Source organism: Lampetra planeri, chromosome 33 (genome assembly GCF_965212315.1).
Source record: "Lampetra planeri chromosome 33, kcLamPlan1.2.h2, whole genome shotgun sequence".
Taxonomy (NCBI): domain Eukaryota; kingdom Metazoa; phylum Chordata; class Hyperoartia; order Petromyzontiformes; family Petromyzontidae; genus Lampetra; species Lampetra planeri.
Window position 1 is genome coordinate 871,476 of NC_136139.1, and position 144,179 is coordinate 1,015,654.

Consider the following 144,179-nt stretch of genomic DNA (forward strand, 5'->3'; position numbering starts at 1 on the left):
GCTGTAGGTGCGTGCACAATGACGGGTGGCGCTGCGTCTCAAGACGCCGCTGCACGCGCCCTGCGCCGCGGGGACTCGCCTCTTGCTTTCGTGCCAAGGGAAGACCGCGAGGCAGCCTCGGACACCACCGGTCGATGTTCTCCACGGCGAGGAATCGAACCCAGGCACCGCTTCGTAGCGTGGTGGGGTAAACCACCGCGCCACGGAGTTCTCGTTGCACGCAATTATTGCCGTTGAGAACACCTCAAAGCGCCAGTCGAGATGCTACACGCGCTCTAATTTGAAAACGACGACGAACAACGGTGGCATTCTAAACGTGCGTGACATATAAGCGCCGTGTGTTTGCTGTTCCCGTGGCTTTGTTACTAAGCCCGAGGCAATTAGATCCTTCTGCTCAATAATGAATCACAGCGTGAATGCATAAATGTGGCAGTCGGACACCACGTCTCCATCAATCAGAAACACCACAGAAAGTCGATGGGCACATGCCTTGTTGATGATGGGTATGGTGGGCTCCCAATTACAGTCCTGATCGATCAGGAGCGGCAGCAGCAGCAGGCGACTATACACGCCTCAACATGACGAAGCTCTGCACGGAACGTGTTGCCAGAAATTGCAAACGAGAGTGGCTGCCAACTCTCCCCGAATTACTCTTCAATCCTCGAACTCCCGGGCAGACCAAGCCTCCCGCGGCCACCCCGCGGCGAGTCGCCTCGGTCCCCTGCGACACGGACGAATCTCTCCGCTCGTTTTCTCCCCCTCGCCGAGTCCACGTCGCCAATTATCTCGGCTCACTTCTGCGAGGTTTCGATTCGCTCAGCACGATGCGCGCGTGTGCACGGTGCCGATCAACAGTCGGAGCCGGCTGCTGTTACCCATCGTGCCCCTCTCCGGCGGGATGTTTTTGTTTCATCTTCCCAGTCGAGCGACCGCGCCCGGCGAAGCAAGAAGCCGAGTGACTCATGCCAATTAACCAATCGATCTTCATCCATCTCGCAACTTCACATCGGCTAATGATTCTGGGGGACGTGGACATTCATCACTGAGCTGGCAAGCCGTGGGACGCCGTCCCGTGAGACGTGTCGCTCGGCGCCGGAGACAGAGAGAGCGCCAGTCGGTACACACTGTGACGATGTCCTGCACAGCCGAGATGACACGGAGGGCCTCTGTCCCCGTGTGCGTCAGCTGCTTCAGTTTCATTTATGAGGCATAACCCCGAGTCGTCGCGTCTGCTCGTGATGTGCCTCCAAGTGGGAGTCGTCTCTGCGTTTGATGCGCATGCGTGCGACGAGCCTTCGACATTTGACGTGACCTCGAGGTGCACCTAGCCTGGCACGAGCGACGTGGCCACGTCACCGCCACGCAGTGGCGAATGGCGGTCGCTGTTTGTTGTACGTCTTGGGCGCATCAACAATCGCGGGACTCACCGCGCTGCAAGGGTTCACACGTGACTCGGTAGTTAATCATCTACTACAGGCGCGGCGGTCTCTCGCCACAAGGAGGTGACAGACAGACGACCTTGTAATTGATTTGGTGAACACCCTCAATCAATCTTCCCTCAGGACACGAGCAAAGCCCGTCGCTTGTTGCTTTATCAGTGACGGCCATTGCCCTAATGATGGGTATATATTTGTGCTTTCACTCCGGCGGGAAATCGTCCCAAGAGCTATTATTGTTATTTATTATTTTCGGATTGGACAATGCTCACCCTTTAAAGGACAAATGTGTTTTTTTTATCTCAGGATATCGATTTGTAACGAGTCAAACCGATTCTCGTGTAGATGGGTTCTGTACGCGGAAGCGACGGCAAAGCAGTTGGGCCCTTCGTGTTTTAGTGACTCGTTTGTAAAAATGTACAATTAAAACACGTATCATGCTGTTTGCAGAAATGGTGATGAATGTTTAATGTTAAACTTTAAAATACACATTAAACCGTTTAAAAATGCAATGTTCAAAATTTAAAACACTTATTACAAAGGGTCCCTTCGGTTATGCATACATGCTTCAATCATAGTATATACATATAAAAAACTAACTTTAACAAATATAAGAATAGAAGCTCACTCCAGTGGTGACGGTAATATGATTGAACAGAAATATCCAGACACCTTTTGAATAATTGCAGAGGTAGCATTATGAGGGTTACTTTTAAAACAATCTCTACATATCACAGTACGATATTTGGTAAATATTGAGAGTGTGTTTGTGTGCCAGTGGCCATACTCAATGGTTCAAATCTCAAACGTCATTCACCCATCACTCCTCCGGGGTTGTTAAAATGCATGCCGCCTTGTGCTATACAAAGACAAGGCTACAGACCCAGGGAACAGCAAAGGTGAGCATGGAAACACTGTGTATTTCAATTAGATTTAGTCAGATATTGATTATTGATTTTAACGGAGAGAAACTAGGTTATTTACGTTTAAGGTTGAGGAAAGTCAATTTGAAGTTCATAATATAATACTTTAAAAACTGTTATTTCACCTCAGCATTTACATCAAAACAAGTTTATCTGGATTGTATAAACACAGACAACATTTTAGTTAAGCAATGAGTAAAAAAATCACTTTGACATCTGCACGATATTTTTGCTGATATAAATGCTATATATTTCCCTATGCACATGCACCCAATGCGGCAGGGTGTGTCTGAAGCTCGTAACCAATCTGCGACTAAAACAATTTCTGCTGCTGAGTCGACGGGTTAGAGAGATGAACCTGTTTATGAAACAACAACCTTGAGGAAGACGAATTATTAGTTTGTTGTATAATATAGCGCAGAATTCGGAGCATTGCACTGCCACTACTAGAGTTCCTGGGCTCAAACCCAGGCAGTGGCCTGTGCTCCAACTGGGTTCTCAAGCTACGGGAGTTAATGGTTTCCGCTCACTAATCACTGCACAAAGCAAAAACCCTTCGCATAAAAATGTGGTTCTGTGGTGGCTAAATTACAATATCGCTTTGACTGCCATGTCACCAACATTACTGTCATATGCAGCAGAGCGCGTGTCAACGAGTTCCCTTTGCTGTGTGGACCACAGGTCACTTGCTCTGTGAGATCCACTTATGTGGAGGCTTAAGTCCCCATGACAACACTGCAGGAATAAAACTGGGCGAAAATGGCAACGTTATATATATATTATAAAACACAGACACACAGACATACCGGTGAAGTGGTACGTTAGTCTGAGTAGTGCATCGTTCAGGATACCGGCATGAATTTAAAACTACGCCGACAAGGACGTCAGACAGCGAGTGATCACCCCTTGGCAACGGGGGCAGCAGAACGTAATCAGCCAACAGTTGTGATCGCAACTGCTCATTCATCTGCAAACCTGTGAACACAAACAATAATAACAGACATACCTTTAAACAAATTGTACATCCTGTGCACCTAAAAATAAGCAAAGGGAGAAGATGTCAGTGAGTGAATGTGTTAATAATAAACAAATTAACACGTGTGGCTAAATTGGGACCACTTTATTCAGGGAACATATTACACGATGTCCAAGTCAATAAAACATGTTTGATTAATTGGCTTAAATATAAAATAAATGGCCGAAATATACAACATTATAAGCCTTCCTAGTATAGGCCCAGGTTTAAAACATTCTTCACCCCAGTTAATCTCTGATGTTTGAAAAGTATTAATATCAAAATTAAATCAGGTAGCTGTCTCGTAATCCACAAAAGATGCTCAAACAGAACGTTTCAACCTCCGATTCCAACCCCGGTCACCGGTGTCATAGTCCAGCATGCTAACCACTGTGCCACTGCTCCCCCTTGCAAATGGGTAAAAGCGCAATCCTGCAATAGCTCGCTCACACCACTGCTGTCAGAAGGGCCTCCGCTAAAGGGTGCTCTGGAGGCTGTTTGGTCTACTCGTCCACGCTGTTCAGACGTGTTTGGAAGAGGTAAGCGTGCCCACGCCTGTACCCCCCCGCACACGACTTACCGATCAACTAACTGTGTGCCGATGGGTGGATAGAGGCGGCGGTGCGTTTTATGAAACTTGCGCAAATATTGTAACTGCCGCGCCAGGAGATGGAATCGAACCGGCGCCCTCTGGGGAGTGCGGTGTGGCAACCATCACACACTAGGGCAGCTCGCCGCTTTAAAGGGGTACGAGGGGTGACGTTTGAACGTGGGTCACGGCATCTCTCTGGCGCTCCTTGCACAGCGGTACGGGTTGTGCTAACGTGATCTGCAGAACACCGCGTTTCATAAAGAAGAGACACAATTAGCACCACCATGTGTGCTGGAACAAAAACATATATTTTACTCCTCAGTATCTCGTGTGTTATCATTGCAAAGTACGTAACTTTGTGTTTCAGTCCTTTATTTGCTACCGCTGGGTAGATTTTCTCGGACCGACGATTCGTCACTAAGAAGATAATATTTCCGAGGCCGTACAAATGATTTGTACAATTTCTTGTTTTTCACTTGATCGCTGCCATTTTGTTTCACGACAAAAATCAATCACCCAACTTTGTGCGTTGTTTGTGACTCCAGGCCGACACGACACGATGAGTTCCCTTACCGCTTCCGACAACATTACACATCGCCGGGGCAACTCTCACCCACGCTGCCATCAAATCTTCCCTGGCCTCTTGTAGCAAGCGATCGGTTTTGTCACCGCACGCGGTTATAAATAAAGACGTAGGTTTATTCATTATTGTTTTTAAAACACTTGCAGCTTTGAGTGTGGGAAGAAGTCCATGCCAATCCACCACTGCATGAAGGCCACCCTTCACCACGTCAATCGTGGAGATTTGTTTGACCATACTTCACCACGCTGGTCAGCGCGTCAGCGAGGGGGTAAGCATACGAGCGGTTCGGACGTCGCTCGCCGCCGATGTTGGCCATGGCGGGGAATCAAACTCACGTCGCCGGGCTCACCACGGTACAGCGCCCTCGCCACAGTACAGAGCGCTCACCAGGGTACAGCGCGCTCACCAGGGTACAGCGCGCTCACCAGGGTACAGCGTGCTCGCCACTGCAGCACTGCGCCCCAGATTTCAGGTAGTGAATCACAACACGTGGCCTAGCTGGAGTTGCACAGAAGGGTAATACGGTCGAGTATCTAGTCTTCGGCCCCACGATCACCAGCGATGATCTCTGATCCCCAGCGGCATGCACGACACGTACGATGGGACTTCCGCTAGCGTGCGACGCGTTACTCACCTGCCACGGTCACGTTGCCTTGCTGCTGCTGAGGGCCGAAAATGGAGCCAGCAGCTCCTGGTTCAGCCACTCCGCTTGACGGCGTAGCTCGCTCACGGACAAGACGCCTGGACCACGTGCGGCGCTGTCCCAGGGCAGCTCGCGGTCCTCCGGCTCCGCGGGGAGAAGCGTGGGGCACGGCCCGGTCTCCTCGAGGGCCTCCCCGGCGCGGGCCAGCAGCAGCAGGTCGAGACGCAGGATGTGGAGCGCCGTGTAGGGCCGGTTCTGTTGCACCGCGGCGAACACCTCGGCCGGGCCACCGCCTACGACAGGGGGCGGCAATCAAAGTAACAAGAAGAGCCAATTTATCCAAATTCGGTTAAACATAAAACCCTCCATATTACAAGAGCCGCAATGCATGTGAATATGAGACGGTCCTTCATAAATAACGTCAAGAAGCAGTCCTTAAAGAGCCGCAAGTTGCTGACCACTCGCTTAGAATAACAAAGGTAAAGGCTGCCCGCGTAGTCTTAACAGACTTTCGGGACAAGTGCTGTTAGCGAACACCGATGAAGGCAGGCAGGGGACACGAGGAGATGGGTGGCTGCCTTTTGTTTACACGCCGTACCAGGTACTCGGTTTAAAGGCTGAGTCAAACTAGGGGAGGCCTAGGACCGGTTCAAATGTTGACCACTGCTATGTTGGGTTCATAGCGCAGTGCACTAACCACAATAATAAGCACAGCGTACCCCTACACTGCAAATATTCTTTCTCTCAAAGCTATACACACTTATTTTAACAAGCACATTCATTCATTCTAATTATATTGACCCATGTATGTAATAGAACATTTGTCTCAAGACTTGTTTTAGGATGTTCTTGCCATGTGTGGCCATTTCCTTTCATGAATATTGTTGTTCAATGTGGCAGGCAATTTTCTCTAATCTTAATTATGGTGATTATTTTGAAATGTGTGTATTAAAATGTGCGTACTATGTACATTTAAACTAACATAATGGGGTGGGGGGGGGGGGAAATATGACCATTTAACACTGGACATGACATTGCATTAGTCACCCCTGTAAGTGCCCGACCACCAAGGGAAGCCGAGCGGTTGCGGCGAGAGACGCGGCCACAACATCGCACACCGTCCACCGCTGTGGGAGATTTGAAGGCAATTAAAAATTTGGGAACCCAAATCTACACACACACACACTGGTCTACTCTTGCAACGCAGAAGTGCGAAGGGGAGACTGCTTTGGCAAGGTGTGGTGGTGGTGGTGGTGTCAACAGCTGTGGCCATGATGACGTCTTGCTCTTGCAGGTTACTCAATCTAGATTGAAAACTCGTTTCTTTAGAACTTGTTGTTGTTGTTGTGTTTAGTTTGTTGTTCTTCCCCGCACCTCCAATTAGCGCCGTTGGCTACGTACGGTGTGAAAGAAATTCAACATACATACATAAAATGAGGTCTTTGTTGTGCAGATGGCTCACTTTGGTAATCACACAAAATGAATTAGGTGGCTGAAGACAGTATCATCCCCTGACTAGCAAGCCGACTTGGCGACCAAGTGTTAGCCTCTACTCCTGCTGACTTATCAACGAGGGAAGATGTGGAACATTGACAAAGGTCGCTTCATACGTGAGGCCATGATGGCACGAAGCAATTCAATGTGCTGATACCATCTCTATTCTCTGTTGGCTCTCATGAGCCGCTGAGGGGTCAGACATTTATAACAAACTGGGAGAGAGTTATTGGCAAGAGTAAGGAAATGTCCTACTCATGAATAATATGGCCAACGATCACATTCGTCATGGGTTTAATGTAATGTAATAAGTTCACAGTGTTGTTTACTTGTGAAAAGGTCCACTTAACTGTAAAGAATCTGCACTCGTAAAATGTGTGTTCTGGCCGATGGGCCGATGGCATACATCACGATCACATGTCATATTAGCGCGGAATGACCGAGAGGCAGGCTCTTGCCAAAAAATTCAATAATGGAACCATGATGCTGAAGGGGTGTTTGTCTGCGCAGCTCGGAAAGTCGACGGTTTAACGTTTCAGTCCAGGGTATGCTTGCCTGTCACACGTGACGGGTCTTCCTTGGGCGTCCACATTCCCGAGCGCGAGCAAAATTACTCAAGAGATAATTCTTCGGATCATCTGAAGCGTATTGCGTCTTCCCAAGCCAGGCCCACTGTTCACAATGACGCTGAATAAAAGAAAAACTTTCACCGCGAGAGAAATGCTCTCCTGCTAATTAACATGTTGGTTATACTGTTCAAGATGTCAAGCAAAGTCATTGGGCTTACAAAGCTCGCTAGAAGGGACGATGGGAGATGATCAACAGTAACGACGGAACGTGTTCGGGATAACGTTCACTCAGGAGATGGAGCTTTGAAATCCGCTCGTGTGCCGGCGCTAGTTGGATTATTATGCCGCAGGATCTCGAAGGATGGTGACGGCTTGAGGGGGGCCTTCATCCAGGAGTGGATTGATCATGGCCGGTGATGATCAGTGGCAAAAAAAAAAACCCCATGAAACTAAAAAGGCGCCGTTCGACTCCCCTCACAAAGGGTGGGGGGTTACAAAATCTCCTGGAGACACTCACACTGGCTGTGGAACTGGCGGCAGTGCTGCAGAAGACTCCCGGTGGAGGCGATTCCACTGAGCAGCCAGGCGCCAAGCAGGCTGCGGCCCTCGGGGTGGGCGGCCCAGGAGACCACGGCCTGCTCCAGCAAGGGGGCGGCCAGGCGAGCGAGCGCCAGCGGCTCTCCGTAAGCGCTCCCCTCCTCCTGCTCAAACAGGTTCAGGGGCCTGCACGCCGCGTGGGAGGAGAGAAGCATTACAAGTCTAAACTATAAACTATTTAAACTAAACTATTTTTTTTATTTACCGGGTAAGGCCCACTGAGCTATACCGCTGTTTTTCAGAAGCCACCTGGCCACAAATGATAGGTCAACGAAGTGGCTTATCATGTGGAAATGTATGGTAACCAAATAGTCTAAACGAGTGTGTCTAAATGTGGAGGTAAAAACCGGAGTAACCGCAGAACAATCCATGCAGCTATGGGAAGAACATACAAACTCGAATTACACAGGTGTCGGGATCTAACCCACGACCTCCTGTATACCAGGCGAGGTATTTAATACCTTGCCACTGTGGTTCATGGTTTCTCACATGCGCACACTTATAGATCCGTAACATTTAACCCAAAGTAAAAAAAGGAAAGGTAAAGGTACAGCCCCCGCAACAGCTCGCGTCACGCGAGTAGTTACAACCAGCGTCGTCGGGCAAGCCACAGAAATGTAAACGTGAACATCCGGGCTTGGGCGTTAAGCATGTTTTCCCGCTCAGTGTTCAGTGTTGTATTCCTTCACCGGATGATATCCTGTAAGCACGTGCCATTCTTCCATTTTAGTCACATTTTTTATTCTGTCAACTTTCTGTTTTCATAATTGTTATCATAATCAAAAGCACCTTACAAAGCACCTGTGTCCAGAGAACGTAAATATGCATTCCAATTGTAAAACTTAGGTGAAGCATTGGTACTGTGAACGTGACTTTAATTCATCGTTAACTGTTATTGATTCTCTGGGCAGCTCAAGGGTGCACACTTTGATCCATAAAGGGAGCCGCACGTAGTCCGCATGCTGGCGCTTTGATGTCGGAAACCTCAAACAGCGTCCCAGCTGCTGACCTTCGGGTACAAGCAGACCGAGATCCGGGACATTATTCATAAGATATCTACAGGGGTAACTACATTATAAAGTCCAATGCAATATTCCATTAATTACTTTAACATTAAATATTGATTGCGTGGGGCAACGCTTCATTGACGAGCAAACTGCGCCATGAACCCAGCAACGAAGGTTAAATGTCAGATCAGAGTTCACATCAGTGGGGAGCGATATCTAAACCCGTCCTGGGCCTACCCCACTTCACCGTCCTTTGCAACTCCACCTTCGCCATGTCCTGTGATTGACTACCTGCAACCTGGGGAGCAGTGCTGCGGTGGTTAGCGCGCTGTACCCCGAACTCGGCGACGCGAGTTTGATTCCCAGCCGTGACAAAGGTCGGCGGCGAGTGACGTCTGAACCGGACCGAGGCCGCCCCCTTGCCAACGCGCACTGACCAGCGTGGTGAAGAACGGTCAAACAATCCCCAAGATCCACTCTGTGGATTGACAAAGGGCTGCACACATACACAGAAACTAATTCAACTTGTGCACAGCTCACGCCGCCAATTTAACCGCACAGCGCGGCGGAAACGAGAACGCACCCACTCCGGCGGCGCGGCGCTAAGCGTTCGCGCGACTCACTTCGCCGAAACCGCCGCGTGGACGTGCAAGGCGGTGCCAACGTCGGGCAGCGCCAGGAAGCCGTGGAGGGCGACCAGCGCCTCCCAGCACCGGCGGCGGGCCAGACGGCCGAGGAAAGCCGCGGCGAAGCGCGTCGCCACGCCGCCGTGCACCGGCTCGGAGGGCGGCGCGCCCAGGGGCCCCGTCGCGGCGGCGGCGGCGCCGTCCTCCCGCTCCTCCTGCTCCCCCTCCCGCCGCTCCTGCTGCGGCAGCGGCGACGGCGTCGCCTCCTCCTCCCCCCCCTCCAGCTCGAGCTCCGAGAAGCAGGAGGCAAAGCAGGCCGCGTCCAGCCGAGCGGCCTCCTCCTCGTCGCACAGCAGAAGGACGGCGGCCCGCGCAAGCCTGGCACGCACGAGAGCACGCGATCGTTCCGTACACGGCTAGTGACTGGAAGATTGTTGTTATTTGAATTCATGTATTAAAAAAGCTACTGCTACTTTTAATGTTAATTATGCCAAGGAACAGAACTGGCAAGTCCCTGGTGTCAACAGTAGAGGGCAGTGCAGCAGCGCATCATGAACTCAAATCAGCAAGTGATGGATAAGATTTACAGCAAAATTCAACCACAGGGATTGTCCATCAATCTTGTAGATGAAGCCCAAAGCACGGACAGCCATCCAAACACTCATGCAACGAGAACGCACAGGGAACTGTATGATCAGAACGTATAATTGGGTGTCCTTCATAAATATGGATGCGTGCGCGTTACGAGTCTCGAGATGTACCGACTGAGTCAGCCCGGCGGCGGGGGAGGAAACGCGCCGCAGCAGAGGGAACGGACTGCTGCAGAGATGGAGCCATGAAATCGGCTCCTGCGCAGGTGCTGGGGGCATTGTTACATTGCAGGACGGTGAGAGGTGGTGACGACCCGGAAAGGCCTTCATCCAGCAGTTCAGGGATCACGGCCGATGATATGCGTTGACTTTGTGACAATGAGGAGCGTGAAGAATTGTGTACATCTCACGGCATATTCATGGAGGGGTTTGGTTCGTCGCACCTGAATTGTCAGAATCAGAATCTTTATTGAGACTCGTGGAGGGGGAATCCGATGGGCTATGAATCTGTTTCGCTGATGTCCAGCAGGGGCGGCGAATTGTAATGATCGCAAGCAGCCCATGGGTTCACACGTTAGAAGCTGAATGTCTTTTGCCATTTAAAACATTAAAACATTCTACTATGCTAAGCTCCCACTGTCAGATTGCCGAATGGCATAAACTTAAGCAAATTTACGATCCAAGAGTGCTGATTTTGCCTTGCGCCACTTAGAGACAGCTGCCACTGGAGGCTCCCCTTGGTCAAACCGCAGCAGGGCATGGAATGGTTAAGGTGAAACGTGATGCAAGGCACTTTCAGTTGTTAAGCAGGCACCATTATACATGTACATGTAGAACACCTCTTCAGTCCTCCGAACAAAGGAGGAAGTGGGTCTCCTGATGTTTAGCTATGAGAGTGAGTCGACAGATCTCATGAGCCAGATGGAAGACCAACACCCTGGGCTAGGGATTCTTGGTGGCGGGGACTGGGTCATCAGCGTCACTGAAGCTTCCGCGGGAGTCGTAGTTCAGCCGGCACACATTTCTCCAATGAATCGAATAGAGGGTGGCGAGGGCAGAAGCCCCTGCCGCTTCAGACAAGCGTTCGCATTCTGCACTGTAGGGCATCATCAGTTAGCCGAGATCAATCGTGGGATCCGAACGGCTGCCTAGTTCCACTGCGGAAACGTGGTGGGCGCAAAATATTTGACAAGTGCTTGTGCACACGTGCACGCACGCACGCAGAGTCTGAAGTACATTGATAAACATGTGGAATTTCTCCATGATGGGGTAATGCTCTCTGACAAGTCCTTCCCCACAACACGTCGCTGGCTTCTTAAGAGTCGGGCTCTGCAGGTGGGGCGATTCACAGGGGACGCGGAGTGCGGGACACACGTGAAACAATGCAGAACACCTCCACGTGACAGCTCGAGTACAAGCCTCCCAGCTGGATTGTGAGTGAGCACGAACGAGCAGCGTGCCTGCTCACGACTAAAACAGCCTCCTCGGCGTATGTCCGGTGGTTGTGGTAGTCGAGTTTTGAGAAGGGGGGGGCAGGGGAAGGAATCTACATCGCTACGTTATGCAAGCCAAAGAGGAACGGGTGTCTCGTAAATTTGGCGGCGAGGGCATGAAAAATCAACTATGGAGGTAAATATGTTCACAAAATAAGTCTGAAAATACAACTCGCGATAGATTTTTTTTTTCTGTCTTTCACGTGTGCGGAAAGTGCTGCGATGTTTGAGTTGAAATGAAGTGGAACGATTTTTTTAAGCTCACTCAATTTCACAGCCCTATTTAATTTGGTGCGTTTCAAGCGTTGTTATTTGAGTCAAGTTTAAGGTAAGGATTAATTACTCAACGATGATAGTGATACAGCACTCGGTCAATCCACTGCTGGTACAAGGCCTCATGGGGGTTATTTAAGCATACTTCACCGTGCCGGTTAGTGCAGCCTGGTGAAGTTTGGCAGAGCCAGGAATGGCTCAGATATCGCTCGCCACTCAGGTCGCCAGGTTCATCGCTACGACAACAAATTCCCTTTCGAACGTATTGATAAAAACTCGAGTATATTTGTACAGAACTCAACTTCTTCCGTATGAATTGCATCATCGCCGACGCAAACAAAACAGATGCATTACCTCCAATTAGCACGGTTGGCTACGTACGGTGCAAAAGAAGTTGAACGCACATACATACATGTAACCTACGACTGCCGGTTTAATATTAGGCTCAGTAGTCGACGTTAAAACGAGTCGGAGACATGCAAACGTATGGAGAAGAATTTCCACGTAACTTGCTAACTAACATTGCATGGCTGCCAGCATTCGTCAGTCACAGCCACCACTCTTGATTTCGCCCTCTGCACACCGGTCCCAATCGTCGAGTCCACGAGAACGAACGGAACGGATGGGGATTGTTGGAGGATTATTCACGGTGGAAGGGGGGGGGCGAATTGGAAATAGAATCCATTTTGAAAATGGTGGCGGCGCGGCCGCCCTGGTTGACGCCGCAGTGGCCGGTGTCCACCTCCGGGGTTTTCGCTCCGAATTTAGAAACGTGCGTTTAGATCATTTGGATTATTTGGCTGCTATACATTTCCACATGATAAGCCACTTCTCATTGAGCTGTCATTTGTGGCTAGGTAGCTTCTGAAAAATACGCTAATAGCTCAGTGGGCTTTACCTGGTAACATAGAAAAATAGTTTAGTTTAACTTTTTGTGTGGTTTGCTCACCCTTCATATACTTTGCATTCCTCTGTCGTGTTTTTGTTTGTTGTAACTTTCTGACCCGTCCCTACTAGACATGTGTGAAGAAGAGCTTAGTAGCTCATCGGATTCCTCCTACAATATAAATAAAGATTCTGATTCTTACTGCGCTCCGTCTGCTCTGCTGTGGACGGTGAAGACCTCGTGATGTCATTCTAAAAAAGAGTTTGCCACGACGCTGCCATTTCAGTGCCGGTGTCATGGTCACATTTGAAATTTGACTTTTAAATGACTGAATTTGGAAGACGAAAAAAAAAACCACAGCAACACCCCAGGGCTCTCCTGAGAAAGTTCCCCGATAAACAAACGTTCCATAACGCATACTTTGGAAGTACAGCTCTACCCCGAGCATGTCACCTGATAAGCTCTAGCTTGTAAGATTTGGTATGTACATTTTTGTAAAAGAGCAATTAAACTAATTAAAACTGCACATGTGAGAGAGAAGTTAAAATGCACGCACATCTTAGCTCACGCCCAAAGCGACACGGGACACGAAGTGTCGCAGTCCTCAAAGCAACATGGAGACGTACAGAGGAGTGCAGATTGAATTAACAACTTCACAGCAATTCCCACGACGAAGAGCAGGCGCATCGTGCAGGTAAAGGTGAACAGGAGATTCGAGTGAAGGTTGCTCCCAGAGTAAACACTGCAATTACACGTGTCAAGCGGCATTCACACACACACACGCACGCGCACTCTCATCACGCGTGTCCCTCCAAGCGCACCGCCACCCTCAGTCTAATTCTAGCTCCCAATGGAACAAATGAAAAGGTAAAGTTGCAAGCCGTGCACATTTCCTGCTCATGCCACTGCTGGCTGAAGGCTTTCCGCGAGAGGGAACCCCTCCAAATGGTGTTTGGTCTACTCTTCCACACTGGCTCGACTTCTTGGCAGTGCCCACACTCGACTCCACCACACGTGAACATCAGCGACCTCTGGACTGTGAAGTCCAGGCTGTTGATCATTTCCACCACAGAAATTTAACAAAACAATCAAAATAATCACCTTTGTCATAAACACTGCATCATTATGTAAAATGACAGTGATTCACATATCTTATCTTACAAATAGATTGAGTCCCAAATAAGTTTTTTTTTAATGTATAACATAAACAAATAGAACCAATTATCCGGTGAGCCTCAAGGGATGAAACACGAAATGCAAATTGAACAACAATACAGGTGATCTCCATTTTACGACAATCCACGTTTACGATGTTAATATAAGGCCACCGCGGATCGATTTAAGATGCATTTCTTCCGACACGACTCCGAACACATTTGAACAGAGTCGGTCTGGTTTCCGATGTGACTTGGTGTGGAGCTTTTGTTTAATGGTACCACGGTGGGGAGATGTTAACTCCCTCGCCTGGTATGCAGGAGGTCATAGGTTCGATCCCAACCCTCACGTCTGTATATTTGGAGTCCTCAATGTGTTTCGACTATTTGGCTGCTATCAATTTCCACATTATTATAAGCTACTACTTTGAGCTACCATTTGTGACCAGGTCGCTTCTGAAAAAGAGCCATATAGCTCAGTGGGCCTTACCTGGTAAAATAAAAATAGTTTAGTTTATAAATAGTTTTTAGTTTCGGTTTTGTGCAGTGGGTTACCTGACTGCTATGGGGAGTGCCCTCCCCCGCACGCGCAGGCTGAACGTGACGGCCACCCGCCCCGCCAGACGCAAGCTGCTCGCCGCTGCCAAGCGCAGAACGTCCGGAGAAGAGTCGGAGGCGTTGTTCTCCAGCGTCAGACTCCAGCGCTCGATCAGCGGGAGGGTACGCTCGTCCGCAGCCCTGTTCACGGCGCGATGTGCAAACCACCCAAAGAAAAAAACACACAAACCACTGATACAGCTATCATGCTGTGATGGTTCCACCTGAAGACGGAGGCTTGTGTTGTCTCCGAAACGTCGTGATTTTTATTTTTATTTTACTTTTATTAATTTTAATATTTACCTACGTGACTTTACCGAAAAAACCTAAGAATATGAATCCTTGCAGTCACGAAAGCTTCAAATCTAGAAACACAAACCAATATTGGAATAGAAAAATATTGCCGGGTTCTCCATATTATCAGCTGCTCTGGATTGGCAGATGCACCCCAAAACTCTTGCCCAGTGTCGATGAAGTTATACAAATCTGGTCGCACCAATATCAACACGCGCCATTCGCCACTAAGTGACGGTGACGTCACCACGGCGCCTGTGCCAGGCGAGGTGCACTTTGAGGCCACGTGAAGTGTCGAAGGCTCGCTGACGGGAGGTCACGGGACAGACCCAGGTGCCATGGGTTGGCTGACCAGTAGATGCACCAGCTACACACACAAACACACACATTCCTGTACTGACAACTTTTGCTTCAAGATCGAGAGAGAAAAGGTTGCGTATTATAATCTGAGAATGCTCGCTATCTCCGAGTGGTTGCGCCACACGGCTCTCCGCTGTCTCTCAGGTCGTGCCGCGCGAGCCTTGGCGCGATGTCCGACGTTTGACATGGAGGGAAACGTCGGACGTCAACGTCCAACAACCCCAAGAACACTTCGGAGAGGAAAAATATCCTCGATGCTCATTTATCAGGTTTTACTCTGTAAGCCACAAGTTGCTGAAAAGAAATGAGTTCGCGCAAGGTTTTCTTGCGCGATCAAAATTAGGTTTTGGGTCGGAAGAATTCGACCCACAGAGCGATCAAAACTGGAGCTTTTTCATTCGTTAAACACCGCAAAGGGGTCTGTAAGAGCGAGACATTGTTGGCAACTGTTGAGAATTATTGAATGATAGCTCCATGCAATACCTCCAAATGTAAACTGTTATTCAACCAAAAGTATTGGTCCAGTCTTATTAGTATATCCATCAATTTCGCATCGCAAAAAAACATAGCATTAAAGATTTTTAAGGCAGCTAATGGCGCTATTAAGTCCGCCGCAGAAACCTCACACTCGGGCGTTGTTTGCTTTGTTTCAGGTGGCGCTGGCGGCGCGAGCGTCGCGCAAGCGGCAGCTGGGCCCCCGCAGTAGCGCACATGTGGCGAGCGCGGAGCCCGGCGCGCAGAGATGAGCTCACGTTACTCCTTGTGAAAACGGCTGCCAGGTGAAATTAATCCAACGGAAACGCGTGCAACACGGCATTTTGTAGTGAGGTGGGGGGGGGGGGGCCCGGGGAGGGAAATAAATTAATATATAAACCGAATTAATGCAGCCACATCAATGTACAATGTAAGAAAATAAATAAGTGAATAATTTTAGCGGAGCCCAGCAGAACGGCCACAACGCCATTCTGAGCACGCGCGTTCATTAATGAGTTAATTAGCCAGCCTGTTCCTGCACTGCTTCAAATTTCACTCTGTGGACACTCTGGAAAAATCAGTCTTCTTGTGCTCTCCTTGTGAGCCCCACATCCAAAGAATGCTCTCTGGGAAACACAGTGCCCTCACTGTGTGTGGCAATATCTGCTGGATTTCAGGCATCAGGAGAACATGCATTTATACGTACCTCTCGATGCATAGTGTGGTCTATATAAAGCCACAAGCAATGTGATGTTAATTTCTACACATGTACGAACACGTGGAACAGGTGAAACCCAAAAAGAGGGAGCGGGGCTGGATACTTTCAACCGTCACCGCACTTTGGCTGCCGCGTGCTTGCTCCCAATTTGAAGATTTTCAGACGCTCCCGTTGTGTGACGGCGATTCGGGAAGGAGAAAGCAAACATGCAACCGGAGAGAAAAGACCAACGCCGAGGGTCGAGAAAAGTTGTCGTGAAGCGGAGAAGAAGTGAGAGGTCACAGCTCGGGCTTCAACAAAGCGAAGGCAACAGACAGTTGGACAGGCAACAGACAATTGGACAGGCAACAGACAATTGGACAGGCAACAGACAATTGGACGGGCAACAGACAATTGGACAGGCAACAGATAACACGATGTAATTGCTAATGCCTAAAAAGTAGAAAAAATGTCTATTATTCCCCACAAACTTTGCTTTTGTGACCAGGACAGTGATATTTTGAAATTTTAATTTGATTCGTATGTTGTTTTTCTCTGACTTTATGTGAACGAAAAGACACAAATTCGTCCGTTTTCTCATTGAAAATAGGTAAATTAAAAAAATATCACTGTCCTGGTCACAAAAGCAACGTGTGTGAGGAATAATATCCATTTTCTGTATTTTTGAGACATACGCAATTAGGAAATAACACTTACTACCCAGGAACAGAAAAAAATGTTGCAGTTTATAATTGGACGGGCAAAAATTGGTAATGAGGGTTTCCTCTTCGATGGTGGTTGTTGTAGGTACAGTGAACCCTTGGTTCCGACGTTCTTCAAGGGACTGACCAAACTGAAGGTTCGATGCAAAAACATTTTTGACGAGAGACCAACTTGCATGTGCTTCTTTATTTGAGACAGCACATTCTGAATCGCCGGACGCTTGGAAGCGAGAGGTTTTGGCGAAGCCGAAGCTGTCGGGGGGGGGGGGGGGTGGAAGGAGACGAATATCGTCGACGCTTGCGACCCGCGCGTGCCGTAACCTGTCGGAGACGAGGCGAGGCAGCAGGCAGGCGGCCATGCGGAGGGCGCGGGCGGCCAGCACCGGGTCGAAGGTCGCCGCACGATCCTCCCCGCGCGCGGCGAGGGCCAGGAGCGAGCGCACGCTCTCCTCGCAGCCCTCCCGCTCGCAATCCGCCACGCCGAGCCCTCCGCGGGAGTCGAGCAGCGCCACGCAGGCCTCCAGGTGCAGGCCCAGGCACCGGCGGTCGCTCTCCTCGTACAGGACCCTGTGCAGGTCCTCCTGCGACGATGCCAGCAATCGAGCGGGTGTGTCGCTTTAACCCGCAGCGTGCAACTCGCGCAAACAGAACCATTTCTAGGCACCCCACTAACTTCCAATGCCCCTCTCCCTCTGACTTATCGTCATGGGAGAGCGTGAAAGCGATCGTTCCGTAGCTCCAACAAGAAGGGTCCCACCCAGTAACCAGCGTGAGGCAGGCGATGGAGGAAAAGAAGTGTAGGGAAAACAAGAAGCTCTGTTCTAAAGTCTAGACGATGGACGGGTATTAGAAAACCTTCCTTCGCCCTGTCAGCTCGTTCACATGAATGAGCTGACATTCATGTGAATATAAATCAAAGTGTTTTTCCTTTTTCTTTTGGGAGTGGGTTTATATTGCTGTATGAGAATATAATGAATGAGCCCATTATTGTAATTAGCCTGCAGGGTATGGAATCGCATTGTGTCGGCATTAGCACTTTGCGAGCGAATGTTGGCCAGCTGCTGCAAAGATGTCGCCCTGCCCAGGCACCACGACACGCGCAATGCCATTCACAGCAGGCGCTCGCCGAACGGTGCTTTCCTCAGCAGTCTAGGTTTCAAATAATGCCTGTGTGTGTCCGTGCGTGCAGGTGTGTCCAGGTGTGTCCAGATGTGCGTTCAAGGCGACCCTCCACTTCAGGTGGCCTCGTGAGCCGATGGGGCCTCAGGTGTGGAGCGCACGCCACGCGCAGCGCAGCAGCATCCACCCTCCAGCGCCAACCCCTCCCCGGGGTCCCTCCTGGCAGACCCCCCAAGTGAGCTCCAAGATTATTGGGTGGTGAATGGTGTGGCCGTATCCCCACGGACGTTCACACGCGCACACGCAGCGCGTGAACGTTATGACTGCGCGTGGGCGCGAGCGAGACTGCGTACGTGTGCGCGTGTGGAAATGTGCTGTCAATTGCAAACCACGACGGCGTGTAACCGGTCAACTTGACCGTCAACAAACAAGCACGGGCACTGCTGGTTGGCACGGTGCACGCCTGGCAGCTGTGTGCAACATCATTACGCCACGCAAAGTCACGACGCGTGACGGCGGTCGCCAACTCGCGTGTCAACAACTACAAATAAATAAAACCACTATTGCAATTGCCGATCGTGCCAGTAGAGGTCACAATACCACTTTAAATATTAGCTTTAGAAGCTTGGTGGAATTCATCCTGCAACTAATACACCTTTTAGACATGTGGCTCTCTTTTTACTATTTGAAATGCTGACGATGGCGACTGATAGTGACGACTCTTAAGGTCTTATGCCTAAATTAACTTAAACATGAAGAGGCCAGCCACTTTGAGATTACCTCCTAGGTGCACGCTGACTCAATACAGGCAAACTCTGTGCTGGTTTCGACATAGAGTACCTCATCAGCAGTGTCAGGCTTGCTTGAATCAGTGTTGGTGAACTTCCAGATGTTATATATAGGCACGGATCCCTCTCTTTAAGATATGGGTCCTGCTGATGAGACACTATGTCGAAACTGCTTGAATTCAATCAGCCGTGCGGGAATGACGCACTCCCAGAAGGCTGTTGGAGGGAATACGTTGCGTAAAGTATACTGACGTGGAGACACGGATATATATTCTCCACAATCACGCGAATTATTGCTGTGTTCACTGTCGTGCTTGATAACCTCCCCAAAGATGGCCACACAACAAGCTGAATAATTCACTAAATTGACCGAGCCGCAACACCAAGGCACACCCACCCCAGCAGCTCTGGTGTAGCTCCCACGCAATGCATTACTGTATTATTCCCCGATAACACCTCGAGCATGAGGTAAAAACAGCTTGCGCCAAAACGAAAGTGCTGATAAACTCACCAAATAATTTCTTTCAAAAAATGCTTGGATACATCTAGGAAAAAATGGTAAAAAAAAATCATAATAATAGTGGCTCATTGATAATACTGATTACTCAAAATAGTTTTGATGCTCACTTCTTTACAAAAGTGCCAAATATTATCTACAAAAATGTCATTACTTAGGACTGTACCCTAAGCAGCGTCTCTGCTCTGGCTCGGCCTCACACTCAGGGCTCGGCTCCGGCTTGGGTCGCTCCGCTTCTTCCAAAGACGCACGAGTGGATCAGCCGTGGCCTGGCTCGGCCTCGGCTCATGGGAATCCTGAACGTGGCCCGGTCTGTGCTTAGAGCCGGCTCAAGTCAAGCACGGCTCTGAGCCAGCTCCCTTGAGCCAGAGCCAATCCTGCGCGAGGCTGTGACAAACGGGCCCTAAAATAGCGAGTGGACACGAGCACGGCTTTTAACTTTCATTGGCAAAATGTTCACGGAAATAGAGTACTGCCAATTAGTTGGTGAGTAAAAAATATTTCAACAATGTTCAATGATGAGGTACAAGTGAACTTTCTCCCCAAAACCTCTCACTCCCAACTGGGGCAGCCCCATATCCAGAGGGCGTGAATCGGAGACATTTCCCCAGTTACACAAATGTGTGTACCAGTTGGGGCATTACAGAGGGGTTTCCCTCAGTCAAGGCTGTGAAGTGGTCAACAGCGTATGCTTGAGGGCCACGCGACACTTAATATTACTCCCCAGTTTTTAAACTCATGCCCAAGTTAATGTTAAATGTTCATATGCATGCACAGCCATTCTGTCACTCTACGATCAGATGAGGGTCTGCTACATGTGGGTCATAGAGGCTGTTTAACCATACATCACACCGTTCATGTGGGGAGCATAATTGGGGGCACATACTACAGTACAACAATGAGCCTATCCCAGAGTTCCCCTCTTCACTGAACCCGCACTGACAAGCGTGGTGAAGTATGGTCAGACAGCCCACGTGACCGACAAGGCCTTGATCCAGCAGTGGATTGTTTAAGGGCTGCAAAAGTGGGATGGATCAAGAGCAAGTACGAGTCTCTTTGGACACAGTCGACTCGTACGTGACAAGGCATCATCAGGTCACGAGATTGTAATTTCTCCACATAATGGTCAACGTTGGTCAATGCGCTTCCAGCAAGGTGACGTGAGCACGACGACACCATGACAGTAGAGGCCTGAGGGTACGCGTCACAGCGACCCCCGACCTCACGTCGGGCCCTGCAGCCGTCAAGCCTTCAGCAAAATCTGTTTCAATGCCGCCGTCGCCTCCGCCGCCCGTGAACTGCTTATCCCACTTCCTGCCATCGCGTTCACACGTGCAGCAGGTGTCCGTCCCTGTGCACAAGGTCCACACTCTGCTGTGAAACTCAGCAGCCTCACCTAGGCCCTCTCCGGCTGGAAATCTGATTCAGACCTCCTGCTTCCAACTACCGCAGCGTCGCTGGGCACCTAGACGGGGCGCTACGTACGGTGAAACTGCCGCTGCTGCTGCGGCGTAGCAATTGACTGACATTGTGCTCTCCACACGTCTTTGTCAGTGCAATGGACTATGACAGACTCCTTGTGCATACCTTATAGCAAGACCTGAGGATTTGTAAATTATGCTTGTGTTGAAGGCAGAAGCCCTTTTTAAACTACAGATGAGGCCAAGTCAAAATTATTTTATATACGGCCGAATTACTACTATAATGAGCCAAGAATGTCGTCTGTTTGTGTGTAACGCGCGTGACGTCACTCCACATGCCGCACCCCCACGTCATTAATATTCATGAGCGGGTGGATTTTACACTCACGCAGAAGGTCGAGCGGAAATCATTTTTTTTAGCAAATTCGCTTTAAGTTTGACGTTTATTAATTGAAAGTTAATCTAATAAATCATTCTACGCAGCAACAAAGTGGATTTGGTGTCTTTATTTCTTCAGCACTTGAGACAAAAGGTAAGTCTAATTTATGCTTCTACATTATGGTAAAATAGACATTTCTTGGTGATTTTCCAGATATTGTATCGAATTCCAATTTATTTCAACCCCAGCGACCAAAAGCAGAAGAGAATAACGTATCAGAGAAGTGAATTTGAACAAATTGAAGGTCAGTTATATACAGAGCTACAGGGACATGAAGGGAGGTGTTTTATGACATCGTTTTGTGCCAGATTCACTGCCATTAATACAGTGCTACAGTGAAATGCAGTGAAGTCTTTGATGACATACTTTCGTGCAAGATTCACTGCCATTAAATTTACACAAGATACAATTATACTCTGCTAAAAAAAATCGTAAATATTACAGCTTCCGTCCTAGGACGGGCAAACAAGCTAGTCTGTATATAAGCACGATGTAAAATAACACGATTGGTAAAAGCAACAATCCTTACATGGGGGTGGGAATGCAACTTCTGTTTCAAGAAACTACTCTGGATATAAGCGCACAGGGCCTTGCTGCTCTAAAGGCGAGTGCTTCTATTTGGCTTCTGCCATATTCAGTCCATCTACCTGTGTACAGTACGCGACTAGATATCCAGGATTACACACAAGTTCACAATCAGCAAAGTGCACAAAATAGCCAAGCTCGTTGGTGAACCAACCGTTGCGTTTAAGAGCGCGCGTGGCATGCTTTTTTTGTTGTTGTTAAGTCGACACAGCGTAAAGATAAAGACATTTTAGCGATTTATAAAGTTTATGAAGTGCGGGCATGAGCACACGTGGGGCGTTGGAGGAGTTTGGGGTGGTGGTGGTGGAGCCAGCTCAGTGGAGTGGGGGCCGCCGTGGGCAGGAACTGCCTCGGCTGACCCCGAAGCCGAAGTGAGACGCCCCGCAGGCAAATTCTACCTGACATGCAAATAGGTGCAGCCATCTGGTCCCAGTTACTGACCAGTGGGGCCTGAGAAGGATTTTATACAGTGAACCCTTGACCCCGGTCATTTTAATAACTATTATAACAACCGCCAGCCTCAAATTAAATGCCACTAAGCGTATAGCAATTACTTTAATGCCGTTTGAGATTCCTCGTTTTGTCCCGAAAAAATCTTTTTTTATTATTTCTATTTTCTCTCTCTCTCACAAAATGGCCTGGTTAGCGTTACAATAAATCACAATGCTGGTGGCTTTGATGCGTATTGAAGTGAAACCTTATCCCCAATTTTCAGTTTAAAATCCTAGCCCGAAAACAGATTTCGTGAAGTTGTCACATCATTGCGCACGCCTTTGTACACATCCATGTCGTTTCAACACCCAGCATGTTTCCATTGTTTGCCACAATTACGCACGCTATGATTAAATAACACGAAAAAACCATTTACATTACCCTCTTTATTTCATTACACAAAATGCACTGGTGATTTTATTACGTATAAATAGCGAAGCTATTCAACAACAGCAGCTTGAGTTGTTGCATATTGTGTTGTCTTGCACATTTCATCTTTTGCCAGCTCGTTATTTCATTTTCTGTTTCTCTCCCTACGTCCACAAACTCGCTTTTTCCCTGCATTCCTTGAGGCTTTTAGGCCAAGAGAGACCCGTACCTCAACGGGCTTTAACAATGTCACTAAGAACACAGCTTAACACCAACGGCTCTCATCTTGTACATTCCCATCTACGTCGCCTGTCCCAATTACAACAACAATATCTGCGGAGACATTATTATTATTTACACGATGGCATTGCATCTCAAGCAACGTTACAAAGCCACGTGAGGTATGGAGGGGGGGAGTCAGGGCGGGGGAGGTGAGCGCACAACACTGCGGCACAGCAACTGGGCCCCAGCGCCAGCTATGAGCCCCGCATACGGTTGGGCAGCAGCCTTAGAGTCATCCACGTGGGGTTGGAAAGCCTTGCAGGTGAGAACGCGTTGTCTAATGCTGTGGCCGGGAGCGCTCCAGTGATGCCACTGCTACCGAAGTATTCGAGGAAGTACGTAAACGATGGCAGCGTGGAGGTTAAAGCCGTAGCCCGCAATGCGGGAAAACATCATCCGCACAGCTCCATCCATCCCCAAGAAAGACTGCGATTGCGGGGGAAGCGCGGGCATGTGAATACGAGCTTTTCTCAGCCCTCAACGGTGCGAATAAACCGCGCGGGTCGATGTCCGAGGATTTTTGCATTTTCGTAACATGATATCCAGGTAAGTAAAAAAAACTAAAAAATGTTTCAACGAAAGAAATCCCGAGAGCGCAGAGAGTTGTATTTTTTAAAAATATTGTGAGATTTTAAAAAAAAATCTTACCCCTGTGTGTCCCTGCAGCTCAGCCCACTGCTACGGGCCGCAGTGTGCGGTCCACGAACCCTTCTCACTCCGCAGCAGCGGTGTGTCCGTGGATCACCACCAATAATCCGCGAATTACAGGGATTCACAGATTACGTCACACAACGTTACCTCGCACGTAAAATGACACTGATTTATATGATTTATGAGAGGACAGTGGAGTTCGTGAATAAGTGCATTGTACCGTTATGTCATAATTCGTAGACGACTACAATACTTGAATCTGACAACATGTTTGATACTTGTCTTGTTAACGCCGACACGAGGCCTCAACGGCATGCGAAATGTTGCCGCCGTGAAGCACTTGCAACGTAGAGGACCGCAAGCGCTAAGGGGGCAATGACGTGCGCCTGAGTGAAAACCTCAAACGCGCAGCACACCACACCTGCACTCACGTACCGTGCTCTGTACACGCAAGACAAACAGGGTGTTTTGGCAGCCCAGGTGTTTAATAGTGCTTTTAAACGACCGCGGGTGTTGGAATGATCAATCAAATGACACAAATCACCACCACTAAAGGCTTTGTGCTTCGAGGTACAACCCAGCTCAGAGTGAGATTTGTACGTTTGAGAAAGAAAGAAGAAAAAAAATAAAAATAGAACGGCCGAGGGTGCGGAATGTTTGAAAGTCCTGACGCACGCGGGGCTCGGGTTTGTTCCATCACATTCATCCTGCGGCAAGTCTGTGCTAATCTCATCACATTACGTCAAAATCCACACTCCGCCCAGGGGGCTTACCGATGGTGGGGGGAGGGTGGGGGTGGGGTAGGGAAAGGGGCATCAGTTAAAATAGCTACGATGGCAAAACCATTCAAAACGCACCACAAGGAAGAGAGTCTATGCCATTGTGTGTGTGCAGGGGAACTCCTCTTAACCACGGCAATGTGGCGGCAGCGATATCGTGGATCCTGTTATACGCGGCGTTAACTCCACATGTTCGCAGGGGGGGGGGAGGTGGAGGAGGGGGAAAACATCGCGGATAACCGGGTGAACTTTCCGCTTGTTTTCTGCATAAAAATGTTTGGAGAAAACGAAATGATTCCGCAAGGCAGGATTGAAAGATTGTGTCAACCAATGCCGTGGAGCAGTGTTTAACAACTACCCACACGGTCTGCCTATTTATGATTACACAGCTCTTATATGCACATGCAAATTGCATGCGTATTAAGGGTGCACTACTCAGAGGCCCCACCTACTTCTGGAGCAAACCCATGCAAGTAAGGAGGTCATATCACAGAATGGAGGTTATCTCAAGCAATGCGTTTGCTCTACCGTAATCTCCTAGATTCGCCAAAGCTAATGCCTAGAGCACCTGGCATTCCCAGGAAGTCTCCAATCCAAGTACAAACCAGACGTAACCGAAGAGATACATCCAACACTTATATGGATGATAATACTCCGGACGGCAATATGTACCATCGGTACAGGACGGTCCCATTAGGAGCCATCGCGTCTCACAGGCGCAGAAGTCGATTAAATCGATCGACCAAAAAGTCGGAGTTGACTTTTTGGTAATGGTCGATCACTCGGCCCCCTTCAAAGATGGCGGCCGCCCAGACATCCCATCTCCCGAAGGCAGGAAACCCCCAATGAGCCACGCCCAGCGAAGGTCGGCTGATGACGCCGACGACGTCACCAAGCCCCGCCCATAACCTCCCGTCCAGCGGCACAAGTAGAAACATTGGTGAAATTTTTTTTTATTTCCCGTAACTATTTTCGTGCTATTGGATTAGTCGAGCAATGGAACCGATAACCGGTGGAGTCGTCAATTACTTAAATAATCAGAGAGGCCAGCGCTACGGGATGTTTTGTGAACGGCAGCAGACACGACTGACGAACACAGGAGCTCTATTATCACAACTTATTAGGCGAAATAGGGAAGTGAAACACCAACGTTTACCCACGTAAAAAACACACTTGTGTCGACTCAAAGCTTGTACAAATTAGGCACGGATTTTGGATAAATATTTGCACAGGCTGACCAACTCGGCCGGGATGAAGGGTGAGGGAGCGGGTCACAAAAAGAACGGGGAAAAAAAAAACACATCAGGGATTCGGGTGAAATGCACGATGGGCATTGCATGGGAATGCCTGGCGATAAAACGAGCCAACGACACCCAGGTGACGGCAGCGGCTCACGAGCTATTCCCGAATCGTACTTAGTGTCTGTATGAGCGTATTTCTAACGTATCGTGGGGGTTTTTAAATTCTTCCGTGCGGACAACAAAGTAATGAACGCCAAGAGGCCCTGTGTCATTGTCAGTTACCAAGGTGGCGCTAAAATTAAAATGCTTCGGGTGCAGCAGTAAACACACAAGGCCACCCCCACAGAGATTCACCGGGCCTGTGTGCGATAAGCCACGGCACCCTACATAGTTACCAGGCATTCAGCACTGATTTTTATCCGATTCATTGCTGCGTTTGTGCCATTAAAATGCAAAACGTCGACTTGCTCACACACATGCGTACGCACTACATGCGTACGCACTATATGCGTACGCACTACATGCGTACGCACTACATGCGTCCCCACACGTCAAGTATGTACTTGTGTTGAACGTCTTTCGCACCGCACGTAGCCAACCGTGCTCATCGGAGGTGTAATCACGTTAACCGTGACACCGGGACTGCGCACGTCAGCCGTAATCGAGCGCAATCTCGCCCGATCTCGGAAGCGACGACGGAGGGTTCAGCCTGGATAGGGCTCGGATGGCTGACCAAGGCTCCCTGATGCCGTTCGAAACAAGCAGCCCATTGCGTAAAGGCGTCACGGTCCAAATTCGTCAAATTAGAAAAAAAATTACCCTCCAATTACTAATTTGGGATTACACATAGCAATGATCGCACCCTACTAGCAAACGGATGCCCATTTGCAGGCCAGGTGCTGAGTCACCTTGCGCCACACGGGGACAGCTTGCCACTCGGGGTGCCCTTTGAAACATCCCGGCGTAAAGGGCGCTCTATCTGTCCGACTGGACATCTGTGAAAAAATAGATTTTTATAGCTCATCGGAGTCCTCCGGTATGCAATAGAGATTCTTATTCTGATCAAAATCCACAGTTAACAAGCTCTGCAGTGGGCACTAATTGTAGAGGCACGTTGCTGCCGAGAGCCACAAGCGGCTGCTGGGGGTCTGGGCAGGCACGCTGGGTCCGACGCGGAAGCAGAGGCCCTGCTCGAGACGGTAACAGAGTCTCGCTTGTTAAATAATGAAACTCAGATTCGGGGCTCGGCACACGTACATTGGGTCTTGGCAGTCGGAGTAACAGGAAATTCGGGAGAGAAAAAAAATTGTTGAGACGTTATTTTTTTTGTTAGTCAATTGTTTCTACCTAGCAGTTTGAAAATGCGTTGGCACACGGCATGGAAAAGCATGGCAGTCGTGCATTAGCTTCAGATGGTTTTCCTTAGTCGAGGCAAGGAAGTGGAAGAGGGGTCCGGGAAGGGGCAGTGTGATGGGATGGGTAGCCGGCAAGGAGTGGGTGGGGTGACTGCACCATTGAAATGGCCAAACTTGCCCACAGGCAGAGCTTATTACTCAAAACTGCAGCCAATTAATCTTTAAAAAGCTCCTTGTATTAGATTAAGATCGCTAGAATTTCAGCGACGTATTTAATATGCCAGCTCAGATGTTGCGAGGAATGCATTCCACGCAGGAATAATGAACACCCAAATGAATTCCAGCTTCTCTCTCTTTTTTCGGTTCTTTTCTCTCTCTCTCTCTTTCTCTCTTACATCTGGGTTGGAGATGTTTTGTTGCAGCCACTCTTTGGGAACAAAAAATATACATTGTCGCAAGGGGAGGGGAATGGGGCTGTTCATACAAAGCCTCTAAATATAATGCTTAAAACCCTTTAATACAACAGCAGAAGCCAAAACTCCGTGTGGCTGTTTTTTGTTATGTAGGCCACCTCCTCCTTGCGTCGTTTTTCGAGTATGAAGCGTGCGCCGGACTGCCAGCCACAAGCCCTTTCTCCACTCATCAATCCCCTGACTTTTTTTGGCCCTGAACTATTTGTGGAAAATTAACAACATATTTTTTTTATTGGCCTATCACATCTCATCTCGGTCTGTTGTAATCTTTTGCGAGTGATTTCCTAACTTACCGTAACCCCCCCCCCACCATCAACTTCTGTCTGCTATGGAAAAGGCACGCAAAGTGAAAATATGTGATCCCAATTAAATAATTGGGATCACATATTTTTTGTTAATTGCATTATTTCAGCAAGACCTGAAATCCCACAGCAATGCCTGCCCACATGTCTCAAGAAAGATTGCTTTTTCGGACATTGCTTTTTTTATACCCAGTCCTCCGACAGTTTAAAGGATTTAAAGCTAGATTATGTAGATTATGCACACAGACTATTCTGTGTTAGCTGTTTCAACAGTGGAAAAGGGAAAACATTGGTGAAAAATATATAACTTTATACCACAACCGCTGATCATTGTACTCCCTTGCCAAAACGTAGCCCTTTCCTCCCAGTCACAGGCCCCGTACGACGTCGGTTGCTCAACTGGCACTGCTAAACTTTATTAAAAGAAGCAAAAGAGCAGGCAACCCCAAAGCTGTTGCGCAGCCACTTTGTGTGAAGTGGACGTGAACAAGCCGAGAGCGCTGAGTGAACGACGATGTTCGCCAACCTTAAACCACGTTCTCTCACCTCCTGGCCCTGTGTTGGTTGTGTTGTACTCGACAGCTTATTTACACCGCGTACACGCGCCAATCACCGGCGATGGTCCACTCATAGTTACTAAGCTGGCTCGGGAACACCGACACTTTGGCAAATGTGCGTGTTTAAAAAAATTGGGTTTTATTCAGCAAATATATCCCCACTCTGCTGCCAGAATCCGGTAAGGAGCACAACATCTTTGCTCAATTTCAGAATCCCCTAAAGACAAAAGTGCTACTTATTATTTTGACAGGATCAGCCTCGGAAAGGATACTGTAGCAATTCTCCCAATGCATTTCATGGGCCGTGATTATATATTATTAAATATTCGCACGACAGTGATTTTTAGAAGGGCAGATGATGCAAAAATACAATGTGGGTTTGTCAGAGCACGTGACCAGCATTGCACCTCAAGATGCTGCATTGTTGGAGAGGGAAGCTGCTGCGGAGGAGGAGGAGGGGGAGGAGGAGGGGGAGGAGGGGATCATCGTGAAGGAGAACGCAGAGCAGGGTTGTAACGGAGCAATGTAAAGCAGAGGGATTCTGTACAGTACAGTCAATACAAGTTACTACATAGAGCGGGAGCGGTTCTACATTGGGAAATGATTATGGATAAAGGGCAAGACATCTTGGGCTTGGAATTGAACAGGGGGAGGGAGTAAGCAGTGTGGATGGGCCTGGGCCGCAGCGCGAGACAGCAGCAGTGACCGATTATGTATTAGCAGGCAGGGCTTGGCTGCTGCACGGATCGAGGGCTGAGCTTTGCTTGATTTGAAGCTTTCGTGACTGCAAGGATTCATACTCTTAGTTTTTTTCGGTAAAGTCACGTAGGTAAAAAAAGTGAAATCAAAATTCATAAAAAATAATTATTTTTATTAATTGCTTGCTGGAGAGAAGGGCAATGGGGGAGGGGAGCAGCCCATATGATGATGCGTTGAAGGAAATATTAAGGCAAACCAATGCGAGATCTTGTTCTTGTTATTGGTCTGCAGTCACGAAAGCAGCGGTGACTTCACAGTGCCTCAGTGGGCTGGCCAGAGCACAAACCAGAGCGGACTGGAGCCACGCAGACCAAGCATGCGCATTCGTGATGGGCTGGACCCATAAGAGTGCCCAACATCAGATGTTATGACTTACTTATTTGATAAATGTGAACCGGGGACTCTGTCTAGGATTTAATAAAATGAGAAGAGGTTATAGAAAGAGTGGGAGTGTGCGAGCAGCATCGAGCAAGCGCTTGCCATTTTATTCACGGAAATGATGGCAGCAGTTTTCATATATAATCAGGAATGAATTAATAGAGACGTAAGCTATCTCAAAAGCTGTGATGGATCTCGAATGTGATAACGTCTGTAATCAAATAAAAAGCCAGAGTCTCTCCATAGAATAACCAGTTGTGTTACTTCCCCACAATGTGATACTCATGATTTTTATCAACCCTGTCGGGATGATGGGCAAGAGCCAACGCCGAACCGGCTCGCATGCTTGTGATTGTGAGCCGCTCGCTCTGCCGCTGAGCCACCCGGCTGTTGATGATGGATTCGGGGTACGAGACTCCCTGCTTTCAAGGTGGGGATTACAAAAGCAATGCAAGTCGAGGAAATGATGGGAGCAGACGTGGGTAGGACAGGCAGCAGGTGGAACAGGCCAAGAGACTGGAATGTCGATTCTGATTTTCCCAACCACGTTTAAAGACTTTGGGAGGGCAAATTCCTGTGATGCGGTAGTGGTAAATCCAGGAGGGTGTTTACCGTATGGAATAGTGATTAAGGTTTCCAGCACTAGCCGTGTTGAAGGCAGAATAGGAATAGCGGACGGGAAGGTGGAATTATACAATTTGACAAGTGCTTTCCAAACACGACTACACTGAACGGATGGATTCCGTCCACTGTCTTTCAAATACGAGGCCAGCGAATTGTATCTCCATGATGGGCTGGAAGAGACGAGTGGACAGCGGAGATGAAAGATGACGCTCGGGTGTTCAAAGGGGTCTCTTTCTATGCTTCTTACTCCTTGAATGACAACTTCTAACTCCATGTCCACATTCACTGCTGACATGCAATTATTTTACCTTCTCTCCCGTGATTCAATACATCGTCACAATTCCAGGTTGCCAATCAATAATAAGTTTACTGTCTTGTTGCTGTTGTCTTGGCTGTACTCTTTCTTGCTCGCTCTGTCTTGTGTGCACAGTTATTCCCGCTCCATTAAGCTAAATGTACTGCGAGCATAGCATGCGCAAGTCATTTGAATAAAACCTAAAAAATGTGTTCTGACATGCATTATTTTTGCATGTATCGTGAGTCTGAGGATCGATTTTCATCAATGAATCCGTGTTTTTTACAATCCTTGGAGTTAAAAAGTCAAACATTTGTTCACAAAGTGAATATACACGCACAGTCCACGCGTGTCAGCCGGTAATGACGTCTGCGTCTCTACGTAACGCTACGGTCAGAGACAAGCCACGAGGCGGTGAGAGATCCAATTGTGCCCATCGTCTCTGAGACAAGTCGAAAGGCAGCTCGAGAAGGAGGAGGATGAGAAGACGCGACACTGGCCTGCGCCGCAGGATGCTCCACAGAGACGCAACGATCGGCGCGCGGGCGGACGCTCACCAGCATGATGCGCGCGGCGGCGTCGGCGCCGTGGCTTCCCCGTCCGCGCTCGGCGAGCCACTCGCGGCTCCGCCGGCGCACGTCGACGTCGCGGCAGCGGAGCAGGCGCAGCACGGCGGGCGCGTCGCACGGCCCGGCCGGGGCGCCCAGCGCCAGCGTCAGGACGAAGGCCGCCAGCTCGCCCCGCAGCGCGGCGACGCCGATCTGCGTACGACACCGACACCGACTCGGAGATCGAGGACACGCAGTGCGCGTGTCAACAACTCGGCCACGGTGGCGAGATGTTGACTGCCTCGCCCGGTATACAGGAGGTCGTGGGTTTGATCCCGACCCTGACACCTGCTGCTGTGTATTTGGAATTTGCGTGTTTACTCTCCCCGTGGTCGTGTGGATTTTTATCCGGGTCGTCCAGTGTTTCCCCCCAACATTTAGAAACGTGCGTTTAGAGTATTTGGCTGCTAGAAATTTCCACGTGATAAGTCACCAAGTTGTGGCCAGGTCACTTCTGAAAAAGAACTATATAGCTCAGTGGGCCTTCCCTGGTAAAATAAAAATAGTTTATACCTTAGAACACTATATTAGTTGGATACATGACTGATGATATGCTTAGGGTTACTCCAAGCCGGCAGAGCGGCGTTCCAGCAAATACCGAACGCGAAGTGAAGCCCTTGGTGCTACCCGGTCGTACGTCGCCACAAGACGCACCTCGCGAGCTGCCGCCGCCGGCTGGTGGAGGAGGAGGAGCTCGTCCTGCGCGATGGCGTGGAGCGATGCGGCCAGCCGCGCAACGCCCGGGTGGGAGCCGTGGGCCCGCGCCAGCGTCGCCAGCAGCCTGACGGCGAGCGCTCGACTCAGCGGGCACACGCGCGCCTCGCCCAGCAGCCAGCGACGCGACGCCAGCGCGGCCACCAGCGAGTGCAGCACCGGCGGCTCCAGGGCGCTGACAAAGGGCACAGAGGTCGAGCCTTGGAACGCAACGACATTCGAATGATGATGATGATAATAGTGATTTACACCGGGGCATCCCGGAGAGCTTTGAATGCGAGAAGTGACTCGCACCGCGTCTGTTCTTACGATTATGCTTGCTTATTTAGGAAAGTATCACCGTGTTTCAAGTTTTCAAGCGATGATTGTGATTGATGTCAATTTGCTCAGCCATCAATGGAAGTACCTCAACACACTGGCTAACCGAGATGGAGTGGTCGTCATCTGACAAGACGGACAGCGTGGGCAATATCAAATATGTCCAATTAAAACACCCGCAGTAATAACCAGGGCGGCCTGCCAGATTCGAACCGTGAACATGTTCAATGAGCGGCAATCGTGCTACTGCTAGGCCAGAACACAGTGCGGTTAACTCCGGTTACCACGTGGGCACACACGCACTAATCCGATTCCGTTATTTGGCAAGCCAGCTCATTGAATTACAAGCAAAATGTTGATGATTTTAAACATGCCCTTAGTTTGCCGAAAAACTGAATGAATTGGAGCGTTTGTCCACCACGTGACAACGAGATTTGTTTGGCTGTGTCGGGGGGCGGAGGCTAAAGAGCCGCAATTAGCAGGCTCGCCCGACAGAAACCAAATATGAATCATAACCATATTCACTTACGCAAGCTTACAGTCATTTCCTTCGGCATTATTTATGTTACATTTTACCTTCAGTTAAAAATGATAGTTTCATGGTTCATCCCTATTTAACATAAATTTTTTGATGTCCTTTTTGCATATATTAATGTTACAGTATTTACGTTCAATGGTTTCATAGATTTGATGGATTTATATTTTTCCTCCTGTAGATGACAGCGTTGGTCTGCTACGCATCTTCCTCCTCCTCCTTCATCGTTTTTCGCCCTGGCAGTTACCATCAGTGCTTGCTTGCGTTGATTACAAGTACCGTGCAAGATCCTTCCTTGTTAATCAGAATCTTTATTTAGACTGGAGGAGTCCGATGAGCTCGGGAGCTCTTGTTCGTTTCCACGCTCACCCTCCCCGTTCTTTGAGCAGACACTTGAGCAGGGCGAGCATCTGCAGCAAGCGCCCGTGCAGCGCGTTCTGCGGCACGGCCAGGGGGCACCACCGCTCCGGCAGGGCCGTGGCGAGGGCGAGCAGCATCGGCGCGCGTCGCGACCTTGTCACCATGACGACCAGCGTCTTGGCAGCCAGGACCCGTACGTCGTGGATGGGGTCGCTCGCCAGCGCCACGACCGGGGCCACGAACTCGGACAACAAGCTGCAGCAAAAATAACACGGGGGATTTATAAACAAATACAGCTCTGCGTAAAACAAATACCAATTCCATAACAAGTAGATCATTGATAGTTAATAATTTACAAACATGAGATGCTAGATTTAAAAAAAGTTGAATCATCTGGTCTCTCATCTCCTCTGCCTATGATTCTGGCCATCGTGCATTTTATTATTTTATTCCACGATGCCATTGCACCTCCTGGCTTTGACATCAACCGCATCGGAACATCAGCAGGCCGATGCGCACGCACCCAACGCGATCGCAGTTACCTGTGCGAGTCCTCGCCACCTGGCTGCAGTTTGGAGAGGAGGGTGAGGACGGGATGAAGAGACGGGGAGAGATGGAGGCGCCCACTCGGACGACTCCCTTCCCACGGCCCGCGACCCCCGACCCCACCGGCGCCCTCCGTGGCGCCGCTCCCGGCCGGCGCTCGGCCTTCGAGGGCGAGCGCCTCCGCCGGGGGGCGAGCGCCCGAGGCCGCGGCGACGGCGACGAGGAGCTCGAGGTCGCGACCCCCGAGGAGCGGCGCGGCCGCCGCGCGCAGCTCGCTCAGGAGGAAGGCGGGCAGCTCGGGGTAGTGCCGGAGGAACTCGCCGGCCGTCACGGCGTTCTGGGGAGAGTGCTCGTCGTGCGTCCGCATCTGGCCGAGCATGCGCCCGACCAGGGTCCCTGGGCGCACGCGCGGGCGAGAAAGAATCAACTGATAGGTGATTTAGGGATGCTGCCGCCACCGTCGCAAGACGGTGGGCGGATGTACAGGTGCCCGCCCGGGGATGGGCTGGCACGACAGGCGTGCTGCTCCGCGTTGGCGGCGATTGCGTAAGTGGCAATGACGCGCTCACGTTTATTTACTTTACCCAACAATCGTCTAGCGTCTCAAAACGGACGCGGGCGTGGTCATGGTGCAACGGTGAGAGCGCTGCACTTGCAAACCAGAGCTTGCCGGATCAACTCCCTACTCCCGTTGCGGCAGACGAAACAATGGGGCGGGTTTCTTAAACCCGCTCCGCTGCCTCTGTCCACGCAGCAGCGGAATCGCTTTTAGTTCCGTCTTTTTCATCAATGTCCATGTTTCTCATCCATGTGTAAGAGCAGGCAAAATCACACGAATTAAAGCATTCCTGTTTAGGCACACGAATTAAAGCACCCAAACCTGCTCTTGTCCACTGCTTTATTTCATTATTTTGATTTTGGTCCACTCTCAGATCAAGATACCTACGTTGAATTTGGCAGCACGGCACGCGAAGCTACCAGGCTGAGTCCCACCGAGTTGGAACGCGAGGCAGCCAGGCAGCGACTGTGCCCAACAGCGAGGAGAAAACACCTCGCCCCCACTCTCGACAATCGCTGGCCGTGAACAACGGATCTCAGAGGCGGCTCTGCGACATCCACTTCCGCGGGCCGTTCTCCAAAACGAGAGATCCGAAAGGGCTCCTCGTCCCGCCGGGTGACAACCGAGAGGACAACGGGGTTCGAGTCGCGATCTTGTCGTAAGTCCGTCGGGCCTTACCAAACAGCTGAATGGCCCCATTGCGCACGGCCCAGCTGGGGGAGCTGAGGCTGCGGATGGCGAGGAGGGCGGCGCCGCCGGCGGACTCCATCATGGCGGCACCCAGCGAGGAGTCCCGGAACAGCGCCTGGAGGATGTGCAGCGCGTGCACCTACAGGGCGACACGGGAGATCCGCGTCACGATTGGCGGAGTGCATCGCTGAGTGTATAACAGCGGCAGAGAGATGGCTTCAGCTTGGGATGGCTTTTGTCCAGCAGTGGATCGATCACTGCCGATAATAATAACGACGACGCCTTATGTACGTACGTTTAACTTCTTTCGCACCGTACGTAGCCAGCCGTGCTAATCGGAGGTGCGGGGGAGGGACGATGATGACGACGTCGGTGAACTAGATTTGATTGGCGGTGGCACCAACGCCGTCAAACGCACCTGCGGCAGGTCGCGCGTCGGGTCGACCGCGGCGGGCAGGGGCCGGGCGGCGAGCCGCAGCAGCGCGCTCAGCGCGCGGCGCAGCAGCGGGCAGTGGCTGCGCGAGCGGCACTCCCCGCTCACCAGGCCCAGCACCAGGGGCGGGAGCGCGCCGGCGCGGCGCGTCACCGACGAGCTGGTGCCCACGCATGCCAGCGCCTGCGAAGAAACCCACGCGGTGCGCGAGGGCGGCGGAATGCGCGCGAGAGAGAGAGGGAGGGAGAGCCGGCCCTGCTGAGAAATGCTTGCACGTCAGTCGTCCTGCGGATGGCCTTGGCCCCTGCCATTGGAACGTTGAATTCCCAGGACCGGAAACCGTATTGATGATTATTTGAGCGGGAAATCTCACTTAGACATTTCAGATGTAATAATATGAGACTCTGTGACTCGCTACCGGAAGATTTGGTGACAGATGGAGTCTCACCTCTTCCAAGAGGATGGAGGGAATGTTCTGCAAGGCCGGGCTGGGGTGGCTGCTGAGGGCTCCGCACAGCTTCACAAAGCCCAGGCTGCAGCCGTCTATAGCACCCTGCACACACACACAGCACAGGCAGCACCCGTCTATAGCACCCTGCACACACACACACAGCCCAGGCTGCAGCCGTCTATAGCACCCTGCACACACACACAGCACCCGTCTGTAGCACCCTGCACACACACACAGCACAGGCTGCAGCCGTCTATAGCACCCTGCACACACACACAGCCCAGGCTGCAGCCGTCTATAGCACCCTGCACACGAGTCGAGTTGCGTGTTGATGACGCGGTGAAACACACACACACACACTTGCACGCGCGCACACAAACTACTATGATGCGCTCACACACACTGCCTGGCACGGCAAAAGAGTAATGGAAAACCACCCATGCCGTGATGGCCTCCGTGCTGGCTCGGATGTGCCAGTGGAATGGGGTGTGTGAGGCTGTGGTCAAACGGGGCGCGTCGCCACTCATGTGCGTGCTAATGAGCGCCACCGATTACCATCTATACATCCCAATGTAATGTTTACTTAGAAAGCACTTTTCCAGTAACTTTGTTATACGGAGGGTGTTTCAATAGAGTAAATCAGACGGAATATGTATGTAACCTCTTTCGGTGCAATTTTAATTAAGAATTGTGTCCTAAATTGGGTAAGATCCCGATGCTCATGCACAAGATGTATTTTCCAGATTTTGCCACCAGATGGCGGATGTCTCACATCACCAGTGATGGCAGTGCCCTTGCACAACTGCACATTGAGAGAACCGCTATTGATCATTTGTCCCCTGGCGGTATAAAGGCAAGAGACATGCATCGACCAACAGAGCCGTGACAACGATTACAAAGAGAAGCCACAATTACATGGCAAGAAGAGAAATCTCTCGATTTGCACACTCATAAAGCAACTGTCCAGCTGACAGGTAGATGTGTTTGAACATAGGCAATTATGTGAGATTAGCAGATGTAAACCTTGGGAGTTTGGCCAACACCAATTTAACATTATCACAATTGTTGAATGGTTTAATTGTATTACTAGTCCATTAAATCTCTATTGGTCTAACAGTCACCATGGCCGAAGAACTATCTCAAAGCCCTTAGTCCGCAGTGATACTGGATCCACCAATCAGGGCATCCTCTGGGAAGGTGAAGAAGCCACGGGTGTTAAGAGTCACTCTTCAATGTGTTTTCGGGTTGTACCGCGCGTTGTCCGACGTTTCGCTCCACGTGCCAGGAGCTTCTTTAGGAAATGAATTGAAGACGAATCTCCCAGCGTGTGGACATCGTGCCGAACGACGTGCAGCAGAACCCACAAACGCGTCGCAGAGCTACAGAGCACAGCCTAGAGAATCTGTACAGTCGGATCACTGCGTGTGAACGACAGGACACATTCAAGATTTCACCTCTCTTCTCCACACACAAGACGCACACACACACACACTTAAACATCATCACAACGGGACTGCTCAGTGAGCCCATAACGCAAGAAAACCGTGATGCACAAACCCAGTGTGGCCTAGACGACACATTCTCCCAGCAAGACGCCGAGTTATCACGTGCACGGACGCTGGCACCTTGTGTCTGCAGCAGGTGAGGATGAGCTTCAGCACGTCCGTGATGGTCTGCACGAGAGCGAAAAACGGCGTCCCGGCTCCGGCCGCCCTCTGATCCCGCGCCGACAGCAGCAGCACGTTCTCGCCGAGGCCGACCATCAGGTGGCCAATTTCCTACGCGGGGTTGTTCGGGGAAATCGGGCGTGGGCACGCGCGCGGATCAGAGTTACCTGGGGCATCCGCGCCCGACCCGCTCTCGTGGCTGAGCGGCGTGCGGCGTCGTTTGACGACGTCGTGCGTACTGTTGGCATCTCGCGATGTCGCACGTATTGACGTCACACGGGGAGAGGGAGCAATGCATGCACGCGGCACGTGATGCAATCACCGTGGCCGAAAAGGCTTCTTAATTATCCCCATTTCTACATCACCAGGTTTGATCAACGTGGACGGTTTTGTCGGCTGCAAGTCCTTAACAGCAACCGAACTTGATGTTGTGTCGATCAGTGCCAGACTGGCGCATAAACAACACGGCTCGTGGTTCCCCCGACAGAGGCACGAGCAACGACAAAGAACGGGCGGGGGAGGCGGGGGGGGGACCTTGAGCGTGAGCCAGCAGCAGGAGAGGATGTGGCTGTGCTCGTGCGAGATGAGAACGTCGTCCCACGCCCGCCCCTCACTGTCCATGCCCTTTCCCTCGGCCACCACGCGCTCCACGGCCCGTCCAATCTCTGCAAAGGAGGGAACTGCATCTGCCGAGACAAACAGTGACGTACGTACGATGCAGCACCGAGAAACTTGCAAGGCGGGGTCAACCAATAAGAATTGAGCCACGTGCCCAAAACATCACAGTTGATGCTCCCCATGTCGTGGATGTGGCAAGCTTCCTCTAACATGCTGAGAGCAACCTCTGCAGAGATGCTCATTCTACTGCTTCCCAAAATTCCTACGGAAACTCGGTCAGAAAGGAATGGATGAATGTCCTCAATGAGGACCACCGCGTGACACATTGTCCACGATGTTCACACTTTCCACGGACTTGCAGACCACCGGGTGTGGCCTGCAGGCCACAGTTCTGGAACCCTTCACTGCACTGGGGGGAGGGGGGGGGTTATAAAGAGTTCAACTCCGTGAACTAGGCCAGCGCTTCTCAACACTGCAGTGCTCGGCACACCCCCCCCCCCCCTCAATGCTCCGCCTTGTCATCATGACCAAGTCTCCAGCACTGAATGTGATGCCGCTTGTGGGTAATCACGGGAGAGCTGCACCGCGCGGGGATCCCGAGCGCGAGAGAAACGCCGACGCGTACGACGGCTTTGCTGCAGTGGGACCGAGGACGACACGGTGAAGGGAAGAATCGGACTCACCCAACAACTCGATGGATCATTCCTTTCTTCACAGAACCTGCACTGACCAGCAAGGTGAAGTATGGTCAAACTAATCCTCACACGTAGAGGCCCACATCCGGCAGTGGATTGACTAAAGCGGCAAGCAGTGTTGTTGAAGTGCACTCACATCGATAGTAACACCAAGGAAAACATTACACAAACCCGACTGCGTCTAATCCACATACACTTCTTTCAGATGGCACAACTTACACGGCAAAACGCTCTAAAAATGTTGGGCAATTATTTGTCTTTTGCAAGTTAAGTTCGTGAATAGCAGACTCTCTTTTTTTTTCCAAAGTTAAGAAGATTAACTCTTTTGCTTTGCTGGAAGGTGCAGTTTGGAAACCCGACCATGTTTTCAGAGTAATCTTTTCAAAACCGATGCGCTCACACCAACGGGGTAGGCGGGCGGGCGGGTGGGCGTCCACCTTATAACAACGAAACATCCCCACCGCCACCTCCGCCGTTGTCGTCGTGTGAGACATCGTAGCCGCGGGAACGGCGTTAGGGCCGTGCGGTGGCTTGGGCGCATTCCAAGTGGCACGATCTGACGACGGTGACGGAGGCCACCCAGTGGCGGATCCCGCACACATTCAACGACCTCTCAAATCCACGGGAAAATTACGCCACTTTTCCGGTGGAATTTAACTCAAATTCTGGTGGGGCCACAGATATTATTTTCAGCCCCCATCTTTTCGTGATATAGTTTAGCCAACGACGCAGAGTTAAATCACGCAGTTATCTGTCTTTGGTACGGGAGGGCTCGTGAGATGGTTTTCATACAACATTATAGATTAAAACTAATTTTAATTTGGTGACAGACAGAAATCTTGCCATTGTTTTATTCTTGAACAATCCAAGATCTAATCCCATGGCCACTGTCTGGACCGGTGAAATGAAAGTGGTGTTTAGCGCAGCACGCGAGTTTTCAACTAATCTGAACTGGCAGGTTTCAAACTCCTTCCCACTCATCTCCTGTTTACAGCAGTAAGTCAGAAAATGTCCATTTCACCACAAAAATAACATTAAATGGCATTTAAATCCATCAATCACCGCGGCTCTACTCGTTCAGCTCAAAATGAAAGCTGAAAGATGCTAAACCAACAGAGGTGAGCAGAAGTGGGAGGCTGCTTGACACGTGACTTTGAGCGGACGCTGGTGGAGAGGCGTAGAGGGGTAGAGGCGGCAGGGCGCTGTCGGGAGAGTCTGGGGTGCTTCGCGCGCCGTGCAATCGCAGCGATCGCGGGAAATCGATCTCCCCTGTGGCCGGTCGTCTGTGTCCCGCGCGTTCCTCCATGTCACGTTTGAAGGATCTGACTTTACAACTTTGGCGGAGTTCACAAGTTTCGAGATGCTGCAATTGAGAGCCGCGGACCCACCCAACGCCCGCTCGCAACAAGAGAGATCATCTCAAATTAAACCGCTGCAGTGACCACACGAATTGAAAACGTCTTAGTAACATGTCAGTTAGAATATGTAAATGACACATTCGATTATTACATTCAAGTGTTAAAGGTACTGGTAGATACACAACCTCTGCTCCCCATGGTGCCACCTGACTCTGTGTGAGTCACGTGGTACTCTGCTGCTCACTGCCGTTAGCCAGCCACCCATTGGAGTCGTTCACAGCCTCCTCCACAGAGGCCGAAATGAAAATTTCTCTCATCTTCAGCAAAAAAAAAAAAATCTGAATTCAACTCATATATACATATCTCAGCTCGTGTTTTCAGTTTTCAACTCTTGCACAAAACGACTGGCATAATTATGCGAGTCTGCTTAACAAAATGTAAGCAACGTACATCCTGCACCTCCGATTCGCAAGGTTGGCTGCGTATGGTGCGAAAGAAGTTCAACGTACATACTCACATCCCTGTACTGAGTACATCCCTCAACTCAAACAAGCGTCAGAAAGTCCTCAACTCGTCATAAACCGGTGGTGGACATTTCTACGGCCGGGATGAATCTACAACACAATGAGAGCTGACTCTGCGCAAAGTGGAACTCGAATTGACCCCTGAACCCGACCAACGCGCAACCTTCCTAGCTGTGAGACAGCCACTCTGTCACAGCTTCTCGGAACCGGAGAGCAACTGACATTCATCGTGGGACTCTGACCGAAGCCTACGCTTTTGTGACCCAATCCTCATCTGTGCGAGATATCGGGGGTTGTCATCAGCTTCATTCACCGCTTTAAACCCATCCTTACGAGCTCTCGAAAAACCAGGTGAAGAGCAAGGCATGGAGTTTGGATGCGTCGCTAGATGTGGCCACGATGACCATTTGGGAGGCACGCAAACTTGTACGAATTCATACTCTTTGGTTTTTTGGGTAAAGTCACGTAGGTAAAAAATAAAAATAAATAAATGAAAACAACTAAATTAAATCACGACGTTTCGGGCGCAACACAAGCGTCCGTCATCAGGTGGGAAAGCATGGCCTGCTGCTGATGCAGACTGTTTTAAAGGTTCTACGAATTCATACCCTCGCCTATCGCGATACGTCCACATTTATAAAGCACCAATTATTACAGAGACACTACGTTTGCGTCTCGGTGCTGTGAAGAAGGGCCATTGCCCGGAACGTCACCTACGATACACCTTGCCTTCCGAGGCCACGGTGTTATTGACGGAGGTGTTGTTGTTGTTGTTGACAATTTTGTTTTCGTGTCGTTTTTTGAGAAAGACGACTGTTTCGCTTCGCCAGCCACCACCACGGACGGCGGCGGTCAACAGCCGGGAATGGATGTTCCCTCGCCTTGTTTACCGGCCACAAAGACCCAACTGTACCACATCGGATCACCGCTGCGCACGCAAATATTGTCCTACATGTGAATGTGTGAGTTACGGAGCCACAATGTGCGTTTGGGCTTGAGGCTCCACGCATTGCCTGGGCCATTATGTGGAGTGAAAGCACCAGGTTTTAAAGCATCCTCCTTTTGATCCGTGAGGGCAATTGAAAAATGAAAAAGAACAAATAGTCTATTTTTTCTCTTTCTCTCCACTGAATGGAAGATTAGACGGCTTTTCTAAAGCAGCTAATACCTTAATCCTCTTAAAAAACGTTAGGTGTAATAACGATGGATTTTGTCTGTGAAATCAGGCGGTCAAGACGACAGACTGGCATAAGCTAAGAGCACCGTGTATCAACACTGGCCGGATTAACCCAGAGAGCAAAAGGAACTGTGTTAATCTTAATGCTCTGGATGAGAGAGAGAAAAAAAAATCTATTTTGCTCTGTTTGCCGACACAATACGAATTTTTACAGACGCATTTACCGTGCAATTGCGTCTCACGACAGGGGTGGCCACGACAAAAGGCCGTCTTACTTCGGCGATGCGCGGACAATACCACCCACATTCTCACAAAAAACGCTCCAGGAAACCAGTTGCTCGTGATTGACTAGCTGTAAAATTCGATTTGGGTTTCGAAAAGTGTCGTATAATAAACACCAACACGGCGACAATCTGATCCCGCGCGCGGTCCGAACCTTCACCAAGACTGAGCGAAGTGTCTACGGGACTCTTTGTGGATCTAGAGTGCGGGTTACAGGCACGACATGCGCGTGAGGAGTGCGTAACTTTGCATCGAGTGGACTGTGAAATGTTTTTCATGAGCACGGTATAGTTTTACGAACGTGGTAACCGAAAAAAAGTCACAGATCCAGACACAGTTTACGCAGTCAGCATTTTCAAGATTGACCTTTATCTCTTAGGAGCAATATGAAAACACCAACATATTACTTTAGATACTGATGAGAATTGACTATTTACCCCGGCTCACATCGGGGAGTGGTGGTGCGCTGCACTACAAACCTGGCTACCTGGGTTCAACTCCAGGCCACGGCTAACATTGTGTATATTATCGAGCCAAAACCAGCACAAAAATAAATAGAATATGCATATAACACAGCACACACATATAGTACATCACAAACAAAAAATGACCTCAAAATATAAATAGTGAAATCTAGCAACTGAGCCTAGAAAGCCAATATCTCCAAGGTCTCTCTTGTGACAGGGAGAATTGTGTTCAACCGAGTTTCATCCTGCGCACCTGATCGCACCAAAACCGATGGGATCCGGCACCACATTCGCCTCTGGCTGCAACAGTTGAATATGCATGGACACAGATTATGAAGACAGCATAAACCGACACAATTATGTGTGTGTGTGTACTCTGTATCATGGACAAATATAAAGCAAGATGGTCTCAAATAAGCCAAACAGACTATTGGGAAAAGTAGTGCTGTTAGCGAGCACCTATAAAGGCCGGTACGGCACTCGTGGTCAGAGCCACGCCCGGTTGTCTCCCAAGTGCTGACATTTACACGCCAGGTACTAATTTAGGCCGAGTGGACATAGGGGAGGCCCAGAACCAGTTCCTAAATTCACCACCGATGTTCGCCACGTGCCGAGCACGACGCTCCCGCTCCCCCGCTCCGTTGTGAACACGCACACAGACTCACAGGCCGCGGCGCGCACAGCCACGCACTTCAGCTCACGCGCACAAACACGGCGCACGGCACCAGCGAGTCGTGCGGCCGGATTCACATCCTGCCTTTGTGTCCCCCCCACCGCCGATGTTCAGGCACTGTACCAGGTATTCACTGTACCAGGTATTCACTGTAACAGGTATTCACTACAGGCCGGGTGGTAGACCGACGTTCAAACACCACTTCCCGATGGCACCGCGCGTGGCCACGAACCAAGCGTGGGCAGCGGAGGAGCGAGCTACACGCGCCACGCACACGGCCACAGCGCTGTCTGAGGGGTCCTGTTCCACGCTGTAGCCGTGACGCGCCACGGCTCTGTAATATTTTGCAGGAAACGTTGGACTTTTCAGACAAGTCAGGCCCAGTGGAATGGCATCACGCAGGCATCTGGGGGGCCCCCGCGTGTCGCGAGCAGCGGCCTCCCCGTCCGTCCACTTGGGGACCTCCATCCCGGCTTCCCTGCCCTTTCCCGCTCCTGCTGCCCCACTCCCCTCCCCGTGGAACGCCACGGCTAAACGGTCCTATTCGTTCTCTTCAAGCACAGTATAACGGAATATGGTGACATACATATACGTAGAGATTTATACGTATTCTTTTTCCAGGTTAATGCATGTCGCATTGAATGTGCACAGAGAAGATGTGCCTCACAGCTTTGGAATCTGCTGCTTAGTACAAAGAAGCAACCAATTTAAAAATTTGCCCACAAATGTTTCTTGTTGTGCATCTGTTGCGCATTTCACATGAAACGGAACCCATAGGCCGCTTCTCGCTCGTAATAAGATTAGTGTTCTCACATGATTTGTACTTCTTAGAAATGCGGGCACATATTTTTTGACCACCGTTCCTGCAGAGAACCTTGAGATGTGGTCGCGTTTAGACGCCGCTGTATGAATCAAATCTGCGATGTGCATTTCAACTCAAATACCATAATCCACCCCAGAGAGAGCTCTCGAGGCAACTCCTCCCCGAGGGTGACTTTGGCCTACTCTTCCATGCAGGCCGGACATCCTGTAAGAGGCGAGGGCACCCACACTTTACCCCGTCACACGCAACTTACTAATCGGCTGACTGTGGTGACCTCATGGACACTGCTGCGTGGGCGAGGGCGCGTAGAGATAAGCAAAGAAAAAACTGTTAAAGAAAAACCTTCACCGATGACATCAACTGCGGGAAGGCCACCGTGCTGCGTGATTGATGCTGCCCACATGCGATCGCTCTGCCGTGGTTCCAAGCGTGTTATTTATTAAAGTAAATGGATAACACGTCTTAGGCCGTTGTTGTCGTGGGTATTGTCGAGCTCAGCCACCCTACTTGCATTTACACAAATACCACGATTGAAAGTGCTCCGGTTACAAAGGGTGACACAGGATGTGTGGCTTTAACCCGTAAGCCGTTACCTTGCGCGACCTCCTCGTGAGAATTCCACACCGCTTTGTTTGTTTTTTGCTTTCTTCGGCAGGTTCAATGTCATACACAACGTGGCAACAACGAGGACTTTTTTGAACGGTAACATGTGCTTCAACAACCGACGTTCTTACGAGGTCTCAGCGTGCTTTAACTTTAAATTTTAAATGCTCAAAAATGTATGCAAATCGGTTGACATCCGAATTGCACCGCAATTGTGCTCTGATTGGCAAGAGACAGCGGGAAGTGACTCCTCCACCCGGCCGAAGGCAACAAAAATATCCGTTTGGAACATCAAATGGCAATATTGTCCAGCGGCCTTCACAACCATCAACAAATGTTCGTCTACCTGTGCAGCAGACAAGCAGTGTCCGCTCTCGTACAACGTGAGTCTTTTAAACAACCGCTATGTGATACGTATCCTTTGTGCAGTGATTTCAGACCGAAAATCACGCCACATTTAAGATTTAATAAAACATAAGGCCGTGCCCCACTACAGGGGAGCTCTAGAGGGTATTTGGTCTACTCTTCCACGCTGACCACCCGTGGTGGGAGTACCCACACTTTACCCTGCCACACACGACCTGCCTCGACTGACTTAACCTCGCTGTACCATCGCCGAGTGACTTAACCTCGCTGTACCATCGCCGACTGACTTACACGGCGGACGCGGAACCTCACGGTGAGAGCCCCGAGTCCGAGCGACGTTCACGCGACACGACGACAACAACTGTCAAGACGTACTTTGACACAACCGTCGCGGTCTCCGCCCACAATATTTGTTTTAGAAGAAGATGGTCGACAACAACAACAACAACCGTCACGCTGAAAGCTGAGATCGCCGTTGCGAGGAGGTGGCCAGTGTAGCACCGCTCTCCGTGAACCCGTTCAGTCGTCACCACAGCGGAACCAACGCAACGATTTAGCACTCCTATTTATAACATCCTTGACGTGTTGTTGCAAATAAAAATGCCATTTCCATATATATATTACACTGCTGTTGGGGTAGTGCTTTCTAACATCAATTCCGATTATTGCTCAAGAGGTGAGGAATGCAGGGGGCTACGTTTATTGGAAACATGAGGCAGTGTTCTAAAGCAGGCACACAAGCTGCTGCTGCTGCGGACAAAACGTTCCACCGAATGCCTTTTCAGTCTCCGAGGCGTCATCCCGCTTCTCCTCGGCACCGTGGGTGTGCTCACGACCACGGAGCCTCGAGTTGAATTCCTGGCCATGGCTCACACCAAAGGCGGTCAAATCAGCCATGAAATGAGCACGTGGGTGAGCGGTGGAAACATCCAACTCTGGAGAGACAAAGATGGCTGGGCGTAATGTTGGCCACATCACCTCCTTGTGCACGGTATTGGCATTAATATCTGTGTGTATTTGTTCAAACGGTATACGCCGATAGGGGAGTCTTTGTTGTGTTTTGTGTGAAAGCGCACATTCATAGTATCCGTGTACTGGATAAAAGCCCCCCCACGCCGTGTCGGTCATGGGCGTTGTTTGACCATACTTCGCCAGACTGGTCAATGTGGGTTGTGAAGGGGGGATGATGCTGGGCAAGTCTCGGTTCAGGTTCAAATAGTTCAGCAGCAGTTATTCCGGCCATCATCCCTTCTGGCGATGTCTCCTGTCCGAGCCCACTTTCTACGAACCTGCGCTATGTTCTCTAATCCACGTGTCCCCCCTTTGTTTCTCGAATAAAGAGAAGGCTGCAAAGTTGGACTCGAGACACATAGGACAAAAACTAAACTTACGTACAACTTAATGACACAATCAGAAGGTGGGTCGGGATCAAAATGACGAACTCAAGAGGCTTTTGGGAAAACTGAACCCGACAATGACAAGCGAGAGACGCACGTGCGTCACGCACCGCTGCAACAGTCCCCGCTGTGACGCGGATCCCAAACGTGGACATTGGCGGAGAAGCTGGAACTGGACGCTCCGCAGCGCTCTAAGGGCAGCATCGGGAGACGCACGCTTGAGACGCACCGCAGAGAAGACGAATCAGTTATCGGCGTAAATCGGTTATCGCATTAACCAAGTTACACCGGTAACCGGTTATCAGTTTAAATTGGTAATCGTTAGAAATCGATTATATTATCGGTGTAAATCAGATTTCAGTGTAAATCGGTTATCAATTGAATGCGGTTATCGTAAATTGGTATCGGTGCAAATCAGTTATCGGTATAAACTTGTTACCGGGGTAACCTGGTTATCGGGGTAACTCGGTTATCGGGGTAACCTGGTTATTGGGGTAACTCCCGAGGGAACCGCAGAGCGGAGCGGAACGACCCCGCCGCAGCTCCTCACCGGTGCCGAGGTCGGTGCTGCCCCCGTGCGGTGCCCCGTACAGCACTCGCAGGATGAAGCGCGAGATGGCGGCGGCCATGGCGACCAGGCTGGGGATGAGGCCGCGCTGCGCCGCGGAATTCTGGGAGCTTCCAAAGAGCACGAGAGATTCCGGGACCTCGGTGAGACACCGACGCAGCGCCATGATCGCTCCTGCAAGACAGAAGAGTTGGGCCGTCGTTGAGATGGATGTCCACTTCTACGGTTCCTGTGGTGTCGTGACACACGGGAGACAACGGTTATTCTGACCACTTGGTCTCTGACCTGAAGCTGCCCGATGCAGTTTCAAGCGAAACCTCGTTTCTAAATGGTGAAGTTGGTTGTGAGTATTGTTCTTCAGGCTGAAACAATAACAATAGCCACGTTCAATTGTTGCACAAGCGACACTCTGAATTGTTTGGCTATGTCCCGTGGTGGAGGGCTCACAACAAAAATTTGCCCAGATAATCAATTAGTGGCTAGATCATTAACTTCTCCCCCCCCACGGGAATCATTTCAACATTAGTCTTTGCAAGGTATGATTCACCGCAAATAGCGAAACTCACAAATAACACCATCAATAAAAGTTTTACACATGTTACCAATCTTCAGCTGATAACATATGTAAAAGGCAATGTTTTATAAAATGGCCTTGTGTCCTAAACCCACAGAAAAGTACAGGGTACAACATTAAGCATCAAAGTACAGGTGTAGTAGAGTTACCCACTCGATATTCACAAACTCGGAGAGCAAATCGTTAACAAGGTATTCCCGCTAAAACTAACGGTCAGGGTCTCACAAGCTGTGAGAGCTGACCGTAAACAAGGTTTTCCCGCGCGACCAAACGGTCAGGGTCAGATAGGGTGAATTGGGATCGAAAAGCATATTGGGAACGACCAATCACAGGGTTCCACAAGGTGGCCGGGGATTGGACAACCCGGCCACGAGCAAGTATAAAGCCAGAGCGCTCAGAGCTCTCGGGGAGTTGAACCACACGAAGACCCAAGGCAGCGGAAGAAGCTTAGGACCCTGGACCAAGCCCTCCAGCCCTTATCAGGGCTAGGGTTCAGTGTAACCAGTGGTCGGGAGACATCTCCCTAGGTCCAGTCAGAGGACACTGAAAGAGCGGGATATTGAGTAGCCTGTAGGGTACGGGGGCTTGTACGTTCTGAGTGTAACGGGTGAGGGGACCGTATATCCCTCAGTGCATAGGGACCGTGTTAATAAAAGTGTGTGCTACAAAAGACGTTGAAGAGTCCGTCTGTAAAACACTACACAGGGTACAGCATTAAACACAAGGGAATTCTGCAGCAACAATTGAACATTTTGTATTATTCCTGGTTTGCCGAGGATTCATACTCTTAGGTTTTTTCGGTAAAGTCACGTAGGTAAAAAATTAAATAAATTAAAATGAAAACTAATAAATTAATCACGTGATATTACTAATAATTAACCAAATTTATTTTTAAGAATAATATGTATTATTTTTTTGATCTCCCATGTGTATTTATGAAGTAGATCGTAATGTGTAAAAAATCCTCGGCAATTCTAGATTTGAAGTTTAGTAATATGCCTCTTTTAAAAATAATAACAATTATTAATTTAAATCTCCTTATCAATTCACTGCAGCTGAATGAAAGCTTCCCCATATCGTGATAGCCATGAGTGTTATTTGACCATACTTCACCACGCTGGTCAATGCGGGTTGGTGTAATTGATTGGGCGGGGGAGGAGAGGAGCTGTCCTCTGGAATCAAACTCAGGTTACTAAGTTTAGAGCGCAGTATTGCTAATAACCACTACACCCCTGCTCCCAATAATCTGTTTCACCACTCTTGAGTTATGCATGTTACAAAATACAAAAGAAAGGCATCGTACAAATAAGTATGAGACAAATAATAACAGTGTTTAACACATAGGCTGTCATGACCAATATCATCCAAATATACGTTTTTTGGGTTAGATCGAGTAAATATGAGTGGTTAACAATGTGAATGCATAATGTTTGTCGATTACCGTACAAATAACCTAACCGGCAATGGATACCCATTGTCATTGATATGCATTCAATAATCCCCCCCCCTTCGCACGTGAAGGGCTCACAAGTGATGTCATCACATCTACCCCTCTATTTAAGGAACGAAACAGGAAGATTTCTACACAAATCTGGCTGCTGTCCGCCTGATGAAGCTAGCTGTAATTACTGGCGAAACGTCGTACTCAGATTGTAAATGTTGTGGCTTGGCTCTCCAACACACCGGTGTGCTGTACTAGTGACGAATTGGCACGTTCTGTTTACGTGACAAACCTTACTCGTTGGCTGTGTCGGGTGGTGGCGGGTTTAACGATGTATTTATATTTACGCGACCTAACCCAAAACAACCCCTCTATTATGGAAATAATAACGTGGCTTCGTGAAGTTTAAACACGTAGGTCTCAACGCACAGGGCCCGAGTCTAAAGCCTTCCCCGTATACCGCATTTATTCATTACGGGCTCCGACATTCCAAAACATTACTTATTACAATGTGGTTTTCATCAGTGCTTTTATTTTGTGCCATTCTTGTCACGAACGTTTTGGATTTACAGAGGCAGAACGTTTCACAAATGCAGAACAACAAAGAAAACGTGTTTCCTAAATGGAAGGAAAACATGAACCTCATGGTGCCACGTAAAGGCGTTTGTCTTGCCTTCTTGATGTGCGCTAAAAAACTAATCACATCACATTTCAACGCGTCTCAAGATGGTAAACAGCCTGCAATTACATTGCTTTTTTTCCACAATGAGCGAACGCAGCTACATCAAGGCACTGATATTTTCAGTTATTGCCACGACTCCAGCCAAAATCAGCCACCGAACACTGGAAACGCAGCTGTTACACGCCTAGAAAAACAACACGGTGAGAGAACGGCTGCTCCGTGATGCGGACCAAGATTTCCAACGAAAAGCGAGATTTTCTCTAAAGCGTCACAACGTGAAGACAAATTTGGCCCGCAACGTTCCAGGGTGCCGGCAACGTTCCAGGGTGCCGGCAACATAGTGCGTGAGCGAATGGCCAAAACGAATTTTGGGAAGCCCAATACCAATATTTTGGATGATTGTAATTTTTTCTGCCCTGCACTGGAAGCAGACCAAATTTCAACATCAACTCCACACAGCCACCGCTCGATTGCCGATGAAAGTCCACCGGCAGTAGAGGTTGCGAAACGGCTCTCCCGGTTGCCATTCGCGAATCCCGCACCGCTCATTTGATCCAACGTCCTCGCCCATCGAGCGCCGCTGCCGCGATGCAATGACGCTCCGGGCACTCGCCGCGGCAAATCAATAGGCCGGCCGGTTCGATCCCCCGGCGCGGCAGTTGAAACAATGGGGAGCGTTTCATTAAGTACACCCCCCTCCCCCGCCTCTGTCCATCCAGCGACACGAGCGGGTGCCACAATAATTTGCCAGTCAGCAGGTCGACTCCAAAGTCAACTCGAGAGAAGAACTTGGGACGATTCTCCTGGTCCTGTCAGAGCGACATCGGTTGCCTTACTCGTCATTCCCATGAGCACCGGGAGCAAGGCTCTGCTGGCCCAGGAATGGCCCAGTTCTGGCCTAGGATCGGCAGCAATCACTTGTGCATAACCTTGACACCACGACGGGACTGGTTTTTATTGTTTGCAAGATACATGTAAAAAGTGTACAACCCTTTGTCAAGATCCACTGCTGGATTAAAGCCTACCCCATGCCGAGTAAGTCATGGGGGCTGTTCAACCAAACTTCACCACACTGGTCACCGGTGCGAAAATATAGATATGAGATGTAATTTTTCACTCACGTTAGATGCGGTAGGGAATTGAACTCATGACACCGTCACCCTACCCCCGGGGTTCAAAATAAACTTTAAAAGACTTCGGCAGCACATTTAGTTGGACATTAGAGACGATTTCATGCCGTGACCATGAGAAACATAATATAAAAAACATTTCACCAAAGCCTACGCTGACTTAAAATTTGGCAACGTTATTTTTATACCAATATACTCTCAACCTCACCCGTGAGTTAATATATCCATGGAAACCACTTTGTTGAACACAATTCTGTCTTTGCGGGTAGTTTAGTGAAATTACTCAACTCAAGAGAGCCTTTTAACTGGATATGTTTTGTCTTTTTTTCTTTCCTTTGCCGTTTTCTACAACATCTCTTCTGCGCTAAAAACAAAAACAACCCCCCGGCATCGATTACGTCCCCCGACTGCAGATAAACATCCGACGTTCATCGCGACCGCATTTGGATGGCAAACCCTTGATGCGATGGTAGTGACGCCTCCCTCGTCACACGCCTTGCGTCACACCCTTACGTCACACACCTCACGTCACACACCTCACGTCACACACCTCACGTCACACACCTCACGTCACACACCTCACGTCACACACCTCACGTCACACAGCCTCACGTAACACACCTCACGTCACACCCTCACGTCACACACCTCACGTCACACACCTCACGTCACACACCTCACGTCACACACCTTCACGTCACACACCTCACGTCACACACCCTCACGTCACACAGCCTCACGTCACACACCTCACGTCACACACCTCACGTCACACCCTCACGTCACACACCTCACGTCACAGCCTCACGTCACACCCTCACGTCACACACCTCACGTCACAGCCTCACGTCACACACCTCACGTCATACCCTCACGTCACACACCTCACGTCACACCCTCACGTCACACACCTCACGTCACACAGCCTCACGTCACACACCTCACGTCACACACCCTCACGTCACACACCCTCACGTCACACACCTCACGTCACACCCTCACGTCACACACCTCACGTCACACCCTCACGTCACACACCTCACGTCACAGCCTCACGTCACACACCTCACGTCACACCCTCACGTCACACACCTCACGTCACACCCTCACGTCACACACCTCACGTCACACCCTCACGTCACACACCTCACGTCACAGCCTCACGTCACACACCTCACGTCACACACCTCACGTCACACACCTCACGTCACACCCTCACGTCACACACCTCACGTCACACCCTCACGTCACACACCTCACGTCACACAGCCTCACGTCACACACCTCACGTCACACACCTCACGTCACACCCTCACGTCACACACCTCACGTCACAGCCTCACGTCACACCCTCACGTCACACACCTCACGTCACACACCTCACGTCACACACCTCACGTCACACCCTCACGTCACACACCTCACGTCACAGCCTCACGTCACACCCTCACGTCACACACCTCACGTCACACACCTCACGTCACACAGCCTCACGTCACACACCTCACGTCACACCCTCACGTCACACACCGCACGTCACACACCCTCACGTCACACACCCTCACATAACACCCTCACGTCACACAGCCTCACGTCACACACCTCACGTCACACCCTCACGTCACACACCTCACGTCACACAGCCTCACGTCACACACCTCACGTCACACCCTCACGTCACACACCTCACGTCACACAGCCTCACGTCACACACCCTCACGTCACACACCTCACGTCACACACCCTCACGTCACACACCTCACGTCACACCCTCACGTCACACACCTCACGTCACACAGCCTCACGTCACACACCTCACGTCACACCCTCACGTCACACACCTCACGTCACACAGCCTCACGTCACACACCTCACGTCACACACCTCACGTCACACAGCCTCACGTCACACACCTCACGTCACACCCTCACGTCACACACCTCACGTCACACAGCCTCACGTCACACACCTCACGTCACACACCCTCACGTCACACACCCTCACGTCACACACCTCACGTCACACACCCTCACGTCACACACCCTCACGTCACACCCTCACGTCACACACCTCACGTCACACACCTCACGTCACACACCTCACGTCACACCCCCTCACGTCACACACACACGTCACACACCCTCACGTCAAACACACACGTCACACACCTCACGTCACACAGCCTCACGTCACACACCTCACGTCACACCCTCACGTCACACACACACGTCACACACCTCACGTCACACACCTCACGTCACACACCTCACGTCACACACCCTCACGTCACACCCTCACGTCACACACCTCACGTCACACACCCTCACGTCACACACCTCACGTCACACCCTCACGTCACACCCTCACGTCACACACCTCACGTCACACACCCTCACGTCACACACACACGTCACACACCTCACGTCACACACCTCACGTCACACATCCTCACGTCACACACACACGTCACACACCTCACGTCACACACCTCACGTCACACATCCTCACGTCACACACCTCACGTCACACACCTCACGTCACACCCTCACGTCACACACCTCACGTCACACCCTCACGTCACACAGCGTCACGTCACACCCTCACGTCACACACCCTCACGTCACACAGCCTCACGTCACACCCTCACGTCACACAGTCTCACATCACACGGCATCACGTCACACAGCCTGACGTCACACACCCTCACGTCACACAGCCTCACATCACACCCTCACATCACAACGCCCTGGCGTCACACAGCCTCACGTCACACACCCTCACGTCACACCCTCATGTCACACGCCCTGGCGTCACACAGCCTCACATCACACGGCGTCACGTCACACACCTCACGTCACACGCCCTGGCATCACACAGCCTCACGTCACACACCCTCATGTCACACACCTCACGTCACACCCTCACGTCACACGCCCTGGCGTCACACACCCCCGCACGTAACGGCTCCCGACACCCGCTCCGCGGAGGGGCTATGACGGGTCGCCAGCTGGGAGGCCTCGTGCCAGTGCCGACAGGAAAAGGAAGAGGAGGGGCCCAATCCGTGGATCCAATTAATGCACAATTACAGCAGGAGGGTCCAAAATGCCAGGTAATTAGGCCTAATCGCCAGTATCGCATTCCAGATAATTTTGCCCAAAGGCAGGGGCGGCTCTCGCGTGGGGCTGTAACCATGAGCAGCACATTTCCTCCAGAGGACCCCCCCCCACCCCCCACCACCTGATGGTCTACTCTGGGATCGTAAGGAACGCTGTGGAAATCAGGGCCATTCTGCCGCTATTGCCGCTTTTAGCCACAGTAACCATACAAGGGGCACAGCAAATTTATAATGGTTTATGACTTGTAAATAATTGAATACAACATTCTTTGAGCAGGAGACTAGCGCAACCCATCCGAAATAACCGGCACGTTTGGCAGGCACAATGAGGCCCATTCTGTTCACTTGAAAGGAAAACGTGGGGGGGGAGAAAAAATATTGTAATTTTTCACACTTAGATGTTTTTAACCACAAAAATCAATCGTGGTAGAACTTAATACATTCGTGTACATGCACGACACCGCCAAGTTTTCTCACACCAAGCTAAAGGGTTTTTTGGCAGGAAAATCGGTTACGAATCCCGGCCTACACAGCCTAGCCCGTTCGCCCGGCGGGCGGCCAAATGTCGACTTTGCCTTCACACGGTGACATTGCGGATCGTCAGTGCCGCTGAAATGCCTGTCGGGTACATTTCTAACAGCTCACACTCACATGTTTCATTTTGTCCTAACCAGTGTGGAAGTGGGCTCGCCGTGCACTTGTGAAAGCACCTGAATGCCATGCTTATGGAAAACAAAAAAGGGTTACGTGAATTTACTACCCCAAAAATATATATTCCAAGTCAAGAAAATAGCCACGGCTTTTTTTCTTCTTCACATTTGCTTACGCTCAAACATTATTGCGCGCTCGGTGAAAAAAAGTTAACGTTTTACACGGCTGGTTGGCGCTCTGGGCGGAGGTCGAGCGCCGCCAGTGCCAACGAGCGGGCGGCCGCCTCGCCGGCGAGCCACTGCCATGCGGAGCGACGGAATCCGTCACCAAGCGTCAGTTCTGCACTGCGGACCTCGCGAGCCGAGTTCGATTCCCGACCTCGGGCTAACGTCGGTGCAGTGCCGGGTTAAGTTAGTGCGGGGCCTGTAGCATCTGTTATAAAGGGGCTCTAAATATAAAAAAAAAACTCTAATGTTTAACTTGCATAGTAAAGTAATTGTATTGCCGGATAATATGACAAATTACTAACCTTAAACACCCAGTCGTTCATAAAAGTTGAAGGCGGTATAGTACTATAGTAATAGAGCAAGTGCAGAAACACTGAACCGGAATTAATAGCTTGAAAGCATTCAGTGCAGGGCCCGTAGCAACATATGTAGCTAGTTTTGCTACTACGATATTCCACACTGCGTCGGTGGTGAGCGATTATATACGAACTGGTCGTGGTCCCCTCCCACCCCGCACACCGGCCTGTGCTGACAAGCGTGGTGAAGTATGGTCAAACAAGCCCCTTGGACCAACATGCTGCACGGAGCCTTCACACAACAGTGACAAAGGACTGCAAATTATTTTCATTTCAATTTCTTGTGAACAAATCTATTTAGGCAGCGTAAAATTGGTAAAATCTGGAACATCTTACAAGCCCATCGGTGCTCGTATATTTATAAGTGGCTCATACAGCCTTATAAGGTTGAGTGTATTTTTGTATACACTTTATGAGTAAACATGGGAACTGTGTAACAGAGTCCTGACAGTGACGACAATGATGATAACGATGACGTCTTAGAGAAGAAGAACAACATCTGCCAGCGTGGTGATGTTACGGTCTCTGACATCCAGTCAGGAACCACACTTATCCCAACATTAGTCAAAAAACGCTTCCACTCACGAATGTCACTTTCATGAAATTTGTAGACAGAACGTGAAAATGTTTATGCTCGCAGTGAGTCGGTCGGTCGGTCGCGTGCGGTGGAGTCAAGTGTGGGAACTCCCACCTCTTCCAAAACATCGTCCCAGCGTGCTGGAGTAGGCCAAAACACCCGGTTCTACAAGTACATTACCACGTCTCACTCCAGTGCTCACCGCAGCCGAGGCCCTTTCATCAGCAGTGGCGTGAGCAGGCCATTTCGGGGCTGCACCTCTACCGCTTGCATGTGTATGTGTGTATGTTTAACTTATGTCGCACCGCTAATCGGAGGTGCGGGGGAAGGACAACAAGCTAAACACGAAAAGTAGTTTTAAAGGAATGCGTTTACAATCTATATTTAAAAGGGCATAACTCCAGTGGCTTCCTAATCTCGGAAGGAAGAGCTTTCCAGACGGCCGCAGAAGCGCATCTGAAAGCGCGCGATGCCGTGACCGTCTTTGTTCGAAGGCCAGCCAACAGCTGCTGCTGTGAGGATGACCGGAGCTTGACGTCAACGGTGCCTCCTCGTGCACTACCTACCGTGCATGGGCATGGTCATGGAGGCTTCGAGGATGCTCGTCTGGGCGCACTCGAACTGCATCCGCAGCGTCGCCACAACCTCCGACACGAACTCCGCCGCAGCGTCCTGGCAGGAGTCGGCCCCTTGGGCTCGCGACGTCGCCGAGTTCACCACGAGCCTGCGGCGACGCAACGACAATGGTGGGGGGCCCAGCACGCGGCCACTGTAGTATCATCGTCATCAACAACATCATCAACATTATCATCATCATCATCAACATCATCAACATCATCTTCGTCATCAACATCATCAACATTATCATCGTCATCATCAACATCATCAACATTATCATCGTCATCAACATCATCATCAACATTATCATCGTCATCATCAACATCATCAACATTATCATCGTCATCAACATCATCATTATCATCGTCATCATCAACATCATTATCATCAGCATTATCAACATCAACATCATCATCATTATCATCAGACATTGTCACCCCACTGCTTGATGAAGGCCTCCTCAAGACCCCCACCCATCTCTCACAATATCATATCGCTCGTTGTGGCTCAACGATCTGTAGTGACTCAACAGTCTATACGATGCATCTCAGGTGCACGTGTTTAACATTGGTCAGAGTTAGAGGGCTTGGGGAGGACACGTCGCTGTGAGAACAGACACAGCAGCGCCGAGGCCCTGATGTAGCCTCATCCTCACTATCCTCAACTTACCTGCCGCTTTGCTTCCCTTCCTCCGTCCCTCCGTCATCCTCTTGCTCCTATTTCCCATTCTTCTTCTCTCTTCCCTCTCCCATTACTCTTCCCCTTTCCAATGCATTGCATCCTTGACTCGCCTCCCCGTGGTGTTGTGCCACAGCTATAATGGTGCTTGTCTACATTCGAGCGCAAACACAACCTTAAAACGGAAGGCCATACAAGGCTCTGGTACGCTCGCACATGTTTCACCGTGTAATTGTTATTACGTAACTTCCAACACCATAAAAACAAAAGGGATGAAGGAACAGCCATATTCACTCACCCCATATGTTTGGCAAAAAAAATATCACATTTTAAAGTAAAAAATGTGAATGAATTTATTTCCAAAGCACCCCCAGGTATTTGCCCTGGCTTATTTTAAGCCGCTATCCAAGGGGCCGTTTGTTTTAAGCCAATTTCCGTGCTTCTTGCAGCGAATATTAATGAGCGCGCTTGAACACACGGCCGCATTCACCGTGGCCCTGCAGCCAATTTGTTTACTGGACGTGTGCTGGGCCCTGCGAGTGCTGAGCAATGCTCACGCCGACTGCCTCGCCAGGGACCGGTAGCCTGCTGGTGTTTGTGCTCGAGGGTTTCTATTTTATTTTTTTATTTTAAGCCGTTTAATAAATCAGCTCATGGTCCATCTGGTCAATGTAACCGGGCTCCACTCATTGACCAAGATGGCAGTGCGTACTTTCTGCATTGTGTTTTTTTGTTTTTTCTTCTCTAAAATTGATCCCATTTGTAACTGTTTGAAATAAATATGCTTCCTTTAATTATAATGAAACGTTAGTAAAAGTGATGGCCAGCTCAACACTTACTAGCACCAACTCACAAAAATGGCCAAGACCCGGTGTAATCCCTCTAATGACCACTCGTTTTCCCGACTATCGTTTTCTCCGGATTATAAGACGCACTTATTTCCCTGTGCTTTAGAGCAAAAGTTAGGGGGTGCGTTGTATAATCCGGCGTGTGCGTGCGTGTGCGCGTGACCAGAGTTGTGTAACTTTCTGAGCGCTCGGCACGATTTCTTTGGGGTTGCCCCTTTCCTTCCGGAATGCCTTCGAATCGGGAGAATCCGGTGACGTGAACAGTGACGGCGCAGTGGCCGGAACACTTCGCTTGTGAACCTGGGTGACCTCAGTTTTATTCCTGGCCATGGGTAACATCAGTGGCGACCAGTCCTGGGCTCAGGCATCATCCCAACCCGCAGTGACTAGCATGGTGAAGTATGGTCAAACAGGCCCCATGACGTATATGGTCTGAGGAGGCCTTGATCCAGCAGTGAATGGATAAAGGACTGGAAATAATAACAAGAACGGTTGCTATTTTATTAATTTATATGCATAAAAAGACTATTTAAAACCCAAATGACACATCAGTAATCCTTCAAAAAAAGGATTTAAAATTTAATTGAAAAAGTAAAGCTGCAAAACCCTAACACCAGCTTAAAGTCAAAAACCACATTAATCACTCAGTGTATTCACAGTCATTAATGGATCTGGAGTGTTTTTTGTTTTACAAACATCATTAACAGCCTTCGTGAATACTCTCCCCTTGCCCAGCTCTTCCTCTGTTGACGAGCTAAGCTCTGCTACGCATAAACTAACGCAGCCTCCACGACAAAGACAAAGATCCCCCCCCCATAGCCTTAACAGACTGTTGGGGCAAGTGCTGTTAGCGAGCACCTACGAAGGCCGACATGGCACACGAGGGGGTGGGTGGCCAGCACCACGCCCGGGTCGCCTTTGTCTCCCGAGTGGCGACGTTAACACACCGGGCAATCATTTGAGGCTGAATTGACCTAGGGGGGGCCCAGGACCGGTTCAGGTAATCGTCACCGGTGTCGGCCATGAGCGGGAATCCAACACGGGTCTTTGCCGGGTTCGTAGCGCGGCGCGCTGACCGCCGCACGACGGCTCCCGCCGACACGCACGGCCACGCACGCAGCCCGCTGCGCCGGGGACGGCAGGCGAAGTGTCGCCGACACCTCACGGGCCACCCGCAGCTGCGGGAGCCTCGCGTGCCGGCAGCCCCGCCCCCCCCACCTCCCCCTACCCCCACAACGTCCCACGACGCGCGGAACGAAGCTCGACGATTCCCCCGCGCGTCTCCGCTCTGCGGCTCTCTCGCCCCGGACCTCGCTCCGACAGGTGAGGGCAGAGTCAGGGATTATCCGCGGGAGGCTAATGGTTGACCATTAGCCCCATCACAGGGGAGAAGCCGGATTATAACAGGATTATGTGGCTGCTGCCTTTCGATCGGCTGAAGTTAACACCATTGTCCTATTCAGGCGGCCAGCTGAGGACAGATGCAGAGCCTAATCCAGCACATAAAGAGCGAGCAGCTTACGGACAGGGTGGGATTGTGCGTAAGCCTTGCGCCAGATTGAAAGCGCCCCCTGAGACGGAGGCGAATGAAGTGCGGAGTTTTACTCCAAGTGCCCCCCGAGCTTTCAAACTCGCTATGAAGACAGCGCTCAGATGTGTTGTCCGGTTGCGCCGCACGTCGATCGGCACGATGTCCGACGTTTCGCTCCGCACGCAGAGAGCTCCTTCGGGAACCGAAATAAACCCTAGGAGGTCGCCACGGCGCGGACTCTGCAGCTGCTGTGAAGGGCTGCACCCCCTGTGGTGGGGCTTACGTTTGCACGTGTCATGTAAAGAGGTGACAATGCTACCCTTTAAATTATAAAACAATTAATGAGAAGCAAATCAAGGCGAAGGCAAAGCTTTAGAACTGGTAAAACATTTCTACCAGTTCTGCAACGCAACAGAAGAGCAAAGGCATCCAAACAGCCGCAATGCTGAACTTTGTGTACAATTATTAAGACAACGACACTTATTTACCAATGCTGCTATTTAGTTATGCCGCATAATACTTGTGCTATTGAAAATGGCAAGCTGAGATCGATCCCAGGCAATGGCTCACATTGTAGTTGCGAGTAGTACCTGGAGCGGTCCCGACTCTAATTCTTGGTCTCAACGACCGTAGCCGCCTCCTGGACGTGGAGCGTCTCAGCTCTGGCCACGGTGCTAATGAGCCAACTCGTTGTTGGCAATAGTTTGGTAACAATTTGGCCCATCAGGAACGCGTCTTTCACACCACTTCCGCTCGTAACCTTTCCGCCGCCTCTCCAATGTAATGGCAGCGTACGCTCCGTGACTATTTGCGCCAATTTAAACTTAATTTTGGACAAATCTCGCACCTTGTTTCCATTAAACAATTAGTTACGCGCTGTGACAACACTGCCCTTTATGCAGCCCCGAGATATGAATAGGCCCGTTCAAGTTAAGTTTTCACAAAAAAAAACTACAAAGGCAACAAAAACGTTTGTAGTTATTTCCCCAACGTTCTCCGGAGCGTACCGTCGACGTCATGGCATGAGACACAGAGCCCCGGGGAATTCTCGCAGAGCAGAGAACGGTCCACAGAAGGAGATATCACAGAACTGTTTCTGAATTCTCAAGTGGCCTCTTATCCTCTGAAAGGGCAGCGCTTTCCCACCCAGCCTGCTGCAGAGAGAAATGATTGCTGCATAACATGCAAAAAGCCATGAAAAAAAATCTCAGATGGAATGTAATATGGATGAGTGTTATTGTTCAGTAATCGGTAACTGAAGCTTAGCCCATCATTCCACTAGGCTGGAGAGCGCAGTTTAACTCGAGGTGGCTGCCCAGATTCAAACCCAGGCCTCTCAGTGGTGCCAGCTCGAGATTCTGGCCCACATTTATTCGTTATTTAGTTTTCCATCTCAAGGCCACACGTTTATTAAATTTCATGTTCCCAATAAATACTGCACAGCTTTCATTTGAGACCAAGGTTACTTTTTTTAGGCCTTCGAGTTGCTGAGCCTTCTGCGGTACAGAGGAACAAATATAATTAGCGTGCTCTGTGGGAGATCGATAAACGTAGACCCGGGGTGTCCCTTGCAAGAGGAACTTGCACACGCACTGGGCTCTCACCTCATCTGTCTGTCTTCCGTCTAACTCAGTCACGTATCACGCACAGTGACAACACAGGAGGGAAAAGTTAAACAGACAGGACCCAAAATAGCGACATCAGATAGACAACCCAATTGAAGCGTAGCAGACAGACCGCTCTCGTAGACACTCGTGTGTCGATGGACGGAGAGCCAGCAGCACAGAGACAGAGCAGAGAAAGACAGGGAGACAGGTAAACGCATGACCAGACAATAACGAACAGACACAAGATTCTGATTCTAAAGACTTTGAACCAGACGTGTATGCAGAGGCAAAGGCCACGTGATACGGCCGAGCGGGAGCGCATTTACCACGCGTTGCGAAGGTTTGTGGTTGGACCCCAGCGGCCACCCCGGTCAATGTCATTGGTGTACTAACCAAATAATTTGCATCGTCTTCTCTGCAGTGGACGTCAAGAATCCCGTGATGTCATTCGACGGGAGGAAGAGGCCATCGCGCGTGCCGGGGCATCACGGTAAAAAAATGTTGTCGCATTAAAAACTAAAAAACTCGCAAATCGCCAAAAGTCACGTGGCCACATCGCCCCCTGCTGCGGACGAGCGCGATCGTCCACGCGGCACCTTCGCGACGAGCCTCGCGGCGGTCAGAGTCGCGCGGATACCCGGGGCGCACGAAACGCCGGTCGGGCCACGATGGCCGGGCGCGCGCACGCGCGTCACGAGGCTCACTTGTGGTAGACGAGCTTGAGCAGCAGGGCCCCGGCCTCGGCCTCCGGGGCCTTGGGGCTGCGTAGGAGAGTGGCGGCTTGGGACGAGAGGACGTCGCGCCACGGCAGCAACGCCTCCGCCGGGAAGAAGCCCTGGAGCAACTCAGCGGCGAGCTCACGCACCTCCACGCAGCCACACGGCCAGCACAGAGAGACCAGGAGCGAGGGGTGGGGGATGCAATTCATCACAATTAGTCGCCGAGGGTTGTGACGGGCTTCTTTTGTCATTCCCGGTGTTCCGTGCCCCTGGGTACCGTTCCCACTCCGCTCCAATGCGCTCAGCGGTGCCCACTTGATTGAGAACAATACTGGCACGTAAAATAAATAAATATTCGTTGATGCGGCACTGCGATATTTTTGCTCGCACGACTGCTGGCGTCAGTGCCTCCCCGCTAGAGGGAGCTCTAGGGGGATCCTCTAGAGCAGGGGGGTCCCCAACCCTCGGGCCACGGACCGCTACCGGTCCGTGGCCTGTTAGGATCCGGGCCGCACAGCAGCAGCACCAGGTGAGAGCGGTGAGTCCACGCGTGGAACCCGCCCCCATTGTTTTATTATTCACCACTTCCCGCACTGCTCACTCGTCTCAGTCACACAGTGTTGGTAAGCCCACCAGCTAACCCTAGCCGCCAAAATGAGTAAAAAACAAACGTCGCTGGAGAGCTTCTTTGTAAAGGGGGAAAGACCCAATGATGACCCCCCACCCACTCACACCCGGTTCGTGAAAAAATTGTCTTCCACGAAACCGGTCCCTGGTGCCAAAAAGGTTGGGGACCGCTCGCTGCTCTCGAGGGCTTTGGCCTGCTCTTCCAAGCCGGACAGATGTCTCAGAAGAGGCCCTCCTCATTATTAACCGCACGTACGTTACGATGCACCAGAACTTTTCCCGTGCAATGAACGTCTCTCAGCTTCCCTTTATGGTCAGAGTCGGTCGTCCGTTCTCGTCGATAAATGACGACAATGTTGTAACCTCACGACTGGGTCCAGTCAAAGTCAGAACAAACCCCGTCTTGTTAATTAAATTTGGTGCACATGAAAGCCATGTGCCGCTTGGGGTTAACTCATTGCTTGGAACTAAGATGTACAGCTTGCTCGGTCTCCTGTAGAGGATATTATCCCACTGCTTTATATCTCCAATACTGGTGGATTTTTTTTATTTAAGGTGGATTTAAAACTTGTGTTTACATTTGTGTTACTTTCTTCAATCCCACTGCCTCTGTCCATCCAGCAGCATAAACGGGTTCACCACATTTAGTCGTAGTCTTTGGTTGTTTTTTGTTGTTCTACGTGACTTTACCAAGAGACCCAAAGAATATGAATTCCTGCAGTCACGAAAGTTTTTTGTCCACATTTAGTCGATCGCCAGGTCTCGTGTGACGGGATAAACTGTGGGTCCTCCCGCCAGCGAGCAAGAGTAGGCCAAATACCCTCTCTCGAGGGGCTCTCCTCGAGCTCGCTCTAGTGGAGGCCCATCCACCAGCAGTGACATGAGCGGGCTGTTTCAGGGCTGCCCCTCTAGGGGTTTACGAGCTGAGAGCTGTGGCAGCGTTCGTGTGGCGTGCGGGACTGCAGGAACGGAACATTTTCCCATGAATGACAAAAAATAACTAAACCTATTACATTTGTAAGCAGAAACTAAATAAAATATATATATTAAAAACAAAAATACACGTTAGCTTTTAGTCTTCTTCAAGCACTCAGATGCTATACTCTGCAGAGGCTGACATCAATCAAATCAATTACGGATAATATATTTTATATTAATATATTGAACGGCTCTCTAATGTCAAGAACCCTTCAAACCACGCACTCCCTTGTCCCATGTCAACTTTCTTCCGAACTTGAGCTCAAACATGCGTTGGAGATAATTATTTGATTCTAATCTTTCCGACAACTGGAATATTGGTCCACATCTGTTCGAGTGAGCGCCGTCGCTGCTGCTGAATTAACGGGCCCCCCCCCCCCCCACCAAGCTCGCTTAAACTGTGGCTCGAGTGAAGGAACCCAGGGAGCAGAGCTGCGTCGCAACTCCGCGGGCAGACACACCGGGTCCCGCGTGTAACCGTGGTTTCTTGTCGGACGAACACAATTTTTTTATATAGAAGTTGAAAATGACACGCCCGAAGATCAAAGTGGAAGAGCAAAGAAACGCTGACTTGTAGTTGACCGAATCTCTGCACGCCACGTAGTCCCGGGTTAGCGCAATAATACGGTACAGTAACTACGGTGGCATTGGGTTTTGCGTTCCAGACCAGGTTCTGGTTACTTCACTGCAACAGGGTGTTTTGATGGGCTATGAAGTCATATCGCAGCTGTCGATGGGCTAACATTGGTCTTCATGCAAAAAACGGGGCTTTGATAAGAACAGGAATATACCCAGGGAACCTCAAACGTACATGTACCCAGCATGTCGAGGGCACGCTGTGTTCAGCACACCCCGGAATGTGGCACTTACGATGAATCAATGAGACGATACAGACAACTATTGTAGCAAGGCAATCGTCCTCATAAACCATTCTCTATCCACTGCTGGATGAAGGCCTCCCATTTGTCGTCACCATCTCCGACGGTCCCGCGAGACAACAATCCATCTCACTCCAGCAGGGGCACCTCTGTCACCGCTCCATCTCCAGGGTGGTCGTGTTCTCCTCGAACAGGACCTGACATTTGTTGGTCAATTACCTTTTTTTTTTGGTTTATTTTGGTACGTTTTGCTCAAACGAAACCCGTTCATCGCTGTCACATTACGAACCAAGTGGCGGAGCGGTTTGTGGAGTTGTTAGCGCACTCCGGTATCAACCAGGCAACCTTACGTTTAATTCCCAGCCACGGCAAACATCGGCGGCGAGCGATACCTGAACCGGTCATAGGCCGCTTTCCCCCTAAAACCATCCACATTCATCGGCGTGGTTAAATATGGTTCAATCACCTCCACGACCAAAACGGCACGGGGAGGACTCCATTCCGCAGCGGAACGGTAAAGGGCGACACAATCACCATCACAATCACAATCACCATCACAATCACCATCACAATCACAATCACCATCACAATCACCATCACCATCACCATCCCAATCACAATCACCATCACCATCACAATCACCATCACAATCACCATCACCATCACCATCCCAATCACAATCACCATCACCATCACAATCACCATCACAATCACCATCACAATCACCATCACCATCACCATCCCAATCACAATCACCATCACCATCACAATCACCATCACAATCACCATCACAATCACCATCACCATCACAATACCATCACAATCACCATCACCACACTCTTGTTTTTATTTTGACTACAAACACGCGGCGATGGCTGCCGCGTGCGTGAGCGCCTACGGTTGTCAACGTCACGGCAAACGGCGAGAACGGCAGGAGGGCGGCACCGCTGCGAGCTGTGGCGCTGTGCCGCTACCTCGTTGGTGCCGTCCTGCAGGCACACGCAGAGCACCGAGACGCTGCGCTGCGAGCAGAAGTCCCACCGCCCGCGGTGACGCGCCCACGACACGAGCTCCTTAACGTCCTCTGCCAAGGCAAACAAACAAGACGCGAGGATTTGCACGGGGAAGCTTGGGAACTTGATATTTTAAGACGTTAAATGCTTAAAAAATAAAGAGTTACACAAAAAAAGAGCGTCTTTTATAGTCCACGTTTTCACGTAAAGCCCTTCTAAGAACACTTCCCCGGCGGAGACGCGGCGCTGCCGTGCAGGCCGGCAGGGCTTTAACCTCGACACCGACACCAAAACAAACGCACGGACCGTCGCAACGCTGGCGGAGCGGTTGCATGCGGCCATGTACCTGTCGACTCCTTTCCATAGGTACATTCGCAACGACGAAGGGCAATTTTCCTTTTTATTATTACACGCTTTCTATGAACTCACTCTGTCTGTTGTTGTTTTCGTACCCTCAAATCTTGTAACTCAATTTTAACCCACTTCCCAATGTGGTATCCACTGCAAACTTGATATACTTGTGTCATACTGATGACAATACAATATTCTATCAAAATTAATAAAGTATTTTTAAACATTCATTTTTATATGTTATGTTTCGGCTTGGGTCTAATTGTCCACACTCAACTGACATTGGCTGTAAATCACCAGGGTCCCTTACGTTATGGCAAGCCTGGAGTCGTGGAGTTCTGCCATTACGAGTAGGGTACATTTCATTAAAGCGTGTTTAAAAATATATATTTTAAAAAATTACTTATTTCTATTTGCTACATTCGGATTTGTACTAAATTATAAATAAATGTAACTTACATATTATATATATGTATGCACATACTTCAAATGACTTGATATAACCCAATTATTTGGTGATGTGGCGTTTGGCTGTAGTGCACAAGCACAAATAGCAAACAGCTAAACACATTCATCAATAACACTGTGGCTTCAAAAGGAAAGAATATATAATTGGCAACGTTTTGGGCAATGGCCCTTCTTCATGGTGCTGCCAAGAAGCGTCACCTCCTCAACACCGCCCATTGTGCAGCGTTATAGACGAGCGTGGTCAGTTGTCTGACATCGCCCAGGTGGCCCCTCCAGAAGAGGCCACGCGTCACGCGTCTCAACGGGCCTGTACCTCAGCTACTCCCGATGGACGCTCAGCCGATTTACGAAGCAAAAGCAGGCGTCCTGACCTGGGGGTTTGCCTTTCTTCTTCTCGGGCTGCGGTACAACCGAGAAGGTCTCCAGGAGAGTTGACAGGAGCAGCAGACACATCTTCTTGCGCTGGAAGCTTGCGCCAGGGAAGAGGGAATTGAGGCACAGGTCCAGCAGCCAGTCGACGAATTCTGACGACGACAAAACGGTGAACGTTCAAAACGCCTTCAACACAGAGCGGTAGCGTGGATGTTGGGCTCAGGTTGTCTACAGTCACTCTTCGATGGCCAGGAGAAAACACAGCGTCCAGACGTTGTGGTGCAGCCCTGCAAGTGCCTGCTCGAGCCACTGCTGGTGCAAGGGCCTCCACTAGAGGGAGCTCGAGAGAGTCCAGCTCGAGGGCATTTTAGCCGACTCTTCCAGATAACCGCCATTGATATTGGCTGTGAGCTGGAATCTAACTCGAGGCTTCGGGTTCGGAGCTCAACGCGCGAACCACCGCACCCCCCCCGCCCCCGCCCCTGAACCCTTACCCGCGCCTTCGCAGTTTCAAACTCTTACCTTTGCGCCACGTTTTACCATTAACCTTGCTCACTAGTAAGGAGAAAATTACTTTCAATTTACAATCAATGTAAGCACGAGCTCGGAACGCAGTACTGACGAGCGCGATGCAATCACCGATCGTCGTCGAGCAAATGGCACTGACCGACGGTGCGGTCGAGGACGCCCGGCGAGCGAGCGCCAGCGCGCTCGTCGCTTGCGCCGGCGCCGTCGGCGCCCCGAAGCCGCCTCTCCCGCCGCAGCGCCACCAGCGCGGCGTCGCGCAGGTCGCTCAGCGCGCGCCGCACGCCGCCCTGCAGCTGCTGGCGGAAGGCGGACGAGCCGACGGGCAGGTTGAGCGGCACGAACTCGCGCAGGAGCGCCGTCTCGGCGGGGCCCGCCGGGTGCCGGTGCCACGGCCCCACGCCGCACACGAAGGCCAGCGCCGCGGCGCGCACGCCCTCGTCCCGGTGGCGCAGGCCCCGGCGGATCTGGGCCGACACCGCCCAGCGTCCCTCGGGTCCGGGATTCAGCACGGACCTGGCGACGCTCACCTGGAGGGGGCGGCGGCAAGGAGTCTCACTCAGTTGGTCCGTCACGTGCGCAGGTGAGTCCACGCCACAGGTCACCGCTCCTCTCTCTCTACTTCTTCCCTCCCGCTGCTGCTCGGGGAAAGACGACGACGGCAATTACCCCCCCCCCCCCCCCCCCCCCCCCCGAGTGCTCAGAACCTCGCGCGGGTGAAGGAGACAATTTGCTCTCATCCATTGTACCTGCGAGCAGCACTGTATGTCGCTGGCGTTCTGGGCCCCGTGGATTGTGTTAAAATAGAAAGCGTGATAAATTAAACTACCGCTAGCCACACGTGAAATAGCCACAACATATATTTATCAAGCAAAGCCGAGAATGAATTGAGTTCGTTTCGTGATGACAGGTGTCTCCGACTTACCAGATTTATCCAGGGCAGGAGATCATTGGGGCCACTAAAGTGGTCGTTCATCAAAGCAAACGTCTCTGGGAAAACCTGGTCCACATCAACGAGCACATCAAATACAAACGCACATTGTAGGGAAATTAGGGTTTGTTTGGAATGGGTTTTTGTACTGCGCTAAGAAACGTACATTCCCAAAACTTGCTCTTGAATCCATACAAATTAAAATAAAGACAATGGGACACGGTGCTTCGTGTACTGCACTCTAAACCCACGACCAGAGTTTGATCCCCGGCCGTGGCTAATATCAGTGGCGAGTGAGATCTGAACTGGGCCTGGGTGGCTCTCCTTGACTAATTTGCACTGACCAGTGGGGTGAAGTATGTTGAAACAAACCCTGCGACTGACATTGCATGTTGAAGACCATCATCCAGCGGGACTGACAAAGGATCGTAGGTTATTATTATTGTTCAGGTTAATGGTAGTTATTCAAACCAGAGGAGGAGTGTCCACGGGACGCTGGGTCGGGTCTCGAAGAGGAGTTTGATTCTCCCTTTCCAAGCCACCCGAGTCGACAGCTCAGGAGGCTCCAGCCAGACGGTGAAGACTCACCACCGATAGTTCATTCTCAACTGAACTATTTAAACAATTTTTTTTATTTTACCAGGTAAGGCCCACTGAGCTCCATAGCTCTTTTTCAGAAGCGTCCTGATAGCTCAACGAAGTGGCTTATCATCATCACGTGGACATTTATGGAAGCCAAATAATCTAAACGCGTGATGTTGATTCTAAATGTGGAGGGGGAAAAACTGGAGGACCCGGAGAAAAATCCACATGACCACGGGGAGAGAGACACGCAAACTCCAAATATACAGCAAGCATCATGGTCGGGATCGAACCCACGACCTTCTGCATACCAGGCGAGGGAGTTAACATCTCACCACCGTGGCGCCCACTCTCCAGACCACAGCCTGGAATCCAGGATTACATCCAGAATAATGTAGCGAGTTAATTAAACTGCTTTCCTCCCGTGTGCCAGTATAGTAATAATAATAAAAACCTACGATGGTGTGTCGTAATTGACACCGTTAATGTTATATCCGGTAGAGCCAACCTTGAGGGTGCACGGCAGGAGGTAGCTGGACACGTTGTATAGAAGCAAGGAGACGCCCGACGTCAGGGCAGAGTGCAGCATCTTGAGCCACCGTCCAGCCCACATCTCTGCCAGCCTCGACTCTTTGGTGTGGAGCTCCGGCATTAGAATATCCTGGCGCGCCTCTCCACGGCCAGCGTCTCCGCGTGCCGACCCCCTGTCTCCCCTCCCCCCGTCTCCCCTCCCCCCGTCCGATTGCTTGGCGGCGCCCAAGCCCTCCGGCCGTGCGGACTTCGTTGAAACCCCGACGGCGAAGCGGTCCGGGCCAGGCTGGCCGCGGGGTTTCGAGGTGTCCGCTTGCTGCTTGCGTTCTGGGAGGTCGACCGGCCGAGTGGCACAGGGACTGAGCGACAGATCGCTCTCCCACGCATCCCTCTGACTCTTCAGCAGCTCCTTGTAGAGCTCGGCAGCCAAGGGAGCCAGGTAGTTAGTGGAGAGGCAGGACAACATCTGCTGGGGAAGATCTGCATCCGCTTCCAAAATCTGCGGCCAGCAACAAGTCGCGTAGAGGAAACAAAAAATATTCACAATCCCCACCCAGTTAGTTGCCCGTTATGTACGGCGCAATGCCGCCAGGGCTACAACAACGCAGGCCACGTGTATATTTACGGGCGTTAAGATCGCATTCTTGTGTGCATGCATTTCTCACGTAAGTGCGTTAAAACCCATTGGAATGAACCTCGCTAAAAAAATATATTTGGCACGGTGGCAGAACCTGTGATCCAGCGCTTGAGTGGCGAGGGTCGATGGCTCGTAAGAAATTCCTGAAACTCTCGAACCCTTTGGGATTTTGGCCAGGGACATGGCAGTACAAAATAAGGTGGCTTTGTGTCTCGCCCTCTCAAATCACCCACCGTACATTCGACATTGTAGTGGCGCTGCTGGTCACCGTGCGAGCCGCTCACCGTGCGTGCCCCGACGTGCGGCAGCAGGGCCCTGAGGAGGGCAGGCCTCCCCCGCGACTCCCACGGCAGGCCCAGCGCCTGCCTGAGCAGCAGCCCAAAGAGCGGCCGCTCCACGCAGCAGCCAATGTCCTCCTGATTCTCGCGAGCGTACAGCTCCAGCAGCAGCTGCATGCACCCATACACGCTCTCCACCACGCCCTCCACCTGGGGCACCACCCAGGCGCGTGGATGATCCGGTACTCGGCGATTCTCTCCGGTAACTCGCACGCCGGCGGTTCAGTCGCCCCCTTCTATCGCAACTGCTACCACCGCCATGGTTACTGTTCCTGTGAACTTCACTCATCGATTCCTCCGCTCATGTTGAGGACTCGGTCTACCAGAATGTTTACCTCACACTGCCCCACTTTAAAATCAGAGTTTATTTTACGTGAAAAACCTCCCAACGTGAATACACCGATCAACTGCATTACAATACGCCTTTCAACATTCATAAATACACAATAAAGGCAAGGCAATATATATACACACACACATACATAGTGTAAGTTGTATACAAATAAAAGTACTTGTGTCAACATGAAACAAACGGAATCTACTTTAATCCAGCGGCAGTGCGACTTGACAGTGAGCAGTTAGGGAACTTAACTGCAATCCAATTATCGAGGTCAGATGCTGTAATCTGTAATGCATCACGGAACATTCACAATTGCCAGGCCAATGTGCTGCACATAAGATGGGAACTCTTCCATCCCCTCCTCCCTCCTCACGGCTCCCGAGTTTACGCAGAGACAAGAGGGCCTGCGATTGTGTTCGATATCTACAAACCCCCTGAGGGTTTACAAATTCCCGACGATTGTCAACTGCTCCTAATCTCCCTAAGTGTTTACAACAGAGACTTAAGAGTTGGTGGTGCAGCGCGCTGTTCAAGAGATCAAATGTGCAAAGTGATGACTAAACTTTAACAAAATTACGTGAGAGATAAGTGGGTGACATTGCTGTCTCTCCGTTGGTTTGGTGGCCCCAAGCATAAGACCACTTGTGCCCCAAAACACACACAGTCCGTAAATCTCGTGTCCACACCTCTGGTCGACATGGAGTTCGTAAGTCATTTGTTTCACATTGCGCATTAATGCGTTGTTACCGCAGCGTGTGTGCCGACTTAGCACGCGCACACGCATTCAAAATTTCTCCTGCACGCTATCCGTGCTGCAGCCTTTAACCCCGCCGGTTGAGAACCACCGATGTAAAGGAACGGCTGGCTCACCTCACGTCTCGCGTTGGGGGGAGTGGCACAATTTGACCTGATCCATCGACTGACCGCTGACTGCCGCGCACCCACTGGACACTGCTGGGTGGGGATTTGTAAGTGTGCACGTTGAACGTCTTTCGCACCGTACGTAGCCAACCGTGCTAATTGGAGGTGCGGGGGAAGGTCAACACCCCCCTTGTTTCGACCGCCGCGCCGGGAGATCGGACCGGTCGACCTCTGTACGGCGAGTCCGGCGTGCCAAGGGCAGCTTGCTGCGTTCTAAACGCGTCCGAGCGACACGTGGGGGGGAGGGCGGGGGCGGAGCGGAGCGGAGACGGACGACGAGCGAGGGCTCACCGGGCTCTCCCAGTTGCAGCGCAGGAGCAGCAGGACGCTGTCGAGCCGCGGGCCGCCGTCGGGGAAGACGCGACGCCCGGGCACGAGGTCGGCCAGGTCGCGCCGGTTGTTCCGCACGCACCGCATCCACAGCCACAGCACTGCCGGGGCCCGGCACCGCACACACGCACGCAGAACGGAGCGCGTAGCGCGCACGGCAATTGCTGTTCGGCCACTTGTTAAAGCGTTAATGAAGTGCCTGCCGTCAGGTGACACGCGTGTACGTAATGGCAAGAGAGGGGCGCCTTGCAACATGAGCCTATTGTCGTTGGTTCATTGAGCCTGGTTTTGATTTGGAAAGTCCATTTCAATGTTTTGTACGTTGCTCTAAACCCAGATTAATAGAGTCATTAAAATGTTAACAATAAAACAAGCTGTAAAATTCTGAGGCTAAGGCAGAGCTATGCTAATGAATTCTGACCGAAGATTATAACACACAAATGCTTCAGAATGTACATCATTAGACTGTGCCACATCTGCAAAAGACAAGAAATGGAAACCCCCGCATCAATAAAAACCTGACACGGAGCATTAGCATCAAGCGTGAAACACCGCCAAGGAAAAAAAAGCTGCTAAAGATGGAAAAAGAAAAAACATTAAACACGTCGACTTGAATTGGCTGTGCAGAGCGCTCGCCACTTAGCGGCTTGCTGGATACAAATTCGTGGCACGTGAGAGATGACTCCCCATCTCCATGTGCACAGCACCGTCACCATACCCCGCTCCTCAAGCTGGTAGACATGGCTAAAGTTGGTAGACACGGCTAAAGTTGGTAGACAGAGATAAAGTGTCTGCTTCAATGTTCGGTGCCAAGGGGCCTAACCATTGTTGTTCCTATTTAGTGCAATAGTTTTTCAATTGAAGTAAAATTTTAGTGGTTAAAAAAATGTCCTTTCATGTAAACAGATTTAGGATGGCTTGGGGAGGCCTTCATCCAGCAGTGGATTGATCACAGCTGACGACGATACCATCATGTAATAATATTGACATCGAGGCATTTAACAAGGGCAAAAAGGCATGGGGTAAAAAAAAAGAAACAAACTTCCAGGCTCTCGATAGCCATCAGTGACCAGAGGTGCTTCCAGCAAGCACACGGTGAAAGCTGTCAGTGACCAAGCAAGAGCACGGTTATCACTCGCCCCATCGGCGAGCGCCGAAGCAAAGGACATCCACATTCTTTTCAGACATAGCTCGTTGCTATTTTATTTCAAATGTCAAAGTCCCACGGATCAAAGATCGCTTTTTTTTTTTGATGAGCTCAGCACAACGCGGTTTAGAGTCAGGAAATTCCCAGGAACATGAGGATTTTTTTTATTTAGCTCTCTCATTCTTGTTTTTAAAAAAACGCAGTCAAGATCGGAGAGAATTCAGCCGCTATGCGGGGGTCTCCTCTCAGGCTGGACGTTTCTCATCCCTGACTTTTTGAGAACATTTGACATTCATGAGAAATGAGTACATTTTAAACCCACCGAGGCTGCCGGAGCTTTCATTCTCTGGCCGTGGTCTCCGTGCTTTCGTCTTGCATTGCTAAGTATTATTGGGCATGGCGGTTCTTGTTGATTAATGGAAAGCTGCATTTCACTGGAATCAAGATTCCCAAATGTGTCTCTTGTATTTTGACAATTTAGCATTACGAAGATTTGTTTTGTCCGTATATCTTTGCAAGCTTACCCCATTTGTTGACGTGTGGTGTTATCGTGAACAATCCGTGCTCAGTGTTAACCAAAATCATCGATAACAATTAAACATTTCTGCCGTTACGTGGTTTCTAGGAATTGATCACGATTCACCCCGAGCGGGTGTTTCGTGATGAACGCGGTGGAGTGTTTTTGAGGTGTCCTCTGAATGTGCCCTCTGAATGGACTGACGTACCCTGGAACGCGTGGTACTGGGCCTCCTGTCGCTGCCCACAGAGTCTGCACAGAGCTGGGAAGATCGAGTCGAGCAGCAGGCAACCCTGGCGCGCGACACACGACGATCATGTTCAGCGCAGAGGTGACAGCGGCCAAGCGGCTTGAGACAGCACCTACCGGCTCCACTGACATAAAGCAGCAAATGTTGAAGCAGGAAACCTGTGGCCCAGGCCCCTTCAACAAAAGCTACTGGATTGGCAGACGTCGCAGACAAAAGTCCAACAGCACCCTGGGGGAACGTCCGGCGCAATGATGCGCCATCATGGAAAGTCGACCCTTGTCCAGAGTTTGCCCGCTTAAACAAATGCTGCAAGAAAACACGTGGTCCAGAAAGCCAACATGCTGATTGACCTCAAAGAAACGTATTCATGTAGCGAGACAGGCGAATCTATTGATTACTTTATTATCGATAGTACTCTACGGATAGGAGTGGTGGCTGAGCGATAGACCCAGCGAGCCGAGTTCGATCCCCGGTCACAGCTAACATCAACGACAGGTGATAACAACCAGCACTACCGGTGGCGTAGTTAAAGATGGTTAAATAAACAATGCTGTCATGGCGTGAGAGAAGGCCTTCGTCTAATTGTGGACTGAGAATGGCTGGAATTCCTCCATGATGGAGGTGATTTCATATTCAAACAATGTATTTTTACTCCGTGGTTTTATTTACAAACAGGGCGATGGATATTATCCGGCGGCGTTTGTTTAAAGCAAGCAAACTCTGGATTAGTTTTGCCATGCTGGGTCTCATCAGCTGCACCATGCTTGGTAAACAAATGCTTCTGGGTTATTGGCAAGGGCACTCCAGCAACATATGTTTCACAAACTCACTGCTGATAAGAGCCAGAACGTCAAAACCAGTCCAGATTGCTTACTTGAACAAATGCTGCAGGATAATATTGGTCGACAGAGCCGACAGGCCGATGAACTAAATATTGGTTTTCTGTACATGTGGAGACAGAATGAGATTCTGATTAAGTGTTTTCAACACAGCCAAAGTTCATCTTTTCACAGATCAGATATTACACAATATAACTATCCACGTTGGCTATCTCTGGAGTAATGTTACTTTGCTCTTAATATAAAAAGGTCAGCAAGAAATGTGCCCCCATCGATTTGCAACATGCATGTTAGTTTTGGTTTCAATAATTTCCAAAACACACATTGACAGCGTCAAGCATTTATCAGTTGCAGGCTTGACGTGGCTGCATGCTGGCACCAATTGCATTTTGCAACGACACAGGATAAGCCTTAAAATATTCGGGGGGGGAGAAAAAAAAACCCTAATATTTTTATATTTACGAAGAAGTCCCCCTGCATTAGCGTCAATGCACGAGGTTCACCTGCGCATAATGAAGAACGTCGTGTCTCAGGAGGAGACACGACGTCTTTTCACAGATCAGACACGACTAACACGAAACATCTCAACGGGAGTCTCGGCCGGCTGGTGACTGCCATGATCTCCCGTGAGCCACGTTGCCAGCGGGCAGGGTCTCCAGTCACCCAACCCGCACACGCCTCAAGGCATCTAAGATCGATATGCCATAGAGGGTGTCCGTAAAGATATCCTTCCACGATTAATGAAAAATAATAATTGGGCAGCAGCATGCGCTACTTCGATACGCCTGGCAGCATGAAGATCTTATTTCGCATGTTTTATCCCTGCCAGAATATTAATCTCGTGCATTTAGTGTTCGACGAGTGAGGAGCAGCTAATTATACAACCAAGCGAGCATGGTTTAATCGGCAATCCAGATGAATCGAGAGTTAACCGGACATACAAATATTGTTGCCAAGATTTCAACCACGCAGTTCAAACTGCTGCCTAATTACGAACCTTTAATAATGGACGACACTTTTGAGGACACCCTGTGTGTTTCATAATAAGAGCCCTGTTTCACAAGCCACGTATGTATGTTGAACTTCTTTCTCACCGTAGGTAGCCAACCGAGCTAATCCATGAGGGCTGTGTGTCATGAGCCAATGTCACGGCACACAAATCCAATATTTGCGGATGCGGACATCGCAAGTGACCGGCGACAGCCAGCGAACAAGCGCTCCCTCGGGTCCGCCCGCCCGCCCTGCCGCAGGGCCGCAGTGCATCATCGCGCTCGTCGCGGCACGAGAGACGCGCTCGATGGTGACGACAACGCCGGTGAGATTTTCAATAAGTTAGCACCTGAGCATCGACAGAAGACAGCAGAACATCCTTCCTGGTGCAGGTAATGAGACCCCTGCAGACGGCGAGGCACGAAAAATCATCCCACTGCAAGTCTGATGCACGCAGCCGGAACAGCCCAATCTGCAGTACACCTGTTCCTGCTGAACATGGAGGGAAACAATCCGTCAATTTGCTGCCCTTTAGGACATGGATCTGGCATCATGCACCATCTCATTGGAAAAACGTGCAGGTTCTAACTTTCAAAATGAATATGCATTATCAAGTCCCTAGCCGAGACCGGACACCGTGGGGCATTATGTTACACAACAGACACCGGCCAAACTTTCGCAGGGCAATGTGTGGCACATGGACAGTGTGGTACACATTACGGTAATAGTCAATTCCTCACTCGAAAGAAGATGAGCATCGTTGAGAGTCGGTGATGCAAAACACATGCCAAATATTCCTGGTTTTTATCATAAAAAAATGTGACTACGTTTTATTTGCTATACACTTTTGGAAGGGTCTCTGTTTTTCATAAATTAGACTGTTCTGTTCTTCGAATCAAAGAACAGATTTTAAAAAATCTCCATTTTGCGTGGCACAGTCCCATGCGGTGACGTGCCAATCGCGTGGTGAGCGTCGGCTGGTGATGGGCAGCCAGTAGCCACCATGGCACAAGGGGCATCAACTCGAGGGGCATCATCACTCGAGCTTGCAGCAAAAGCAGCAGTCGTGAAGCGTTCCTCGATACAATTTACAAAAGCAGACTCTCTCCGATTGGTCAGTGAGCACTGCAACCCGTAACGAGACCAAAGTGAACACATTCGTCAACAACACGGCCTTGCAATGAAAGGTGACGGGCGACGTTTCAGGCAATGGACCTTCTTCATAGCACTCCAACCCCAAATAGAGTCACGTCATAATATAGATGTGTGTGTTTGTCAGTTAACAATAAAGGAGCAAAGCCGCGAAGACTGACATCGCAAGTCGTAAGCCCTAGTGCAATATTCGTATAATGTTTGTACAGCATTAGTCACTGAGAGTGGGATTTGCCCTTTGATCGGCTTTCATGGCACAATCTTCTGAAATGTACACGAGAATGTTCCATGGTGATGTCTGATGTTACATTTTGTATTTCATGTTTTTTTTTAAACCCCCAAAGACAAAACTTGCATTGACATAAGTTCATAATAAAAATAGATTACAACCTTTTTCCCTGCAATTGGGAGACCTAAACTCGAAAATGTAAAATTTTAGACGGTTCTAGCTATGACCACAGACATCTCTGCTCGTGCCAATGTTCAGCTCCCTCTCCATTCGGGTTGCAATTTTGGGAGCATCAAATTTGGCTGGATTTTAATTATCTGATGTGTTTTTTTATGCAGTGCTAATTAAAACATCCACATTCAAAGCTTCACAGGCCAAGATTTAAAAATAAAAATGATCAACATTTTTACTCCCCAACGATGGGGCACAAATTTTTATTGTATTTATTATTTTATATATTATTAAGTTTTAAGACTTTGCTTGGTACAAGCATAGACCCGACTCTATTTGTAACACATTTTAGCTTTCGAGCTTTTCCGGATCTTAATTAGAATTTACAACACTCACCTACTCACTCGCAAATGGATATTCATATTCGATACGTTCGCAATGAATGTACTGAATTCAATCAATGTGGGTTGAGGATTATCCAAAGTAATTTAACAAGCTAACTGCTACTGTTACTTTTTTGAAGAGTACAATTTCTGCCGATCTCGTCAAGGAACACAAACCATCACGCAAACTCCGGTCATCCTCGCAGCAAATTGTGGCTAACCATCGAATAAAGACGGTCACTGCATCGCGGGTTTTAGGACGTGCTTCTTCGCCCTTCCGATATTAATAAGCCATTGGAGCTATGCACTTTTAAATCTAGATTGAAAACTCTAGATTTTTGTGTTTAACTTTTGTTGTCCTTCCGCCACACCTCCGATTACCACGGTCGGCTACGTACGGTGCAAAATAAGTTCAACATACATACGCACAACATACGCACAACATACTCACAACATACGCAGGTACAAATGCAAACCAAAGTCGGTGAGCGAGTGTCGTCGTGCGCGTTCCACCTGTCAGACGGAGCGTGTCCCTCGCTGCGGCCGCCGCCTGCGTAGGCTCCTCCAGGAGGTTGACGCTCAAGGCCAGGGCGTTGGCTGCGAGGAGTCGGCCGTCTTTGCCCGTCACCTGGAGGAGGCACGCGCAGCAGACGCGACGTGCACCAGGTGAGAGCGAGCAGGGCCGCCTTGAGCGCCTCAAAGTTCCGTTCCAGGAGACCAGCAGACTTTGGTCGAGCTGGGCTACCCAATTGGTCGATTACTCTGCCGATTATCGGTTCGATAACTCAACTAATCGGATTTACGCTACAGCAGTTGGGGAAGGGGGGAGGGAATCTCACCTCTGTTCCCAAGTGTGCCACTGGACGGGAAAATAATGATGTCATCGGCATCATCAGCCATGTCACGCTAGGTGCGGCTTGCAGGGGGTCTCCCGCATTCAGGAGTCAGGATGTGGGGGGGTGGCTGGCGGGTAATTGACCACAAAGGAAGTGGTCGATTGTAATTTTAAGTCAAATAATCGACTTAATTCACCAATCGTCTCAGCTGCAGACTTCCGCCTGCGACACGGACCCCAGGCAGCACGCTAGCGGCCGTGTCTATTTATAAACTGGGTAATGAGCGTGTTAAATTCACTATTTCACAACAGGGAGAACGCGTTTGCCCGTGTCAAGGCTTTCCCACATCGCACTGCGCCACGTCGCAAGCGCGTGGTGATGTTCACGGTGAATTCGCGTTCAAGAACGTAAACATGGACAGCGCACTTGCATGGTTCAGGTCTGGAGGGACATGCGGGCGTCACGCTCTATTAGACGTGATCATTGCAAGCCGCCCGAGTCCGCTACACGGTTTGCGGATCCCAATGCTGGGTAGCAAAACACGAATCCATCGGCTGATTATGATGACAAAACCTTTCACACAATACAGTACTGTAAAAACGCCCTTAGTGTTGAGAAAGCGTATAACCCTTGTGTTTTACTATATATGTACGTTAATCAGTACTTCAGGCCAGTGATGCTGTAGCGTACTGGGTTACAAGCAATGCGTCCATCGCCCACCCTTTTGGCTCTCGCCCCCCCTCCCTCCCGATACATTCCTTTCATTGGCTACCATAGTCTGATGAGCTCCCCCCTCCCTCTCCCTCCCCCCTCAACCCGCTTTTAAGGGATTACATCTTGAATCATTGCCTCACTTGATACAGCTAATCTGGCTGTGACGGTCCCACCTGATGACGGAGACTTGTGTTGCCTCCGAAACGTCGTGATTTTTGTTTTTATTTTATTTTACTTTCTACGTGACTTTACCGAAAAAACCTAAGAAAAATGCGTTAAACGACAAGGATCTAAGGTTCAAATCCCAGCGCAATATTTCATATTCGTGCTACATGGGGAGTGGTGGCACAGTGGTTAGCACACCGAGTTCGATTCGCAGCTAAAGCTGACATCAGTGGCAGCTGATATCTCGTTCGGCCCTCAATATCTCCCCTCCTTCATCAACGCGCATTGACTAGCATGCCGACATACGGACAAACAACCACAACAACTTACACGGTGTGGTAAGGCTTTCATCCAGCAGTGGATTGACAAAGCATTGCACGTTATTATTATATTTATTTCCGAGAAGGAAATACATACTGAACGTTTCAGCTTAATGGTTTTATGAAATAAATATGACGTAATAAGTGAAGGTTAAGTGATGTAATTGCTTGCTAAAGCCACTGCTGGCGAAAGGAACTCCACCAGGGCAAGCACGAGAGGGCCTGTCAAAGAGAGTATTTGGCCTCCTCTTCCACGCTGGCCAGACAGCGTGGAAGCAGGCAGGAATCCCCCCCCACACTTGACCCCGCCACAATTGACCACCGCTTCAACTGGCGTGCCGAGAGACCAATTCGAACCCGTGACCTCGAAATGACAAGTCAAGTGTGCTAACCATTACACCGTGGCAGCATGCCTATATGATACACAATTAGATAAATACAAGCACACTCCTCTTCATTGCTGTGCCTTTGTACACACTATCAGGCCTCCTATGGTTGTTAATTCGGCCTATAAAGCCACCCTTACAACTGAGCCTTTCTAATCAGTCAACACAAGCTTTCCTCAGTAGCTACAAAAGTACAGAATTGGCTTAATTGAAATAAAAGTGCCGGAAGTGGTTCACCGCATATTAAAATAAAGTAGCAATCTAACCATGAGCCAAGTTCTGAACACAACTACTTTCAACCATGAAATTAAGACACACTGACTCATTCAACTGTAAATCCACCCAGTCTGTGCACTTATTATAAGGATGAATACATTTTATGTTTGCTTGGTTAAAAAATACTCAATTACATTTTTACTTCCTAACTGTTAATGTATACATCACAAATGTGACTTTTTCCTGGGAAATGTCAAAATTTGGGCAAGGCCTTCTCAAAATGAAAAACGAAAAATATCGCGCGCCGGTCTTGAATGGAATCCACAGTGGGGCCTCACCGTAGACATTTTAACGTACACTCCGTCACGTGAGCAGCCGAACAGAACACAGCATAACCCGTGGTGGACCGGCTCCCGCGTTCTAGAGAAGCCGTGCCACGCTGCAACAACGGCGCTGTCGCGCTCCCGCGCCTGTGTCCGACGTTTCGGTCCTCGTGCCCGTAACACGCGGAGCGGAACGGCGGACATCGTGCCAAACCGCGCGCGGTAAAACCCCAAAATACACTGGGGCAGCACAACGGTATATTCATTTACCCGGCCAGAGTAATCAACTTATTCTGTAACAAACACGTAAATCCCAAAGGGCACGTGAAAACTATTTTATATTTTTATTTTAAGACCAAGCGATCAAAAATACCACGAAACAAAAAATTGAATTGTGCCTTCTAGTGTGCACGCCACATCTGTTCCTATGGAAAGCGATGTTGTTGGAAGCTTATTTATTTATTGTCCCTCCTGTTCCCATTGTAGCGCCAACCTCCCCACCACCACCTTCACAGAGCCAGCCAGCCCCTCCACACGCCCCCACCCCTTGCCTACCCTCCCTAAAAAAGGCCGCCCTCATTAAAATGTTTTCAGCGAAGTGAGGCAAGGCAAGGGAGAGGCACGGAAGTCTGGGAACGCATCTGTGGGCAATTTCCATCGATGAGAAGCCAGCTTGTACTGTCGGACGGCCAGCGATGGTGAAGAATGTTCGACCAAGTATGATGTTAAAAAGCTCACGGCATTGCTAAATATATTCGCATTTTAACTATCTCTCGCCAATAATCCATCCGTCTAAAATGGTTGTTGTCGACTGATGCCCCAGAATTACTGGAATGACTGCAACAGTGTTGCACCATATTCATCTCCGTTCTACTTGCCTCCTCCCCTCCTGCTTCGTGAGCTCACAAGGCCTACCCCTTCCTGCCAATATGGCACTGGCAAGGCTCAAATGTCAGACCGCAGAGTTAAAATTTATTTTTATTTCAACAAGTTTCATAAAAATGTGTATTTGAGGCGTGGATTAGCCACAACACTTGGCATCAAACGTTAGGGCCCTCTCATTAGACGCCTGTGTGAAAAATTGAAATAAATCATTCCTCGTTATAGTAAACCCCTTGGCAAGCTGGTTCCAACCCCCTCACTCAACCTTACGTCTGCGCCAGCAACTTAATCAATTCCTTTTTTTTTTTCAGAGGCATTTCCCAGCCTTCGTCATTCACACGGGTAACATTGAGATATTCAAAAACTAAAACAAAAAAATGGGGCTATTATTGTGGAGCCCCAGACTTTAATTTTACAGGGCTAATTAACTATTTTAGATGCAGTTTAGTCACTTCCCAGACCAGTCACGTGTAACGAGCGCTAATTGTGGTGCGTGATCCGTAAGCCTTGGAAATGTTGCTGACGCTAATGGATTTGGTCACCGCGACCCCCGCTGCCGCTGCCGCCGTGGCCGGGCACCTGCTACTCATTAATCGGCACCGGCGGCTCGGCGTGCAGGCAACGGTTCGCGTGCACGCGCGCAGACCCAGGCACGCGCGCAGACCCAGGCACGCGCGCGCGCGCCTCTCCGCGCCCTGCGGGAACGAGGGTTGCGCGCGCGAGTGTCCGCGTTTGTTCTCGCGCACACCTCGTTGCGGTCGCGCGCTTTCACAACGATTGCGCCGTTTGGCGCAACGGAGGGCAGCGCGTTTCGTTGTGCGTGTGTGTGTGCATGCTGCCGAACTTCTTTCGAGCCGTGCGTAGCCAAACCGCGTTAATCGGAGGTGCAGGTTTCAGCGATACGAAGCAAAAAAGCGCACAAAAGTAAAAGGTGAAGTGGCTCTCGTGTCGCTCTGTGGTCGGTTGGTACAACACAGGCGGTCGCTGTTTCTCTCCCCATGTATGCGGGAGTCACCGGTGCGCTGGAGGCGGCACCTGCCGTTAGCGGTTGTACTACGCGACGAGTGCGGCGACCCTTGACGAGACATCCTCTTTTATCAGCCACCGACGGGAGACTCCACTCGCGATGTAGCCCATCTCCCAAGTGGAGACCTCAACGCAGGTGGAGGGATACTCTAAGACAGAGCCTCAAAGGTCGTGTGTCAACTTTGAGGTCCCTTGCTTTCTCCTGCTGCCCCCATCGTGTGGAACTTTCTTCCCCCAGGCATCAGTGCTGCCCACTGCCGCCCCCTCCGTTCAAGTCCAGACTCAAGACCTCCCATTTTTTCCTTTGACCGTCTGTACAGAATAAATATTCCCACCGTTTATGTACAGCGGCCTTGAGATGCGATTTTATTTGGATGCTATATAAAGCCACATTGCCATCGCATTGCGGTGGCATCAATGGTATTGACCGTGATGACCTCCTGACCTTCACTTTTAATGTATTACTCGCGATGCTAGAAATTACCGCGCAATACTCGGGATGTGGAATCTGCAACGCGCGAAAGGACATCTGTTCACATTTATGGTTCACTGCACAATGAGGGATTTAAAGCCTGGCTCTGTAGGCACAGGGAACAGCACAACTTCATTTAAAAAAAAAATCACATAATATTTCGCAGCCACCGTTGACATTAAGCAATGAGAGCAATAATACAGAGTTGATTCACGTATAAAACGTTTTAATGAAAACGACGCATGAGGTTATGTAATAAAGGACATCATTGCCTTAATGGCATCTATTGCGCTTGTATTGCTTAATTAGCAAACAACCAATCCCATCACCGCACGAGACGAATAGTTCAAGCACGACGACGGTTTGGTGACGAAATGCTTCTAGAACAGAAACGAAGTCTGCAGAGAGGCCAAGCATGCTCGGTCCTCTCATGGCGTCCTCTGTAGGCAATGCCCACCGCCGTGTTTCCCGATTTCATAACCACAGCGCTGCCCAGAGGCTTCTGGAAGGCCCCGGGGGGCGTGGAGGGCCCGCGGCATAATGCCACGTGGGGCCGCTTACGCGCGAGTGGAAAAAATAATACGGGGCCTGCCACTCTGGGGCCCTCTTGGGTGTGAGGCCCACGGCAAATTGAACTTTTTTTTCCTGCCCCCCCCCCGCCCCCTCGCCCCTCTGGGAGAACATGATAACCACCACTTGCCACGTTCTTTTACAAGCACGTTCTATCGAGCTTTAAAAAAAAATAACTAAGTATATAGTACAGACACGAAATCCCAGTGAGAAAGTAGTATTTTACAGTTCTACATATGTCAGCATTATTACGACTACGACAACTCTTGTATTCCCAGGAGAGTCCCACTGAATATGGGGACCATTTTCAGGATGGTCCCACCAAACGGTTTAAAGTCCCACCCTTGGAAGCTGAAACCCACTTCTATAACACTTTTCAATTTGCCCAAACGTCAACTTAAGGTGTGTTCATCTTCCTCGGTGTCAATTTAATGCCCAAGCCTTTGCCAATTAAAATAAAAACAGAACCTCAAGACACTTTTTAAACGACGATGCATGTTGTGTTGAAGTTCCGCACGGGGAGAATGTTGAGATTGGAGAATCCGGCAGCTAGGAACTGATGTCAACTTAGACCAGAGATTTGTTTACTCGGTGCTAACATTACACACACACACTGTGTGCTTAGCACTGGTCATCATCTGCTTTACACGCCAAACCAATCATCCGGGGATCCTTTTCCCGTGCCACAATGTGTGACGTTAACGATCCAAATGAATGCGTTCAAAAGCGTGTAAACAGCACTCTGCCTTGGTCCATTATGCCAAAAAAAAAAACCATCAACAGTTCCTGAAGAAGTGCATTGTGGTCTGTCTTGCTTTGGTCATCATCAAAATTTACTTGAGAAAATGTGACGACTGATAGGCAGCAGACTGACAGATGCACACACGTTGCTCAAATTAAATTTGATGGTCACCGAAGACACGAAGACCACAATGCACTTCTTCAGGATCTGCTGATGATTTAAGCATCATGCACAAATGACAAGCGGTTTAAGACGCAGGCTTTCGCGACCAATATCATCCATAATAGAGGTTTTGTGGGTTAGATCGGGTAAATATATAAATGTGTCGCTAAAACCCGCCACCACCCGACACAGCCAACTAGTAAGGGTTGTCACGTAAACAGAACGTGTCAATTAGTCACTAGTACAGCACACCGGTGTGTTGGAGAGAAAGTTTACAACATTTACAATCTGAGTACGACGTTTCGACAGTAATTACAACTAGCTTCATCAGGCGACAGCCAGATTGGTGGAGAAGTCCTCCTGTTTCGTTAGACTGATGAAGCTAGTTGTAATTACTGGCGAAACGTCGTACTCAGATTGTAAATGTTGTGGCTTGGCTCTCCAACACACCGCTGTGCTGTACTAGTGACGAATTGGCACGTTCTGTTTACGTGACAAACCTTACTAGTTGGCTGTGTCGGGTGGTGGCGGGTTTAACGACACTTTTATATACTTACGCGATCTAACCCAAAAAACCTCTATTATAGATGACAAGTGGTGTTTGTGCACGTTTTGTGCATTGTTTTTTAATTAGCCTGAACTATTTTTCTGGAATGATGGGCTTTTATTATCATTTACAGATTCTATGCAACATATTGTAGACATATATCATGAACAATGGGGAATAGCAATCACATTACCGGTGACTTCACCAGTTAACCTCTCTCCAAAAGCTTCCCTTGGCTTAGTGCCATCATTACAAGGCCCTGCCCGGCAAAACTAATACATTCAATATGCATTCTAAACTTGAGGCACAGTATTTAAAACCTCCATACGACTGTCCTGTGATCAATACGAATGAGGACTAAAGGCCGGGAGAGCGCAATCCTTCCGGCATCTCAGTTCCATCACCGACGATGCTCGTCACCGCTCTGCTCCACAGCGGAGGCAGCAGCAGCAGGGACCGGCGATCGCGGCCGTGGTGATGACGACCCCTGCCGCCACCGATACCGCTGTCATCTAAACGGAGCGGGTGAGAGGCCATGGGCTTCCCCCATTTCACACCAAAATCGATGAAAACATCGTGAATTAATGAATCCACATTTGTTGCAATGGATTCCATCCAAATGTATTCAGATGTCAAAGCAATTACATTTGCTTTGATTTATTTGTTTGACTTTGATGTACGTATGTATGCAGAACTACTTTGGCACCAGACGTAGCCAACCGTGCGAATCGGAGGTGCGGGGGAAGGACAACAAACTAAACACACAAAACGCGGTTTAGTTGGTTGGGCACCATCCCACCATGTTCCTTGGCATTTCCATGATTTATTGTTTTACTCCCCGCACTAGGCCGTGATTTTCACTCGACATTGCCGTGCCAAGATCGTAGGTGGCTTTACCCACGATCGTTTTCCATTTGTGGGTAATGTGCAACTGTATTGCGAAACAGCAGCAATAAAGTTGCAGTGCTCTATCACGGCACGTTGCGTAACATTTGAAGTCACGGGCAGAAAAATGACACCTTTAAATGTCAGCTTAAGTGCGTTTTCCTGAAGACATTGTGCTCACGTGCAGAAATATGTAACAACAATAACAACCACAGTGTTTGCGTGGGGCTGATCGTAACGTATAGCAAAGCCAAGTCGTAAAAATCAAGGCGGGAATAACCCCCGGCAGACTAATTCGGGGAACTATCACACACACACACACAAACATGGCTCTTGTATTCCACACAAGCATCACAGTGTAAACGCTATACTCACAATTAAACGAAAACAAAATACACACATGACGCATATAATACATCTCAACGATATTGAAAATACACAGTCCAGCGGATACGCTGATACACAAGACTTGAATGTCTCGATGAATGTCTCACCAGGCCAGAAACGACTTGGAGTAGAGACTGGAGGATGACTGTTAGGTTGTGGTGGATAGCAACCCTCTCTCGCGACTCCAGGATACTTCTCAAATCGGAGACCAACAGCTGGAAGATCTGCAGGCACACCTGTGGCAACCGGGGAGCACAACACGGATCTCACTCGCACGGACACAACATTGGCAGGCATCTCTATATCATCCGTTTACAAACTCTACCCATTGTGTTTCTCCAAGAATCAGAATTTCATGTTAGGAATTAAGGCGATCGCTAAGGCATTACATTTCATGGACGATTGCAGCCTGCAGTAGTTTCACAGTCGGGGAAGATATTGCTATGTGGCTTTATCCAAATAGGCAAATTGCAAGTAATTTTTTTATTTTGACCGTGAGGCCGGCACACATGGCCTACCCTTTTCTAAATAACAGCGTGGGATTTTCAACATTCGCTTTGAACTAAAAACTAATTAATTTGTTTTACAAGGTAAGGCCCACTGAGCTATACAGCTCTTTTTCAGAAGCGACCTGGCCACAAATGATAGCTCAACCAAGTGGCTTATCACGTGGACAGGTATCGCAGCCAAATACTCTAAAAGCATGCTTCTAAATGTGGAGGGAAAAACCGGAGGACAAGGAGAAAAATCCATACGACCACGGGGAGAACGTGCAAACACCACATATACACGCGTCAGGGTTGGGTTCGAACCCACGACCTCCTGCATACCAGGCGAGGAAGTTAACATCTCGCCACCGTGGCGCCCCACCATGAAACAGACGACGCTATCTTGTTTTGGTGAATACACCCGCAGTATTAACCAGGACAGCCGCTTGTGTCAAACCACGAAGCTCTGGAATACACGGCAAATACTCTCCCACTGGACAATGCCACCGCCCCTTCAAACGTGAAATAAATAAAATGCTGGTTAACAATTATTTAAACCCAATATCTTCAAACTCCATTCTTCATCACATTACTGAAATGATGACTTAAAGCTTTCGTGACTGCAGGAATACATATTCTATGGGTCTTTCGGTAAAGCCACGTAGATAGAAAAATAATACAAATATCACGACGTTTCGATCGCAACACAACCAATCGTCTTCAGGTGAGAGAGGACGATTGCTTGTGTTGCGATCGAAACATCGTCATATTTTTTTTATATTTTTCTATCTACGTGGCTTTACCGCAAGACCTAAAGAATATTACTGAAATGTACAAAGATAATCTGGAACTGGGGGGCGGGGGTTGAGTTTGAAAGAAGAAATTTGGGCTGAGGGGAAGTTGTAGGCAGGGGTAAGTCCGTGTAGGTGGGATGTTACAAATGGTGAAGCTGATCTTGAAGTCGATCGTGTGGGGAGCCAGTGGAGGGATCCGAGGAGGGTTGGGAGAGACGCGGTCACGTGTGCGGGTGTGGCGGAGGCGCAGGCCGGAGCACGGCACGGCACATGTGTTTTTGTTTGGTTAACGGATAACCGCGAACCTGACAGTGGTAGGCTGCAGCATCAATGCCCGGGCAAGCTTCTCAAACATCGGAAACAGATAATCTTTTTTACCCCCCAAAAAAAGACTGCCGCTTAATCCGGGTACAAAAATGATGTTGAGCTCGTGTTTGAGTTGAAGAGAGCCAAGTAAACAAAAGTCAAGCTGAATTTCACAGAACTCATAAACAACTGCAGTTAAAATCTGAGGTCTCTCTACGTTTAATATCGGAACGCACGGCAGGGCAGCACAAGTGGAGGCTGCCGAGCCAATCACGTCCGCTTACTCAACGTAACATTCGCTGAACACCGTTAATAAAAAAAAATTGCAGCAATAAAACCATATTTGAAACTCAATCAATTGAAAATTTGATTTACTCTTGGTGCTACATGAAAATCGAGTAATTGTATTACGGTGCGCTTCATTAAATGTGGGAGTTAGAGGAATGCGAGTCTCATACAAAAAGCTCATAATTGCACCACAATGGCACGCATGTAACATGCATAATGAACACCTCATGCCAACTCGGAGCAGCTGTGCTCAACTGCATTAGACTTCTCACCACAGGAAAGCGATATATTTTCCACTGGCCTATCATTTATATACGCAGGGGTGTCCCAAGCATTCTGTGTTAAGGGCCGGACTGCCGAACAGAGTGGAGGCAGCAGGCCACAGGCATACTGAACATAACGGGAGATAGGAGAGAGAAATGTATTCGTAAGAGCTATGGAGCAGTGGTGCGTGCAGCGGTCAGCGTACTGCGCATCGAACCTGGCGACCCGAGTTTGATTCTGGAGAATACAGAATCAAAAACCCAGCTTGCAGCAGGAGTGGAACTTCTAAAAAAGACCCTGTTATGTCTTAATTTTAGAACTTTCGTGACTGCAGGAATTATTATTTGTTTCTTTCGGTTAAGTCACGTCTAAAGATAAAATAATAAATTAAATTAAATAATAGAATACGACGTTTCGATTGCAACACAAGCAATCATCATCAGGTATAATGAAATAGCGACATAAAATCTAACCAGAAAACTATAGACAGACATATTAGCAGACAGATATCACCAAGATACATAGCGAGAGCAACACAGGTAACAGAGAGGGGTGATCGTCTCTGTGTGGTGGCCTTAAATAGACAGAGGGGGGGCGGAGGCAGAGAGAGGGAGGAGGGTTAGAGAAAAAATTAGCATATCAATGAGTGGTCAACAGACGTGGTGCTGCGAATGCGATGGCACGGCAAGCAAGCCTGAAAATCAGGAGAAGGACACACTAAAATTAAATAACCTAGTAAAATATCGAAATGTAATGTAATACAACACAGAGGGTCGGTCAACACACAATTAACGCATAGCCTGGTTGATTACGTATTTCAAAGATTGCTAAGTTAGAATTTAAGTGTGAACAATCTAAAGAGAGGACACAGGCAGAGAAAACAAGTCGCCAGAGAGAGAGAAAAAAGATAAGCTTAAAACTTCCCCGTAGAAGTGGTTCAATCTTAATTTTAGAACTTTCGTGACTGCAGGAATTATTATTTGTTTCTTTCGGTTAAGTCACGTCTAAAGATAAAATAGTAAATTAAATTAAATAATAGAATACGACGTTTCGATTGCAACACAAGCAATCATCAGTTAGAATTTAACTTAGCAATCTTTGAAATACGTAATCAACCAGGCTATGCGTTAATTGTGTGTTGACCGACCCTCTGTGTTGTATTACATTACATTTCGATATTTTACTAGGTTATTTAATTTTAGTGTGTCCTTCTCCTGATTTTCAGGCTTGCTTGCCGTGCCATCGCATTCGCAGCACCACGTCTGTTGACCACTCATTGATATGCTAATTTTTTCTCTAACCCTCCTCCCTCTCTCTGCCTCCGCCCCCCCCTCTGTCTATTTAAGGCCACCACACAGAGACGATCACCCCTCTCTGTTACCTGTGTTTCTCTCGCTATGTATCTTGGTGATATCTGTCTGCTAATATGTCTGTCTATAGTTTTCTGGTTAGATTTTATGTCGCTATTTCATTATACCTGATGGTGATTGCTTGTGTTGCAATCGAAACGTCGTATTCTATTATTTAATTTAATTTATTATTTTATCTTTAGACGTGACTTAACCGAAAGAAACAAATAATAATTCCTGCAGTCACGAAAGTTCTAAAATTAAGATTGAACCACTTCTACGGGGAAGTTTTAAGCTTATCTTTTTTCTCTCTCTCTGGCGACTTGTTTTCTCTGCCTGTGTCCTCTCTTTAGATTGTTCACACTTAAATTCTAACTTAGCAATCTTTGAAATACGTAATCAACCAGGCTATGCGTTAATTGTGTGTTGACCGACCCTCTGTGTTGTATTACATTACATTTCGATATTTTACTAGGTTATTTAATTTTAGTGTGTCCTTCTCCTGATTTTCAGGCTTGCTTGCCGTGCCATCGCATTCGCAGCACCACGTCTGTTGACCACTCATTGATATGCTAATTTGTTCTCTAACCCTCCTCCCTCTCTCTGCCTCCGCCCCCCCCTCTGTCTATTTAAGGCCACCACACAGAGACGATCACCCCTCTCTGTTACCTGTGTTGCTCTCGCTATGTATCTTGGTGATATCTGTCTGCTAATATGTCTGTCTATAGTTTTCTGGTTAGATTTTATGTCGCTATTTCATTATACCTGATGATGATTGCTTGTGTTGCAATCGAAACGTCGTATTCTATTATTTAATTTAATTTATTATTTTATCTTTAGACGTGACTTAACCGAAAGAAACAAATAATAACCCTGTTATGTGTTTTCATTATTAATTCCGCAACTTCTGTCACCTTGGGTTGAACTCGCACACGAGTTTGAAACTATGTTGAATAAAATCATCGGCTTACCTTGATGACAAAGTAGCACCAGGGGCTGTCCCGGGCCCCGCTGTCTTCGAGCACCAACGTGAAGCTCCGGGCCACTTTAGCGATGACGACCTCCAGACTCTCCCTCCAGAGACCTCGCACCAACACTCCCTCCTCCAGGTACGCAGACACTGGGCCACAGAACAGCGCTCGGTCAGTGGCCATGTTCACATTTGCCTGTCACCTTGGAATAATCGAGTCGGTCCACAGGCAAATTGTTCAGTACAGCCATGGTTGTATTTTTGACGACGAGATTAACTCCTCTGCCCGTCAACTCTGGCTGCGTGCATGGCCGGAGCAGAATTGCCAGAACCTGAGCCGGCCCTCCCCACCCACCACTCTAGCTGTCAGGGTGTGTGTGTGTGTACGTTGAACTTCTTTCGCACCGCACGTAGCCAACCGTGCTAATCGGAGGTGCGGGGGAAGGACAACAAACTAAACACAAAACGGGGTAACACGAAGCTGTCCACAGGCCCTACGTTCGTGTGATCACGTTTGAGTTAAAATTATAAAGGAGACTTCACAATTCTTTCTGAACTGTTGTAAAAAAAGAACCACACAACACAACTTGATCGAGGCACACACCTGCCTGCAGCTCTTCCTGCGACATCGTCTGAAACAAACAACAGCGGGGTGCAGCGTTAGACACGTGGACTGCATATGCACGTATTGTTCAACGCAAACATTTATCCATTCATTTAATAAAAAAATATGAAAATCAATATTCGTATACATGCGTCACCTCGTAAAACTACGAAGTGCTTTAAAAAAATTGGTTCCCTTAGACAATGAATAGCTGAGACGTGTCTTTCTTCTCGTGTTGCAAAGGGGGAATGTTGCAACACGAGACTGAGGGGATGGCATTCGTCCAGCAGTGGATAGATCAAATCTGACGACGCTGATGGAAGATGGCGGTAGCCAATAACGCAGACAGGAATCCGAGTTTCCCGTTACAGCAAAATGTAACGGTAAGGAATAAGCAATTTGAAAATACAAACTTTGATCAGAAATTGGCACCTAAATATCCACCATCTGATATCGACAAAACGTTTACTTGAAACTCATCCAGAATAGACTGGACTGGTCCATAACACCAAAGCATCGACAATCGAGGTTTTTCCCGGCAAGACCTTGCCGAGCCAGATAAAATGTGACAGACGTTATTTTCACTGGGTGTTGTTGGCCATTTGGCATAGACCTTAAGGAGTAGAATCGCTCATAGAACGTTCGCATTGATATTGACGAGAAGCCAGACAGGTGGTGCGGCAAAGTGACGCGGCTTCGTTTAAATCCAGGTCAAAGCAAAGGTTCTGCGTGACTTCGCCGCGTAAAGACGGGGAAACAGGGCCCTGTTCCAGAAAGGAATGCTGGTTACAACCATCTCTCAGAAAGAGCAAACGTATGTTTTGAATTTACAAACTTCTTTTCAACCCGTCTCCATCTAAAGAATCATCCGTCAGCGCCGCATTCACAACTGTTTACTCATAAATGAGAAAGATATCGCCAAACGACACGGCGTCATATTGTAAATTCTTGTTAAAACTTGAAAGGAAACAAAATCTTACCCAAGTGGCCTTAAAATTACAATGGGCTCGGCAACGTTGTTTCATTGTCCTTACGTAACAAGAACGACGCATATCTATGTCTCAACTGCAACGGAGGCAATGAATCGGAGGTAAAGGTGCAGCCCTGCAATTGCTCGCTCACACGACTGCTGGCGGGATGTCCTCCACTAAAGGAAGCTCTAGAGGGAATTCGGTCTACTATTCCACACTGGCCAGAGGCGGGAGTGCCCACAATTATCAAACCGTGCCCAGTGTTCAAGCTTCGCCGCCGCAGTCGTAGCGTACGCGTTTAATTCGAGCATGCCACGTCTGGTGTCCTAACCGTTACGCTGCTGTGGCAGCTCCCATTCGCCTGTGTCCCAGTTAAATAGGTTGGCTTACAGCCCTGGTGTCGTGACCTCCCGACCTACGTGTGTGGGATAGCGGTATTCGGAAGACATGCGATACCCAAGATTACACTTGCAAACAGGCACCAGTCGCTGGGCCACTTCTCTTTGCTCGTTCTGAACATTTCTCCATAATGCACTGTGGCAGTGACATCCTTTTTTTTCAGGGGCAGCAAGTAAAAAAAAATTATTAGGCACTTTATTTTCCCATAATGTACAGACCCGCGAAAAGTGATCCATGTAATGTCATGCAAAGTTGCAATTAAAAAATCAGTGTTTTAACATAACAACTTAATTGCATTCAAAGGCAATTACATCACCGCCCAAATATATATTCAGGAACGCAGCGAGGGGAAGTGTGGCAGGCTACGGCGCAACCCACGTGATCCGAGTCATAGCCATGACCAAGTACGAATATAATTTAAATGTATAAGCTCCATTGTGTTGAGGTAATGTGTAAAAGTAGTCCTGCAGCAAAGAGTTAAAACGCTCCTAAAATTAAAGTGGAGGGACATCCCTACGATGGAGCCCACTGAGAATGCCCTTGCCACTAACGAATTCCCGACTCCACTGATGAGAGCCAGGTTACAACTGGTCCACAGATTTGCTTGCTTGAAGAAATGCTGATAGATAATATTGGTCTAGGAAGGTAAGGGCTTAACAACATGTGGAGTGTATTGGCACGTGGAGACTCAACCTAGATTTGTGTTTATATTTGCTTTTAATAATGAATTTATACCGATTAGTACGCTTCATGATACGTGCATCCTGTCGCGTGTGGGAATTGATGTTTTATCTGTGTCAAGTATATGCAAATTATATGCTGTTATATTTTGGCTAATGGAGCAAATAAGATGAGGTGTAGTAAATAAGAAACAATACACATTGTAAAAATGTAAAGGTGCAGCCCTGCAATTCTTCACGCACGCCACTGCTGGTGGAAGGGCCTCCACTAGAGGGGCCCCAAGAGAGGGCAGTTGGCCTACTCTCCCACACTGGCCGGGCGTCTGGGAATAGGCAGCAATGCGCACACTTTACCACAAGCGAGCTGCCAATTGACCAACTATGGTGTGGACAGAGGGGGGGGGGGGGTGACCTCTGGGTCGCAAGTCCAGCGTGCTGACCACTACTCAGCACACCATGGGCAGCGTCCGTACAAAATAATAGATTTTTAAAACTTTTTTTAAAACACGCTTTTATGAAATGTACGACTCCAATTATACCCAAGCCGAAACATATAACATATAAAGAATAATGTTTAAAAATATATATATATATATTTTATGATAGAATATGGTATTGTCATCAGTATGACATAAGTATACCAAGTTTGCAGTCGATACCACATTGGGAAGTGGGTTAAAATCGAGTTACAATATTTGAAGATACAACAACAACAGAGTGAGTTAAATAAAAGCGTATAAAAAAAGGAATTAATTCTTAAATCGAATTATGGCGCTAAATTTCAACAATTAATTTGATTGCTGGTGGAGGTGGGGGGGCCTTGGGTGAAGCCACAGCTCCCTGGAGTACGACAACGGCTCTGGCCAAATGGAATGGAGGTGCAGTTCCCACACTTCACCCCACCACCACCACCACAGGCAACACAGGGCTTCACACACAGCACCCATTCACTGCACGAGGCAGTCCGAAGAAAACGTGCAAAGAGAAAAATTATCCGGGTTTTTGTTTGGTTTTAACAGTCAAGTCCGGAACGGCTCACCGTGTTTTAGCCGGTGCTTCTCAAACATGCTCTGCTAACGTGTCCAGTTAATTAATTGCAAACTTTACACAGAAATGTAATTAATATTTGTATTTAAAAAATTTGAGGTTTCACAAATTTATAAAGGCGACATTTATTTTGAACAGCATTAAAAACTGCCCAATTTGTCTTCCACGATGTCACACATGTGAATGGCAGCGAATGAATAAATGTACTGTGTTGGCAGTGAAAAACGAAGTGTTTAATTTTCTCATTTACGGAGCACATTATTATCACGTGAGTAAATCAATGATACCGCATTTTTCAGTGTTGTAACTACTATAAACATTTTAAATCCAACTGCACAGCAGGCAGCAGACATCTGCTTCCTGCGCAACGAAAGCTTTGCAAGGGGCACGTTGTCTCAAATTAATCAAACACACGTGTAAAACACAGTTTGATTTTATTACATTATTAACAAATTAATAGGCAATTAATCAGCCATGAGATTGTACCACTTTCAAAATTTTTATTTCAGACAGCACGTATGTATATGTGGCCGTCTTTACGATCACTAACGAGTGTGCCCAAGTTAACCGCAAAGTGGCGGTGTGTATTCACGGTTGGGAAGAGGGTTACTTTAACAATCAACACAAATAAAAAAAATCAGGTGACCACTCGTTTAGAGAGCCACACACACACACATGCGTGCGGCAGACATGCAGGGGAAAAAGCGTTGTCTCTGAATTTTAAACCCAGAATAAGTTGTCGCGAATTGTGTTCTGCGTTCCATTTACCGTATTCTCCGGGTCGTAAGACGCTTTGGAAAGTACGAAAGCAATGCACACTTTGGGTTTATTTTCAAGAATAAGAAAAAAACCCAATCCTGAATATGCAATGTCCCGGGAAAATAGAAAAAAAGCGGGTAACATATAAAGTTTTGAGAAGCAGAGTGTACGCTGGGTAAAAAAAATGCGTCTTAGTTAGCTTTGACAATTCTATAACCCTTTTAGAGTTTGTGAATAAACATTATGTTGGCACAAATAAGAGCAATTACTTTCTCTGGGAATGAATATTAAGTTTTCAGCAGCATTTGTAAAAATGTTAAGAAAAAAAACGCACGTCTTACTTTCAATTTAAATAACTATGAAATGCGTACAGTTGAGCACAATAGATCAAAAAAATGTGTATTCCGCTTGCATTAGCAGACCATGAAAAGGGGGGGGGGGGGGGGACGGAATAAAATGCATTGGCGACAGAAGGAGAGGCCCCCTTTAAACCCGATACAGCGAAGCTAAGAAATGAGTTTTCCAGCATTTACTTCGTATTTAGATACGCCGTTTAATGCGCCACCCGTCATTTTGTCAGAGCCGTTTATGCTTTCGTTAACATTTTAATCAACCGAATCGTGGGGAGAGGTCGGGGAGCACAGAGAGCTCGAGTGGTGGTGGTGGTGTGGCCGGGGGCGGTGGGTGGGTGGGTGGTGGTGGGGGGTTAGGAGCGAGGTGGAGGTAAGGTTGCCGGGGTTGTGGTGAGGTAAAAAGTCGCCGACTTCTCGTCCCATCAAGACTAAGGAGAAAATTAAACAACAGTAAAAAAAAATGTAAGTGCCCAGGAATCGAGTTGCACGTTCCAACGCAAAACCCCATTCCTCGCCGGTCTCAGTTCTTGTTACAAGTGTATGGGCGAGGGCTTTTGTTTTTAACAATTAAGGAACAAAAATGCTTTAGAGACTAAATCCTGTGGCCTGATAAGAAATCTTTAAATCAGCCCGGGCCACAAAGCAGCAACGGCAATTAGGGAAAAGGTCGCGTTACCAAACTTGCAAAACGTGCATTTGTGTAGCAGTGGAATATACGGCACACAAACACAATTTATATTCATCGCGTAATCTGCAAGGCTCGGATTATCTCACGACCTCGGTCGACACGTTGGCTGTCCTCCCGGTAGTATCCAGTCAAGGGTGGACCACGCCGGCACGCGTGCGGTGACGAGGTACGTCGGGCGTGAAGCCGCCGTGGTTCAAAAATTAATTTATTTGGTTATGGTTGATCAAAGTCACACAAGCATGGGACGACATCAATCTTCGCCACCGACCCAGTAAACAGTTGACGGTGGAAGTTGGCCCAAAGTCAACCAACGTTGGCTCAAGAACAGCATGTTTACTGGATAACGCTCGTGAGCCAGTTGTGGAAATTACACATTGCTATGGTGGGGATCATTCACTCCACAGCAGTACAACAACTTCTGACAATGTAGTACTATTTTACCGACCTCGAAGGGATACAACACTGAAACCACTTCTGATTGGGATTTACATTTTTGACGATTTGAATTTTCAACCAGACCATCGTCCAGCTGGTTATAATATCATCATGATCATCATCATCATCCTCACAGCCATGATCAATCCACTGCTGGATATACAAAATGTGTATTTATTTATATCTTTAAATATATACAGATGCTTTCACAATTGTCCAACTGTAAACTGTTCTGAGCTAAAGACGCTGTGGGATTTTATCCGATTGCACCGAGGTACGAGTATTAACAACGAACTGGATGGACACACCCACAACAACTTGCTCGGTCATTTCTGGCGGCTTTGATTTGGTTCCACCTTGACAATAAATGCAACGAGGTTATTACTTTTATTCTGCTTGCAGTGGATCAAGGCTTTCCTGGAAGCAACCGCTTTTGATGTGCTACTCTTAAGAGACAAACGTTTTCCATCACAGTTTGAAGAAATGAAAGTGTAACATCACTCACACGCGTGCGCGCCGAACCTACAAAGAGTGGCGAGACGGCGACGCTGACGACGATGATGAAAGAAGCGTGAATTTTCCAAAGTTTTCGTCACAAGGATCTTTCTTTTTCAGTTCAAAACCCGAACCAACATAATTCAGTCAAATCATTCCACCTCCTTTTTTTTAACCACAATGTAAAATAATAATAAAAATTTCAACGGCATCGCAGAGTAAAACTTCTGAAATGTTTGCGAGAGTTCAACATGAAAAGGCCACGTTTGTTCCATTTATAATCCACTGACATGTGCGAGGCAATGCGCGGGTAATAACGTTAACATTTCTCATATTAATCCATCACTCGCGCCCATTAGTCTACTCGCGTTTACAAAATATTACTTCAGCATGACACTTCGGATTTCGTGTAACGGACCCCATGTCCATCCTAAGCCTTTTTGAAACTAACTTGCATGAAAACGTTTAACCTTCCATTCGAATACACATTTGATAAATACAGTATTTATATATACACACACACACAAACACTTTACCATAACCGTCGTCTTCAACAAGATGACATAAAAACGCCGAGAGGGCCCAACCGCATGAAAGAACGTCTCTGTGAGTTGCAATACCCACCCACCCTCCCGTCCGTTTAACTGCAGATCAGCATACTTAGGCGGTTTAGTTTTAGCCTCCGATACGCAAAAACCCGAAGATCTGCAAGGCAACAGGACAAAGGTGAAACGGTCAAGTTTAAAGAACCTAGCCCACGGCCATCGGCAGCTCCAGTCCCTCCCCAGCGCCCAACGCAAACCCAACCAACCCCACGGCCCCACAGCCCGGCTCCCACTTGTCTCCAATCTACACGAAAGGGGATACATTGAGTGGAGTCTCTGGAACCAAGGGTGCTTGCTGGGGTCACGCGCCATAATTGCGCTGTCAGTCTGTCGGCGTAACGCGAGCCCCCCCCCCAGCCCTTAGCCGAGCGCCGGCGCTGACCGGACGCGGCAAGCCAGCAGCCCCAGCCACGATTCCGTTTCTCCCGCCGGGTTATTTTATTTATTTTGTTACATTCATTTCCTCTGTTTTGGCCGTTTATAAAGAGTTGTGTTTTTGCCTCTTCCACTCACAATGTGAAAGATTTGAAGGCAATATAAATTTTTCTTGATTTTTTTTTTGATGTATACATTTTTTTTATTTCCTTCCCTCCTTCAACTGTTTCTTGTTTCTTGTTTGTCACAGACATGTGCCGAGCGACACTGCCCGAGTTCCCACTCTCGCAAGACATCTTTTATTGCAGCCATTCTCAATTCGACTGGACGGAGGCCTTCTTCACGCCATGGGGTTTTTTTAGACCATACTTCACCATGCTGGTCAGTGCAGGTTCCTGAACGGGGTTGGGGGGGGAAGACCTCGCGTGATATAAGCTGCTGTTAGCCGTGGCTGGGAATCGAAGTCGGGTCGCCAGGTTCATAGGACAGCACCCTATGAACACCGTGTTTCTCTCTGTTGTTAAGAATCCTTTACTCATGAGAATTCAACCGAGTAGAGTAAATATTGAAACTGGTCGCAACAATGTGCATGGCCTGTTGAAATCTCAAAGTCAAAGGACGATATCTGCCAGTGTGGTTTTTATACAAAAAAACAACAACTCTCTTGTAAACCAGCAAGCGCCACTTTCACGGCTACGCGGTGCAGCAGAGTGCCTCGCCAGCTGACCAACGGTGGAGCACCGCTCGCTTTCCTCACCCGCTGATTTGCAGCGGGGCATTGTTTGCTAAGTTACGACAACTTTAATATAAACTTTGGTTCGAAAGTGACATGACCTCTGCATGACAGCCCGCCAGACAACAGTGTGGGGTGAATTGGGGTTATAAGCAGAAACATGAGGGACTCATTTCGCAGTGGTGAACAAGCATCAGCCAAGCAGGGCTTGCGTCTCCTGTTACTAACACCACTGTACTCGATACGTAAAAAAAATGTACTGTAGCTGGTGAACGAATATGAGGCGATGGCCCATATTAAGAACGAAGGGGCAGTTGTAAAGTATTGGAGACGACATATTCGGATTTGGTGCCTCAGAAAGAATGAGGAATTTCAACATCGCTGATTTACAAGTGGCTAAAATGAGCAAGCAACAAATCTTTCAATATTACTCTTTTAAATTCCATTAAACGTGTTAAACTCTGAGAAATTCCTAGGTATCCATTGGAAATCCCAGAAATAATTTAGTGGCAAAAAAGACTTTGAACTGTGAGAAAGAAAAAGCCTACGGAACACTAAAAAAGTTAAAAGTTAATAAAAAAAAGTTTAAAAGCCAAACTGTTTAACGTTGAATAATTTTAACGTTTCAATTGAAATATAGATCAGATAAGCACTGTGCCTGCTGAAAGAGTTACACTCATGTTAGCCACTAATATGATTTGATAAATTATGAAACAGATGGAAATGTGGAGTGCACCGAGGTGGCAGGGCTTCGGTTTACTCCGACATGCTCCCATCTCGCCATGGCCCTACGGCTCTTGCTCCAGCACAACACTCAATTAAACCGCTTTTGAAACCAGGAGTTAAATGTAGGCCTTGACATTTGGGGTAATTATAGGGTCAGGGCACCTTTTCTCCCCCCACTTGTGTCTATTCCCCCCCCCGCCCCCTTCCCGCGCTCACTTTACCAAAATCAACCAGTGATGACATATGCCCAGGTCACAAGATCCAATTCGGGACGTAAATCACCCGTGAAGATCTCACTGTCACAGCAACACAGACGCTCTCGCAGGGCTCGTCCGTTGGCAGTGGCGCAAACCGCCGCGCGGGATGCCGCAGGAGAGCGTCCCGTCGACCTCGAGGTCGCCGCTTCAGTTTCCCGGGCGGCGGTTCAAAATGTGCCAAGTTACTTAAATCACCGCACACCTCTGGTCCGTGCGGCGGCATGCTTGGGTAAACCACGGCGAGCGGATTGGCGGGTCGCAAGTGTTGGCACTTCCACCTCCTCCTCCGAGATATCTCGCCAGGATTGACTAGTGGGCCAAATACCCACGACAGTGGCTCTCTCGCGCTCGCTCTCGTGAAAGGGCCTTCTACCAGCAGTGATGTGAGGAAGACATTGCAGGGCTGCACCTTTACCGTTTCCCCTTTTATCCAAGTTAAAGTAGAAGGTTGATAACAAAAGTGTTTTTGTTATCAACCTTCTACTGCTGCAAGCAAATAGTAATTGTGAAGAATACTGATTTCTGATATTTTTTACGTTTCCTTCAAATGTGTAACAGTTTGGAAGTTTTTTAAATTTGCACAAATATATGAAAAAAGTGCAATACCGTCCAGGCCCACCAGAGTGCATATGCACAGCAAGCCAATCTAGTAGCTGCAATATTGTCAAACTAGAAAGAAGGTCCAGATCTGCATGCTAAAATCATAAAGCAAAAAAAATATTTTCTTGAGCCTCACCGGGAACCGACATTGCCGACGGTTATCGGGCAAAAATAAAATGAGCAACGGAGATTTTCGGAACTCACATCTAGTGCTCGTTCTCCACAACCACAACACTTTCCCGCCACCTTTAAGGACCGTGATGACCTTCATAATGGTGACAGTTTCAGGACGTTGCATATCACAGTGAAGCAATTGCATATCACAGTGAAGCAATGCCTATTCAAAGCTGCCTCTTATACAATACACCATAGCGACACACGTTGTGAACGTGCTCTTGTCGACTTGTAATTAAACATCCCACAAGAGACGGTGTTGCTGAACCCTTGACAGCGCTGACAGCCTGCGCAGCTCTCAGCGGCTGACCGGCCAAGAAGAAGGATCGCGATGCAACACATCGGCGGAGAGACACGCGATGGACACCGCAATCAGAGCCGCACCAGAGTCAACGCTTTGATTTCAGGGGGCGGGGGGGGGGGTTTCCCCACCGCTTCCGCAGCCGACTAAACGCAAACCTGCCGAGAGAGACGACACGAGACCGGCACCGACAGCCATATGCCGCGCACCTGCGCGCACGGCCTCGCGGGATGACTTAGCCGAACGGGGGATCCTCGGCGGGGCCGGGAGAAGGCGGACGCCTGGCTCGGCGGGGTTTATAAACACAAAGCCCTCCGGCGGCGGCGGCAGAAGTCGTTTCCCCAGAGCGGTCCGCGAAAAGCAGCGTGGCCGGGCTGCACTTTGTAGTTGAACTGCACACGAGATTCTCCCGCCGCTGCACGGGGTCATGCAAAGGACCACGGCGGCGCCGTTTGTCCCCTCGTCGTCAACGTCGTCGTCAACGGCGTCGCACCTCACGCAGCAGAGTTGCCCAACGCAGCCAAGGTTTAAAAAACACAATACTGTACATGTAGCATAATGTACGGACAGCACTTATTGACTTCACATAGTGTACCGATAACAATGAAACAACACTTCATATACAATCAACCTCTAAACCCACTTTGGATTTAGCTAAATCCTAACTTTGATCACCCAACGAGATGGCTCTATCCCGAGGGACCATTTTAACCAGCACCTGGGACAGGTCATAGAAGGCATTCGACTCATCAGCCTTGCCTGCATTCAAGACAAACAAATACAAAGACCCCCATATCGCCATTAGAAGTTTGGGTATGGCCGCCTCTTTGTTTTGAGGTCATCCCCAGAAGAGGCCTTCGCAGGAACTAGAAGAACGGAACGTCAAAACTGAAATCCGACTCGTTAAAGAGAAAGCTCGGCTGCATCAAGCCGGGGACCCGGCGTGGTTATCCGACAGCTCAAGCTCCAGGTGCACAACACTGGTACAACTCCTCAGCGACGATGAGGGATTCACCCTCGACACGTGCTTCTAAGATCCATCATCGCAATGCATCTGGGCCAGAGCGCGCCGCTCCATTTGTAGCACACGGCAGCGTTACAGTGCTGGGAAACTGTACTCGCATACTTTTATACTTCACTGGCTTTTCTGCCCGTCCCAGGACGGGTGTATATTGCGGTAAATCTGAAATATTCAATAGAAGAATAGTTCAGCTCATGATTATTGATGAGGGGGGTGGGGTTGCCCCATGTGGAGTGACGTCACCCGTTAATGGTTCATGTGGAGTGCACGGCCTTCTTGTTCGTTAGTATAAATTTCCACGTGGGCATGAATATTAATGAGGGGGGGCTCTTTTGCAGTGACGTCACGTACGGATGTAGCACTGTGCTGCGTATATTTTTCACCGTCACTTTTTTTTTAAAAACGTCATATTTGAAGCGACTTTGCCTAATAAATTATTTAATTCAGCTCGACCTTCCTCTGCGTTAGTGTAGAAATCCACCCACTCATGAATATTAATGAGGGGGGTTGGGCCTCACGTGGAGTGACGTCACGTGCGGGACACACACATTCTTGGCTCATTATATGAGTGTATAATTGTCAGTACTGTACACCACTGTGGTAAAAGAACGACGCCCGGCACAACTACGCAAGATAAAGAAAAAGCCCAACAGAACATTCAGTCAACACATCAAACCTGCTTGCAATGTAAGCTGCACACATTACACATGCATAGTACAATCGAATGCTGCCGCAAACTATCATTCTACAATTGCATATTGCTTATTTAGATAGGCACGATAACAATTATTTTACACTATTCGCAGCAGGCGAATGCAGAAGTATGCCTTGCATGTGCATACAACGTTGGCCATCTTTGCATGACGGTTGTCCTCTGGTGGCTATTTGATGAAATCAACACGTGCATCATTACGACGTTGGCTACCCGGTTCCGCACCTCGCCTCGTCAGACTTCAGAAGCTCATCAGGCTGCAGCCTGCATAGCGCAAGGAAACGACCCTCATGAATAAGAACAGGCGCTGTAGGTCACTACGGGGCGATGTTGTCAGCTGAGGACGGTGCAGCGAAGTCTATTGCTGGACTGGACACCCAGCTCCGGCGTCGTTACGCAAGGCAGGTAGCCCCACAGCCCCCACGGCACGGACAGCTCCTCACGCAACGCCGACGAGTTGGAGTCTCTTCTACGTGTTACACCGATGATCCCGTTTAGCCGGTTGCCGGTGAGCAGGTGGGGGGGGCGAGGGGAATAGTGGCGGAGCCACAATGGCGAGATGTTGACTACCTCGCCTGGTATACAGGAGGTCGTGGGTTCGATCCTGACCCTGACGCCTGCTGCTGTGTATTTGGAGTTTGCGTGTTCTCCCCGTGGCCGCGTGGATTTTTCTCCGGGTCCTTTTTTTCCACTTTCAGAAACACGCGTTTTAGAGTATTTTGGCCGCTATAAAATTCCACGTGATAAGCCACCTCATTGGGCTATCATTTGTGGCCAGGTCGCGTCTGAGAAAGAGCTCCGTAGCTCCGTGGGCCTCACCTGGTGAAATAAAAAGCAGTTGAGTTTCGGTGCATGCGGTTACCTCGCCCGTTGCCAGCAGAGAGCCGAGCCGCTGCCTCAGCGCCTCGAGGATCCGACCGCCACGGCCGTTGCTCTCCCCCAGCTTGCACAGAATCTGCGGGGACCAGACGGCAGGAAATAAAACCGTTTAGCTCTCAACATTCACTCGCCTGCTGTAGCCGCACGTTTACGCGGGGGTCTGTAGAAACCAATGATCTTGGTTTAAATGTAAATATATTTACACGTGAAATATATAGTTCAATAAACTTTGCCGGGGTTCGAAAAATAAATAGCAAGAGCACTTGAAGATCTATTTCCCCTGATAATTTCACGGGAATTGTTTTGTTTTGTTTCAAGTGTACACATTAGCTCTGCTTTCAATTCAAAAGTATGGCGTCTAATTAGCACGAGCAACATTGGTGAAGAGGAAACGCTTTCTACTGCTAAGCGTAATTACGGCTTAAAATCTGTATTTTAAATAACAACTCCACTAAGACCGCCAAAATTCGGAAATACCCTGCAGGTACCCTGGTGATCAATTTTTGAAGTAAGTGAAGAGATTAGACGTGAATTGTTTTAATAAGAACCGAGAGGTTAGCCACAACTGTGCTGCCCTTGACACAACGTCTCTGCGAGCCCCGGGAAATTACAACAAGAACCCCAGAGGTGTCTACATCTGGCTCGGTGAGCCATGGCCAATGACAAAGAATCACAGCAATCCGATACAATTCCTTAGTCACGGTCCTCTGTGTGTTCGTGCACAAATTGTGTATGTGTGTACTGTGTAGACTACGGGGAGCGGTGGTGCAGCGGTTAGCGCGCTGCGCTACGAACCCGGCGACCCGAGTTCGAATCCCGCTCGCAAGCAACAACAACGATGATTATTTGAACCGGTGCTGGACTTTTCCGAGGTCGACTCAGCCTCCAAGAGTACCTGTTGCGGTGTGTAAACATCAAGAGCGGAGAGACAAAGGCGGCCGGACGTGGTGCCGGCTACCCACCCGCTCTTGTGCCGTGCCGGCCTTCAGAGGCGCTCGCTAGCAGTACCTGCTCCAATAATCTGTTGAGGCTACAAGGGGGGGGATATTTGTCTTTGTGTATATGCAGAATGTATGACTGCTCACGTCCTTATTCTTGTCAATCTAAAGAATACATTAGGAAGGGGAAAGAAAGATTAATGCAAGACAATATCGGCTGACAGTTGTGATGTCCCACGTGCCGTCGATGTTTTTGCAACAAAATATCTAAAATAAATATTTTGGGATTTTTTTTTTTCTTCATCACGAAAACTGAACTCTCCTTAGGCCCAAAGAACGGAGCGGCACGACGCCTCGCTGCCAGCAGCGTCTCCTCGCTGCCAGCGGAGTCTCCACGCTGCGCGGGCCACGGGGCCAGTGGAGTCCCATTCTAGTGCTGTGCCACACAGAGCGGTGGAGCGGAACTCTACGGAATTGGTGAGCAAACTACGCGCTGTACGTGGGCTCAATGTGTTGTTTGTGGACATAGCAGGGGGGCATTGCGAAGGAAAGTGACGTAACATCGCACCCCGAATCACCATGGCGAGCCTGCTATTTCGCGGACACACTGGGTATGCGAGTTTACAAACTGCACTCGTATTATTACGACGACGACGCCTTATCACCCAGGGAAGCCTCACTGGCTCTCAAAACTCTTTCTTAGGAGGGTCCTGCCAAGCTTGTGCAGTAGGAGGAGGGGGGGAGGCTGCTGTGTAACCCCATGAGTGACTTGCAAGTCATGTTTCAGCGTTGCGATGTTTGACCAAAATAGCCGGTTCAGTGGTTTTAAACCCATGCAGAACAGGGGGAGAGAATACCCATAACTCTTCACAAAACGGCACCCGAGTTGGGAATCGAACCCAGGCCCGTATTGCCGTGAGGCGCGGGTGTTCCCACTGCGACCACCGCTGTGCTTTCGTACTTTGGGAGCACCAAAGCAGGTTTTGCTTCAGCAAGCGCCGAAGACGATCTTGACTTGTCCTGCTCGGTTCGCCGGTTGAAAGGTCATATTTACATGAACTCCCCTCACACAGGCAAACATTTGCCACTGATCCAGGACATGAATGTGCAATGCATGACTTGTTGAGTAGCCGCCAGAGAGTTAACAACGATGGTCTACATTCAGGTATATTTAAGCACAATAATTAAAACAAGATAAAGTGTCTCTACACTTCAGCGAGTGTTATCTTGTTTCATTCCAAAATCTACTCAAAGGTGTGGTTTATATGTTGTGACGTTTTAATGCTGTTGTTTTTACGTACTGTACAAGGGTGAACACGTGGAAATAGGCAAAGGTGCAGCCCTTCAATTGCTTGCTTAGGCCACACTAGCGGAAGGGTCTCCCCAAAGGAGAAGGCTCTAGAGAGTGTTTTGGCCTACTCTTCCACGCTAGTCAGATGTCTTGGAAGAAGTGGGAGTACACACACTACACGCCACCACACGTGCCCTACCAATGGGCTAGCTGTGCTGCGACCCCGTTACACCGCTAAGTCCAAAGAGATAGTGGGGAGGGTGGAAATGTTGAAACCTTCCACCGTTGTTTCAACTGCCGTGCCGGGAGATCAAATCGGAGCGACGACCTCTGGATTGCAAATCCGGTGTGCTAACCGCGAGAATGCTGTCCTTCCGCTGCAGGTCCCCCGCTGACAGCATACATACCTCATGCCTGCGACATTTTAATTTGTCGGTTTCGTTTCAGGAACTAATCCTTTTGACGAGTGGAGACCGGCGGTTTCCCTTCGCGTTGAGCGGCGCCGCACGAGCGTTCTCCCGGCCCACCGACCTGCTCGAGCTTGCGGAAGAGCTTGAGGTTGTGGCCGGCGTGCGTCCGCTGCAGGTGAATGAGAGCACGCGCCGCGGCCAGCGCGGTGTGGTCGGGCCACGGCAGCGAGCGCGGCAGCAGGCGGTAGGCGTCGTCGAGCAGCCGCTCCCCGGCACGACCAGGAGGTCCTCTAGGGAGAGGGGGGGGGGGCACGGGGGGGGGGGGGCGAGCAGGGCAGCCACGATCGTCAGCCACAACAAAATAAATAAACTCAGCTACTAAAACTAAATAGCGCAACTTTACTTTAACACCTCCATGACCGCTGGCACAAGCGAGCCGAGCAAGCGCGGGGGGCGCCTCGCAGTGCGTGTGGTTTTCCACCGGCGAGCTCTCGTGCCGAGCTGGAATACGCCGGCCTCGCGAGGCGTCCTAATCTGGATTGGAGGGCCCAAGCGGGGCCACCGGCGGCGTTCGCTCGCCACGGCTTCACTCGGCGCAAAGTGAGGACGCGCAGGCACCACGCCGTGCACGTGCGTCCACGACGCGTACGACGCGTGCGACGTGAGTGGCACAGCAGCTCCGGGTCCTGCAGTGTCTAAACGAGCCGGGCGCCCCCTGAGCCGTGCAGGGCTGCCTCGGCATGGCCCAGTTGCATGTACAGCGGACTAAAGGGGTACAGCATTCGTTTCCCCAGGGGAGAGACGCTTCCACAATCAGTGGAGTTAACGTCTGCTATATTATTGTACGAATGTGGTGTGCTCTTTACGATATATACGAAATATTTATTTTGTAATGATAGTATTTTTAGTTGTATGTTGTTGTGTTTATAAATCTGTGGGCCTTTGGTCCACATGTTCAACCGTTTAGAATCAACTTCGAGATGTAATGGCATTTTAAACCTGGCAAGATAATGCAATCATGGCGATCCTAATCTCACTGTAATACAGCAAGAGGCATAACAAACCAAACAAAGTTCACTCACTCGGAGAGAGAGAATTCCCTAGAACAGCAGCAGAGCAAAGTATCGTGTTGCAGAATGGCCAGCCTGAGACATCGTGACCTTCCCTAAAATCCTTGAGGCAAAGTTTAATAAACTAAGTGGAGTCTGTTACGTTGGCTGACCAAGAGGGGCTTTCATGCAGGCCTATCAAACAAGTCCTCAGATCTAGGCCTCACCTAATCGCTATACAAACGCCATAATTTTCTGTGCATGCACTATAATAGTTTATATCGTGTAGAAATACTTTAGACTTGTGACGTCAACCTCACTGCACCCTAGAATGTGTTTTACTTTCAGGGGGAAAAAAACAATGAATCACATCTTCTTGGTTCTTTCGGAAAAGTCACCAAAAAAAAGTCAAAGAATCAAGAAGATGAATCCCTGCAGTCACGAAAGCTTTAAATCGAAATGAATCACATTTTACTTTTAGAAGCCTCCTACTCACGTTGACCATCTCTTTATGATGAGGATGGAGTTTGAATTTTGGGTGATCAAAAACCTGGATAGCACGTTGATAGTCTCAGAAGTATCACCAATAACTGCATGAAACATGCCAATGTATTGTTCGGTTTTCTACTCAATTTGTCTAAATCCCAGCACTCAGAATTATAAATATCGCTTTGCCTCGTGCACCAATCTCATAGCGGAGTTCGTGGGAAAGTGCGCCGCCCGACTGCATAAAGAAGAGAGAGTCCAATGGAAAGGTTTTTTTCTGAAGTGCAGCGAAAAATCTTTTCTGGGGCCCATTCTGTGCCAAATGCGGCGAACCGCTCTGCGATTTCAATTTTATTTTTGGTCTCATGACATGACGCTGATAGCATAATTGGAAATGACATTTTATTAAAAATATGCAAACGCCACAACGGAGTTTCGATGAGATTAATATTTCGTCAAACCAGCCGTTTCTGCTGCAATGAAATCCACAAAGTTTGTAATAATTAGCATCTGCCGTGGCGCAAGACTCGGTGATACATCAAGCCAGAGGCATTCTGCATTGCGGGGAGACCACGGCAGTCTGCTCCACCTCTTTGCTGCTAGCAAGGATCCCTTAGCCTGGAACGAGGCCGAAGTAAAGTTTATTGTCAGAGGATTAATAGCAGACAGCCTGAGCATGCAGCTGCATTTGGGCTCATAGGATTTGAGACGATATTACCGTTAATCAAGGGCAGAGTGATTAAAATATTCCACTTGGTTTGGGATCCAGTATGGCCTTAATATAGACATACCATGGCAGCACATCACCTTGGAACAGTGCATGGTTTACTGGCTTTTGCACCGCCCCTATTAAACAGAGAATCCCGTCCTTCAAGAGACACAACGAGGTGTAGGCAGGTATTCATCACGGGTGCTAGTGACAAAGGGTTGTACGTTAATATCCTTACCATAAGACAGAGGTAGCTCATGACAAAACATTGTTTGTGAACGTGAAGTAGTACCAGTTATGAATCAAAGCAACTTTTCATCGTTCTGACGTTAGCGACTGATGCATTGCATCGTAGGTGTGAACATGTATTATGTAAATATTACGCAAATCATATGAAAATTATTAGCTTAAGATAAACTTTCAATGAGGCTAATAAAGAGAGGACAAATTCACGAACAAGAGACAATGAGAAACGATACAATAAACTGTCAACGATTCCTCAATTGAATCGCAATCCCAAATAGTGACAAATTATTACAATTAACCAAATCGCTCGGTACTCAATACTTACAAAAATAATGTTAATAACACGACCACAAATCGTATTGTTATTACCTGATGAAATCATAAATCACCCACGGCCAATCGCCACTGGATGAAGACCTCCACGAGCTTTGGCGATCCCTCACGGTGCCCCGATGCCACAATGCACCCCACAGCAACTCCATCTCTTTCGACGTCCCCTGGCGCACACTCCACCCCTCGTGCTGCCACTCCGTTGTTCGTCTCGACCACCGGCCATCGTCACTTCTTCGTGACGTGCCCTGCTCAAGCCAACTTATTTTTCTTAACCCGTCAATGCGACGTCCTGAAAGCACGGTTTGTGGCAGGGATTAATCATAATACACGGCATACATTTTTAATGTTGCTCGAACACTCTACTGTGGAGCTCCTCAAAGTTACTTTAAAAGCTTTTTTTCTTTCCAAAGCTATTGTCAGGCAGTCCAGAAAGCCGTGCCTAGATGCGAACCTGCCGAAATAAAACCCGATTTTTTTTCCGGTTGGGTAAAAAAAAAATCGTATCGTTTTAAATGATCGTGTTTTTCCAAGCGTTTCGTGATGTTTTTGTTGTTGTTGCTGTTTTGATCACCGAATGCAATGCAGCGGCGGCAGCGGCTCTCTTGAAGAAAGAACGATATACGGAGCAGAAAGAAAAATCAGCCCGCCCATCCGCATTTCCAAAAACGTGACCGGTGACCCCCATCGTGGGACGTTAAACAGCGAGGAGGTCAGACCTCTGGCAACGGGAGGCTGATCGTCAGACAACAACAAGCGGCGCGCCCCGTGTGTGAGATGCACACACGCGCACGCACGCACGCACACACGCGCGCACAAGCACACACGGGGACCCAGCTGAAACAACGCAGCACTCCCAATTGCGCGCACTGCATCCTAACTCCAAAGTAATTTTTTTAATTTGGTAACCACCGACTCATTTCTGAAAAAAAGGAGGGGGGGGGGGAATTAAAATGATTTACTAATTGCGTGCCGAGGGTAGTGGAGGCACGTAGGAGGGGCTGGGGTGGCCTGGGGGTGGCGGGGGGTGGCGAGCAGCGGCGGGGGGGGGGGGTGAGCAGCGAGGGTTGGAGGAGCAGCAGCAGCAGCCTGGGCTGGCTCCGCGAGCGGGGCTGTGCGGGCAGCCAGGGAGACAATCTGCAAAGCGACCTGCGCTGCTGCTGCGCGCCATGCTTTCTGGAGCCCAAAGCACGAATCTTAATGAAGGACTGATGCCATGCAAATAATTGCATCATTAAGGTATTTGTAACATGTGGGAGTTATTTGGGGCAGAACAACGCGGCATTGTCTCAGAGCGCAGGCCGCCGGGGCCCCGGCTGGGACGGGAGTCCCGGGCTACGGAGGCGCGCGGCTCACGCAGCCGCCGAGTTCCAGCGATTATGAAGTCGCGCGCGGCGGCAGGCATCAGCGCCGGTACCTGCGGCTGACCCGGGCCCTCTCGGGGGCATTAAACGTTTCACTGCCGACTTTGTTGCTCTGCGCAATTTTCATACAATGGGCGCACATCTTAAAACCGCGCGAGTTTTTATTTTATTCATTTTAGAGTTTAACAAAAAATATATATTAAAGTTTTTTTTGGTTACTCACTGAAAAGCAAACGCGCTTCGGCGCTGTATTGTGACATTTGATACAAGGTCCGATTCATGCGATGGGTGGCAACTGCTTTTACATCAATTTCTGAGCAAAAAAAAACGATTTGCCAAAAAATATTGGTAGTTTGGGGAATAAAATCCCCACCGAATATTGGCATAAACGACCTTTCAGCAAGCACGTGATTAATACCCCGAGTATGTTTATCGAATAAAACGTGTTCGTAAACATTTAGTGTGCGCACATGACTCGTGTTGCAACTGCATGGCCTTTTACAAAATATAAAGTATTTACTTGCCTTAAAAGTCTTATATTTCATTTAAAAAAATACACACTGAGTATGCATAGGCGGAAACAGAAGTGTCTGTTTTATAACACAGCGATCTCAATTGAAATGTCAGAAAGGAGCATATTGAATAATAAGTGGAGTGAGTGTTGATAGTGTTGATATCACATTCTCAGAGCTTCTCAATTACCCCTTGTATAGTTTCGTATCCATGCTCAAAAAGAGGGGATAGTTGCATTAAGCAACTATTGTGCCAATTGGACTTTTAATCCATTGATCTGTAAAAGCTGCTATTATCCATGACCACTTAATCAGCATATCATAGCTAACAAGATAAATGCATCTCCCAACTTCCCTTAACCCATTCAAAAAGATTCAAAAACAATTTCCGATTAGCACATTCTCTGGATTACACCACACTCTGGAAAAGGAGGTGCAACGCATCCCAAACTTTGCTTAAAATTACGACTTTTTATCCGGATTATCACCCCCCAAACGTTTTCTTTTAAAACACTGGAGAAAAAGTGCATCTTATAATCTTTTAGAATACGGTATAATGTATCCTTATCCGTTGGCAACAAAACACGTAGCTACGCAAACTAAACTAAATGTTCACGCAAGTTCTTGCAACACATTTGCATTGTTTGGGCAATCACAAAACATGAGATTTCCCAATCCCAACTCAAAAAACACATGAGCCTTGACCCAAACATGAAAATGCGAAATTATATTGCTCGAAAGTGGGCTGCGTCCAAACACAAACCCGCAGGGCGGCGGTGACGCGTGGAGCGCACGGCCTCCCACAGTTCCTTTGTGCACCAGAAGTCTCCGACTGTGGCCCCAAACTGAACCCACGTGAAAGGTGGCAAAAACAGGGGCAACTCCGGAATGTCTTGCTCTTGCCGCCGCCAGCGGAAGAGCTTCCACTTGAGGGAGCTCTCGTAGGTACATACTCTTATAAAAGCTCGGTTATCACGAGCCCTTCTGGAGGGTATTTGGCCTACTATTCCACGACGGCCTGACTTCATGCAAGAGGTGGGAGCTCCCCACACTCCACGCCACTGCCGTGCCACACTGGGAGGTTGAACCGGCGACCTCTGGGTCGCTGCAAGTCCAATGTACGCTCGCCGTTACACTGCTGTGGCAGCATCTTTCTCTTTAAAGATATACAGTGATACCTCGGTTCACGAACTTAATTCGTGAACTGACTCTGGTCGCGAACCGAATTGGTCGTGAACCGAGGCACATTTCCCCACAGGGTTCAATGTAAATCCGGTTAATCCGTTCTGACCTTTTTTTTTGGTTTTTGAAGCACAAAAATATGAAACAAATTACAATACACATTAGTACTGCACAGTATAGTAATGTATAAAGAGAGAACACTAACCTTGCTTGAGATTACTTCAGAAAGCACTCAAACGGGTGAACTGTACAATACAGACAGTATAGTATTGTACAGTACAGTAGTACAGTACAGTACTGTATGTGCTAAAAAGCACACCAAAAAGCAAAAAGTCACTGAAAGTGTCTTCACAGTACTTCACAGTACTTATTTCTGTGTCTCTTCTTCTCTCCACGATCTTCCTACAAAAAGTCACGACCACGTGACAGCCTGGAAATAGCATTAAAATGGCCGCGACTCCTGTTCGTGAACCGGAGCGGAGTTCGTGAAGCGGAGCAGATTTTTATGAACTTTTCTGTTTGTGAACCGAGTTGTTCGTGAACAGAAGCGTTCGTGAACCGAGGTATCACTGTACACAGATGCGATTAATTTATTTTATTGACGTGCAAACGCAATGGGCAGGTGCCACTGCAATTGAATGAAAAACCTAAAACTGTTTTTAAAATGTCTCATTAAATCTCTCCTCTGTCCAGACAAGTTGATCTGACAAGGCTTTGCGTTGCTGTAAATAAACATTGTCTCAAAACACACACACAGACCCTTGAGCTCATAATCAACCTCGAGTCCTCAGGGCCCAACTCTGGCTCAGAGCTGCATGTCATCCAATCGGCAGAAGCATTCGCAAAGCACATTGTGAAGTCGACGTCCAGAATCAGGGACGATCGGTCAACGTGAAAGTCAAACACCGAGATAGCGAGACCGAGGGGCCAGTTGGACTTGAAGAAGCACCACTGGTCCGAACGATGATCTACGCCAAACATCAACTTGGGGTTTTTTTGTGGCCTCTGTTTTCGTTTTGCACTTAAGACGTTAACTTCATTTAACATCAAGTGCGGCGTTGTTTGGAGCTCCGTCTCGTTATAGTCCAGAACCAGCAATTCCACGTGATATGTTAAGATACTTACTCTGCAGAAAGAAAAAAAAACACACGTGCTGCCTATAGAGTTAAAAAGAAAAAACTTCTTCTGTGTCTGTCATTCAGCCCTCCCCCAAACTGTTAAACCAAATCCAATTTACATTGTGCAGGAACTCATGTCTCCTATTAGCTCTTAATGCTCTGTTTTCAGGTCACATAATTAGGAGTAAGCAAATCTTTGCGCAAACCCAGGCAGCCATTGCTCCCTCCAAATCTCTTCCAGGTGTCACCGTTGCATTGGGCTCAAGAGGGGGGGGGGTGTTCAGGGTGGGGGGCGGGAGGGCCGGGGGGGGGGGGACAAAAGGGAAGGGGGCAGGGGCGGTGTTTGCGGGGGCCGGCCTGGGGTTGGGGGGGTTGGGCAGGGGAACGGGGGGACTCAAGGAGGTTGGCCGAGGAACAAACTCGAGCCGAGCCTCTGGCCTTTCCTGTTGGCCGACAAGAAGGCAGTTTGGGGGTCCTGATGGAGGTGGGGGGGGGGGGGGGTGAGGCTGGAGCCAAGCCAGGGGCCAGCCAACCGCAAAGCAACGCCCGCCCGGGTAAACCGCGCAGCAGCCAACCACGCGCCGGGTCGGGCCGCCCAGGGCCCCCGATAGCCGTGGCCGGCGGCGGGGGGTTTGGTGGCGAGGCATTTGATGGGGGGTTTTTGCAGACGAGTCAACTTCAGTCGGATCGTAGCCACGGATCAGTTACCGCCCCGTTGCCAATCCGCTGCTGGACGACGGCCTCCCCACGCCGCGTAGGTCGTGGGGGGTTGTTTGACCGTACTGCACCGCGCCGGTCAGGGGCCCGTGAGCGGGGTGGGGCCGGCGGGTGCCGAGAAGCGGTTCAGAAGTCACTCGACACCGGAGTTAGAGCCGTGGCCGCGAATCAAACTCAGGTGGCCGAATTTATCGCACGATGCGTGGACCGCAGCGCGGCCGCTCCATGCCAAGCGCAGAGAGAGCCTCACCAACATTACCATCACCACCACCATCACCACCACCATCACCACCATCACCACGTGTTGTTTATACCGTGCTTTCTGTGCTGTTCATCTCGAGGCGGCATTATGAAGGTGCATTTGGGATACTTAACAAAACATAAACGTTGCGCTGGAGTTCACTCTGCTTTTTGTCCACTTCTTGTGCTTTTACGTTTCTCTCTTCCTCCGTCACTGCCGCTAACCTGTCCAATTCACCCACCCACCCGCCGGCCGACACATCCCACCATCATAGTCAATATCCTGCGTCTGTCGGAGCCACGGGTCAGCACGCAGAGCGCTGCACACGCAGAGCACGACAAACTGCTGCCCTCTGTAGTCTTCTCACTCAAATCCAGGAGGATGCCGCTTGGCCAACGCTTGCTGGGGTAGTTTCCAACCTGCCTGCCATGCATCCAAGTACGTAACACCCTGCTCGAGCACACTTCCCTTTACAAACATGCAACGGCATTTACGCCTCGTGTAAAACCAAGTTACACTATCGTGTCATCATCATCAAAGGCCACGATCGATAAATCCGCTGCTGCTGCACGGAGGCACGCGTGCACACTTGCGTTAAGTTGAAACGACAGCCGATAGATAGGCGAAGGGAGATCCTCTGTAATCCCATTATGAAGAGAAACGGACACCACGACTCTGCAGCAAAAAGGACGCTGACGATCAGTCAGTCGCCGATTGTTAGCTCTGCACCAGCAAGATGAAACATGCAATGTACGAGCCAAAATCATAAAGCAAGTAGAGGCATTTTGCACAGATCTCTTAGAGAAAAAAATACAAACTCACGGGCGACAGATACTTTTTCAGATAAGGCAGATGATATTCCAGAGGCCAGCGATGCCCTTTGCAGTATAAAAACAAAGAGACCCCCCCAGACCAGATGAAATAACTATAGACATCATCAAAGAAGTGGGACCAGCTGTGGAAACCAATTAGCTGACCTATTTACTAAGTGTTTACACAGAAATGAATTTCCTCCATTGTGGAATGATCCCTCAATTATTCTTCTGTTCAAAAAGGAAGACAAGACCGACTCGAACAATTAAAGAACGATTAGCGTGTTATCGCGCACACAGAGACTGCGCGCTTTCCATGAACGTCGTAGGAAAACGAATTATGGCATTTGGAGAGAAATCCCAAAACGTGTGAAGAGGATGGATTTAGCAAAGTTGCCCCCACCAGTGACCACATACACGGAATGATTCAGATCCCAAAACACTAATATAAACATATTAAACAATATAATGTACAGCCCATTGTCAATCCACTGCTGGATGAAAGCCTCCCACGACATGTCCGTAAATTGACGTTTTGACCGTTTCATCTGCCGCGCCAGGAGATGTGATTGAACTGGGGCCTCCGGATTGCAAGGCCAGTGTGCTAGCCATTTGTATGTATGCATGTTGAACTTCTTTCGCATTGTACCGAGCCAACAAACAAAGGGATGCAGCAGCAGCATCCCTGGTGCTAAAACGGAAGCGATACTCCGTGCCATAGACAGTCTGGTTACGTGAACAATCTATTCCCGCCTTCAATAAAGTATGCATGTGCAAAATAAGAAATAAAGTATGCATGATCACAACAAATTCACCGTGTAACTGCATAGCCTAGCATTTGCTAAATATAATTGTAAACATGTGCAACCGCAAGCAGGTGCACACACAATGCTCGGGTGCAAAAATGCATCGTCTATTGAACGTTGAACAGATATTTGACGTTGCCTGTGCTAGAGTTTCACAACAATGCATTCCTCCACGTGTTTGGTTGCACTCCGGCAATTAACTTGTTTTTGGTTTTGCTAATAACGGTCACGGAGAGCAAGGAGACGAAGCTGTAAGCACGTCGACCATGCTGGGCCAGGTTTTGTTATCACCGCGGGACACCGTGAAGCCACCGGTAAAACTGGCCACTTTAATAATCACAAGCTCCACCTCATCGCCATCATCGTCATCGCCATCAGACAGCCAATCGACTGCTGGATGAAGGCCTTCCCATCTATCTCGGTCCTGCACTGTATCAATCCATTTCGCGCCCGCGGTGATTTCGCCGCTCAATCTCAGTGCTGAACGTATCCCCGCACACGCTCCCTCCTTCGGCTGCCGCTCCACGGCCAGGCTCGACCACTTCAGCAGGTGCCGCAAGTTCTGCAGGGCTGCTCTACGAATCGCGTAGAGATAAAAGCGCCACAGCTCTCGTCTGGAGCCAATAGCCAACAGAGGGCATGACCAGGAATCAAACACAGCGGGCATATATTTTCACTCAGGTAATCGTTAGGCTCGTGCAAATATTTTTCTAAACATTACCTAGGAACACCAACGCGTATAATAACGTAGCAGATGCAAAACACACATTTTAAAAGCTCAAGTATTTTTTTATTGTTATCCGCCGACACAATCTCGAGTAACCAACGCTACGAGGAATTCCGTCGCACGCAGCTTGCGGTCATCTTAGCTGCTCCTCGTCAAGGAGCGCGAGCCCCACCGCTTGGCCCCTTCCACGTTCACCCGCGGCCAGAGCCCCCACGGCACAGCCCGCCAGCGAGCTCCCCCACGACTGTGACAGCAACCCCCAGGGAGGGGGGCAGGGTGTGTGGCACAGTGGTCGCACTCGCGCACCACAGCAAGGACGTGGGTTCGATTCCCGACTCTGGCGCCTGTCTGCGTGGAGTGTTTGTGTCTGTCCTCTCCCCCTGTTCTGCGTGGCTTTCCTCGGGGTTCTCCGGTTTCCTCCCAAAGTAAAAGAACAAAACGCAGATACAATGTAACTGGTACTGAACAAACAGCACATTTCTCAAATCGGATTACACGTGGCAAAATCGCCCCTTCCTGGAACAAAAAAAAAAACTTAGCAGGAGCCAACTGAAAAAGAGTGTTGAGACTCAGCGAGGCTTTCCTGAGCAAAATAACAAAACAATAATAATACTTACTAACAACGGTGTAACGCGATCTTATCAGTTGCAGAACAAGATCGCTCTCGAAATCGCACCACTGAATCGATTATCGTCTGCAACTGCTTTGTCCGCATCTGAGCGGGCAGTTGCGCATCAAGGTTCCCACGTGTGGAGATCGCTCGCGCGAGCATCGTCGTGCTTCTGGTAACCGCTGTGTCCGTCTCCTTTGGTACTGTCAGCAACCAAGTTGCGTGCAACTGATGGCAGCTGAGCCGTGGAAGACGGCCTCTGGAATTCGCTTAGCAGTGCACAACTATGTCGAGCCGTTTACTCTCTTCACGCGTGTGCGGTGATTCGTTAGCGCGCTCAGATTTTCCGCGAAGCAGCAGCAGCAGCGGATGGTGGGGGGGGAGGTCGCTAAACTAAAACCGCCGCGAGGAGCGGGAGGCATCAAACTTCAGTCGGACCACATCACCCCCCCCGGCCCCGAATCGAAGTCGATCGCCAGGCGGTAGCCGCGCGGACAAACATCGCCGCCACGACGAGGCATCGTCAGGAGTCGAGTGCCGCTGCTGACGGCACCGTCCGTCTCGCAATCCCAGGCGCTCGCGTGCCGGGCCGGGCGCCGCATCGTCATCCCACTGCTCTGGGGGCACGGCGCGCCGATGAAACCTGTCAGGTGGCAGATGTTTGTAATTTTCGCTAATATAGCCGCGGCAAAACGGCGGCGGTGCGGGGCGAGTGGACACTTTCGCCGGTACGTTCCGCGGTGCCGGCTCCAATTGCGGCGACCCTGACGCTCTCTGGCAACAGCGGCAGATGCGGAGTTCCCTCCCGTGGCGGCAGCAGCGGCGGCGGCGCGAGTCATAGCGCAGTCCGCTTCAATCAGCCTCTTCAGAAGCCCGCCGCCAACGCCTCTCGACATGGAAGAAGTTCACGTTGATTAATCACGGGGGGCTGGGATAGAGCCGCGCGGTTAAGAGCACTCGCCACTAAGCGCCCGTGAAACGCCAATGCCAATTGGGTGTCCAAATCTGCCGGGAATTTTCTGCACGAATTTACAAATTGAGATTTGCCTTTCAACCCCCCCCCCCCCCCCCACATAATAATAATTCGGGCAGCGGTGCAGGGCGGTGAGAGATGGTGAAGACTTGGAGAGAGACCTTCATTCAGCAGTGGATAATGATAAGGCGTAAAGCTCTACGCTAATCTTGTGCATTATATTAGAGCCGACACTTATGAAGACAAGGCGCTATTACCCATCTTTTTTTTATAAACACAATTCATGTCAAGATAGAGTATGCGCTAGCAATTCTAAATCAAGTCACTTATCTGTTGTATGAAGTTCGGGGAGCTGTTATTATTCTTATTGTGACGTAGGCAATCAAGTCGCAAATCAATTTCCGAGTTCATTGCCTGATGAAGCTTACGTTAGTTGGGGCGAAACGTCAGCATCCTACGTTCATGTTAAATTTGGTCGTGAAATGACTTAAGGCACCAGCGACGAGTTTTATTGATCAGCGTTGATCAATACATTGGCCCGTATAAATAATATTGTTGTAAAGCTTGTCGGGTGGTGGAGGGTTAATGGCAATAATTTGGGCATAAAACTACCTGGTGACATAACTCGAAAACAAATATACACTAAAATGTAAGTATAAAGGTTAAGTTGTTGTTAATTAAATGGAGTCTTAAATACGATTAAATGTTATTCACCTTCAATAAATGCATATTGATTCCCTAAATGTATGCTGAACTTCTTTCGTAGCGTACGTAGCCAACCGCGCTAATCGGAGGTGCGGGGGGAAGGACAAAAAACTGATCACAAAAAGCAGTGTTAATCGAGTTTTCAATCTAGATTTTAAAGTGCATAGATCCAGTGGCTTCCTAACGTAGCTGCACATGTATTCCGGACATTCCCCGTAAGAGGAAAGGTTCTCCCAAAGGGCCCTAGAGCTCTGCTGGTCTCGAATCAATACTGCTGAAATTGTGGACACCTCAAATAAGCCGTGGGATCGACGGACTGTGTGAGACATCGTTTGTTGATGTTTGTCTGTGGTGAGACGGACACGAGGAGGAGGAGGAGATAGAATGGGTATCCATTCCCTTGAATGGGTCCGGCTTGGAGAGGCGTTTGATCTACTGGACATCTGTGAAGAAGAGCTTAAGTTTAACATGTAGTAGGCTTCCGCGACCAATATGATTAATAATAAAGGTTTTTGGGTTAGATCGCGTAAGTATAATTGTGTCGTAACCCTCCACCACCCGACACCGCCAATTAGTAAGGGATTTGTCACGTAAATAAAACGCCAATTAGTTACTACTTCAGCCCACCGCTGTGTTGGAGAGTAAATCGACATCATTTACAATTTGAGTAGTGCGATGTTTCGCTGGTAATAAAAAAAAACTTTATTATGAAAAAGAGCTTCACGGCTAAGGGGTCGTCCATAAATGACGTCACGCGATTTTGGCCGATTTTTTACCCCCCTCCCCCCTCGTCACACGGCGTCACAGAAAGTCAGACCCCCCTCAAATATGACGTCACAAAGCTCTTCCCGCCCCCCCAAATCATATTTCCATTTTGAAAATAAAACATGCTTCAAATCACTTTATACTATGGTCATTGTAGTGCGTATTTAATGTGGCGCTGCACTCTGATGTTGTAGGAGAAACCACGTATTAAAAAGGCGTTGGAAAGCTGAAATTTTGCATAAAATTCACTTTAAAATATTCAACGTCTAACTAAAACTGCAGATGTTCAGAATATTATATTGAAATTCTCTTATAATTATAAAATATTAAAAGTAATTATAACTATAAAAAATACTTTAAACTTTGCAGTAGAACGAAGCAAAATGGAGAGTACAATTATAACAATCATATATTCATTCCACAAAATGAAAAGCCCTGGTAGAATTATTAAAATAAAAATGTTTAATAACAATCATTCAAAAAACGTTACAAAATGTATGCTTCTCCATTCTCCCATGGAGAAGCAAAGTGCTCCTTCATGGAATAAATAAAAGGTGACCTTAGTCAATTAAAATAGTCAAATAGTTAATAATGAAAATTAATCAAAATTAGTGTTGTTATAACAATTATATTATTTAAATGTATTTAAAGTTGCGCATTTTGATGTAACGTCACATTTCTCAAACCCCCCTCCCCCCCTCGTCACACATGGTCACAAATGTCTGACCCCCCTCCCCCCCTAGGTGTGTGACGTCATTTATGGACGGCACCTTATCGGATTCGTCGAATATACATATTTTGATGAAAAAAATAATAGGTTTTAGCCTTTCTGATAATAAAACATGAGGTGTTAAGATGTTCAAATAGACACCTTTTCCAAGGCATCACGTGAGGGTACCAACTATTATTGTTGATTGACAACTCTGACACGGGGCACAGAAACTGGACAACAACAAAGGGGGGAGACCGGAAACAGTGACATCATCACTCCTCACGGGGGGACACCGCGGAGTACGCGGCGAGCTTTGCCGCGGACCCCCGACCCGAGCTACCAACGGGACACCGCGGGACACTTTGCCGCGGACCCCCGACTCGCGCTACCAACGGGACATCCCGGGACACGCGGCGCACTTTGCCGCGGACCCCCGACTTGCGCTACCAACGGGACACCGCGGAGCAAGCGGGGCGCTTTGCCGCGGACCCCCGACTCGCGCTACCAACAGGACACCGCGGCGCGCTTTGCCGCGGACCCCCGACTCGCGCTACCAACGAGACAAGCGGGGCACTTTGCCGCGGACCCCCGACCTGCGCTACCAACGGGACACCGCGGGGCACGCGGCTCGCCTCCAGCCCCGCAGCAGAAATCGGCGGCGAGTCGCGGATTTCGGGATGAATCGCGGATTTCGGGATGAATCGCGGATTGTTGTCACCGCGGTACCATTTGGTGGCGAGAAACAGCGGCAGCGTGAGAGCAACACAAACACGCGTGACGCCTCCTGCCACGACTGCTGTACATCACTGCCAGCAGCAGCAGCAGCCTTGGTCAATCCACTGCTGGATTAAAGCCTCCACCCCACCCTCCCCCCCGATCCTCTGCGATGTAAATGATAATCCGCCCTTCGCCTTCGCCAGCCCCAGCCAGAGAGCGCCACTCACCTCGCGCACGCTTTGACTTTGTCTACGAACTCGCAGTAACACGGCCTTGATGGTGATGCTGATGCTTGAGCCTTTGCCGCTGTCATTGCTGCTGCTGCTCCTGTTGTCGCTGATGACAGTGGTGGTGCTGCTGATGATGGTGCTGCTGAAGGTGCTGATGATGATAGTGGTGCTGCTGATTGTGGTGCTGATGGTGGTGCTGCTGATGATGTTGCTGCTGCTGATGATGGTGGTGCTGCTGCTGATGATGAGAGTGGTGGTGCTACTGATGATGGTGCTGCTGCTGATGATAGGAGTGGTGGTGCTGATGATGATGCTGCTGACGGTGGTGGTGCCGGCGGCCTACACTCATCGCGGGCCGCCGCCGCCTCTCGCGTCTCGCGAGTTGCGTGGCGGCGACACCCGCGGCAGGGCAGCCCCGAGCGCAGCAGCTCGAGCAGCAGCAGCAGCGGCGCCTCGTCTCCCTGCACCTCCATGTCACCCCGGGGGTGTTACCGTGAGAGGGGTGAGGTGTGTTACCGTGAGGTGTTACTGTGAGAGGGATGGGGCGAGACGAGGGGGGGTGAGAGAACGCGTGGAGCCGGCGGAGCGAGCTCGGCTCCACGTGTTGCGGCTCGCGATCGGCGCAAGGGCGGAGCAATCGAGCGAGTCGAGAGAGTCGATTGCGACTGAAGCCGTTCCGATGATCGTGACGATGACGATGATTTGGGATGGGGACGCCTCGTTCTGAATAATCGGAGCCCCGTGTAAATGGTTCGTGGTGCGGCTTCTAATGCGGAGAACGCGACGGCGCCACTCCCGTTTGCAATCATCTTCTGGCGCAGTCCTGGTACTGGTGTTACAGGGTGGTCCAGATGTCTTGTGACCCCCCCCTCCCCCCATTTAAAATTTCTAAAACGTAATATATTTTTTCGAAGTAATGTTTATTTGAAACAGAAATGAATATGCAAAGGCACAAAAAAATAAGGGGTTAATTAATTATTTGGCAGGTCACAAGACATCTGGACCACCCTGTGTACATGGCTACCCGAAGGACAGAAGGCCCCACCAGAGACATCCCGCATCATCGTCGAGTCAAAGCGCTTTGATGCACGCGGTCAAGCATTCACGTGGGCGCCAGCATCCACGTCCCGTGCTGAGTGGGGTGGTGGCCCACCTTGACTCAACCACGCACCGACCGGGAAGGGAAGGTCCACAGACTCTCCTCTTCGATGCAAGAGAGACGAGGGGTGACCTTTTTTCAAACCCCACGTTTCCAGAAGTCAATGTTATCAATGGACTGGCTACAGAATGTAACAATACAGGGAGCTACACACATATCGGTCCGTCGTGTACACGGGCGATGTCTACTGGACATCTGTGAAAAGAGCTTCATAGCTTATCGGATTCCTCCAATATAAATAAATATCCTGATGTTGTGCTCTGGCCGCGACACCTACAGCCGCAGTGCTTTGCCGCTCTCACGATCCTCGCCGATTAACCACCACCACCTCCTGCAGCCTCGCAAGTCGTACGGCCCCCACCCCTCTGGGCCCCCACCCCTCGGGGCCCCCACGGCCCCCACCCCTCTGGGCCCCCACCCCTCGGGGCCCCCACGGCCCCCACCCCTCTGGGCCCCCACCCCTCGGGGCCCCCACGGCCCCCACCCCTCTGGGCCCCCACCCCTCGGGGCCCCCACGGCCCCCACCCCTCTGGGCCCCCACCCCTCGGGGCCCCCACGGCCCCCACCCCTCTGGGCCCCCACCCCTCGGGGCCCCCACCCCTCGGGGCCCCCACCCCTCTGGGCCCCCACCCCTCTGGGCCCCCACCCCTCGGGGCCCCCACCCCTCTGGGCCCCCACGGCCCCCACCCCTCTGGGCCGCGCTCTCCCGAGTCCCACAACTAGACGTCGAGGCCACTCGCGCCAGCCCAGCGCAGGTCGATGATGATGATGATGATGCTCGTCGCGTCAATCTCGCTACAGTCAGAACCTAGTGACCTCCCCCTGATCACCACAGCCTCTCCCCCCGCACCACATCCCCAAATCTTCTCTCATATGGCTGCTGATGTAGGTGCAGAGCGACGGCTACAATGTCACATTGAGGTGAAGCCAGATAACCAAGGCAGGTGCAGCGGAGTGTGTCGCCGTGATTACATTTTGAATAAAAAATGTCGTGGCTGCAGGAATTAATATTCTTGGTTCTTTCGGCAAAGTCACGTAGATATTAAATTACAAATAAAAGCAAAAAACCACGACGTTTCGATCGCAACACAAGCGGTCTTCATCAGGCGATGTATTTGTATATTCTACCTACGTGACTTTACCGAAAGAACCACGAATATGTATCGCCGTGATGTCGCCGTGATGTGGATCGGGGGCATTGCGTGACATCCCCAAACGTCGTCTCTTTATCGCCGCTCCCCTCGTGAACGGAATCAACCCCAGACTTCTCCTTAGCGCTGCCTCTGTCGACAGCAGGACGTTAATCATTCCACATCCGTGGGCTGGCATCGTAAAGCCAATTAACGTATCCTACACACTCGGCCTACGGGGGTTCTTTACGCGTTATACTCAGGCTTACCTTTTAGCTGTAGCGCCGGCACGCCATTGGTGACTCGATACACATTCGGTCGTGTGATAGACAGGCGCGGTGGCGAGATGTTAACCATCTCACCTGGTACACGGGAAGTCGTGGGTTCGATCCCGACCCTGACGCCTGCTGTATATTTGGAGTTTGCGTGTCCCTCTCTCTTCCCGTGGTCGGGTGGATTTTTCTCCGGGTTTTCCGTTTTTTTCTGCCTCCACATTGAGACACTTTGTTGAGCTGTCCTTTGTGGCCAGGTCACCTCTGAAAACGAGCTGTGTAGCTCAGTGGGACCTTAGCTGGTAAGATTTAAAAAACATAGAATTTGTTTAGTTTATAACTTGGATTTCCACGTGTGCTGCTGTAACGTGTGGCGACGTCCAGATTTCACCTCCCCCCCCCCCATATGGACAGCGGCTCGTTGAGAGTGGAGACGACTCTGGCTTTGAAGGTGGAGGAGGTATTCCGTCTCAAGTCGCGCGTGCAGGTGATTCGGGAACTTAATCAAAGCTTCTTCCATCAGGCGGAACCATTAATGAGCTCAGGCAAGCCTGTCATGAGAATCGATCTGGCGAGAGACCAGCAATGGTGCTTTATTACATATCGCCTCCACATTCTAATTATCCTTTAATTACCTGCATGTGTCACCTGCAACTGGGAAAGGGTGTGGGGGCGGTAGTGTAGTGGTTAGCGCGCTGCGCTACGAACCCGGCCACCCGAGTTCGAATCCCGCTCCCGGCCAACACCAGTGGCGAATGAACCGGTTCTGAGCCTCCCCTAGGTCAATTCAGCCTGAAATGAATACCTGGTGCGGCGTGTAAAAGCATCGGCAATGGGGGCCGCGCGTGTTGATGGACACGGACTCCCTCGTGTGCCGTGCCGACATTCACAAGCGCTCGCTGACAGCACTTGCCCCAACAGTCGGTTAAGACTCTACGAGGGATATGGTGTTGGGCAAGATGTGTACGCTCGCCTATGCTTCGTTCATACGATAATCGCGCATCAGTCATTCGAGGAATAATTTAGAAAATGACGCATACGGAGAGGTGATATATTTTAAATATCCAACAACACTTCTCAATTCATGTTTACCGCATGGCCAATCCACTGCTGGATGGAGGTCTCCCCATGTCTCTCCAAGTCGCCGCCCGCCGTCTCTCGCCATCCTGCCACGACGTAGCAGTCCGCCCAGCACCTGCGTGCCCGCCGACTCCATCGCCACATCCTCGGCTGCCACCCCGACCCGAGTCTTGCCCATGAAACAAAACAATTAGCCCGTGGCGAATACCATCACTGCTGTTATTGCATTCTCCGGAATTATAAAACGCTCCGGAATTTGGATGCACCCACAAACATTGTGTCAGTAAAGTAATGCCAATCTCGTCTCATACACAAAGACAAAGATCCCCCGTATAGCCTTAACAGACCCCATCAAATTGCGGCTAATGCTTTGTTCTGTTTCCCAACACAACCCGGAACACTACCGCTGTGTAGGTGATCGCGGCTGTGCGGCAAGGCTCTCCGATGTGTTTTCCTGTTACACCGCGTGTTGTTCGGCACGATGTCCGACGTTTCGCGCCACGTGCCGGATGCTTCTTTGGGGAAACCGAGTTGAAAAACACTACGCTTAGAGAAGTCGCGCTCAGGTCATTGGTGTAGGTGCGCGCGCGTGTCGGTGCGACGTCGACATTTAGACCGCAGCAAGGCAAGTCGTAGCGGATCGTACCGCGCTCGTCACACGGAACGAGCGCGCGCGCATTAACGCGTCCACTGCGTCAACGCGCCGGAGCCAAGTGAATGAACGAGCGCATGGAACGGACGCTCCCATTAATATTCCCCTAGAGCGGCGGGAATTGCGGGGAGGTGGGGGTGGGGAGACCCCTTCTCAAGACCATCCTTTATACATAAATCAAATCCCACAGCACACACACACACGGCGTATGCGATACAGATGTTTCATGCGAAAAATTATACACATTATACATTCTGGCCGATCTCCCTCCTCTCTAATTGTTTGCAGGCTCCAGGGGGCGTCCGTCGGACTGAATACCAATTGGGGGACTTGCGGAGCGCCGCGAAAACTCCCCTCTACCCCCTCTCTCCCGTCGCTCCCCTCTCTGTCCAAGGGTCTCGCAGCTCTCTGTGCGCGCATTACGATGCGATATCGTGCAGCGGCGCGGTCTGGCGGGACAGATGCGTTATTTGACATCGTGCAACATTTTTTGTTGTTGTTAAAGAACCCAGCCTCGCACGCATCGTTTTTGAACGTCGATTGCCTCCTGTGCGCGGGGCCCCGAAACGTTGTGAAAAGAAAGAACCCCATTCAGCTGCTGCCCCCTTTGTGACGCGTGGCGGCATTGATGGCCACGTGGTCCGCCTCACTCCGCCTGCCGCTCGATTGCCACGGGCACGGAACACGGTCGGTGTTTGTATCGGTGTGTGTGTCGGTGTGTGTGTGTGTCGATTCAGCCTCAAATGAGTAGCTGGTGCGATGTGTAAACATCGCCGCGAGGGAGACAAAGGCGGACGGGCGTGTGTTGGCCACCCACCCCCTCGTGTGCCTTGCCGGCCTTTATAGGTGCTCGCGAACAGCACTTACCCCTACAGTCTGTTAAGGCTAAACGCGGAGCGCCGGGTGGCTAAAGCACAGCAAGTTGGCACAGTAGGGGGCACAGGTGGTGCATCAGCCACTCATCTCGGTCATCTCGGTCATCTCAGTCAGTCGACCCGTGGCACCTGGGTCTGCCCGTGACCTGCCAGCGGGCGTTCGACACTTCACGTGGCCTCAAGGTGCACATGGCCTGGCACAAGCGTCGTGGTGACGTCACCGCCACTTAGTGGCGAATGGCGGTTGTTGTTGTGTCGGTGTGTGTATGTCGGTGTGTGTGTATGTGTGTCGGTGTGTGTGTGTGTCGGTGTGTGTCGGTGTGTGACCGCGACACTCCCGCCAGGTACTGGACGTCTGTGAAAGAGAGCTTCACAGCTCATCGGATTCCTCCAGTATAAATACAGATTCTGCTGCTGATGAAGGCACAGCAGTGTTTATAAGTGAGTCTCTTACGTGCTACGAACGAGCCGTGGCCTGTTGTGTAAATCCTCTCCCTTCTCATGCCACACAGTGCCACTGATGGAGATGTTGAGTGTTTGTAAGATGCCGCATTCTGTGGATGACGAGACGCACTTTTCCCACCTGGAATGTTCAATCCGTCAAGTTGTGCTGCTGCTGCTGCCTTGAGAGTGGCGCTCAAGCACACAGCAACTCCACGTCCACCGCACTGCCCGAAGAGAACAATGTACACACACAGGCGACGTTTCGAGTAATGACCCTTCATTGCCAGAAGAATTGCCGACTATATGTTTGATTCGTCAACTTCATTGCCCTGAAAGTAACATAATATATACAATATACGCGTCGGGCAATGTATGAGGGCCTTTGTTCGAAACGTCGCCTATTATATTATATTACCTTCATGGCTGCGTTTTCTGATGAATGTGTTGAGTTTGTGTACTCCTCCTCTCGGTGTGTGTCACCAGATGTGTGTAAGTTAATTGACACCGGGCACGAGTTTGCGATCCATCTTACTGTTCCGCGCGTCTTACAATCCGTGCATAGAGAACACGGTTAGCATCGTTGCGGTATAACCGCTACAATCCACAGCAGGATAAGTTCTCCCCATGCTATGTCGTCAGTCATCGCGCGGGTTGGGCGTGGGGGGTTATTTGACCATACTTCACCACCGTGGTCAGTGCAATGTTGTTGGCGTGTCTATGCTCGAAGGAATTCTGTGTGTGAATGCAGAGTGCTGAACTTCGTTCGTACCGTACGTAGCCATCCGTGCGAATCGGAGGTGCGGGGGAAGGACAACAAACTAAACACAAAAAGCAGTTCTAAAGAAATGAGTTTTCCTAATATCGGAAGGGGAAGAGCGTTCCAGATAGCCGCTGAAGCGCATCTGAAAGCGCCGCGCGATGCGGCGCTGCACGCGCTGTGTGAGGACCCACGTGCACCCACGTGTGTCCTGTAGGGTGTACGCTAAACAGTAGCACCACACCAACTGCATGATAAGTTAGGCCTACACCAGGGGTCGGCAACCAAAATAACAAGAAGAGCCATTTCTTTCCAATTCGGTACAAAATTCTGTATTTCAAGAGCCGCAATGCATCTGAGTACATACTGTACATACGTACATATCGTCAAGAAGCAGCCCGTAAAGAGCCGCATGCGGCTCCGGAGCCGTAGGTTGCCGACCCCTGGCCTACACGCATTCATGATAGGTATCAATTGACAAGACGGGATTATTGTTGTTGTTGCATCGCAGCAATAAGTTCGCGAGCTCGATGCCAATGTCGATGTCTGCTGGCTACGGCGAGAGGGCTTCAGGAGAGAGTTCGTGTCTTTCTGCTCTTCCTCCTCTCCCTTTGAAGGATCGCAGACCACAGTGGGTTTACTGTGTGGTCCATAGTTTGGGTGACATGGCCACAATCGCACTCCTGAGGCTCGTCACTGTGTCTCTATGGGTCTCGACACATCTCTGTGAGTCTCTATGGGTCTCTGTGTATATATGTGTGTCTCTATGGGTCTCTATGTATCTGTGTGTCTCTATGGGTCTTTGTGTATCTCTGTGTGTCTCTATGCATGTATGTGTGTCTCTATGGGTCTCTATGGGTCTCTCTGCATCTCTGTGTCTCTATGGGTCTCGGTGTGTCTCTATGGGTCTCTATGCGTCTCTGTGTGTCTATGGGTTTATTACGTGGTTCATAGTTTGGTTTGCATGGCCAAATTCGCTCTGTATTGTGTGTTTTGTCTTTAATTTTCCATTTAAAAGACGCCACCCTCGCGTGCACAATTAGAATATCATGCAGCGATGTGTAAATGCAGGGGGAAGCGTAGGGCCAGTTCAGCTATTAGTCGCCACTGGTGTTAGCCGTGGCCATGAATTTAATTTAGGTCGCCCGCTTCGTACTGCAGTGCGCTAACCACTGCGCCACCGCTCCACCGATTGAATGCGTAGCAATGCAATAATATTATTTTGCTTCATAGGTCGATTGTGGTGAACGGACCCCTCTGTGATTTTTGGATGACTTTTAAATTTAGAAAAGGCCAAGACTCGGCTGATGAGCCTCGTAAAGTCGAAACCCGTCTCACGTTTGTTCGACTTTATAAAATATTATGCTGGAAAAAAAACAGATCAGCAGTTACATTTGCCATTTGATCTCGATTGCTGTTTTATCCTGTTTACTGGAATGTATTTTATTTAATATTCTTGGTGGTGAGACAGACTCTTGCCATTTATCAGTTACATATAAGTGCAGCTATTAGATTTAAATACATCGCCCGGTTACAAAAAGGACACATATATACACATACAAGAAATAAACACTCATACTAACATTACATATTAAACACATATATGTGCAGGCTTACGTATGTATCTATATGTATGCATAATTAGACTCGCACGTGTGTTTTTGACATGTGAGAATAACATGTATGAATGTATGTTGAACTTCTTTCGCACCGTACGTTGCCAACCGCGCGCATCGGGAGGTGCGTGAGCTGCGAAGGATCCGTGGCGGAGCGGTGGCGCCGTGGTTAGCGCACTTCGCTGTGAACCCGGCCGGCCGCGTGAGTTCAATTCCCGGCCACGGCGATCGTCAGTGGCGAGTGACATCCGAACCGGCCCTGCTCCCACTCCCCCCCTACTCCCCCCCCTCCCCCCTACTCCCCCCCCCTCCCCCCCCCTCCTCTCACCAACCCGCATCATTACCCACGACCGACATGGCGTAGGGGAGACCTTCACCCAGAAGTGTATGGACATAGGGATTCAAGTTAATCTCACGTGTTGCTAACGTGAACCTATGATGCATGTGTGTGTGTGTATAACCACTGCATGTTTACACGTATTTGTGCTTGAGAGCGTGGTGCGAGTGATGTGGCACCGCTGCGTGGGGTTCATCTGAAGCCCCTGGCCGCCTTCGTGCCCAGCCAGGGAACATTCCCCGCACCGATGTCTGCTGCGGCTTCTTTACAAGAGGGAAGTGATTCGTGCCATTGAACGGGTTTTTTTTTCAGATCGCGTTTGGCCGATTCCAAACCGGTTTGTATCCCTCCGTCCCGAGTACAAGTCTCGGTATAAAACGTATACAAGTCGAATGTACGGTACAATAAATATCCGATCATTACAATGTACACAGTCTCGTTTACAATCCACTGATGAATCAATGCCTGCCCCTGCCGTGTCGATCGTAGAGATTGATTTTGTGTCAGTCGGGAGTGGGGAGGTTGCAGGAGCGCTTCAGATATCACTCACACTCACTCGCACAGATAAAGATCCCCCGTATAGCCTTAGACTGTAGGGGCAAGTGCTGTTAGCGAGCACCTATGAAGGCCAGAACGTTACACGAGGGGGTGGGGGTGGCCTTACCACGCCCGACCGCCTTTGTCTCCCCAGTGGCGATGTTTACACACCGCACCGGGTACTCATTTGAGGCTGAGTCGACCTAAGGAAGGCCCAGGACCGGTTCAGATAATCGTCACTGGTGTTGGCCGTGAGCGGGAATCGAACCCGTGTTCATAGCTCAGCGCGCTAACCGCTACACTACCGCTCTTCACACACACTCACCCACTCACACACACTCACACACTCACCAACTCACACACACTCACCCACTCACACACACTCACCAACTCGCACACACTCACATACACTCATAAACTCACACACACACTCACAAACACTCACACACACATTCTCACACACACACCCACTCACACACACACTCTCACAATCACACACTCACACACACACACACTCTCACCCACACACACACTCACCCACACACTCACTCTCACACTCTCGCACACACTCACACACTAACCCACACTCTCACACAATCACACACTCACACACACACGACCGGGAAATGAACTCGGCTACGCCACTCACAAGTGGAGCGCGTGGAACGGGCACTGCGCCGCCACTGTAAACAATAGCGCGTGAATAATAAACATAATAAAAACAACAATCATAAAACTGAAATAACAACAACAACGACGGCGATGATGAAGACAGCTTACGGGCCAGGTCGCCCGAGCACGTCTTCACGGCAGCAGCGGTGGCGGCGTTCTGCACGGTGGAGCGTGGAGACGCGGGGTGGAGACACGGGGAGGAGACACGGGGTGGGGACAGGCGGTGGGGACACCCGGTGGGGACACCCGGTGGGGACACCCGGTGGGGACATGGGGTTGGGACATGGGGTTGGGACACGGGGTGGAGACACGAGGTGGGGACACGAGGTGGGGACACGGGGTGGAGACACGAGGTGGGGACACGGGGTGGAGACACGGGGTGGGGACAGGCGGTGGCTATTAATCTGGAACCGCACACCGCACACGGGGCAGGCGAATGGGGAGAATGTGGAACTCGCGCAGCTGCTGAGCGGTAATTAAGCGGTTCAAAACGCATGCTAATTTTTCAAATCATGCAATTGCGTAACGAAGTTCTCGTGTAATTTTAACTGGCTGCAGTTTATGTAAAACATGTTTAATGGTGCGGTGTGTTGTTTCTTTCTTTCTTCCTCCAACGTATATGTCCATCTTTCAAAATCCACTGCTGCACGCAGGAAGGAATTTGAGTGTTGGGCAGTGTTTATTTAACTGATTCCGTTCGGGTGCAGCTGCAGCTGCAGCCCATTATTGATCGGTCCGTCGTCTTGCACGCCCGCGATAGCTTTAAGTTACTCTGCGATTCCAGACATCGTTCCGCGGGTAAAGTTTATTTGAAAACATTGTCGCGTAGGTTTGAACGGTCGTGCTGTATTCGTTCAACGTGCCGAGAGCTTCATCAGCATCTGACAGCCTGCTGACAATTATTCGGTTCCTGAAATAGCTCCCAGCACGTGGAGCGAAACGTCGGACATCATGCCGAACAACACGCGACACAACGTTGAACACTAATTGGGAAGAGTACAGAAAGGGAGAACGTGGAAGTCCAGAATTATGCCCTCATTCGAGACCCACACATCATCGCACACCGACTGGCTTCGACATTCCTCCTCAAAGACACGGGTGGTGTGACCATGAACTTGCATCGGGACATCATCAGAACGTCATCAGAACCGATGCGCACACCTCATTCATAAAGGGAACATTGTATTACAAGCCGCAGTAGTGCGATTGTGGTCACGCAATTCAGGACCACAGTCAACCAACTGAGGTATAGGTTCCTTCAAAGGAGGAGGAATAAGAAATCTACACGAACTCTCTCTCTCCTGAAGCCCTCTCGCGGTGAGAACACCTCCACATTGGCATTGAGCTTGCTGGACACGTTGCCACACGCGAGAGTGTAATCACAAAGCTTCAGCTTGAACTCCGTACGTTGCGCCCACCCCGTTCCTCGCATCGTAGCCTCCCAGTCCACAGCCCGCCCACACACTCACCGTGGCCCCCTCCCCTCCCTCCATCCCCCGTGACGATATTATGCCTCGTCACAGCCATCTCTTGGACACACTTAAGCGGTTGTGTTTTCGCTACGTTGTCCCCACCTGAAGAAGGACGCTTGTGTTGTGCCCGAAACGTCGTGATTTTATTTAGTTGTTTTCATTTATTTTATTCGATTTTTTTACCTACGTGACTTTACCGAAAAAAAACGAAAAAGAAAAAAAGTTGTGTAATAGAGGGATAAGAATATCCTGCAGCATATACTCTGCGTTTAAACACAACGCGTGTCAAGTAAGCTCCCGCCTTCAAATCGATCCCACTTGTGCTATCGACGTTCGGTAACGAGGCATCACAGAACTACATCTGAGGTCACTTAATGTGCCTGCTTTATCCGTGCATCTCACCAGGGAACACACTTTGTGTTCATCTTCTTGGTTCTTTCGGTAAAGTCACGTAGAAGGGAAATAAAACAATAAAAATAAAACATAATAAAATACAATTCTCACGACGTTTCGGCCACAACGCAAGCAGCTGTCTTTCCGACAGCCCTGTTCTTCACCTGAGGACAGCTGCTTGCGTTGTGGCCGAAACGTCGTGAGAATTGTATTTTATTATGTTTTATTTTTATTATTTTATTATTTCCCTTCTACGTGACTTTACCGAAAGAACCAAGAAGATGAATCCCTGCAGTCACGAAAGCTTTAAATCGACACTTTGTGTTATTTATACACCCTGAAAGAAAGTGCAGCATGTCAATCAATCAACCCAACATGTTTCATTTCTGAGTTGTATTATTTTGCAAAAAACAAAAAGTTTACACCCAAATTGAACGCGCTGTGTATTTCAGTTGTCCGTGTCGCCAATTGCGACTCGGCTGAGACGACCATCAACATCGTCATCATCGTCCACTCGCCACCGTCGGAGAAGCTGGTTGGTTCACGGGCAGCTGATACCCGGGATTGAACTCGGGCTCCTCGGCAGAAGCGCCTCACTTGCTCTGTTCCCCAAGGCTCCCTTGTAGTGAACTGCTTAGACAACAAGTTATATATATATGACGGACGAAATTGTTAAGTGTTTAAATAACTGCACGAGGAGGCGTGCGCCTTAGCACTAGACCAGGGGTCGGCAACCTACGGCTCCGGAGCCGCATGCGGCTCTTTACGGGCTGCTTCTTGACGATATGTACGTGAGTACAGTATGTACTCAGATGCATTGCGGCTCTTGAAATACAGAATTTTGTACCGAATTGGAAAGAAATGGCTCTTCTTGTTATTTTGGTTGCCGACCCCTGCACTAGACCGAGTGTGTGCACACTCACACATTGCTCTATGTGTGGACTGTACGCGTCGATGAATGAATGGGGAGCGGTCGCACATTATCGAGAGCGATATCATATAAAGTACCCTAAACGTTAACCTTCTGATTGTTAACTCTTCATTTTACGCACGCATCGCAGAGTATAAAAGAAACGCATGATGGTTGTTTTCCTCTTCTTCTTCTTCGAGAATTAAGACTGTTTCTGCGAATATTTTAAATGCAATTTCTCAGAACGTTCTGGTCGCCCGAGTAACAAAGACGTGTGTGTGTGTCCCGCAGGTCGTCACACACTCACACACTTACACACTTACACACTTACACACTTACACACTTACACACTTACACACTTACACAGACGGTTGGGGCTCTGGCGAGCACCCTGGGACGGCCGGCACGGCTCACGATGAGGGTGGTGTGGCATGCCCGGCCGCCTTTGTCTCCTCAAAGCCGATGTATATACACCGCACCCAAGGGCTGACTCGTTTAAGGCTGAGTCGACCTAGGGGACCGGTTCACTGATGTTAGCCGGAAGCACAAATCAGAGTCGGGTCGCTGTACGTCGAGGCGCGCACTGCACTGAGCACCACTCGACACAGCCCGCATGCACACGTGTGTGAACATGTCAACGCGTGTGTGAACATGTCAACGCGTGTGTGAACATGTCAACGCGTGTGTGAACATGTCAACGCGTGTGTGAACATGTCAACACGTGCGTTATGTTCGCTTGACTCATCACACGTGGACAACATTCGGAGGTTGACGTCCATCTTCCCTGGAATAGATTTCCTCCGTTATCTTGAGTAGTCAGCCGCAGCTATGGAGAAATATGCATCAAGAGAAATTTGCATCAATATCATTCCAGTAAAAAACACAAAAACTCAACACATTCTTCGATAAGACCGCTCCGAAGAGGAGTCAAACATGTGTATGTGTGTGTATATGTGTGTATATGTGTGTGTATGTACATAAATATACAAGTTTGTCATGTAGCCCGCATGCCCAGCCAGCGCATGCCTGAACAGCTTTTGTTCGGCCGGATCGAGGGGGCTAAACGGGCGCGGCACGGGCTAGAGAAGAGATGGAGTGATGTGGTACAGGAGGACGTGGAGCTGAGTGGACTTGCCGATGACTGGTACCAGCGGTGTCAAGATCGGCCTCAGTGGAGGAGGCTCGTGAAGGACGCTACTGGGCAGTTGGAGGCAGTTGCCCTCCAACAACAACGGAGGGCGGAGGAGCGACGCTCACAACAACGAGCGGAAGGCCGGGTTGCTAAAGCACAGCAAGTTGGCACAGTAGGGGGCACAGGTGGTGCATCAGCCAGTCATCGCGGTCATCTCAGTCAGTCGACCCCTGGCACCTGGGTTTGCCCCGTGACCTCCTGCCAGCGGGCGTTCGACACTTCACGTGGCCTCAAGGTGCACATGGCCTGGCACAAGCGTCGTGGTGACGTCACCGCCACGGTGGCGAGATGTTAACTACCTCGCCTGGTATACAGGAGATCGTGGGTTCGATCCCGACCCTGACGCCTGCTGCTGTATATTTGGAATTTGCGTGTCTCTCTCTCATCATCACGGTGCCAAGGAGATGTTAGCTACCTCGCCTGGTGTACAGGAGATCGTGGGTTCGATCCCGACCTTGACGCCTGCTGCTGTGTATTTGGAGTTTGCGTGTCTCTCTCCCCGTGGTCGTGTAGATTTTCTCCAGGTCCTCCGGGTTTCCCCTCCACATTAAGAATCTACATTTCCACGTGATGACGATAAGCCACGACGTCGAGCTGCCATTTGTGACAGCCAGGGAGCTTCTAAACAAGAGCTGCGTATCTTCTTGGTTCTTTCGGTAAAGTCACGTCGAAGGGAAGTAATACAAAAAACATAATAAAATAAAATAATTCTCACGACGTTTCGGCCCCAACGCAAGCAGCCGTCCTCAGGTGAAAACCAGGTCTGTCGAGGCGACAGTGTCTTATTTTATTACTTCCCTTCTACGTGACTTTACCGAAAGAACCAAGAAGATGAATCCCTGCAGTCACGAAAGCTTTACATCGACTTTTAATAGCTGCGTAGCTCAGTGGGCGTTACTTGGTAACATAATAAAAGTTAGTTTCATAGTTTAGTTGTTGTTGACGAATGTGTTGAGTTCTTCTATTGTTGTTTTTGTTAATTGTGCACCACTCGAAACGCGGTATCGTCCGTCAAAACTGCGTGCGTTCAGTAGAAGAATGTGATCCTGCTGTTTCACAGCGGACTGGCGCACGCGTCCTCTGTCGTGAGCTGTCACTACGGATCAGTCGCGCGCTGCTGTTTCGCTCAACGTACAATGACCGGGCGGTGCTTTCGCTGTTTACCCAAATTACCCTGAACGACATGCATCACTCCGGGACGCTGTCAGCCACTCCTGGACGCTGTGTGAGTCACTCCGTGACGCTGTGTGAATCACTCCGTGACGCTGTGTGAGTCACTCCGTGACGCTGTGTGAATCACTCCGTGACGCTGTGTGAGTCACTCCGTGACGCTGTGTGAATCACTCCGTGACGCTGTGTGAATCACTCCGTGACGCTGTGTGAGTAACTCCGTGACGCTGTGTGAGTCACTCCGTTACGCTGTGTGAATCACTCCGTGACGCTGTGTGAATCACTCCGTGACGCTGTGTGAATCACTCCTGGACGCTGTGTGAGTCACTCCGTGACGCTGTGTGAATCACTCCGTGACGCTGTGTGAGTCACTCCGTGACGCTGTGTGAATCACTCCGTGACGCTGTGTGAGTTACTCCGTGACGCTGTGTGAATCACTCCGTGACGCTGTGTGAATCACTCCGTGACGCTGTGTGAGTCACTCCGTGACGCTGTGTGAGTCACTCCGTGACGCTGTGTGAGTCACTCCGTGACGCTGTGTGAATCACTCCTGGACGCTGTGTGAGTCACTCCGTGACGCTGTGTGAATCACTCCGTGACGCTGTGTGAGTCACTCCGTGACGCTGTGTGAATCACTCCGTGACGCTGTGTGAGTTACTCCGTGACGCTGTGTGAATCACTCCGTGACGCTGTGTGAATCACTCCGTGACGCTGTGTGAGTCACTCCGTGACGCTGTGTGAGTCACTCCGTGACGCTGTGTGAGTCACTCCGTGACGCTGTGTGAATCACTCCTGGACGCTGTGTGAGTCACTCCGTGACGCTGTGTGAATCACTCCGTGACGCTGTGTGAGTCACTCCGTGACGCTGTGTGAATCACTCCGTGACGCTGTGTGAGTTACTCCGTGACGCTGTGTGAATCACTCCGTGACGCTGTGTGAATCACTCCGTGACGCTGTGTGAGTCACTCCGTGACGCTGTGTGAGTCACTCCGTGACGCTGTGTGAGTCACTCCGTGACGCTGTGTGAATCACTCCTGGACGCTGTGTGAGTCACTCCGTGACGCTGTGTGAATCACTCCGTGACGCTGTGTGAGTCACTCCGCGCGTGCTGCATCACGGTTCTCGACATCCATCCTCTCGTCTTCCAATCCCTCCCCAGATCCTGCAAACGCCGAACTCCTTTGCAATGCCTCCCTCCGTGCCCCTTGATGTGAAGACATTTTAGACGGGCGTTGTGCGTAAACATACGTGTATAGGGGTGATCAGCATATACTTATTAATATAACTGAGAATGCAAGGTTCATTATGGATAAAACAACTTTCTATTTGAAAGCCTCCACAAAGCCTTAGGCTGCATAAAAGCAGATCTGTACAAGCGGGCTCTGCTGTGATGTGTCCTCCAAGCGCCACGCGTGCTCTTTCACTAAAAGTGAAATTAAATGTAGAATTACCGGGCCTCGGTGATGTTATTGCTTTCCGTAATTAACCCGAACAATGTGGGCGAATGTGACTGCGTGTGTGCAGTGGAGGTGATGTGTGTTGCCAGGCCTCCTCGTGTTACAAGGCCGATCGTTCTTGCACAGCCGAACTCCTGTTCAGTCCCACGCGATCCTGGATGCTGAGATATCAACTCAACACGTTCCTCGACAACACTGCCTTGAAAATAAATACATATAAATAATGTGCGACGTTTCGGGCAATGACCCTTCTGCATAACACACATATTTATTGAGGAATGTTGTGAGTCTCGTTGTTGTTTTTGTACTTTGTGCACCACTGTCAACGCAGCAGCAGCAGCAGCAGGCATCGCCAAAGAATTTGACTCGCGTTAAGAGTTGCACACACACACAGAGCGCAGCAGCACGTGAGCTCTGAGCCCAGAGACAGGGAAGAAGAACACCACCACGCACATGAGGTACGTCCCTAAACCTTAGAGCATTGAGCTGGTGGCCACCCAGCCCGCAGGGACTCCCCCTCGCCCCACCACTCCTGCTCGGGGGAGTCCAGTGGGCCTGGCACCACCGTCGATGCCCCCCCCCCCCCCTTGGTAATGCCGTCAAGAATGTCAGCGTGTTGCAATGAAGGATGTGGAATAAAACATGATACAGGGTGTTTCACAAAGAAGGACCCAATTTCACAGCAGTATATTTCACGATGGCAACATGTTACAGTTACACAAAAAGTTGCAAACGTTTTCATGAATTATCAAGTGAAATAAATCACGACGTTTCTGGCGCAACACAAACGTCCGTCATCAGGTGGGAAAAGCATTTTCTACCCACGTGACTTTACTGAAAGAACCAAAGAGTATGGATTCCTGCAGTCACGAAAGCTTCAAATCAACATTTTAGAAATGCTCTATGTGCCCTCCACCTGCTGTACGGGCAACATCGAGAAGATAGTTGAATTCGTCCCAAACGCCTCTCTTCCAATGAAGTCACCGCTGCCGTGATTCTGTTTTTGAGGTCATCCAGATTAGTCGCTAATGGTGGCACAAAAACACGGTCTTTTGTGCCACCATGCTCTGTGACATTGGCATATCAATGCCAAAACGCCGTTGAAACCCACGCTGCACCGCGATTACGGATTCAGTCTTGCTAAACTGCAGAACGCAAAACTCCTTGTGTGTTGGCGGGGTCGCCGTCTTGCGAATGACTGAGGCTAGGTGCTGTTTGTGCGCTGGAAGAGGCATCTCGCGGTCATCATTTGAAACTCTATGCCCCGCCCTCTCTATGCCCCGCCCTCTCTATGCCCCGCCCTCTCTATGCCCCGCCCTCTCTATGCCCCGCCCCCTCTCTATGCCCCGCCCTTTCAAGTGGTAAGAGTTTCATTCATGGGCGGTTCGTGGTTGCAGAGATATAGCGATTTAAAATCGGGTCGATCTTTTTTAAACACCTGTAAAAAGCGTTGCATATATGCAGAAGACACAAATGTAAAAGCACAGGCTGAACCGTTTGCAGATACCCCACTTAGATAAGAGGAGGAAATGATGGAAAACACAACAGTTAATTTAAAATCCGGTACGTGTCTCCCACCAATCTTAAGCATCCATCACGTACATGGTATTCATCAGCTGTGTAGCAAAGACGTTAAAAGGTCGTTAACAATCAATAGGGTATCTCGAAATGGATCACCCCGTCGTATAACGAACCGAGTGTAGCTGTAATGTATAGCGACTCAAATGGAACGCCAAGTTATGGTGCGATTCGCATCACAAAAAACGAAGCTGATGAATGTAGAAGCCAAGTCGACAGCTGCAGACGTGAGGTCTAACCTGCTAAACACTGGCTATTCCTCAAAACCTTGTGTGTACAGTATGTTGAACTTCTTTGGCACCGTACTTAGCCAACCGCGTTCATCGGAGGTGCGGGGGAAAGACATCAAACCTTCATACATACACACATACATACACACACACATACACACACAAATACAACAACAACAACAACAATTGTCATTCGCCACTAAGTGGCGGTGACGTCACCACGACGCTTGTGCCAGGCCATGTGCACCTTGAGGCCATGTGAAGTGTCGAACGCCCGCTGGCAGGAGGTCACGGGGCAGACCCAGGTGCCACGGGTCGACTGACTGAGATGACCGAGATGACTGAGATGACTGGCTGATGCACAACCTGTGCCCCCTACTGTACCAACTTGCTGTGCTTTAGCCACCCGGCGCTCCGCTCGTTGTTGTGAGCGTCGCTCCTCCGCCCTCCGCTGTTGTTGGAGGGCGACTGCCTCCAACTGCCCAGTAGCGTCCTTCACGAGCTTCCACCACAGAAGCCGATCTTGACACCGCTGGTACCAGTCATCGGCAAGTCCACTCAGCTCCACGTCCTCCTGTACCACATCACTCCATCTCTTCTCTAGCCCGTGCCGCGCCCTTATAGCCCCCTCGATCCGGCCGAACAAAAGCTGTTTAGGCATGCGGTAGCTGGGCATGCGGGCTACATGACCCAGCCAACGCAGCCTTGCCTGCCGGAGGAGCTCACCGATGGGACTTTGCCCAGATCTTTCAAGGATTTGTGAGCTCCTCACACAATCCAGCCGGTTAAACCCAGGATGGATCGTAGGCAGGCCAGCCTAAATGTTTCCAACCGACATACACACATAAAGATAAAGATCCCCCGTATAGCCTTTACAGACTGTAGGGGCAAGTGCTGTTAGCGAGCACCTATACACACATACACACACACGTTGAAATAGACATCCACCGTAACTCGACAGCCTGTGTTGTTTGAAGTCACGGTGAGTGTTGTGGTGTGGTGAGTGTTGTGGTCACGGTGTGGCATCTCATGGCGATTTCCGATGAATGCCGTCTCTGTGTGGGGTCTGTGGCAATGCATCCAGGCAAACTCCGTACAATACTTGTTGATGTTTAAGTGCGAAATGTGACCGTGCCGCTTATATTGCTCATCTATTCGTGTTAATCCTTCGATTCATCAAACGATTAGGTGACGTGTTGTTTTGGTATTTATTTATAATTAAAATTGCAGGCCACGGTAGGAATCTCATTTTCCTCGAAGCAGTCGTCCTGCGCCGCCACGTGTGGCCCTCGCCAGCGCCGTTGTGCAGACACTCGGAGTCGTCGGGGACGTCACCCAGCCCGCACGCTCCATTGTTGGGGGGAGTTCTCGCCCATTAGCGGCTAATTACTACCCGGGGAGAGAGAGCCATGCCCCCGGGGCACCGCCACCACCGCCCCCCGCAGAGCCGTGCCCCCGGGGCCAGGTGGGCGAAGCTGGCGTCGGTGGAGGTGTTTGTCCCAATCTTGCGCTCTGCGGGAGATCCCAGCACACACACACACAGCTCAACACGGACACACACACAGGGAGATCCCAGCACGAACACACACACACAGCTCAGCACGGACACACACAGGGAGATACCAGCACACACACACACAGGGAGAGCCCAGCACGGACACACACACACACAGCCCAGCACGGACACACACACAGGGAGATCCCAGCACGAACACACACACACACAGCTCAGCACGGACACACACACAGGGAGATCCCAGCACACACACACACAGGGAGAGCCCAGCACGGACACACACACACAGCTCAGCACGGACACACACACAGGGAGATCCCAGCACGGACACACACACACACAGCTCAGCACGGACACACACACAGGGAGATCCCAGCTCGGACACACACACACACAGCTCAGCACGGACACACACACACACAGCTCAGCAAGGACACACACACACACACAGCTCAGCACGGACACACACACACACAGCTCAGCACGGACACACACACACAGGGAGATCCCAGCACGGACACACACACAGCCCAGCACGGACACACACACAGGGAGAGCCTAGCACGGACACACACACACACATCCCCAGCACGGACACACACACACACAGCCCAGCACGGACACACACACACACAGCTCAGCACTGACACACACACACACACGGAGAGCCCAGCACGGACACACACACAGGGAGAGCCCAGCACGGACACACACACACAGGGAGAGCCCAGCACGGACACACACACACAGCTCAGCACGGACACACACACAGCTCAGCACGAACACACACACACAGGGAGAACCCAGCACGGACACACACACACAGCCCAGCACGGACACACACACACAGCCCAGCACGGACACACACACAGCCCCAGCACACACACACACAGGGAGAGTCCAGTACGGACACACACACACAGGGAGAGCCTAGCACGGACACACACACAGCCCAGCACGGACACACACACACAGCCCAGCACGGACACACACACACAAAGAGAGCCCAGCACGGACCCACACACACACACAAAGAGAGCCCAGCACGGACCCACACACACACACAGCCCAGCACGGACACACACACAGCCCAGCACGGACACACACACACAAGGAGAGCCCAGCACGGACACACACACAGCCCAGCACGGACACACACACAGGGAAAGCCCAGCACGGACACACATACACACAGCTCAGCACGGACACACACAGCGCAGCACGGACACACACACAGGGAGATCCCAGCACGGACACACACACACAAGGAGATCCCAGCACGGACACACACACACACAGCTCAGCACAGACACACACACACACAGCCCAGCACGGACACACACACACACAGCTCAGCACGGACACACACACACAACCCAGCACGGACACACACACACACAGCTCAGCACGGACACACACACACACAGCCCAGCACGGACACACACACACAGCTCAGCACGGACACACACACACAGCCCAGCACGGACACACACACACACACACAGCCCAGCACGGACACACACACACACACAGGGAGAGCCCAGCACGGACACACACACACAGGGAGAGCCCAGCACGGACACACACACACAGCTCAGCACGGACACACACACACATAGCTCAGCACGGACACACACACACAGGGAGAGCCCAGCACGAGAGAGATCCGCACCGCACACAGCGCCTTACACCCCTGCCTCGCGTGGCCACAGAGAAGTGGCCCAGGGTCGAGGCTAAAGAAAGGTTGTGGTTAAGCGTTAAACGCATGCGTTTATGTCGATGGGGGAGGGAGAGAGAGAGGGAGGGAGAACGCGAGTTTGGGTAGAGCGGTGGCGCAGTAGTTAGCACACTGCGCTACAAACCCGGGGACGTGAATTCGATTCCCGACAACACCGAACACCAGTGGAGATCACACTGTGTAACAAATTCGTTTTATTTGTTCCTGGGTAGTAAGTGTTATTTCATAATTGCGTATGCCTCAAAAGTACAGAAAATGGCTATCATTCCCCACAAACTTTGCTTTTGTGACCAGGACAGTGGTATTTTGAAATTTACCTATTTTAAATGAGAATTCCAGATAGATTCAGTGCTGAGTAAACTTGGAGTAATTTCTAGAATATTCTAGAACTTTCCAGTAATATAAATTGTAGTATAAATACAGGGGCCTTAAGCCCACCAGGTCAGTATAGTTCCAGCTGCCTAAGTGGATACATATGTTGTTGTTTTCTGACTTTAATGAACGAAAAGACACAAATTCGCCAGTTTTCTCATTAAAAATAGATAAATTTCAAAATATCACTGTCCTGGTCACAAAAGCAAAGTTTGTGGGGAATAATAGCCATTTTCAATATTTTTAGGCATAAGAAATTATGAAATAACACTTACAACACTATGGAACAAAAATTTTGTTCCATAGTGTTATCTTCCATCAGGCCTGTGCATCGCCTAGGTCGACTTAGCCTTGAATACATTATCGCACGGCGCGGTGTGTAAGAAGCATGAGCGCTGGGGGACATGAAAGCGGCCGGGGCGTGGCGCTAATCGCGCCACCTCCTCGTGCGCCGGTCACACGGACATCACCAGCCACCTCGGTTCGACCCCCTGTATGAAACGAGCAGCTCGAGGTTGCTATGTCAACATTGGGGAGACAAAGGCGGCCGGGCGTGGTGCTGACGACGCGACTCCTCCGCGTGTCGTGCGGGGCCGCATTCCCCGTGAGCCTCACCCGGAGATCGCCGCCCCTGATGATCGTCTTTGTCGCCTACAGCTTCTGCAACGCACGAGTGAGCTGCGTTAAACCCCTAAGCCTCCCAAATAGGTCGCTGTGAACGACACTTGCCTACTTTTCGTGATATATGCATAAACCACGATAAGGTATAAAGTCAGACAGCACGCCTCCTCGTTCGCGTGTAACCCGTCTCTCCACATCGAGAATAAATAAAGGCGGTTTATGGCACGACCCATCGGCCACACGGCCTTCAGGGAGTGCGTGATTTCAACAACAATGATTCAAGACGAGCAACGCCTCTGGGCCGGTGTCGCCACACAGCGTCTCGTCAGCAGCAGCAGCAGCAGGAGCGTCAGGCTCGCTCGAGTCAATGCCGCACGGCAAGCGGCCGACCTCACAGAGGCAAGGCCCCGCTACGCTGCTCGTTGCCGTGCCGATGGAACGGTGGCGGGCGTCAACGGCGTCGCGAGTTCAGTTTCTGCCCATGGATACAATCGGTGGCTTCGTTTAGCCCGCGTCTCGCCCACGGTGCCATGCGCATCGCACGAGGAGACAGAGGCAGACGGGATGAGTTGTTGGCGACCCCGGTCGAGAATCACATTTACGTCGCCGGGTTTATAGCGCAGTGTGGTAATCACTGCACCACCGCTCCCTCATATCAATTGAAAGTACTCACGCAGTTATCCTACATTCGTTTGTTGTGGATTTGTTGCTGTACATCTTATACTGTACACATGTCTGTTTGGCCTTCATCAAACTGAATCGTAAGAACAGTATTTATGTTATGACTAACATTGCGAGCAACGGCTCTTTTAAGAATATATTTTGCCCATTGTTACACAAAGTTGTTATGTATGTATGTTGAACTTCTTTCGCACCGCACCTAGCCAAGCATACTAATTGAAAAGTGCGATCTCAACGCAGGTATTTACATAGATACGGTACAGCACGCAGCAACTTGCATGTCCCTTGCCGTGTGGTATTGTATGTATATACATAATTGAGTTCCGAAAAATAATAGGGCAAGAGTTGGCGCACTGCGCTATGAGCCCGATGCCATGAGTCCAGCCACAGGTAACATCAAAGGCTACAGTGACATCTGACCTGATCCTGGTGCCGTCGTTCCCTTCACCGACCCGCACTGACCAGAGTGGTGAAGTATGGTCAAATAACCCCCCACGACTGACATTGCATGGGGCGCCTTCATCACGCAGCTGATTGACAAATGATCGTTTTTGTTTATTAAAAGGCAAAGGTGCAGCCCTGCAATTGCCCGCTCACGCCACTGCTGGCAGAAGGGGTCTCTGGG

General features: G+C 49.7%; 1 protein-coding gene across 1 annotated transcript; it reads right to left on the reverse strand.

Moving 5' to 3' along the window:
• Positions 1 to 1,879: 1,879 nt before the first annotated feature.
• On the reverse strand, positions 1,880 to 121,344 carry LOC144729825 (uncharacterized). The gene is made up of 34 exons (XM_078610340.1): positions 120,691 to 121,344; positions 105,804 to 105,972; positions 103,027 to 103,119; positions 90,834 to 90,861; positions 90,231 to 90,379; positions 85,878 to 86,006; positions 77,651 to 77,765; positions 75,552 to 75,691; positions 73,332 to 73,416; positions 71,421 to 71,560; positions 69,815 to 70,018; positions 68,871 to 69,392; positions 67,775 to 67,849; positions 66,992 to 67,379; positions 66,324 to 66,476; positions 65,095 to 65,204; positions 61,623 to 61,783; positions 56,203 to 56,360; positions 46,866 to 47,057; positions 37,867 to 38,018; positions 37,291 to 37,443; positions 35,663 to 35,767; positions 35,200 to 35,397; positions 34,770 to 34,920; positions 33,529 to 33,928; positions 32,996 to 33,241; positions 31,714 to 31,948; positions 31,009 to 31,212; positions 17,347 to 17,606; positions 14,437 to 14,619; positions 9,483 to 9,863; positions 7,773 to 7,978; positions 5,184 to 5,485; positions 1,880 to 3,334 (listed from the first exon to the last, which is right to left on the reverse strand). The coding sequence occupies exons 1-33, from the start codon at positions 121,164 to 121,166 to the stop codon at positions 5,193 to 5,195; spliced, it is 6,654 nt and encodes a 2,217-aa protein (XP_078466466.1). The 5' UTR covers positions 121,167 to 121,344; the 3' UTR covers positions 1,880 to 3,334; positions 5,184 to 5,192.
• Positions 121,345 to 144,179: the final 22,835 nt, after the last annotated feature.

Excerpts from the sequence above, each read along its gene's own strand:
- LOC144729825 (XM_078610340.1), bottom strand. The coding sequence starts at position 121,166 with ATGGAGGTGCAGGGAGACGAGGCGCCGCTGCTGCTGCTGCTCGAGCTG. Across the intron at positions 77,766-85,877 it reads TCCAAGTCGTTTCTGGCCTG|GTGACGGGCAAAGACGGCCG; the intron begins GTGAGACATTCA and ends TGCCTCCTCCAG. Across the intron at positions 5,486-7,772 it reads CCGCCAGTTCCACAGCCAGT|GCGGTGGCCCGGCCGAGGTG; the intron begins GTGAGTGTCTCC and ends CCCCTGTCGTAG.